The sequence below is a fragment of the Dama dama genome, chromosome 15, assembly GCF_033118175.1.
Source record: "Dama dama isolate Ldn47 chromosome 15, ASM3311817v1, whole genome shotgun sequence".
NCBI lineage: Eukaryota > Metazoa > Chordata > Mammalia > Artiodactyla > Cervidae > Dama > Dama dama.
The window spans coordinates 89,145,785-89,287,827 of record NC_083695.1 but is presented as its reverse complement, the minus strand read 5'-3'; the positions used below and the strand labels follow the sequence as shown (position 1 = coordinate 89,287,827).

The 142,043-nt window shown below is 50.9% G+C and overlaps 1 protein-coding gene across 3 annotated transcripts; it reads left to right on the top strand.

The window, feature by feature from the left end:
* The first annotated feature begins 58,941 nt into the window (after positions 1–58,941).
* On the top strand, positions 58,942–140,089 carry CHST15 (carbohydrate sulfotransferase 15). 3 transcript variants are annotated; one of them, XM_061162856.1, is made up of 8 exons: positions 58,942–59,000; positions 100,607–101,653; positions 102,276–102,615; positions 104,517–104,660; positions 107,912–108,068; positions 125,548–125,704; positions 131,857–132,004; positions 133,739–140,089. In XM_061162856.1, the coding sequence occupies exons 2-8, from the start codon at positions 101,081–101,083 to the stop codon at positions 133,927–133,929; spliced, it is 1,710 nt and encodes a 569-aa protein (XP_061018839.1). In that variant the 5' UTR covers positions 58,942–59,000; positions 100,607–101,080; the 3' UTR covers positions 133,930–140,089. The 3 variants fall into 3 exon arrangements, with proteins under 3 accessions (XP_061018839.1, XP_061018841.1, XP_061018842.1); XM_061162858.1 differs by lacking the exon at positions 58,942–59,000 and adding an exon at positions 60,022–60,128; XM_061162859.1 differs by lacking the exon at positions 58,942–59,000 and adding an exon at positions 99,219–99,296.
* Positions 140,090–142,043: the final 1,954 nt, after the last annotated feature.

Genomic DNA, 142,043 nt, shown 5'->3' with positions numbered 1-142,043 from the left:
CAGGCCTCATCGGGCCGCGCCCCTCAGAGGGGTCAGGCCTGGCTCAGCCCCATGGTTGCAACTGAACTCATATGAGTGGCCCAGGGCCGACCTTCCCGCCTCCAAGCCTGTTCGCCTACAGGAGCCACGGTGCCAAAGTTTCCGCCATTAGGGGGTTCTTCCTTTGTTGGGTTCTCCTCTTAGTCTCTTCTGGCCAGGCAGCAGGGTGTGGAGGAGGAACAGAAGCTTTGTAGCAGAGGACGTGACTTCAGGACCTGCTTCCATGGGGCTTCCTGGCAGCCTGGACCTCTGGGGTCATTCCTGCAAGCTCCAGTTGTTTTGCCCATGCTGCATTTAGGGCGGGTGTAGGGAAGGCATCAGACACAGAGTAAGTGCCCAGTGACTGTTCTATTCCTTTCAAAGGTCAAGTCCCCCAGGAACGGGGCAGGGAGAAAACACACTGATCGCCTCATCCCTGGGCCTGCCTTCCAGCTGGGAGTGGGGAGGAGGGAGGAAGCCTGAGGGGGTGGGGTGGGGTGGGCAGGGTTTGGGGGAGTCTGCGTGGGAGCAGGTGAGGTGACTGGGCCAAGGTTTCAGGGCATAAATCTCCAGCCTTGTCTTCCCATTCTGAGGCAAAGGGCAGACTGTGTGATGGTAACAGAGTCCTTTCTCTGTGTTGGCGCTTCCTTATTCCTAAAGGCACCTCAAGGTCAACTGTTTCCAGATTGAAATTTGGATACCAGCTGGCAGGCACCAGCGGAATCCCAATTCCCCCGCCTCTCCCCCCTCAGCGTCGACCTTGCAGAGCCTGGACCGTGTTAAAATTCTAGGGCTTCTTTCCCCCTGTTTGGCTGCCAGGTGTGAGGAGCCCTCATTTGCTTATATATTAAAAAAGGGGAGACAGAAAGGCTGCAGGACCACTTCAGCATTTCATCTGTAATCAACATCTGCCTAATTGCATTTTCCCCCTGAAAAAGGAGAATTTCAAGGCTACTGAGTTAACTCAAGGCCTCGTGGAAAGGTCTCCACCAGGGTTCCCCTGGCTGAGAGGTGACGACTGAGACATTGTTGGATCTCTTCCAGGAACAGCATCTCAGCGTGCCAAGAATTTGCCGGCTTAAAATGTCATCAGATTGACTGAAAATGTCTTTCACCCAGTGTCCAGAGGTGGTTTGTTAGAAGGTTAAAGTGTTTCAGGGCTGTTCCCCAAGCAGAAGGTGGGATCCTCAAAAGACAAGGTGGTTCCCTCTCCCACGTGCACTTATAACCCACCCAGAGGGAGAGAAGTGTGGGGGTCCCAGGGACGGGAGTCAGGTCTGGGGATCCAGACAGATGTCTCAAAGACCTGGAGTCAGTGCAGGGGAGACTCCTAAAGACATTGTTCACAAACTGTCAGACAGTCAGGAGGGACGATAAAAACCTTAGAGGAGAGATGCAGAGATGCCACAGGAGAGGTGAGGAGAAGATCCTTTATAATAAGCTGGAAGCAGAGACCTCCGCTCAGCCTCACGTGGTTCTAGGAAGTGGAAGCAGGAACCAGATCAGGAGAACCAGAGTGACAGAAACACTGAGAACCAGGGCCCTGGAGGATAACCCACATCATCTGGGAAGTCTTCGACATTTGTGTGCAAACCGGATGCCAGGAAATTACTGCAGTTGTTAGCAGAAACACTGACCAAAACTGCCTGCCCTGGCCAGACCTGATAGTAACCACTTGCTTGAGTTATCTTATAACATGAGGTCCTGGTTAGGAACTGGGAACTAACAAGCTACCACCCACTGGAAGAATTCAGGAAAGGTCAAAAGGAGAGAGGAGATGCCAATTCATATGCTCCTACCAAACTCCCAGAATCCTTCTTGCTGGACTCCATCTTGGCTGAGGGGATACACACGCCTCCAGGAAGGACCCTGAGTCATAGTAATTGGCCAGGGACAACCTGGAAACTAACCCCATCACCATAAACCTCGAGACTGCAAACCATGTGGCAGAGCAATCCTCCTGGGTCTCCTTACCCTATTGCCCTCCACCCGGGTGCCCTTCCCAATAAACTGGCTTTGTGTCTCCTTGAACAATGTATCTCTGAGTGTTAGACAAGAGCCCACTCTCAGGCCCTGGAAGGAGCCCCGCTTCCTGCAACACCCTGACAACAAGGAGTGCAGGAAATAGAAGTATGGAGTGCAGAAAAGAATCCGTAAAATGACACAAAGAAGTGTCTGCCCCAGCTTAAGGCCAGGAGGGTACTTGGTCAGGGCTGTGGGGGTGAGGCTGTGTCCGTATCCAATGGTCACTATATATTTCTGTGCCCTTGGGAGACGCATGCATCATGTTCCCAGTGCCAGCCAAAGATTGTCGTTCACCATCTAGTTCTTCAAGGATTAAGTCATTAGCCACTGCAGTTGCTGACCTTCAACACACCCTGGAAAGGACTGCAGGGTGGAGAGCAGGAATGAAGCATTCTGTGCTCTGGGAAAAACTGGCAGGACAGGCCTTCAGATGGTGAGATATTTTCAGGAGAAAATTTTATGAACCCAATTTCTTGCATCTTCCCATACCCAGAAAAGCACTAACATCCTTAACAGAGACATCTGGTCCTCATGGCTAGCTGCAAGCCTCTACTGAGATGTGTGCTCAACTACACGTACCCTCCTGACCAAAACCATACAGTTTGTAAAAGAATATATACATGCAGAACTGCCAGGCTTTGTCCAGAGGATTTCCCAGGCAAGAATCCAGAAAGAGGAAAGCAGTTATTATATACTAACATACATACACGGAATCTGGAGAGATGGTACTGATGGAACTATCTGTAGGGCAGCATGGAGACACAGACGTTGAGAGCAGACTCATGCACACAGCTGGGATCGGGGGAAGAACGAGAGGATGGGCGGTATGGAGGGGTTAACGTGGAAACTTACACTACCATATGTAGATAGATAGCCAATGGGAATCTGCTGTGTGACTCGGGGAACTCAAACGCTGGCTGGATAACAACCCAGAGGAGTGCTATGGGAGGAAGGTGGGAGGGATGTTTAAGTGGGAGGGAACATGGGTAGACCTATGGCTGCTTCTTGTTGATGTTTGGTAGAAGCCAATGCAATACTGTAAAGCAATTATCCTTCAATTAAAAATAAATAAATGCAGAACAAACAAAGAAATAAACAAAAAAAGAACACTGGAGTGGATTGCCACTTTCTTCTCCAGGGGATCTTTCTGCATCAGGGATTGAACCCATGTCTCCTGCATTGACAGGGAGATTCTTTACCACTGAACCACCAGGGAAGCCCCAGATTCAACAACTATACTTCAAACATTTAAAAAAAATCATGTATCTATTGACCTCTTTGTCACTTCTTTGGAGCAGTAGCTAAGAAATATCTGCGAGGCTGTCTCCCAGGCAATAGTCCTCAGTAAACTCCCAATTAAACTGAACCCACAGCTCTCATCTTGTGTCTTTATTTTCAGTCAACACAAGTCTAATGCGGTGGTGATCATCAGGTGGGCTTGGGAGCCACTGGACTGGCATTTGGGTGCCAGCTGCACTCCAGACAAGTAACTTCATCCTCTAAGCCTCTCCTCAGAAATGGGGATCATGGGTGTGCCAACAGTTGTGATAAGTACTAAATTAAGTGATGCTCCTTAGTTATAATAATGTTCTATAAGGGTCTGGTTAAAGGACTGCTCTGGGTGCTGTTAAGAAGGACTTTATCCATGTGACCCCCAGTCGTGTCCATCTGGACCACCCAGGTGACCATTCACAGGGCAGAGTCAGGCCTGCTGGACCCTGTGGGTGTGTGGGCAACTGCAGCCTTGCCTCCGAGTTTCCCGAAGTGTGAGTTCCTGGTCCCTGGACTCCAGGGTCTCTCTTCACTCTGGCACAGCTCCCTCCCAGCTTGCAAGTAAAACAGCATGTAATATGGGACTTATAATGTGGGAGCTAAAAACAGGAACCCAAGCTCTATGTTTAGAAATGGTACTCACACCTGTGCAATGTCGTGAAAGGTCTGTAATTTCTCCCTGGGTGTGAAGGGAGAGTGGTTTGCCCCAGCCCGGAGGAAAGTGCTTCTGAAATGAAGAGTTAGGGGTGTCCACCATCTGTTCATCCCGATGCTCCCCTTCCTGGGCAGCAGGGGCCCCAGTCACCTACATCGGAGAACTGGGTAGTGTTGCCCTGAGACTCTGTCTGGGCGGTCAGTGCCTTGGCAGAGCCACAGATACAACCAGGATGGCTACTCTGGGTCAGGGGGTGGGTCATGATAAGGACCCTCCTCGTGGGCTGTGGGACAGGATCGAATGCACACATTGGAGCCATGTAGTCCCAGGGGGATGCTCCTACTTTGATGAAGAGGTTTGAGCTCTTCTCCATTCTATCCCTGCGCCCCTGATTGTCACTGTCCCTCTCACAGGTTAACCCATGGGGTGGAAACCGCATCTGGGCTCTCATCACAGCCTGGCCCCAGGTGAGCACGACCGGTCACTCAGGGATGAGTGGAACATGAACTTTTAACCCTCAGGGACACAGAATATGCCCTCCATGGTCAGAAATACTGGGATAAAAGGCCATTGCTCCTGCCCAGAAAGGGAACTCAGCACAGGGCCTGAGGGGTGGATGGGAGGTTGAGGGTGGGGTGCAGATTAGGACCCAGACAGGCAGACTTTTTATTTTTTAATTCTTGGGGGTGGGAATTTTTTTAATACTTATGTATTTATTTACAACACTATGTCAGGTCTTAGTTGTGACACGTGGGCTGTGGGATCTTAGTTCCCGGACCAGGGATTGAACCCACATCTCCTGCATTGCAAACTGGACCACTGGCGAAGTCCACAGACAAGCAGTCTTTGAACCTTGTGTTCTTCTAGCTGCTGTTTCATCCCTCTTGGCCTCAGTCTCCCTGCTATAAAATTGGTGAATGTTACTTCTCAGAGACTGAACGTGAACAGGCATCTCCCGGGGGCTGTGCTTCGTCGTAGCACAAGGGGCTCAAACCTAAGCATCTCCCGCAGGGAGTGGCTCGTTAAAGCCTCTAGACATCTGCAAAGCAGTCCTACGGCACAGACACCTGGGTACAGAGGGGCCTGAATGCAGGCTGTTGACCAGATGTCTCTTCCAGCTCTCAAGGTTTTCAAGCTGCTGAGTTGGATGTTCCTGTTTAACCCGTATCAGAAATCCCACAGGAAGCAAATGAGCAAAACACTCTGCTCTGGAAAGCAAATGTTTGGGGCCAAGGGGACAAGGCTGGGGTGAGGAGCCAGGCCAGGGTCGCTGGACTGTGGGGCTTTCAGAGGTTCCCCCATCAGGGGAAAGATGGACCCCTTGCTCTGTTTCCATTCTGACCCATGTCTGGAGCAGGGGGGCAGGCCTGGCTCTTTGATGATCCCTTTGGAAAATTAGACTTTAGGAAGAGGAGAGAAGGGGAAGGAGCAGACCCTGGTGGGAACTGAGTGACCTCCTAGCTCTGAGTACCCTTATCCACAGACACCTCTGGGCTGTGGCCAGCCGTCCAGGCAGTGGGCTGGCCCTGTAGGTGTCCCTGGCTGGAGCGGTGGTGTTGGCACAAGCCCTCGAGAGGAGTTTCCCTCTGTCACTTTGGGAGAAGGGCCCTTGCTATTGTCAGGAGGTGTAAGAGTGTGTGTTTGCAGGGAGGCGGTTTCCCACTGCACGGGTCTAGCCCACTCCATCAACACCCTTCAGTGTCTTCCCAGCTGCTCCAGGCCCTCTGTGGGGCTCCTATTGGTGTTCCTGCTGGTCCTCTGCTGTACTAGGTTCTCCTCGCAGGTCTAAGAATGAAATTGACATGAGCCAGAGAAAGAGGAGAAAATCACAAAAAAGTTTAATAACATGGAAGAGACCCAGGAAAACTGAGTAAGTCATTAAAATGACTGAAACCATCTCTTTACATTTCATCTTCAGCTAAAGATAAAAGAAGATGTTGGGGGTAATGGTTTGGGACTTCAAAGGGGAGAAAGGTGATTCACCTGGAGACAGAAAAACAAAATGTTTGGTAAATGTTTGCTGATCCTGCAGAGGCAATGGACACAGAGTGGACACTGGTCTCTGGGCCCTGTTCCCCACCATATCAGTCCCTGTCCTTTGCAGACGTCTCAGGTGATGACTCTTTTCTGGGAACAAGCCTTCCATCTAAATATTTTTAGGCAATTAGGCGGAAAGAAAGAAAAGAAAGAAAGTGAAGTCGCTCAGTCGTTCCGACTCTTTGTGACCCCAGGGACTGTAGACTACCAAGCTCCTCCATCCTTGGGATTCTCCAGGCAAGAATACTGGAGTGGGTTGCCATTTCTTTCTCCAGGGGATCTTTCCGACCCAGGGCTCAGACCCGGGTCTCCCACATTGTAGGCAGATGCTTTACCCTCTGAGCCACCAGGGAAGGTCAGAGTTTTTCCCTGAGTCTTTTGAACCTTGCTTGCTTTCAATCAGAGATAATCTGCATGCTAAAGAGATATTTTGGGGTGGCAAGCTTTGCTCCCCTACAGGTCCCACCCCTCCTTTTTTCTCAAATTCCCAGGGCCTGGGCAGGGGTTCTGGGCTCCGCCTTTGGGTCCTACAATACTTGGGGTCTGGCTAGCTGTTTTACTCGGTTCCTTCCCTTTTTCTGGAATTCCTACTCCCTGGCTGCATGCAGCTGTTGGGCATCCATCAATGCCACCTCCTCCAGGAAGCCTTCCCTGATGGGCTGAGTCATGCCTCTTCTGAACTACCATTGCACTCAGCACAGTCCTCCTGTGTTGGGTGCACCAGGGGCACCTGTTCTGTACTGGGAAGGAGGTGGTGGCAAGAGGGTACCTTTGGAGTTGAATCCTGGCACTGCCAACTCCCAGCTGGGTGACTTTCGCAGATTACACCAACGCTCTGAGCATCAAGCAGAAACAGCCACCTGCCCTCACAGGTTGCTGGGAGGAGAGATGAAAGAAATCCTCCAGCACAAGGGGGCAGGCCTCTGAATGTTGGCTCCAAACTCCTGACCACAAGGGTGGTGCTGTGATGCTCAATGCTGGCTGGGTACTAAGCCCTTGGAATGGCCCTGAGCTGAATTAACTCAGTGTCAGGGGGCTCTCTGGTGTTGTTTACTCAAGGGAGCAGGCAGAGCAGGAGCTGGACAGAGCTTGAACGTGGCTCCACCTCTGAGCAGCAGGCGTCCTGATGTCCTTCTCTGGGGACAGCGAGGCCAGCCTCACAGTGACAACGTCACCCCGTTGCGCCTGCCCCTCTCCAGGCGGACACTGAAGGGACTCCCACCCACCCTTGTTTTCTTCCTTCCCCTTCTCTCTCTTGCCCGTGTGGACTCAGAGGCCTCCTGAGGGACCCCCCGAGCCCCCAAGAGCTTCTCAAAGTGTGAGGGCACAGGTTGGCGAGGCGGTGGGTGGAGGTTCCACTGCTGAGGCTTCAGGGTGCCTCCTGGGGCCGGTCAGTCCTCCCCGAGGGCAAGCAACAGAAACGCCGACCCGCTCTCCGGCAAGTGCTGCTTGCCTGCAGCCTCGGAGCTGGCTGTGGCTCCACAACCCGGCTGCCTTGTCCCCTGGGGGGACCGGTCAGGAGACGAAGGCTCCGGAAGTAGGGGGCAGCTCTGAGGGGGTCTGTGCAGACTTCCCTGGGGGCCTGAGCTCAGGCTTGGTGGTTGGGGGTGGGGGTAGCTCTCTTTCCTTCTCCCCCCATCTCGCCCTCTTTCTCCCTGGACTGTGGGCCTGGGCTGCCTGTCCTTGCCTGGCCTTTCCACTGCTTGCCGTCCGGCTGGAAGCCAGCAGCGCCCAGCCTGGCCTCTGCTGGTCTTCCCACAGCCACTTGCCCGGGCCTGTTTATTGCCTCATTTACCTACCTGGTCAACAGTTCTGCCTGCCTCGGCTCCCATTACCTGGAGATCCGGCTGGGTAGCAGCAGCCGATTTCTCACCCTCTCTGAGCTGTGGGATTGGTGACACTTATTTCACAGCCTTATTGTGAGGATTAAATGAGAAACGACCACCCGACTCCAGTGGATCTCTCCCCACCCCACCGGCCCAGGGCTCAGGGACTGCATGCTGGCCCCTGGAAAGCAGGCGAGAACCCAAGATAGGCCCCGGGCGGGTGGAGGAGACATCGGTGAAGGCTTCTTGGGTCACACCAGAGGAAGTTCATCTAACAGGACACGGCCATGCTCCCCCGTTCCCACATGAGCAGTTCTCCTGCCAAAGTCCCCCTTTTGGTGCTCTCCGGTCCAGCTCCGGGGAGCCCCCCAGGCTGGGCTTGGCTCCCTTCCCCGTCTTCCTTCTCCAGCCACCTCCCTGCCTAGGAAGTTAGCAGTCTTGCTTCCTCTTCACCTCTCCCGTTTGCATTTCCTCCAAAAGACTGATTTCTGAGCCATACAAATAAAGGATTCAGTTTCTTTGTTGGACAAGGCAAGGCTGCTTGGAAGCATCCATAATTTTATTATTTTATTTCTTTGTCGTCACATGTGTGAAGCTCCTAAACAGTACACAGCCCCTTGTACACAGCTTAATAATCAGTACTGCTTCTTGGTCCCAAGTCAAGGGGCCCCTTCGACCCCCGAAGAGAGGGGTCCTCCAGAGACAGAGGCACGGGGGCTGCTTAGAAGGTGCTTTCGTTCAGAGCCTGGCTGTCCTCTGCCTGTGGGGTTCCTCTCTGGGTCTGGGGTCTCTGCTGTAAAGCAGAGATGCCCGGGGGGTGGCTCTTACTCGGGCTCAAATAGCCGGGTGGGAATCAGGGCACACTGTGCTTAAATTAGAGGCTTCCAGTCAAGTTAATGTCATGTTGACATCCAATGGGACTGCTCTCTGGTCCTCCCTCTGCCCAGAGCCCTCACTGGCTCCCAGCACTGTCAGGGCAAATAGGATGGTATCCGGCGCTCTGTGGACCGTCTCAGCTGTCCCTGGACGCTCACCAAAGCCCTTTTGCATGCTTCTCTCTCTTACCATGGCTCTCCCTCTCTCTGAGCTTGCTCTGATCCACCCTCACAATTCAGCTTATTCATCCTCAGCCTCATGTCTCTCTGCTCAGATGGTCCATCCCAGCACCGTGGATGCCTGTCTTACCCCATCAGCACCCCTCTTGGCCTGGCTCACAATCGCCTGCTCTGTTTTCTGAAGGGACCCCCTGACCCAGACTCCAAGCTCTATGAAGGCAAGGACGGTGCCTGTCTTGCCAGCTCTATGTCCCCAGTACCTCCTATGTGATGCGGATCCACACAAGACTCTGTGGAGTAGATGAAGGAAGGTTCTCGTTGTGATCAAACGCCACACTTTTAGCAAAGAAATTCTTGGTGTTGGTTAAAAGGATTTGCTAGATGTTCATCCTAAATCACATGTTGTTGTTGTTCAGTCGCCCCGTTGTATCCGACTCTTTGCGACCCCATGGATGGCAGCACGCCAGGTCTCCCTGTCCCTCTCCAACTCCCAGAGTTTGCCCAAGTTCATGTCCATTGCATCGGTGATGCCATCCAGCCATCTCATCCTCTGACGCCCTCTTCTCCTTCTGCCCTCAATCTTTCCCAGTATCAGGGACTTTTCCAAAATGTCAGTTAAATGACATATCACTGCCTCAAATTAAAATTTTAAAATACTAAGCACAGTGCTTTGCATTTTTGGTTCAACATAGAATATAGTTTGCTGAGTTTCTGGAATCTTGGTTGGGTCTAGTTTTTGAAAAAAGTAAAACTTCCCCGTCAAATCAATTACTTATTTGTTTGTGAAAATAAAAATCCACACCCAGCGGTCTGGTTATAATAAATCCCACCCCCCCACCACATCCCCAGTACCCCCCTCCTCTAGCCTCAGATCTGAGGATCCTGGCATGAGGTTCTTGCAGGGCCTGATATCAGCCCAACCCAGGAGCGCACGCAGGGAGCTGCCTGTGCTTCTACATTTTCTGTTTCCATTTTCAGAATGCTCGGGGGGGGGGGGGGGGTGGAAATGCTTTGAAAAGAACCCCCCACCCCCACCCCAGCCCTTCAGCAGGTTAGTGTAGCTTAGTAATTAGCAATCACAATATGAGCTGGGATAATTATCCCCAAAAGTCAGAAGAAAAACACAGATGTTTTTAAAGCTGCACAGTGGAGATTTTGCCTTTTGATTGTAATAATTTAGCATGCGAAATGAATTAGAGGCTGGCTTTTCCGGGGACTTCATTTCCAAGGTAGGTTAGGGAAAAACCTGTTGTTTTTGAAAAGAACAGTCTGGTTTGGGGGGCAGGTGGGGTGGGGGGAGCCCATACAATGCATGACAATTTTCAAAATCTAGCAAGAAGCAAGAGACGCTGGATTGAATGAATTAATGAGGTTTTTTTTTCTTCCCCCCTCCTGGGATTTGAGTTAAAGCTTCCTCATAATTGAAAACTTGCGGGACGCTCCTCTACTGAAATATCAATATAAAAGTACAGGTGTGTGTTTGGCTTGGCTATCATGTGGAACAGGTCTGGACAAAGAAGAGATACCTTTGGGTGGCCTTGCTTTCTCTGGGTTCCAGAACTTTCCAGGGGCTAGTCCCATTTGCTCGCCATGATTCCTCCATAATTATAGGAAAGTATATATCAGAAAGGTCCTCAGTGAAACAAACCAGCCAATCTTGTTTCTGGAAATGAAATAAATGATCAAAAGGATCAGATCACAGGGAAAATGGAAAAAAAAAAAAAAACGTGGCTGAGAGGGGCCCCTGGTGCACTGGGCCCTTTCTTTTCATTTTTACGGAGCTGAGAACTTTTTAAAAAATTTGTTATTGGAGTCGAGTCGCTTTACAATGTTGTGTTTGTGAATCAGCTGTATGTGTACATATATCTACTCTTTGTAGGCTTCCCTCCCCGTTCGTCACAGAGCACGGAGTACAGTTCCCCGTGCTATACAGTAGGCTCTCACTGGTCATCTGTTTTATACATGGGACCAGTTGGGTATAGATGTTGCACTGGTCCTTTCTGGGAGCTCCACTCTGTGCCCTCTGGGAGGGTCCTCGGGAAGTTTCATTTGTCTGAGGAAACACAAGCATGCCCTGGCCTTGGATCAGGGACTTGAATTAGAATTTGAGACTTGCTACTGACTGTAAAGAAAGCTGAGCGCAGAAGAATTGATGCTTTTGAATTGTGGTATTGGAAAAGACTCTTGAGAGTCCCTTGGATTGCAAGGAGATCCAACCAGTTCATCCCAAAGGAGATCAGTCCTGGGTGTGCTGCAGTCCATGGCATCACAAAGAGTTGGACACGAATGAGCGACTGAACTGAATTGACTCGTTTGGCTTTTGTCATTTGTAAACACTCCCCTCAGGACCTCGGTTCCCTCAACTGTAAAATGGAACTTGGTTTCCACTCATGTTTTCACAAATTGTGTTCTGCAGAACTGTAGTTCCGAGAGATATTAAACAATAAAACAAAGGACAGAAGGACCTAGTGGACAACACGTTTTCCCCTGGGCAGTAGTTCTCAGTCTGGGAGGTTTTATTCCCAGGGGACATGAGGAAAGGTTTGGGGACCTTTGTTTGCTTGTCATAAATCAGAGGTGGTGGGGTTTGCTGCTGGCATCTAGCAGATAGAGGCCAGCACTGCTGCTAACACCACCCAATACAGTCTCCCCAGCCAAGATCTATCCAGTCCCTCTTAAAAAACAAAATTCAACTAAGTACACTTTTAAGTTTTTATCAGCTTTGTTCAACAGTTCATGAATCAGGCAGAGTCTCAGCTAATAAACAGAAAGAAGCTCTGAAAAACTGTACAAAATGGAAGTCTTGTCTAGGCAGAAAGGGGCAGGACCAGGAAGTTACTAGCAGAGTGAGGACTGTGGCAATTTTCTGGGGCTCCAAAATCATTGCCACCGGTGACTGCAGCCATGAAATTAAAGGACACTTGCTCCTTGGAAGAAGAGCTATGACAAACCTAGACAGGGTATTAAAAAGCTGAGATGTCACTTTGCTGACAAAGGTCCATAGAGTCAAAGCTATAGTTTTTCTGTAGTCACTTATGGATGTGAGAGCTAGACAGACCATAAAGAAGACTGAGTGCTGAAGAATGGACGTTTTTGAACTGTGGTGTTGGAGAAGACTCTTGAGAGTTACTTAGACTGCAAGGAAATCCAACCATCAATCCTAAAGGAAATCAACCCTGAATATTCATTGGAAGGACTGATACTGAAGCTCCAATACTTTGGCCACCTGATATGAAGAGCTGACTCATTAGAAAAGACCTTGATGCTGGGAAAGATTGAAGGCAGGAGGAGAAGGGGACGACTGAGGATGAGATGGTTGGATGGCACCATTGACTCAATGAACATGAGTTTGAGCAAACTCCAGGAAACAGTGAAGGACCGAGTAGCCTGGCATGCTGCAGTCCCTGGGGTTGCAGAGTCAGACACGACTTAGTGACTGAACAACAACACTTTCCTTTAAAAGGGGGTGGCAGGGGTCTGTCAAGCAAGTTACTTCACTAGTGCTGACCAGATAATTCCAGATTAACTGGTCTAAGATTCCACTCCTGGGAGAGATTGAATCTCTAAGTTTGGAGCTAAGTCTTGGTTTGGTGATGTGGGCTTAGCACAAGTGCTCCATTTTAGGCTTGTTATTTCTTTCTTTTTTTAAGATTTTTTTTTTTTAATGTGGACCGTTTTTAAAGTCTTCATTGAATTTGTTACTATATTGCTTTTGTTTTATGCTTTGTATTTTTGGTCACAAGATATGCGTCATCTTAGCTCCCTGACCGGGGATCGAACTCATACCCCCTGCATTGGAAGGCAAAGTCTTTACCACTGGACTGCCAGGGAAGTCCCCTGTTGTTTCTTTCTTTAATGTCCCCATTTCAATAGGGCTGAGGTTGAGAAATGCTGCCAGAAGTTTCCAGAATCTGTTTGAATAATAAAGCCTGTGTGCAGTAAAAAGACCCTTTCGACTTATAAGCCAAGATGCCGTACATATATGTGAGGGCAGGGCCTCTCGTTTTCCTACCTAGCAATAGGGTGAATATACCCTAGGACTCACTCTGGGAAACAGAGCTAAGTGTTAACTGAGGTTTCCTTCTACTCTGACCAGCTCAGACACTGTATCCAATGAACAGACCTTCCCAGAAGGATGCAGGGGCTTCTTATTACCCGTATCTGGTACAGTGCATCAGTCAGATGAAGCGTTCAGGAACTTCCAGGAGAGTTGAATCAAAAAGCCGGCCTTACCTTAGGTTTTCTGAAGCAGAACCTGAAACAGAGGCTTTACTGGAAAAGAGCTCTCAGGAGAAGAGAGAGGGAAGTGGATGGGGCTGGGCACAGGGCTAAGTTCAGGATGTGGTCTCTGCTAGAGACTTACTTCTGCCTGAGCCTGCAGCTCCAAGGCAGGTATTGTATCTCAGAGTTGGGAGTGACTTTGAAGCAGGAGGCCAGTCTGTGGTTCAGTCCAAGGACTTGGTCCAACATTGACCTTGGTCTAGCGGAAGGCATAGCCTCCCAGGCAAAGACGGGTTCTTTGGAGAAGCAGGTGGTTGTGAGCTGTCATCACACACACTTCTGGGGGTTGACTACACAGGCAGGAAGGAAGACCAGTGACACCTACTTCCCTGCAGCAGAGTGTGGAAGGGATCAGGATGGTCCATGCAGGGAGCCCCACAGCCTGGAGGAAAAGCTTGGTCTGTGCTTGACTGACTATTAGAACGGGGAGTGATTTGGGGAATTAACCCCATTGCCACATCACTGGGTCAAATTGCCCTTGGAATTTCACTCAGAGTGCCGAGGGGTGTGTGCAATGGTAAGTGTCCCCCCACCCGTATTTTAATGACAACTTGGGCTTTCACTTTTTCTCTTCTTTAGTTTTCTGAGATCCAGTTGTTGTTCAGTTGCTCAGTTGTGTCCAGCTCTTTGTGACCCCATGGACTGCTGCAGGCCAGGCTTCCCTGTCCTTCTCTACTTCCCGGAGTTTGCTCAAACTCATGTCCACTGAATCAGTGATGCCATCCAACCATCTCATCCTCTGTCGCCCCCTTCTCCTCCTGCCCTCCATCTTTCCCAGCATCAGGGTCTTTTCCAAGGAGTTGGCTCTTCTGGGATCCTATCACTGCTCTAAGTGGTGGGGGCCCAAGGGAGTAAAATGGCTGGTGAGGGAAACTGCAGAGGAAAAACCAGCCACCGGCCAATCAGCCACTTGATGAGTCCCTGCGTTAGCCTGGTGCCAAGGGAGGGGTGGTCTCAGAGCAGGAATTGGGTGTTCTGAGAGGTCCAAGGGCACACACTTGACAGGTGCTAGAAATCAGGACTTGTGGCCTTTGCGTTGGGCTCTTCCTCACATGGACCACATGTGTACTTCCAAGTGGCCGGGGTGGGGCTGCTGATGGAGTAAATAAGAGTGAAATATGCAAGATGCAATTATTTAATTAGCCTCATATTTGAAAACATGTGGCTTCAAATCGGATGCCAGTGGAACATCCTGGCCCACATTCCTTCTCCTTCCCAGACCCGAGCCCATGGCGTCTTGGATCATTTCAGGAGTGTTAGTGACTGCTGCTGTCCCAGCAGATTTGCAACCACAAAAGGAGGAGGGGTCAGACTGAGAGGCAGCTTCCTCTGGTGGGAGGCCACTGGACTTGGCGTCAAAGCCTCTGATGCCATGGCATTTCCAAGAGCGGCATTATAGCCCTTCATATGGATTTACTGTAATTTTCGTGAGCAGCGATTTATTGCTAGCTGTTTGGGGTATTTCTTTTCCCCCAGAATTTTCAGTATTCTGAGTAACAACACAATAACTATCTTTGTATATTCAGCTCTGCCTACATCTCAACCAAGTCCCTTGGGATAAAGTCTTAAAATAATTACGGGGTCAAGTTTACGTACATCTTAAAGGCTGCCAGATTGCCCTTCAGAAAGATGTGCCAATTTAAACACCCAGTGTCAGTGTATGGAGGGCCCATTTCTCTGCTTCCTCATCTGGACTAGGTGTTGTCTTGGCCAATCTATTAAAAAAAATAGCATCTTATTATTTTAGTTTGCTTTCATCGTTTACTGTTGAGACTGAACTTTCCCCTTCGCTCTTCGACCACTTGCATCTCTTCTTTTGTAAATTACCCTCACGTGATGTTGCCCACTATCCTCCAGGTCATCCAACTTATGGTCACTTCTGTGTATGAAGGATCTCAGCCCTTTCTGATGAAGGTCACACTTACTTTTCTCAGTTGACTGTTTGCCCTGTTTTCGTTTTGTGGGAATTCAGTTTTGAGACCTTGACCCTCCAGGTGGAGATAGCTCCCCCGGAAGTAGTGACCATCGAACTTCCGGGTTAAGAGATTGTCTCTCACTTATCTTAAAAAATGAGGGGTCAGCTGGAACCAGAGAGGGTCAGTGGGGAAGAGGTTCAAGGGGTCAGAGCGTATCCTGTTCCTCATTTCACAAATCATGCTGCTAATTACCCAATTTGGAGAGACTCGGTGGTGATTCTCGGCAGCGGGACGTGCATTGCTTCACGTACAAGGACAGCTGAGGATGTTTTGCTTTGCTGGGTGGTGTGTCAGGAAGTCCTGCAGTGGCCTCTGGGGCCCTGTGAGGAAAGCCCTGGTCTTCGAGTGGAACAGAACTAGGACAGACCTCGCTGAGCTCTGGGTCTCTCCTCCAAGCGTTCTGTTCCTAGAAGAGGGGCTCTAACACTTAGTCTGTGGTCTTTTGGGGACCACTAACACTAACCACTAACTGGCCAGTGTGAAAATGGTCCTGCCCGTGCGTGGTGATCTGAAGCTTTGAAAGGACTCTCCTTTGACCCCTCAGAGCTATGAAATGAAGTATGGAAAATAGTTATTCAGGCCCTTACTCTCTGGGCCTCGCCCCTTCTATAAAACAGAGTTTTTCACGGGGTGGTCTGGGCTATGGCCCCACGCCCCCTGGGCTGCTGGGGTTCCCTCTGAACAGAACTGTGGGTCAGAGGCTTCTCAGAAGCCTGCTGCTGCCAGGCGGAGGAGAGGGACCGCCTTGTCCTCTCAGGCTGCGTGACTACTGCCTGTGGTTGTTACGTGCTCAGACGGGTCCGACTCTGCGTCCCCCCGGACTGCCAGTCTCCTTTGTCCACGGAAGTCCAGCATGTCCAGGTGAGGGTCTCCTTCTTGGTTCTCAGCTGTGCCTTTTCAGGGTGTCCTCTCTCATGTGCCAGAAGGGGCGAGGGGGCAGCGAGGTCTCTTTTATAGGGCACGAATCCCGCCATGGGGGCACCACCCTCACGACCTAGTCACCTCCCCCAAGTCCACCTACTAAGAACATCGCCTTTGGGGGTTAGCATTCCTACATGTGAAGGTGGGGGGACACAAACATTCAGCCCGCAGCAAGGACCTTCCACATCCCCACTTTGCAATCTCCCTCCTGGCAGGACAAGGCTAATCCAGCGGGGAGGACCTTTGTTACAAGTCAGCATGGCCTTGTGGTAACAGTAATGGCTGAGTCACGCTGGACACCTCCTGGGCACCAAGCCCTGTGCTCATTGCTTCAGAGACAAAGTCTCCACACATGTGTGATTGTCACCAGGAGGCCACACCCAGATCTCGCTCCGAAGGACATCTGGCTGGGGACTCAGAGACCTACACAGAGACACTAGTGTGCAGATACACACACACAGACACACTCATACACATATATTCACACTCATTCATACAGACACAGACACACACATGCACAACACACACATATACAAAACACAACACTCACAACACACATACACACACATTTGCAGATACACACATACATAACACAACACACACATATACTGCATTCACCGACAGACACTCAGACGCAGACAGAAACATAACACACACTCATACACAGACATGCTCATGTACACACACACACACTCATCCACACAGACACACTCTCACACAAGCACACACACACATATGCATACAACACACAGACACACACTAACACACACACACCCATGCAGCAACATCAGACACAGCCCTTGAGGGCTGGGCAGGCTCCTGGCTGTCACACGTGAAGAAGGGCAGACACAGGCTGAGGCCCCCTCAGAAGCAGATGGGCAGGCAGAGGATGTTTCTAGACAAGTACAAACGGAACGCCTCTCCTGGGCTGGGCGCTGGGGTGACGCCGCGTAGGGCAGACCTGCAGGGTCATGTCCTTCCAGGGTTGGGCGTCTATAAGGACGTCAAGCTGGAGTATCTGCAGGGCTGCAGGCAGAGCCCGGCTGGCTGGAGTCAGCTCCCACCATGGGCTGTGTCAGACCATGTGACAAGGATGCTGGCTGGGGCGTCACCTCCTGGGCGGGGAGAGTCCCTGAGACTCTCAGTGAGATCTTGCCCATCCATGACTCCAAAGCTGCTGTTTTAGATTTCACATTTGGTGGTTCTCACAGAAAACAGAGCAGAAGGAGGAAGTAGCAAGGGTTTCGTGGTTTCCCGCACCCCCTCGCCCTCGGGGTTCTTCAGGTGGTGTTATTAGGGCACATCAGCGGCAGGGGGTAAAGAATGGTTCGGTAGCCCAGTGACCTCTGCCTTGGCTGCCCTCAAAGACAACCTGCCTCAGCAAAGATGATTCTTTCAAGTTCGGAGGCCCAGGAAGGCAGGGCCGTGCAGAGAAAGCAGAGCGTGGATGGGCCGGCAGGGAGCCTGGCTTCAGCCCTCTGCTCTGTAACTTACTTGCTGTGTGCCTTTAGGCAAGTCACTCACCCTCTCTGGGCCTCTAGTGTAATTTGAGGGAGTTGCACTGGTTGGATTTATAGCCACTCCAGCCCTGAAGGGCTACAAATAACCCTGTACTTACTGAGCCCACGACAGACCCCCATCAAGGGATTGGTGGGTGGGTAGGCTGGCCAGCCTTGCTGTGTGGATGCTGGGCTAAGATCAAACATCCGAGCAGGATGATTTCTGAGTGTGATGCTATTTATTTCTTTCTGGGTTTCAGGACAAAACCTCAGAAGCAGGTTTACTTCCCAGCCCCCCCAGAAGTTTCTTTCCAAGGATGATATGTGCTAACCAAGACGGCGGCATCAGAGCTGAGACTTCTCTTTAAACCCTTTTCTGTAAACCTCCACGCGGACACTCCCCTTGTCTGCCGCAAAACTTGGATGGCGTCTTTAAATAGATCTCCTCAGGGCCTCAGATTTCAGCGGAGGCAAAATCCACAAACAGCCAAGGGCAAATGGGAAAATTAAATGTTTCAGAAACTTACATTTTAAAACTTACAATAAGCATGCAGCAAGCTTTATGAGACTACTCTGTGGTACTAACCAGTCTCTGGCCCTCCCAATCCTTGGACTAAATCGATGCTGGTAATATGCCAGCCAGCTGGCATGACCTTTGAACCATTTCAACAAAGTGTGTGGTGTAGGTTGACCCCCACTGCCTTAAGCAGCCCCCAGCCCAGGTGATGCGAGCAGGCTTCGTGGGTGGGCGTGGTGTTTTCTGCTTAGAAGGGTCTCACGCTTGGCTTCACGTCCAGCTGTCACTATCTTAAAGGTTTTAAGTTTTGAACAAGGGGCTCTGTGTTTTCATTTTGGACTGGGCCTTGCAAATTTTGCACAGTGTCTGAACCCAAGCACAGTTTTCCTAGACAATCACTGAACTGATGGCAGTGTGTTAATATCTGGTCTAAAGCCATTTAACTTTCAGAAGAACGAAGTGTTCAACTTGGGTCTTACTTGCGCATGACTTAGCCTGCTGACCTGTCCAGAGTCAGTGCCAAGCACAAAAAGAAAAAGGAGTTATTTTTGGCTCAGAGAAATAAAACCAAGTCTGTCTCATATGTAATTCCAAGTACAAATGCCCAAAAGTATAAATTTGATGGGTTACCTACAAAGACCATAAGGAATTGCCAACGTTCTAGCACTTGAATTAGATGGTATAGATCAGGGGTGAGCAATCTGTGGCCCTGGGTCTCATCCGATTTGCTGCCTGTTTTGTGAATAAAGTTTTATTGAAACATAACCACTGCATTCTTTTACCTATTGCCTAGGTCTGCTTTCAGGCTGTAACGGCAGAACTGAGTAGCTACAAGAGGCTGGAGGACCAGTCTGGCCTTTTACAGAAAAAGTTTGCCAACCCTGGTCTGCTACTAGAATTTATAAATTTATAGAATACACTGATGAATTTCCAAAAGCATAGCTCTGAAGAATAACGTTGTACCCTTGGGACAGGAAATAATTACTTAGACATAAACCACAATTGAAAAAGATTTGTTTATTTATAAATTTGATTACTGTAAAATACAAACTTTTGCAAAGCAAAAGCCACCATTAATAAGGTTAAAACAAACTTAACTCTCTGGGAAAAGTTCAAAATACTAAACAGAATTCAAATTACATGACAGAATCCTGAAAATCCAAGAGAAGTAGAAAAAATGGCAAAAGGGAATCATGAGGAGGGTCAACCAGACGACCAGTGCCAGTGACAAGCCTGGACAATGACAAGGAGACCAGTGTGGCCATCCCTGACTGCCCGCTCTGCATTCCTGTGGTGGGAATTCTCTTCCCCCAGGTCTCTGCATGGCTCCCCCTTTCAGCATGTGGATCTTGACTCAATACTACCTCCCATCCTGGCCATTGGCTTGTTTGCCCTACGATCTAGCCCCTTTCCCCTGCTGCCCTGCTTTAATACATCACAGGGTCCTGGGAAGGGGACTGGAAATGCATTTCTGGGCTTGCTTGCCATTGGCTCCTGGTTATGTTCAACCATTGGCAGGAGCTGGCAGCAGACTGGAAGACAGAAGGAAGGAGAAGCCAGGTATCTGTAGCCGCCAGGCTTCCTCTGCTTCAGGGACCATCTCATCTCCAGGAGATGCTCCACTTCCCTGTAGTCCGGATTCTGCTGGACGGTGCGTCCCTCTATGGCACCCCCTCTTGGGCTCTGGGACACCCACACTCCCTCCTTGGCTTCTCCTCTAGGATTAGTGCTTACTTGCTCAGTCGTGTCTGACTCTTCGCAGCCTCATGGACTGTAGCCTGCCAGGCTCCTCTGTCCATGGGATTTTTCAGGCAGTAATACTGCTGTAGGTTGCCATTTCCTTCTCCAGGGGATCTTCCTGACCCAGGGATCGAACCCTATCTCCCATGTCTCCTGCATTGGCAGGCCGATCCCTTACCACTGGGCCACCTGGAAAGACCTAGGGTTGGTAGCAGCTGCCTTGTTGCTGCTAATCTCCAGGGAAACTCGCCATCCTCTTTGTTCCTTCTGCTCTTCATGCACCTTGTAACTAGTTCGCTATACTGAAATCCTTCTATTGAACTCCATGGTATAGGATCTGCTTTCTCCCTGGACTTGAGGCTAAACATCTGGGATTCTGTGACTTTGCCTTGAAATTACTCTTACAATACAGCCAATCTGGAAATAACTCAAAATTTCAAATTTCCTTGTCCGGAGTTGTCAACCCGGCTAATAAAAGCCAGAAATCACTAATTCCTCCGAGTGCTTTGTTCTGCTGGAAGCCTGTTGGTCCTGGGACATGACCGCTCTCTGTTAAGCGCTCAAGTGTGTGCACTCATTAGGAAGAAGGGAGCAGAAAGGCCATCACTTAGATTCGGCAATGACCTGACAGCATGGGCCGCTCACACCGTCCATTCCAAATACCAGTCAGCACGTCATCACGGCCTCGGAGGCCAGCAGAGCTTGGCCAAGCTCACTGGAAGCTGCCACTCTGAGCTGTCTCTAGCAACACGTGGGGAGAAGGCTGGAGCCCTTGTGTTCTGAACTTTGAGGCAGCTGCACACTGCAGTCATTTCCACGTGGGCGCACCGCAGTCATTAGGAGTCTTTGGAAATGGGCATCGGATTCTTAGTATTTAGACAGCCTCTCTCTCCCCGTTGCCACTGCCTCTATCCCAGAGTCCCCTCGCTTCTGGTACAGACCACTCCCCAGCCTCCTACCGGGTCCTCTGCTGCCGGGATGCCCCGCCCCCCATCCCCTTCCAATCCGTCCTCCACGCTGCCATGAGAATGGCCTTTCCAAAATGCTCAGAGGACTGAATCACTTACCCATTTAATACCCTTAAATAATTCCCTGTAGCTTTCAGGATAATTTCCTGGCTCCTTGGCCTGGCACTCAAGATTACTGCATGGTCTGTTCCTCCCACAACATCTGCAGCCTTAACTTTAACCATCCCCTCTCCGTGTGTGCTTTAAACACCACATTTCTTATGGTTCCCCTGCTCTATCTGCTCAGCGTCTTTGCTCATGTTCCTTCCTCCTCCTAGGTTCTAGGACCTAGAATACTGTTCCTCCCTTCTTTATCTGATGCTCATAGCTTTCCCCCTCAATTTTAAAATAAAACATCTGCATTCAAGGGTTATAAAGAATATCCCACTAAGCTTAAGAAATGAAGTCAATCAACATGGACAAGGCTCTTTATACCCCTTCCTAATCCTAGTGCTCTTCCTCTCTTCCAGGTAACCACCATTCTGAATTCACTCTTTTATCATTTCTATAAAGATCCTTGCGTTTGCCATGAGTGTACGTACACATGCCTAAGCAATATGCACTGTGGCTTAGAATGTTTTAAAACTTCATATAGATGACATTTATACAGCTTGCAGTGTATGCCCAATATCATGATTCTGAGATGTTTCACATTAAGGCAGGTAGCCATAGAGCATTCATTTTCAGTACTATACGGTATTCTAGCATGTGCGTGCACATGTGTGTGTTCACATCTGTCCTCTTGCTGACGGACACTTACGTTGATTTCTTTTTTTTTGCTGTTATAAATCTTACTGCTATGAACACTGTGGACACATCTCCTTGGGCACACGGGCAAGAGCTCTTCAAGGGCCTCCTATGGAAGTGGAATTACAAATCACAGGGCAATCACATTTTCAGCTTTGCTAGGTATTGCCAGATAATTTGCCAAATGGTTGGAGAAGTTTAGGCACTCATTAATGATATATAAAGAAAATTCCCTCCAGTCTACAAGGTCGTCTAAACTTTCTAATGACACATTTTATAGATTTTTGACAACCAATGAGTGTGAAATGAAATTTCATTGTGGTTTTGATTTGACACTCCCTGATTGGAAGTAGACTGCTATCTTCCCTCTTCTGTGAAATGCCTGCTGATAACTTCTGTTCATGTTTCATTTTTTCCTCTAATTTTTTAAAATATTTTGAGACTTTTAAAAAATTCATTTTGAATAGTACTGTTTTGGTTATATGCATATGCATATATGTATTTATAAATGAACTATAAATAAAATATCTTTTCCCTGTTTGTGGTTTGCCATTTTCTGTTTATGGTGTCTTTGATTAGCAGAAGTTTTTTTTTTTTTTTTAATGTAGTCAACCTCTATTTTTCCTTTTATTATTTATTTTTGTTGTCTTTTTTCCTCCATATAATCTGAGAGAGGATCCATTTTTTTCCATAATCAGTTTTCTAGCACCATTTATCTAATAATCAATCCTTTGCTCTTATATTCAGCTTTTTCCATCGAATAGAAGCAATAATCATAAAATTTTAAAAAAGCAGTGATCATAGTCTGGCCTTATTCATCATTCTAAAAGGAACACTTTTAAATGCTCTACTGTCAAATGTGATGTTTATGTAGATTTTTAATTTATTCTCTCAGAATAAGTAATACTATCTTTTTCTAGATTTCTAAGAATTTTTTTTATCATGAATGGGTGTTAAATTTTATCTAATGTCTTTTTCTGCTCTTAATGAGATTCTAATATGGTTTTTCTTTAATGTCTTAATATAGTGCTATTATTAACCTTGATAATAAAACCAGAGAAGGATAGTATGAGAAGGCGAATCACTGAGTGATGTTTCTCACAAGTTTGCATGCAAAGCTCCTAACAATACACTGGCAATTTGAATGTATCAATACCTATAAAATAATAATCATCAAGTTAGATTTATCCTAAGAGAGAAGCGATGATTTATTAGCAAACTATGGCAATATAGCAGATTTCACTATATCACCGACTCAATGGACATGAGTTTGAGCAAACTCTGGGAGTTGAAGGTGAAGGACAGGGAAGCTAGAACAGTATCTGTAGCACAAACTCACTGAATATTTTTTGAATGAATGGAAGTCACTGCTGTGTGGAAGTTTGTTGTTCAGTTGCTAAGAGCAAACTCTGGGAAATAGTGGAAGACAGGGGAGCCTGGTGTCCATGGGGTCAGCTACAGCCCATTGGGTCACAAAGAGTCAGACACTACTTAGATACTGTTCTAGATGCAAAGAAATAATCGTGAAAAAAGCAGGCAAAATCTCCATTCTTATTGTTCAGTCACTAAGTCGTGTCCAACTCTGTGACCCCATAGACTGCAGCACGCCAGGCCTCCCTATCCATCATCAACTCTCAGAGTTTGCTCAAACTCATGTCCATCGAGTTGGTGATGCCATCCAACCATCTCATCCTCTGTCGTTCCCTTCTCCTCCTGCCCTCAATCTTTCCCAGCATCAAGGTCTTTCCCAATGAGTCGGCTTTTTGCATCAGGTGGCCAGAGTATTGGAACTTCAGTTTCAGCACCAGTTCTTCCAATGAAGGGTTGGATTGATTTCTTTTAGGATCGACTGATTTAAATGGTAGATACAGGAAATCAAGTATAAGAGTTGAAAGACCTTTGGAAACAGATTATTAGCTGGCTGTATAGACCAAAGTTTATAAAGCAAATAGCTAACCTCTATTCAGGTTGGCAAGCTTCAGGTTGTGAGGGGTGCCTCCCCTTGTAGGGTCATGATCTAGAAGGGGAGACAGACAGGATTTTTTTTTTTTTTTCTCTTTCAAAACAGAGGCCAGGCACCTGGCAGCTGTAGCACAGAGACGCTGGCGTGTAGAGTGAAAGGAGACTGGGCGCTGTGCCTCCAAACAGTGAGCACTGTAGAGTCAGGGCGAGCTGTGTCCCACGGGATGGACAGTTGTGAGTGGCCTGGGGCCTTCTTGACCCAGGACCTTGGATGTGGATTTGAGCAGCGACCCGACTCCACTGGCAGGTGAAGCCACGGGTTCATCATCCGCGTTCCCTGCAGATGGCAGGGTCCGAGCCAAGCCTGTTGAGGAGGCAGCCCCTGCAGACGTCGCTCAGCATCCAAACCCTGCTTCCGGGTCACTCCACGCCCCTGGGGATGCTCCCCGGGCCATCCAGTCATTTAAATTGTGGAAGCACTTGCTACCTTGTCTCAGGGAGTTGGATGGGACTAATGGGATGATTTGCACTCTGAGAAGGAGAGAAATGTCCTCCCCTGAGATGTGTCATCAAAACAGTGACAGTATTTGGAATTAACTGGGCAGGTCCATGTTTCTTCGTTTCCCAGCCGTGTGTGAGTGACACGTCCTGCCAGTCGGCTTTGCGCGGCCCTTTTCAGACGGGTCAGAATGTGCTGAGGTTCTGGCGCTTGTCTGAGGCTTCGTGAGGGAAGCCGTCGTTTGGAGGAGTCAGAAAAACAAGCTTCTAAATATACAAACAGTAACAGTGTCTTGTTTCAGTATTTACCTACACCTTGTAAGGATGGGTTTCTAAGACGTAAAGCTTGCTAATTCCTTCCAAATACGATTCAGTAAGTATGATATATTGAAAATAATAGGACTCTCCTCTGCTAAAACAAAGATTAAAAAGGAAATCTTGTGTGGACATGTCGGGGGGTGGGCAAAGAGGGGTGAGATGAATTGGGAGATTGGGATTGACATACTTACAGTGCTATCTATGTGTAAAACAGATAGCTAGTGGGAAGTTGAGAGTCCCTTGGACTGCAAGGAGATCCAGCCAGTCCATCCTAAAGGAAATCAGTCCTGAATATTCATTGGAAGGACGGATGCTGAGCTGAAACTCCAATATTTTGGGCACCTGATGTGAAGAACTGACTCCTTGGAAAAGACCCTGATGTGGGGAAAGATTGAGGGCAGGAGGAGAAGGGGACGACAGAGGATGAGATGGTTGGATGGCATCACCCACTCAATGGACATGAGTTTGAGCAAGCTCCTGGTGTTGGTGATGGACAGGGAGGCCTGGCGTGTTGCAATCTATGGGATTGCAAAGAGTCAGACACGACCGAGAAATTGAACTGACTGAACGGAGCAGTGGGAAGTTGCCGTATAGCACAGGGAGCTCAGCTCGGTGCTCTGTGATAGCCTAGGTGGGTGGGAGGGAGATCCAGGAGGGAGGGGAGATACGTGTACATGGAGCTATTAATAATTCACTCTGCCCTACAGCAGACACTAACACAACTTTGTAAACCAACTATACCCCAACTTAAAAAAAAACAAAACGAATCTCCATCTACCAAAAACAAAGAAGGTAATCAGCAATTTAGAATAGAAGCTAAGGAATTACAAATGTATAGGATCAAGCAGGTACCTTGTCAAATACTCCAGTTATCAAGAGTTGAGGCTTAGTCAAAGCCCGTCTTTTTGTACAACCTTCTTTCGAGGGCTGCAGGAACCATTTGGGGCCACAAGGATGCCCTGGGATGCTGGGATAAAAGCCTTTGTCAGCACACCAATCCACTTGGATCCTTTGGCAGGAGGCACCTTCACTGCTCATCTTGTGGGGGGCGGGTCACTCTTCCTCTCCACCCTGGCTCTGGGGTGACCCCTGGGGCTCTGACCTCCCTGAGCTTGGCTGGTGAAGCAGCAGGTGAACAACAAATTCATATTAAGAGGCAGTTTTCCTAAAAAATTATGAAAAAGAGCCTATGACTTCCCCATTTCTTACTTTTTCGAAGTTTTTTCCCTTGCAACCACCATTAACTGATCTCTTTAGGAGGCTTGCAACCTGCCTTTTTTTTCTGCTTGTATTTAGTCAGAGCTTTTGATGCCTTACAAAGCTTTATAAAATAAGTTTTATGTGTGAGAGTCAAACAAACAAAACTCTGTCCTTCTATGCAGAGTCAGGATTTTACCTTCACACCCTCAGAGGGCTAGACATGCCTGTGTATCCATAGTTGATCACTTTCAAATCAGTTCTTATCTTTGACCTTCCCTGTCCTTCAGCTGGGTCTCCTGATCAGGAAGACACCGTTACTCCACAGCTCTGATGGGGAAACCAAGGCCCTGAGAATTTGGGGGTACATCTAGCCCTGCTCTCTCTTTTCCATGCTCACTGCTCTGAGGTCAGAAACTACCCTCTTATCATGTCGCACTGGGAATCCACAGGGATCCTACAGCTGGCCTCAGCACGGTCAGCTTTATCAGTCCCAGTCTGTCTGTGGCCCAGGACAACCGAGGGGGGTGTTCTCAAGGCTGCAGACAGCGCATGCACCCTCCACAGCAGCAGATAGAAGTCTGTGCTGTAACCAGCCTGGGGAGGCAGAAGGCAGAGGCTGGGTCTCAAGTTGCACCTGGAGCCTCAGTTGTCTGCACCGGCTATACATTGAGTAGGGGCTCAGTCAAGGGCACAAACTTACATGTCAGCAAATGCAAAAGAAACGTCTAAAAAGGGAACGAGGTTCTCAAGGTTCCCTGGCTGGTTGGGAGAAGAGCTGACGGGAGAGGCCAGGCCCCCAATTCCTCCCCCAGGAGCCTTCCTGTCTCTTTGAGATGTATCTTCAAGTCCTGTCATCTTACTTTTCTTTTCACAGAAGTGGTTGCTGTTCAGTCAGTCACCAAGTCATGTCCGACTGTTTGCAGCCCCTTGGATGCAGCACACCAGCTTCCCTGTCCTTCACCATCGCCCGGAATTTGCTCAAACTCGTGTCCATTGACTCGGTGATGCCATTCAACTGTCTCATTCTCTGTTGCCCCCTTTCACCGGAGAATATTTGTCAAATATGTGCCTGGTTTATTTTGCTTTTAAAGCCCCAGGGGTAGGATCAAAATGCTTCTTTGCAGTCATCAATTTACAATAGAGTATTAAAAAGTGATTGCAGGCAGACCTCTTTTTATTGTGCTCCGAAGATAATTGCTTTTTTTTTTTTTACAAATTGAAGGCTGTGGCAACCCTGGGTCGAGCAAGTCTATTGATGCCATTTTTCCAGCAGCATTTGCTCACTTTGCATCTCTGTCTCACATTTTTATAATTCTTGAAATATTTCAAACCCCCCACCAGCAAAAAGATGAGGATTTTCTGAAGGCTCAGATGATGGCTGGCAATTTTTAGCAATAAAGTACTTTTAAATTAAGATGCGTATGTTGGGGGATTTTTTTAGACATACACTATTGCACATTTAATACCCTATAGTGTATTGTGAACGTAACTTCTGTATGCAATAAGAAACCAAAACATTTACGTGACTTTCTTCTTCGTGGTGTTTACTTTGTCATGGTGGTCTGGAACCGAATGGGCAATGTTGAAATCTACCTATACTGCTGAGATGATGAAGTTCTAGGGGAAGGATCAAGGACCCACCTTAGAATTGTCTTTATCTATGACTGGGCCTAGGAAATGCCCATGTTTGGGTTTAGGGAGTTTCTCCTCTCACAGAAAAGCTTCCCACTCGGCTACCTGGAAGGTAACTCACCCAGTAGCCAGACCCTCCCTGGGACACCTGGCACCCCGTCCCTGGGCCCTCGTGACTTTAACAGTCTTGGCAGGCCTGCAGTGCTACTGGCTGGGGGGGTCACCAGTTTGCCACCCCCAACAACAATCAGCCTCACTCCCTGCCTGGAGATCCAATGCTGACACCCATGGGTAATCATGGCTCTGTCATCTGTCTTCCCAGCCTGGCTCCATCCAGGTGATTCTTATGGGAACAATGCTTTTGTTCTTTCTTCTGAGATGACAAATGGTGGAATTAAACTGACTGATGGTGTGGGAAGTTTACAAATGTTGAAAATATGTAAAAATATTCCAGGAAGTTTAAATGGTGCCTTCTTTTCAAGACCAAGCCAGGGGAGTAGTGGCCATCAACATACGTACAGTGGATGAATGGAACCATCCGCCCCTGAGCCACAAGGGGCTGGAGAAAAGATCACACGGCTGGTGAATTTCAAATTCTCCATTTTAGCTTGTTCTTGCTATAAGAAAAGTGCACGTGTCCATGTTAATGTTTCATATCTAGGAATTTCCAAGTTCCTGCCTGAGGCTAACTAGAAATATCAGTGACTCTAAGAGATTTGGCAAAATAACAGCAGGAAGAAAAAAAGGGATAGCTTCCATCGGAGGGTCTACAGGGAAGTCCCAAGATGCTGAGTGAGATGGTACCAATGATGTCATTTCAAAAGACATTTTTCCTTATTTAATTTTTTGAGCTATTGTATTTCCATCCATATCTTTTTCTTCCTTTGCTCCTGACTTCCAAGCTGCCCACCCTTCTCCTTATTTCCTAGTTTATGGGTTCGTTTCAGTCCTCCAGGGACTAAACAGCATAGAGGATTTTGGCTTGTGACCTGAGATCCAGGAGGCACAGGGAGGCTGGGAGAGGTGTGAAAAGGAAACCAGGAGGCCAAAGAGGGGAAGGAGAAGAGGGAGGGGTGCTCTCTCCCTGCCAGCCCCCAGTTCTCCTGATGCTGGTCCCCAGGGGTCTCTCCCTGCAGCTGTATCAGTCCCCCACCCCCAGACGGCATGGGAGCACTTGGGAGAGTGTTGCTGGCCTGCCTTGTTGTGTGCTGGCTACGAGCCCTGGGTACCTGCACACAGAGTCACATAGCCTTCCCCGCCCTAAGGTGATGGCATGCTCTGCCCTGCTGGGTAGGGCGGCCTCAGCTTCCCTGCTCAGCACTCCAGGTTTTAGCCCAGCCTACAGCCTGCCTTGAGCTGCTGCCTTCTTGGCTGGAACCTGATCAATGTCTTGGCAACCCTTCGGTCTTCCCCGCTGTCCCTGGCCAGCCCGGCCCTGGCCTGGGTTCCCACCTCCTGAGACCAAGCGGTCCCTCTCTCAGCAGAGTTGTTTTCCCAAGTCCCTTGGATGTCCCTTTGACCCCAGCAGCCCAGTCTAGGATTCTGAGGTCCCTGGGCATCTCAAACCCAGGTCTGTTGTAGGTGAGGAGTAAGAGGGGGTGGTGGTGGTGGGTGGCTGTAAAGTCCTCTTTTGCTCCATCCTTCCACTTCAAGGGAAGAAGCCCCCCAGTGCCCCCAGCTTACTCCCAGGGTGTGAGGAGAGAACAGCCACCTCTCAGTCATTCTGCAGAGAAGGGAGGAGCCCAGGGCAGGGGCGGTTTGCTCACTGAGCTTGGCAGCTTTGGGGCGGGGGGACAGAATAGCATCAGAACTTGAGTCCAGGTCCTGCCATTCCTGCATGTGCATGTGACAGGTCCCTAACCTCTCTGGGCTCAGAGGGAACATCTGTAAACCGCAGCGGGGCTGCAACCCACTTCTCAAGGCTGCTGGAAGGCCCCAGTGGATGCTGCAGCCCTGGGTTCAGCTCCCAGACAATGAAGACCAGCCCTACTTCCACTCCTGGATCCTCAGAATCAGGCAGTCTACTTACAAACAGGTCCCACTTTGGAGAGCAAGGAAAATGGTTTAAAAGCAGAGAGCAGGGACCCAGAAATGTGGCCTGGCCCCCGAGAAAACAGAGGCAGGGCCCTTGAGTGCAGTCTGTTCCTCTATGATGGCTGTCCCCTTCACTCCTTGTTCCCTGAGCACAGAGGGGTCCCTGGGGTGCCCTGGAGTCCCTGGGCACCAAGGCCTGGACCCCAAGTGGTGTGCCCTCCTTTCTTTAGTGATGAAAGGAACAGATGAGAGTGGATATAGCTCCTTTGAGGAAGCAGATACCAAAGGCCTGGGTGCTTCTGGAAACACCTCAGAAGCATTTGCAGGGGAAATCAAAGCTGCAGCAAGATTCATAATTGGAAACCCCTTTATTACATTAATTATCCCTCTTGGAGACCAGAGCAGGGCTTCCCAGGAAGCTTTTAACATCCTGCATTATGGCCGTGGGCGTCTCAGGGCTACGTGCAGAGAGCATGGGCCTCGTCAATTATACATGGCCCCGCAGGCAGGCGGGGCGCAGGCTCTGCTGGGAGTGGTGGGGCTGGACCATGCTCTGCTCCGTTGGGAGAGCGAGCAGAATGTGGCTCATCTGCAGGCTGCCCTCCGGACCATGCCTCCCCTGGGGAGTGACATGTGACTGAAGAGAAAAATCACTCCAGTGATGCAGGCTAACAGGGAAAATAATTGTTGGGAAATTTGTGCAAAATGGGACTTTTTCTTAAAGACTGTGTTTTGTTTTTTTTTTTTTTTAATGTGGACCATATTTAAAGTCTTTAATTTGTTACAATATTGTCTCTGTTTTATGTTCTGGTTTTTTGGGCATGAGGCATGTGAGATCTTAGCTCCCCATCCAGGGATTGAACCTGCACCCCCTGCATTGGAAGGTGAAGTCTTAACCACTGGGTCACCAAATAGTTAGTTCAGTTGTTCAGTCATGTCCAACTCTTTGCCCCATGAACCGCAGCACACCAGGCCTCCTTGTCTATCTCCACCTCTCACAGTTTACTCAAACTCATGTCCATCGAGTCAGTGATGGCATCCAACCATCTCATCCTCTGTTGTCCCCTTCTCCTCCCACCTTCAATCTTTCCTAGCATCATGGTCTTTTCCAAGGAGTCAGTTCTTTGCATCAGGTGGCGAAAGTATTGGAGTTTCAGCTTCAGCATCAGTTCTTCCAATGAATATTCAGGACTGATTTCCTTTAGGATGGACTGGTTGGATCTCCTTGCAGTCCAAGGGACTCTCAAGAGTCTTCTCCAACACCACAGTTCAAAAGCATCAATTCTTCGGCGCTCAGTTTTCTTTATAGTCCAACTATCATAACCGTACATGACTACTGGAAAAACCATAGCTTTGACTAGATGGACCTTTGTTGGTCGAGTAATGTCTCTGCTTTTTAATATGCTGTCTAGGTTGGCCATAACTTTCCTTCCAAGGAACAAGCATCTTTTGATTTCAAGGCTGCAGTCACCATCTGCAGTGATTTTGGAGCCCCCCAAAATAAAGTCTCTCACTGTTTCCACTGTTTCCCCATCTATTTGCCATGAAGTGATGAGACCGGATGCCATGATCTTAGTTTTCTGAAAGCTGAGTTTTAAGCCAACAGTCTCCTTTTCGCTTTCATCAAGAGGCTCTTCAGTTCTTCTTTGCTTTCTGCCATAAGGGTGGTGTCATCTGCATATCTGAGGTGATTGATACTTCTCCCAGGACCACCAGGACCACCAGGGAAGTCCCCCAGATGGGGCTTGCTAACATGTTAAAGTGGAATAGGAAGTGCCTGTTTCTCCCACGTGTGGGCCCCACAGTTTGGATGTTTGGGAGGCTCCTGCTGAAAAAGCCTAGGAGAGAGTCTAACCCGCACCCTCAGCTGACTGATGAGGATACAGAGAAGGGGATGTGACCGAACCAGGGTCACACAACGGTGGGGGGAAGATGAAATGTGGTGAAACCCCATGGAGGTGCCCTGAGGGACTTCTTGGGAAACATGGGGTGAGATCAGGGCCCCTTCTGGGTTTTGTGGCTTCACAGAGCTGGGAGCTGCTGCCCCCTCCCAGACAGACCTTTCACGGCCTTGCCTCCTGCTCCCACCCATCAGCTGTGGTGCTTAATCTGGCCCTGTAGGGCCATTCTTCTCTGCCCTTGCTGGGGCCACTTGGGTCAGCGAACCTGGGAGATCTTCAAACTACTGCTGGTCAAATCCAGAGACACCAGAGTCCTGCCAGGTGAGGGGGCAGGATGGTGGCTACAGCCGAACAGAGAGGAGGACTGCACGGCCTGGGAGGGCTGACAGCTGGTCAGGGCTGAGTGAGGAGACGCAGGGGGCAGGGTGGCTGGGACTCTTTCAGGGGTCCCTCAGCGGCTGGGGTCTTGGGGCAGATCGTTATTCCAGGGCTGGAGCAGTGTGGGGATGGGGTGGTGTCTGCCCAGAGAGGCGCCCTCTGCGGCCTGCTGCATACACACTGCACATTGGGGAAGCCATTCAAAGCCTCAACATTTATCTCTGCAGACGGCTGTGCTGCTGGATGGCTTCCTGGGATGAGGCTCTGGGGAAGGTGAAGGAGTTGGTCACTTACCTGACAGAGAGGTCTGATAGCCTGTCCTGGCAGAGGAGAAAGAGTCCTGGGCCCAGGGTGCCCCAGATTTCACTGTCAGGGCCCCAGGGAAGGCTGGTGAGCTTGTGACGGGGAGTGTGTGCCTCCTAGCAGAACAGTGGGGCGAGAATGCTCTTAGCTCCGAGGTGGGTGGTCGCTGGGGCACCTGCAGTTCACCTCTGTTGAGGGGCCAGGTTCAAGGGCTCTGGCATAGGAAGGCTCAAAGCCTTTAGAAAGGGAGCAAGATGGAAATTTCTAAAAATAGGATCCCTGAAATACAGCAGCAGAGGGGCTTTGTGCTTGCTTGGATATGGGCTCTCGAGAGTGAGGGTTAGGGGATTCTTTGGCAAGTGGTGGGGGGCAACTTTGGTCTCTCCCAGGACCACGGAGCTATAGCAGTGGGAAATGTAGGGGGTGGTCCGGTTCTGCCATTTGCCAGCTATTATGGACTGAAGGTTTGTGCTATCCCTCCCCCTCAATTCCTATGCTGAAGTCTTATTCCCTAATGTGATATTTGGAGATGGGGCCTTTGGGAGGCAATTAGAGTCAGATGAGGGTGGGGCCCCCATAATGGGGTTTGTGCCCTTGTAAGAAGGGACACCAGAAAGATGCTTGCTCTCTGTCATGTGAGGACGCGGGGAGAAGGTGGTCACCTGCAAGTCAGGAAGAGTTCTCACCAGAAGCCCAGCCTGTGGGCAGATATTTAAGCCTGCCAGGGCGTGGTATTTTGTTACAACAGTCTGAGTAGACTAATGCACTGGCTGGCTGTGTGTGTGAAGATGGAAGCTACACCCTCAGGGACCTGGGTGGACGTCTGGGGGTGCGGGCACTGCCCAATTAGCTCCCTCTGGGGAAGAAGCTTTCTGTGAGGGCATGAAATTCAGAGGCCAAAGGAAGACTAGGGCTCAGCAGCTAAGAGGCCACACAGCCAAACTCCAAGTGGGAATAGCTTTAGCATCTGGCAAGAATACCATATTAAGAGGTAATTTTTCAACTGTTATAAATCCATTAGGAAATTAAAAATCTAGGCTGTGATTTTAAAATATGGAATGGGATTTTCTTCAGAGCCCCTGAAGGTAAGATTTTTTTTTTCCTTTAATAAACGCTGAAATCCAATGAATCTAAATCCCCTAGCTGAGGATAAGGCTCCCAGAGGCGGTGGCCACTCCATAACCATTCGCAGATTTGGGGCCAGGATCGTATTTTCAGAAATATTAACATAAACTCTGGCAGTCTTTGCCCTGGGCTGGACCTGGAGCAGTACTCACAGGTGTTAGGAGACACTGACTAGTTGCCAGGACCCACCAGGACCCACCAGGACCCACCAGCCGCTGAGCTGGGGCCGTGGAGGTGGGGAGGGCCAACTCCTAGGTGGCTGAGGTCAGCTCAGACCCCACAGCTCATGGCTGGTTTTGGAAAAAAGAGAGAAACAATGAGCAAAGGTGCATGTCAACCAGAGCAAGTCAGAGTTCAACTGGGACTAGTTAGTCTTCAGCTAGGGAAGTTATTGTCCAACCAGGTCAAGTTCTTGCAGAGTCAGGGAAATCAGTGTACAATTAGGTCGTTACTGTATAACCAGGTTAAAGTTAGTTTTTGACAAGAGCTAGTTAGTATATTCCAAGGTCAAGCTAGTATATAACCAAGGCTTCAGTGTACCATCAGGGAAAGTGAATGGACTGCATGAAAGTGTTTTTAATACTCCATCAATCCGGAGATCAGACTTGGAGCAAACTGGGGTCTCGAATCTGGATGTCTGAGCCAGGAGTGCAGATGGGGGAGGCCTGGGGGGGCTTCCAGTGACGCCCAGGTTGGAGCAGGAGTGATTCTCCCAGCCAGAGCCAGCAGGTCAGACGGCAGCTAGAGGACCAGAGCAAGGACAATGCAGAGGCCCAAAGCCTGGGGGCGAGAGCCACAGACCACTGCGGATGAAGCAGACCTCTCTGCAGGAACTAGTGCTCATGTGATGATCTTAAATCACGGCTGATGTCAGAATGCAAGAAGCACATAAAACTTTTATCAAGGTTTTTGACCAAAGTGGTTGAAATTTTAAAACCTCATGTCCTGAGGGTGAATCTTACTGACCTGGGATACTTGATTTAGTTTCATGCACATCCTCCAGCCATGCTGGAAGAGTGTGAGAAATGTGTGTGTGTGTATGTAGTATGTATGTATGTAATTTGTGTGTACATGTCTAGTTCATGTTTGGTGTTTGAAGGAGTGTAGTGTGTGTGTGTTTCTATGTACTGAATAAGTGAAAAAGAGATGCCAGCAAGGGAGCTGGATACCCAGACAGTGCTCTAAAGAGGAGTGTGGGTGGCTCAAGGTGGGCTAGGGCATTGGAGGTGGAAAACATATAGGCAAATGGACAGACTGTTCTGACCGCAGATCAGGTAACACTTCTCAAAACATGTTTGTACAACTTGGTTGCAAGGTTTAAGCTGAGTCGTTTTGGTGTCACGTGACTTCTTACCGTAGCTGATTGGACCAGGATGACAGTGAACTAAGCCTACTGACTGATCAAATTATTTCCCCAGAGAAATGGAAAGACAGGGTCAGCCCATGAGGGTCAGCCTTCCCTGCCCATCCCGTGTCCTGGCGCTTCGCAGCTCTTGGCAACCACAGGGCTCCCCAGGTGGAGCTCCCCAGGGCTCCCCATTGGCACAACCCACCTGCCAATGCAGGAGATGTAAGAGACACGGTTTCGATCCCTAGGGGAAGAGCCCCTGGAGGACATGGCAGCCCACTTCAGTATTCTTGCCTGGAGAATCCCATGGACAGGTGAGCCTGGCAGGCTACGGTCCATAGGGTTGCAAAGAGCTGGACATGACTGAGGTGACTTAGTACACACACAGGCACCTGATGTCTACTAACCGAAGGACTAGGCCAAGCACCCCAGAGGCTACTGTGTGTCGTGGCCATTAAAGCTGCAAGGTCGCAGGTACTCTGGCAGATGGAAAATGAGAAGAGAGAGACCTGGAGAGGAGAGAGACCATGGGGTCCAGGGAAGAGGGTCAGAGACAGAGATGGAGAGGACAGAGAGAGATACAAAGAAAGACACAGAGACTTTGAGTTCCGCATCCCCTCAGCATAAACTTTTTCCAAGCTCTCTGTGCAGGTCCTGCTAACCATGGCGATGGCAGGGCTAGGGTTAAGATTCAGGATCCCAGGACTTTCTCCCCTTATCAGCAGTTATTGACCCTCGCATCTTTTTTCCAATCAGACCCCAGGCTCAGGACTTCCCTGGGGGTCCAGTGGCTAAGATTCTGACCTCTCAGTGCAGGGGGCCGAGGTTCGATCCCCAGTCAAGGGACTAGATCCCACACATCACAACTAAAGATCCCGTGTGTCACAAACTAAAACCTGGTGTAGACAAAATACAAACAATACCTGAGTCTCCTCCAGGGGAGAAACAGAAGCCAGCTTTCCCGAGAGAACATTCTGAAGTTCCTGGGTGTCTCGTGTCTTCCTAACATCTCTCTAGCCTAGAGTCTGTCTTCCTGTTCTGGGAGTGCCCCCTTTGCCGAGAGAACTCCCAGGCACCAGAAAGCACTCCAGGCTGCCATGACCTTGGTTCCATCCGCATCCATGAATGGAGATCATTCCACAGGTGGTACACACACACACACACACACACACACACACACACCCACACAAACAGCCACACATCCACACTCCCTGCTCCCCTCCACCATTTCCTGTTTTGCTTCGCTCTCAAGCCTGCCTGCTCCCAAGCCACCTCCTCTTCACACCAGCAGCATCTTAAACACAAGGCTTCTGAATGATTCCGCACTTCTCCAGCAGAGTTCCAGCCCCCACTCATTTCCTCCTATTGTCAGAGAGGATGCACTTGATGCTGTGTGTGTGTGCGTGTGTAACCATATGGCCTCAGTGTGTAGCCATAACTGAGGAAATGGCTGCAAAATGCCCTGTTTGGCAGGTTTATCAGTAAGGGGGAGACGGATGTGAATTCTAATTCCTGGGGCAGAAACTAGGAGAGGAGTCCCTCCTATATGCTGGTCTTTTAGGTATTTTTAATGCACTGAGCACATGTTTGCAGCGTGCCCACCTCCCCAGCCCTGCACCAGCCACTGAGCAATGCTTGGGGAATGAAAAAAAGAAAAATAAGACCTGCATCCACATCCTGGGGAAGCTGAAGATTGGCAGGTGGTGAGGGGTCGAGGGGAGCGGGGAAAGCAGCCGTCATCCGTGGAGCTCTCGCTCGGTTGTCTAGGACTGTGCCTACATAAGCATTCTCCTCCCTGTCAGCCGGGAGGCAGGTTCCATTCTGCAGAGGAGGAAGTCGAAGCTCAAAGAGGAAGTGACACAGCTATTAAGCCGGGAAGCCAAGATCTGAGCCCAGGTCTGCCGTGGCTGGGTCACCAGGTCAGGCTGCCTTTAGAGATAAACAAAACCAGCAACAGAAACATTCGCAGGCCAGGAGCTGCGTGTGCGCCCGCTGTTGGGCCTGTTGGTTTGCAGAAGGGTTCAGGGAGGAGCCAGGAGTGGAGGAGACAAGGCTCCCAGGCCCGGGAAGCCCTGCGCCAGATGGAGAAATGGCTGGTCGCGTGCTCCAGAAGGGACCCTGGGTGCCCGAGTTGGCTACGATGCGCATCCCGACCAGAGGCTCCGAGGAGGCAGGCTCCACGCAGGGATCCGGGAGGCCGAGGAGGACCAGCCCTGCCCTGGGGACTGTCCAGTGGCCAACACACCGCTTTTCCTCTCTCCCTACCCACCCTTCTCACCCCATTCCCACCCCAGCCGTGCCCTCCCCTTTCCCTTTAGGCAAAGCGGGTGGGGTGCCCTGTGAGGCTGCATCCCTCTGTGTCTGGGACGAGCTGACATGGGAATCTGTTTCCTCAGGAGCAGAAAGTTGCTGATTTTACAATGCAGCAATGAGAGAGTCACCTTTCTCCATTTTGCAGGGCCCTGTCTTGATCATACGCTCCCCTGGGGAAGGGGGATGGCTCTATGCTGCCCTTAGAGCAGCGGTGTGCTCTGGTGGTCTCGCCCCACTGACGGGAAAGGAAGAGGACATAGGAGGACGGGACCCCTATATTGGGCCACAGCTCAGTCACCAGGAGGCAGGATGTCGACCCTCTCTGGGTGCTGCATGCTGGTCCCCAAGTCTGAGGCCACCAGTCCGGCATCAAAGCCAGCCTAGTCCTGCGCAGCCTGGGGAGCTGTGTTTCAGCTCAAACTCTGAGATGAACCCTCACTGTGCCCTGGACCAATTGCTTTGCTCTCTCCTTCCGACCTCGGTGTCCCCATCTGTTCAGTGGGGCTGGGGGACGAGACAGTGACCAAACATTATCCCTGACCTGGGATGCAACCTGCTCCCTTGGCACAGAGCGTGCAGAGTCCTAACCACTGGACTGCCAGGGAATTCCCTACCAGGGAGCTTTAAACACACAACCAAGGCCCAGCCCTAGGCCCTGAGATTCTGACGTAATTTGTTTGAATGACTCGGTTATTCCTGCCTTGAAAAAAATCTCTGCCAGCGAATCTGAAGTCACAGCCGAGCTGGACAACTGAGGGCCTTGTTAGTTGAGCGCGGGGTTTCTGCTCCGGGTCTCCCCTGGGGGTGGGGGCTTGGCCTTGGGAAGGAGAAACAAGGTATTTGAAAGCCAGAACTGTTTTCACCTCTGATGTTCCTGTTTATTTGCCCTTCAAACCAAAGAATTTATAGGTAACTTTATTGAGATACTGGCTGAAGCTTTCATAAAATTACAGATGAGGGTAAGAGCAGTGAGAATTATGCTACCCCGTACAGCAGCCCCTAGACACACCTGCTGATTTAAATGGTTAAAAATGAAATAAAATCAAAATTTCACTTCCTCAGTGTACAATACCCCCATGAGGCCAGTGACAACTGGAGGGGACAGCCCAAGTACAGGCCGCATCTCTCATCACGGAGAATTCTACTGGGTGGACTGATATTATAGAGACTAGACCACAGTCCAGCCTTGCCATCCTGCAAGGGGGAAACAGGCCAGGGCCTGCTGCGGTGACGTGTCTTGCTGAGGGCCTTGGGGCTGAGTGAGGCTCAGGGCCTGGGATCCTGACATCCTGTCCCGTATCCTCCACTCGAGGAGGACTGGGGAAAGAGTTCAGACTTTGGAGACTGGAGCTTTCCCGATCTACATGTTTTCTTTCTCACTATCTGCCTTCCCCCCCGCACCACCCCCGACTCCCCGAAAATGGCATGCTGGTGTTGGGTCTCCTCTGCCAGCATCTGGCACACACTGGGTGCCCAAATAATTACTGTCTGCATTAAAGAAGATCAGGAAGGTGGCTGGAACCCTGCAGAGAGCAGAGAAGGGGCTGCGGGAGAAATCTTTTAAGCAGCAGGTTGGGGAGGGGCAGGGTGATGGGAAAGGAAGGGCCGGGGCTGTTGGGGGAGAACCAGGCAAAGAGGGGGACAGGCGACCCCTCAGGAGGAGGGTGACCATGGGCGCCTGATGCCGCCAAAGGGCCAAAATAGGGACAAAGGGTAGGGAGATATCGGGGCACACGCGGTGGCCGTGAGCTGGTGGGGCCAAGGCTATTGGCTGCTTCCGGGCAGCCATTGTTTGCTTGGACCTTGGTCAGCGCCTGGCTGCATCCTGTCTTCCAGGACCTTCTGTGTCCACAGGACTTCCGAGTTCACAGATGCTGGCACAGGCCGGCTGCTGAAGGACCCTCACCCTGACCCGTGCAGGTTATTGGACGAGGTGCCACCACCTCAGCCTCCTTCTCTGTGGCCCTGGGTCTGAGACAGGGGAGGACGAGGCCTTCTTCCCAAGCTGGGGCCTTGCCTGTCAGTGCCCCTCCGGCTCACGTTATGTCCCAGGGGTTCCTTCTGAAGCTGCCAGTGCAGAGCAGAGTGGAAAAATGGATCTTCCTCTTTTCCATCCCCCAGCTCTCAGCCCTGAGGCATCTTTACAGAAGGGTGTTGATTTTATCAAGCGTGGATGGGAACCAAGTCTGTTATCTGAAGGCAAGTCTGAGCTGGGCTTTCAGGAACCAGAGGCCCCTCCACCCCACTTCCCAAAGCCTCCACATCCTAGTCTTCAGGCTGAAAGGAAATTCAAATGCAAGGTGTCTTTAGGATAATATCAAGTGGTTTTTAAAAAATGTTACTTCATTTTCTATTCTTTTTTCAAATTCTCTGTGGAACATATGACTAATAGGTTTTTTTCTTTTTTCTTTTTAGCATTCAGGGGGCCGAGCTAAGGGCAATTAGAGCAGTCACTTAAAATATTCCACCCCAGTACTCTGAAAGTGATGTGCTAAAGGTGATCAAATTAGCAATGGGAGCAGGGTTCCTGCCAGAAGGAGAAAGAAGGGTGCAACTTTTGCCTTGCTGTGCTCCAGTCTGTGAGTTGGGGTACAGGAAACAATGTGGGCAGGAAGGTGCCCCCATCCCTGCAACACGGTTGAGATGCTGCAGAACATGTGGTATCTCTTACATCCCTAGGGGTAGCTGGGAAGGGAGGCAGGATCGCTCTCTGAGAAGCACGCCCTTTCCACCCCTAGGAAAATCACGGAAGTGCTCAGCTCATGGACTGGGGGACAGACGGCTGCCCCATCGCCTGTCTCCATGGACAGCCTTGCACCTGCTGCAAGCAGAGAATCAGGGCAACCTAGGAGGCTGTCCACAGCTCCCCGCCCACCTGCCTGTTTGCTTTCAGCGTCTTCATCTTCTCTCCTCGCACGGCGGACCGGCCACCCACGTCCAGTCCTTGGGTACCGGACCCCGTCTCATCTCTCCTGCTCTGAAGACGCTACTCTAGCAAGTTCCCATCCTCCTCGCCCACGTCAGGCCTTCCTTTCTCTATGGGTTCACCCCCATCCACATTCTTCCATGCTCTGCTCCTCTCTCCTCTGGTGACCCCACTTTCCCTCCACCTGCCACCCCCTTCTCCTCCTTCCTTTCGTAGCCTAGGTCCTGGAGAACACCGCCTACTCACACTGTCTCCAAGTTCTCTCTGCCAAACCCCTGCTTTTCCCCTCCCTTTTTCTCCTTATACCTGTCATGCTACAGAACCTTTGTCGTTTCTCTGGTGCCTGCTGCCTCCCTAGAACTAATCTCCCTGAAGGGAGGGATTGGGTCCTCTTTATTCATGGCTGTCCTCTGACAATCTAGAGTAGTGCTGGTCTAGAGCAGGGGTTAGATAAATGTTTTTAAAATAAATGAATGGAGGAATTCACAGCTGACAAAGCAGGTCCATGTACGTTGGCGAGTTATTGCCATGGATTTTCACAAAGCCCCCTGAGGCTGGTCTCGGTCTGCCTCATTTTGCAGAAGAGGAGACAGAAATGTAAGGGTTGGCTAGCTATCCCCAGGATGTGGGGTCAGGATGGAGGTGGGTCCAGCTCGGGTCTCCGACACCTAGTTATAGTGGCATCTGCTTTACCCCATGGGGTTTCCATGGTGGCTCAGTGGTAAAGAATCCACCTGCAATGCAGGAGTTGCAGGAGATGCAGGTTCGATCCCTGAGTTGGGAAGATCACCTGGAGGAGGGTATGGCAACTCATTCCAGGCAAGAGCCTAGAAAATCCCATGGACCGAGGAGCCTGGTGGGCTACAGTCCATATGATTGCAAACAGTCGGACATGACCGAAGCAACTCAGCACTCACACATGCACGCTTTACCCAACAGCTGCCTCCAGCAAAGGGCCCCGCTCTGTGTCTCTAGGGCCCTGATGAGAGCCCCGAGCTCTGCAGATGGAAGCCAGGACCGAGCTGCAGACAACCTGCATTCACCCCATCACCTCCTGCCTCAGAGCTTCCCTCCCTCCGTCTAGGACTGACCTCCCACTGCCTCCCAAACCGCCCTAGTTCAGCAAAACATCGACTGCGTGATGCATTGGTTAAGATATTATATCTGGGGGTGTAATTATTTCAAAGGCAATTAGGTACTCGATATTTCTTATTCTGGCTGCCAGAGGAATTAATAGGAAACCTTTCAATCAGGAACAACTGCAAAATTATTTCTGGCCCCAAAGATAATCAATATTACCCAGCAGAACATTCTTCGAGTTTCAGGAGGCTATTCATTTCTGGTACTTTCAAAACCGGAGGGCAAAGTGTTATTTCCATCTTCGTCAGAAGGATCCTTCATGAAGAGTGTTTAAGAAGACACTGACACTTCTATGGCTTTTTCTGACCATCCATCTCCACGTCACCCTCCAGGGTACAGGCATAAAACCCTCCTCAGTGGACGGTGACTGATGTCCACATTATTAGGAACACGAATCGCTGTCTTGCCCTGAGCCTTCCGACCAGACTTTCTAGGGCCTGCGATGGGATATGAGACTCTCAACCATCCACTAGGTGGTACGTCCTAGAAGCCCCCCTGAGCCCACGGACCCAGAATCTTCCCAGAAGCGCCGCTGGAGGGTTGGAGGCACCTTCTCTCCCCAGCCTGCAATGCAGGCAATTCCAGGGCTGCCTTCTCAGTTTCCCTGCTGACACAAGGGCTGGTGTCCTGCCTGCTTGGTGAGGTCCCTGACATCCTGTCCAGCTCGGGCCTGGCCCTCTCCAGGGTGGAGGGTCTGTGCGTGTGGAGGAGGGCGGACGTGGAACAAAGGTTTATTGTTCGTTCTTGCTCTCTATTCCCCTGCTCCTTTTTCTGGGTTCACTTCAAGGTCTGCTCTGAAGATCCGTAGAACTTTTGGTGGGAGGGGGTTCACCAACAGGGACAATCAATGGAATGGGAAGAGTTTTCCTACGCTAACAGGAACAGTGATCTCAGATCACCATGTACAGTAGGGAAGGAAAACTATAGGGCAATTAAGTCAGAGGGAGAAAGATAGAGAATGTTCTAGAACAAAGGCATCTGTTGCATTGACTTCTTGGATAGGAGGATTCTGTTTCCATTGGAACCAATGTAATTTCTGCACTTGCAGGCTTTCCCATCCATGAGCATGGGAAAGTCCTGCTCCTTGGGTTCATCTATAATCTGTAATGCTGGCCGCACAGGCTGAGGTCTTGAAAATGCTGTGGGAGATTTGAAAGATGATGGGAAAATGACCATACAGGGCCTTTTCTGGAAAGGAAAAGAAGGATCTATGAGCCTTAAAGGATTGAAGTCAGAGGTAAACCCCAGGCTGTCTCTGTGGCCAGCAGAGCATGAGGATGCTAGAGAAATCCAGGAAGTCTTGGGTTCCCCTGGAGCACTCCTATTTCTGGGTGGTGATAATGTGGAATCAGGAGGGCCAACACAGGAAGCACCTTCAAGACCATCGATTTAAGCTCAGCTCAAAGGTGTAGCAGTGAGTACATGTGGGGTGCTGTGCTTAGTCGCTCAGTCGTGGCCAACTCTTGGTAACCCCATGGACTATAGCCCACCAGGCTTCTCTGTCCAAGGGGATTCTCCAAGTCAGAATAATGGAGTGGGTTGCTATGCCCTCCTCCAGGGGATCTTCCCAACCCAGGGGTTGAACTCAGGTCTCCTGCATTGCAGGCAGATTCTTTACCATCTGAGCTACCATAGAAGAGAATAAAATGGTAGGTGGTTGAAGACGGGAAAAGTTTATTTCTAATTAGAAGCCATCAAGTCCCCCTCCTCCAGCCTTGCTCCTCCCCTTGTTCCCCCTCTCTCTATTCCCCATAATTCTCTGCCTTCAATTCCTCCAAAGAGCTCCACATGCCCCCGAAGAAGATCTAACACTTACAAAAAAAAATAGTTTGGGGAAACTGAGGTGCAGAGATGTGAAGGGTCAGCTCTGTGGCCACCCCGTCAGGAAATGGCAGAGTTGCGATGTCATCCCAGGGGTGTGTGATCGCACGTGCCTCCCAGCTGAGACCCCTAGGAGAGATTTGGGGTGAACTCCACGCAAACATCTGATAAGTGTCCTGAGCGTCCTGTGGTCCACTTACCAAACATTGAATGAACACTAGGATCCAGCAGGCCACAGTCTCAGGCTGTATCACTCATTGGAGTAGCACATCCAAGAGAGATATCCTAATTTGATCCCTTCTGCTCTCTGAAGACCATACACTGGCACTTCCTGGGCTTCTGAGAGATTTCTCCCATTGTTTACTCGTAAAGGGATCAGGAGGTGATGGCGTGATTACCTGGTTGTGTTTTCAATTAACAATGCCCTCCAATGACCATGGGTTGACAAGTCAGGCTCAGCGCTGTCTCCGAGGATGGAGAGGTGATGGCTCTGCACCTCTGGTGGGCGCCCTGTGATGCTGGAGGTCTGATGTCCTTCTAGACGGTAGCATATTCCCAGTGGCAGGATGGGTGAACTCCCCACGCCTGGTGATGGACCAGTGGGGCTCCTGCTTCTACCGGATGACAATCTTTCCTGCTCTGAACTCCCGAAGCCTCCCTCTGGATGATCCAGTCTTCTTTATGGCAGTTTCATGCTTTTAGATCAGGCAGGGCTATCTACCCATCTGTTAACACATCTGTCCACTCATCCACCCATCCATCCATCCACCATCACGTTTTTCATCTGATCTCCATCACCTCCAGGAGAAGGCCCAGACTCTTGGTGCATCGATTTAAGATAATTTTGCTCCAAGGAATAAGAGGCCTCAATTCAAAGTGGTTTCGACTGTCACCCAGACATCTCATAACCAGAAGACCAGAGCAGGGCAGGCTCCAGATGGGGTGTCAAGGTTCTGACCTTGTTCTCGTGATCCCATCAGTTCTGCAAGACGGCTTTGTCCTCTGCCTCGAGACGACATGGCCATGACTGCTCTGGGAATCTAAGCAGTCCTGAGGAAGAAAAGGGACCCTCTCTTCTTCTGTCTCTCTCAATGGCCTTTGGTTGTGGATTTTCTCATCTCTTGAAGAGGCCACAAACCAATCCGGGGAGTGAATTCACACTTGATGTTAGCCAAAAGGCCGAGAAGTGATTGGGGCAGGGGGGTAGTGAATTCAAACCCAACTGACTGTTTCAGTGGGTCTCAAATAAGGCCTAACTGGTGGGAAAAAAATCAAACAACGACCTTCCACTGGTCCCTGGAGGCCGAGTGGCTGGGCAGCTGAGCAGAGTGGTTGTAGGTGGCACAGCCCGCTGGGCAGCGCTGAGTGTCTTTATTGTCCCGGAGCCTGGCATCTCGCCGCCAGCCAGGAAAGCACAACACCCAGACTGTCTGCTCACCTGGCAGCTCTCCTCCACGCCCCCTCCCGGAAGTAGCCTCCCCGAGGTCTTTCAAACCATCTTCTCACTTGTCACCTTGGGTTCGATTTTCTTTTTGCCCAGGAAGGAAGACAATCGGCATAGTGGCTCCCTTGTGCTAAATGTGACACCAGAGGCAAGCTCCTCTGGCTCCCTCCCCACAGTGCTCATGGGCAGCTGGTCTCAGGGCCCAGCCCAGGGAGAGTCTTCTACCTGTACCCCTGCCCCCTCCCACCCCACAGCAGAGGCATCACGAGGCCAGGAGGTCACATGACCTCTGATACCCAGAGGACCTGGGCTCACGCCACAGCCGGGCTTCTGGGGAGCTGGCTGAGAAGGGGTGACTGCCCAACATCTCTGGGCCTCAATGTTCTCCTCTAGGAAATGGGGGCAATAACTCCACCATTGAGAATCAAACAAGGTAAGATGCTTAAAAAGTGCTCTGCACACAGGGGAGCATTATGCAAATTTGGGGGCTATTCTAGAACTGGGGGGCCAAGGCCTCTGAATCTTAGTGTCAAGGTAGAGGCAAGTGATGAGGACTGTGTCTACCCTACTCCTTTCAGAGTTTCCTTTCAAAAACAAAGCAAAACAAAACCCCAGGCTCCAGCACACACACACAGGAGTCTCCCGCAAATTGAGTTGAGAGAAAATGGCGTGAGCTGCCCTGGAAAGAAGGCATAAAAGAGGCCTAGCTTGGCAACACTTGACACTTTGTCCCAGCACCCGGGAGCAGCCCCACCTGTCCCCTGAGGTCTCCTACAAAAAAAGGAAGGCCAGAAAGTCAGCATCATTTATGGATTCAGTCGACAAACTTCACTGAGCATCCACTGTGTGCTGAGTGTGGGGATAGAGACGTGGATAAAGAAGGGGTCCAGCAGTGCTGGGGCACATCGGCTGTGGGCTTGGATGGACCACCCCTTGGAACATGGGCAACTGAACAAGCCACATAACCTCTCAGAGCCTCAGTTTCCTGGTCTGCAAAATGGGAGGAAGAAACAGTATATACCTGATCATGAGGGTTAGATGAGATGGGGTATGTGTGTAAAGCATTCAGACATCATCATGATTATGGTGACAGGGACTGCAAGGATGGTGATGACCAAGTTCCTCGCTTCAGGTGGATCACAGGATATTGTGGAAGCACAGGCTGGGGATGTGAGTTTCACCGGGGACCTGGGGTGGGGGCTTCTAGAGGGGGTGGCTCTTCAGTGGGTGGAAGAGGGAAAGGAGTTCCCCAGGCCATCAGTCTGGGTGGGCGAGGCCTCTGCTACTGTCACTGCAAGGCCCACATCACTTGCTCTGTGTTCACACAGGCCATGTTTGTTGAAAGACTGGCCATGAGGTGTCCGCCTTGTGGTGGCTCAGTGATGGAGTCTGCTTTGGGGGTCCACCCCTCCCCAGACAGCACAGGGAGAGCACCCACCCCCTCTTCTGTGCTTCAGCCAGAAATGACACGCACAGTCCTACCGGCAGTCCTCTGACCAGTATCTGCCCCGCGGTCTCATCGAACCACAGGGAGGGCTGGGAAATGCAGAGGGCAGAGGTGGGCAGAGCCTCCCAGGTGAAGGGAGCGCCCAGGTATGTTGAAACCTCAAGCAGATAAGGGCTCCTGCAATTAGGAGAGCAAGGAAGGTGGGGCCTGAGGGCTGGGTGGTGGTGAGGATGAGATAGTGGGTCACACTGGAGGCCTCTGGCTACTAAAGATTGGAAGGCGTGGCTAGGGGCAAGGAGACTCATTAGGAGGCAGGAATCTGGGCAACGGGAGTGGATGCCTGATTTGGGGCCACAGTAAAGGGGTGGGAGGAGAGGGTAAGCCTTCAGCTGTCAACAAACAGAATCAAGAGACCATTTGGAAGCTGGAAAGAAGGGATGAGATCAAAGCAATTCTCAGCCTCCTCACTGGGTCCCCTGGTCTGCGATGGGATCAGGGAGGTTGGGGTAGCTTCGAGGGAAGATGAACTTCCCTGCCTCTGCCCTGGCCATGGGATATAACAGGGCTTGGGAGAGAGGACTGGGCTAGAGTCATCAGTCCACAGAGCCCAGACCTCCTGTCTGCCTCCCCTGTCCTAGGCTGGGCCCTGCTTGTCAGCCACCCTCCATGCAGAGATGCCTGCTGGGCACACTTGGGGAAGACAAGGAAACCAACCAGTCCTGGAAGAACAAAGGGGAGGCTGATGGATTAAAAGCACAAGCACCCACAGCCCCCACTCCATCATCTCAGCTGCAGAAGTTCTGAGGTGTGAAAGTGAAAGTGTTATTCACTCAGTCTCATCTGACTCTTTGTGACTCTGTGGACTGGAGCCCGCCAGGCTCCTCTGTCCATGGGATTTCCCAAGCAAGAATACTGCAGTGGGTTGTCATGCCCTCCTCCAGGGGATCTTCCCGACTCAGGAATCAAACCTGGGTCTCCCACATTTCAGGGAAGTTCTGAAGCTGGTGATCAATTCCTAGTCTGAACACATCCAATCCTGGGGCAGGCCAGGAGGGCTTAGAGGACAAAAATCGAGGTGCTAATTATGGCACGTGGAAGTACACCTTTACCACAGAGGACTGCTGGGACACATCACACTGACATCATTCTTTGCAACTGTTGAGGTAACAGAAACATGATGAATCCCCCTGGCCTCTGGTCTCTGGGATTTGGAATCCAATATACTGTAAAGGACTCCTTTCTGAAACTGACTTTCTCAGCCCATCCTCCACAGACAGGAGTTGTTCCCACAAGCATCATCAAAAGTCTCACGCACAACTGAACCGGAGAGGTGGTCTTCGTGAGCCCTAGAGTCCTTTGCCGGTTTCTCTGCTGCGCTCAGGCATTTCAAAGGCTCTTTTTGAGATTATCGAGAGCCATGGTCCAGCCTCCAGGGAGGAGTACCCTGGTCCTCATCAGAGGCAGGCTCTTTACATGTCAATCAACACATGCATTATATTCTAGCCGTTTCACAGATGGGTACTCAGAGGTGCCAAGGGGTGAAGACCTTGGCCAGGCTCATTGAGGAAAAGCGCCTCAGGATGAAAATGGGAACCAGAAACTCTGCTCCAGCCACTGTAAATCGTGGCTGCACCCGGCCTCTGCAGAGAGAAGATGCAAGCCCTGCTAGACCCAGAGAGAAGGCAGCACCCCCACCCCCCCTGAATCATCCCACACGAAAGGGACAAGCTTGGGACGACAGCCACACTTGTGGGATCTTCTCTGCCCAGCGGAGAGGGCTGAGCGCCTTTTATTAAACAGAGGACCATTCAACAATAAATATTTCTCTCACACGGCCGGAGAAGTTACCACAATTGGCCCTTTCCCAGTCTGGCTGAGTCAGCAGGAAGTTAGCCAAGGTGCAGAAGACCTTGTGTTCTGTGGTGCTGGTGTGTTGATATTTTTGAACTACGGAGCTGGAAAGCAAAGAGGACTGAAAAACACCCTCGAACACCACCATCCTCGTGGGGTGCTGATGCTGGAGAAATGAGTCAGGGTCTTAGGGTGCCAGGAGCCTCCTGAGGGTAGAAGGATGGGTGGGTGAATGTCACAGGGCATTTGGGAAGAAGGGGCCCCGCTGTAGCCCTCTCAGCTACAGTTTCCTTGTCTGTAAAAGGCTGGTAGGAATGCATTTCCTCAGGGCTGCAATAAGGCTGAGATCTGCCGAGTGAGGAGGGTTTAGAAGGGAAAGCACTGGCCTTGGACTGGACCCTTCCTTTACAGTTAGGACCGCTTAGCTGAGTCCTTGGGCAAGACCTTTCTCCTTCTGAGCCTGTGAGCTCAGTCTTGTCCGACTCTTTGTGACCCCCCCCTGGACTGCAGCCTGCCAGGCTCCTCTGTCCATGGAATTTTCCAGGCAAGAATACTGAAGTGGGTTGTCATTCCCTCCTCTAGGGGATCTTCCTGACTCAGGGATCAAACCAGAGTCTCCTGCAAAAGTCTCCTGCAAAAAACTCCTCCTAAAGACGAGTTCTTTACCACTGTACCACTTGGGGAGCTCTTTTCTGAGCCCACTGCTTCTTCATATAAAGGTGTCTCAACATGTCCAATATGGACCTTTAAGAGGCAGGTGCGGCAACCCACTCCAGTAGTAGTCTTGCCTGGAAAATCCCTTGGACAGAGGAGCCTGGCGGGCTGCAATCCATAGGGTCGCACAGAGTCGGACACGACTGAAGTGGCTTAAGCAACAGCAAGAGCAGGGACCCAAGCCGACTCATTGGAAAAGCCCCTGATGCTGGGAAAGACTGAACGCAGAAGAAGACGGCAACAGAGGGTGAGATGGTTGGATGGCATCACCAATTCAAAGAACGTGCCCTTGGGCAAACTCTGGGAGATGGTGGGAGACAGGGAAGCCCGGTGTGCTGCAGTCCATGGGATTGCCAAGAGTCAGACACGACTTGGCACCCGAACAACAGGAACCCAAAGGACTGGATGAATGTGGAAGTGTCTGTGAATTGTAAAGCCTTAGAGGTACCAGGTTTGATTTTTTTCAGGTGCTGTTGTTATCGTGGCCTCTGCCTGGGGCACGTCCTCACTGAGGTCAGGCAGCGGCACGTGGGACCTTGTTTATTTGTATTAGGCTTTTAGTAGAGTCTGGGGACAGCTCCTTCATCAGGGCTTAATAGAAAAAAAAAAAACTGATTCTGTTGTTCCCTTCACATAATTAATATTCCAAATAAGAATCATGTAGTCATTTTATGAATATTTGATTCCTCGACTCTTCAAATATCAACTCAGCTCTCAGGCTGAACTGAAAGAAGAAACAATTGTTTTTACAAGAACCCTGACGGACCCTGAACACACCCTGAGAAGGGATGACTTAGTTTGGTTGCCAAGACGTGTCATACAAATGTCTGAGTCGTGGTCCCTGAAGCACCACTCAGCCCCTTTGAGGTGAACATTAAAGGTCCTGGGCCCCTGTAAGGCAGGAGGGAAGCCCTGCGTGAGGCTGGTTTCAGGGGAACCCCGTGGCAGGACACCTGGGATTCACAGGGACATCAGTGGCAGTGGGTGAAGTGGGCAACTCATCTCCAACTCAGCCCCCGGTGGGCACCTGGGGGAAAACAGGTCCTCCCTCACCTTGGCACAAAGGCAGTGGATTCCCCCGGCCTCAGGAAAGAGCGACAGCAGGCCCTTCTGTGCTGCAGAGCCCAGGGGTCTCTGGGCCAGGAGATGCTCTCCTCACCTCTTGACTCCTCCTCCCAGAATCCTGCCTCCTGCGGGCCAGTCAGAGGCCAGGTACAGCACATCTGCTGTGACACAGCTGGCTAGGTGTGTGCCACTGGTGTGGAAGTACGCGGATGGGGAGGGAGGTGACTGGTGGCCCCCGGGGCCCCTGGAGGGGACCCCTGAGCGAGTGCTCCAGCCTTTTCAGAGCTAACCTGCTGGATGGGACTCTCAGGTGACATCTGGTTCATTTCTGGGTTTGGGGATTGGGTACCCCAAGGAGAGAACCAATTCAAGGGGCAGTGAGCTCCACTTCATCTCCTGATTTGCCATTTGTGAAGCTGTGTGCCTTTGGGAGCCTCAGTTTTCTGACCTGTAAAATGGGATGGTATCCTCTCAGCCCCTCCCAGATGTTCACGGACACAGTTTGCTGAAATGTCAGGAGCCTTCGGTTCAGAGCTATAGAAGTGGTGTGTGCCTGGATGTCTCTCCTGCAGTCTGAAAGGATTGGTTCCCACTCTGCTGTACAACATTTTTTTCTGATTTAGTTGCCCATCCAAGATTACTTTTAAAAGTTGGGCGATATCACAATGAAGCTCAGAATTCTGGCTCCCAGGCCCCATCTAGCAGGAGCTAAGACCCAGCTGCCTGGTGGGATGGGTGTGGGTGCTCCACAGTGCCCCAGACCCCACTCTTCCCCACTGCCCACCCCTCATCTCCTGCAATGCATCTCAGCTGGAAGCAATGGGCAAGGCCCCCTGTCTGGCATCAGGCAGGTGTGCAAGACGCAGCCTCTTCTCTGTCTCTGTGCAGCAGTGAGGCTGGGAGAGGATCCTCTGTTCCCAAGGAGGGACTGGTCCAGTTCTTCCCCTCTCCTTCCCCTGTGGCTGTGGTGTAGACCGGCATCTCCTGGCCCAGAAGGACTCACAGCTCAATTCCGGAAGGAGGGGAGGGCAAGAGATGGGGTGGGCCCATTGCCCCTTGGATCAGTGCTCTGTTCAGGGTACTCCCCAACTCAGGAATGGACCAGATGCCATGGGCCAGCCCTGAAGCCAGCCTCCTCAAGTTCCACTAATGCAACCCACGGGTTTAGCCCCCCAGGCCCTGCCTTTGCTGAGGGCCTCCCATCTCAACCTCCTCAAGTGTTCAGGATGCCTGAAACTTATGAGATAACAAAGCTCCCTGCAGGCACCTCTGAGACCTGGGGTCGGCAGAAAAGCCTTCATTAGACATTCCTTTTAGATGTGGGGGCCCACAGGCTCTTGCCCAAGGACAGCTTGGGATGGGGGTGTGAGCAGTGCTTGGGGTCTCATCTTGGGTGGGAGGAGAGAGTGAGATTTGGAGAGAAGATTCAGGTGTCAAGGTCGGAGGGGGGCTAACTCAGGGTTCATGCTTTCCTCATTTAAGGCGACTCTCCCTGGGCTGGGCTGTTCCTCTCCACCCTCCAGTCCCTCCGCCACCCGCAACCCTGCCCCCAGACCAGCGTATAGCACATCCACAGTCACAAACTGGGATACTGCAGTGTCCCAAAGGGCCTCAGAGTCTGTCCAGACCACAGGGGCCTTTTAGGGGTACATGGACCAGGTGTTAAATACAGTGGAGCTGCTTACTGGGAAAGTTATCAGAAGGATTTAAAGAGAACTTAAAAAAAAGTGAAAGTCACTCAGTTGTGTCTGACTCTTTATGACCCCATGGACTGTGTAGCACACCAGGCTCCTCTGTCCATGGAATGCTCTAGGCAAGCATATTGGAGAGAGTCGCCAGGGGATCGTCCTGACCCGGGGACTGAACCCTGGTCTCCTGCGTTCCAGGCAGATTCTTTATTGTCTGAGCAACCAAAGAAGGCCCAAAGAAAACTGTTATGTCTTCTTAAAACCGTCTCAGTGAGGACGCCCCCCTGGGTCCTAGTCCTTAAACTCTGACACTTACTAATTTTCCTAACAGGGAGAAAATACTGGTCAGTAGCCTTGCTGGAATGTGACCACTTTGCTGTCTTTTAATTATATGTACTTTTGGACAACTTTTTATGGTGAATGATAGTGGTTTTCCCATTTATGATGAAACACATGATCCTTTATAAAGACATTTTCCCAAACTCTCTGTGCTGTTCACTTCAGTAGCTCAGTCGTGTCTGACTCTTTGCGACCCCATGGACTGTAGCATTCCAGGCTTCCCTGTCCATCACCAACTCTCAGAGCCTACCCAAACTCATGTCCATTGAGTCGGTGATGCCATCCAACCATCTCAGCCTCTGTCATCCCCTTCTCCTCCTGCCTTCAATCTTTCCCAGCATCAGGGTCTTTTCAAATAAGTCAGTTCTTTGCATCAGGTAGCCAAAGTATTCGAGTTTCAGCTTCAACATCAGTCCTTCCAATGAACACCCAGGACTGATCTCCTTTAGGGTGGACTGGTTGGATCTCCTTGCAGTCCAAGGGACTCTCAAGAGTCTTCTCCAACACCACAGTTCAAAAGCATCAGTTCTTTGGTGCTCAGCTTTCTTCTGTGGACATGTCCAAATGCAGCCCAGAAATAGAGATGGGTGCCTGACATCCCACTCTCTAGCTCCAACCATCATCAGCCCACTCTTCCCACACTCCATTATTGAAGCAACTTCCAGCTGCCTTACACTTTATCTGGATATATTTCAGTATGTAAATTGCTTCTATGTGAGCATAGTGAAAGAACTTAGCAAGTGAATCACTGCACAGAGTGTTCCAGATAAAGCAAAACCTGTGAGCAGCCTGGATGACTGGGGGTTGGGGACCCTTGTGCAGACCAGCTTCCTACTGAGTGTGTGAAAAACCTGCCCCCCGCCAGGCCCCTGCTCTAGCCCTGGCATAGGCTTGGCACTTGATTCTCCCTTCCACGTCCTTTTAGAGCGTGCGCCTCTGGAGGGCAGGGCTGCTGTTCGGACAGCTCTTGCATGGCATCTCTGGACCTGCTCAGGAAATGTTCCCGGAAGAACGGATGCGGGCAAGAGGAGCCAACCTTTCAGATTTCCTAACAGTGAAGTGTGGTAGGCCGAACTTTAAATGAACCCCATCACCTTTGTCCCTGGGGTCATGTCTATGAACGTGTAGGTTACATGGCAAAAGGGACCTTTGCGACGCAGTTAAGGTTGCTAATCAGTCAACCTCATCAAGACAAGGAGGTTATCCTGCATGATTAAAACCTTGGATTCTCCTGGATGGTCTCTGTGTCATCACAGGAGCCCAGAAAGAATGAGCACAGGGGTCCCAAGACAAGAAGGACTTGAGTGCTGTTGCTGCTTGGCAGATAGAAGGGGCCCTGTGAGGAGAGGTGGCCTCTGGGTGTAGACACCAAATCCAAACCAGCACCCAGCGAGGACGTGGGGACTTGGTAACCTCAAAGAAGTGAATCCTGCCGACCACCTGAAAGGGGCTTGGGAGGGCTTCCACCCCAGGACCTGCAGGTAAGAGCCCAGCCCTGCTGTCCGCTTGGTTTTACTCTTGTGAGACCTAGAGCAGAGCATCCATCAGACTTCTGAGCCACAGAACCATGTGGTAGTTAGAAGGTGCTGTTTGAAGTCACTGGGCTTGGGGTCATTTGTTACGCAGCTGCAGGAGACTAATACAGACAGAGAGCAGATCACCTTCTATCACTCCTTGTGATGGGTAATCAAGATGCTGATGACACCTTGGAGGGGCTCAGTGCCAGGAGAGAATCCAGTTCCACCCTCATGTCACGGGCAGGGATGTGAAGGGGCCACCATCATGCTGGATTTTAATGTCATCGAAGAAACTTGTAAGAAAGCGACTTTTCTCGAATTAACCCTTCATCCAAGAGCAGATAGTCCCTGGAAATGCCTGGTGACGCCACTGTCCTAGAACTCATCTCAGCGTGGTCATGTCTGCTGTCCCTGGCCACTTGGGGAGGCAGTGTGAACAGCGCTGATCGGCATGTGAGGGCTGGGAAGGGAGAGGGGCCTGGGACCCTGCCTGGCACTGCGGGCTGGACTCACCTTTGGGTGCAAGGGAGGCATTGTAGGTGTTTAACTATGGAGCCAACACGCTCAGATTAGAGTGTTGGAAAAGATGCTGACTGTGCGTGTAGAAAGAACCAGTTAGAGGAAGTCAAGGAAAGGAGGCAGAGAGTGTAGCTAGAAGCTGCTGCAAGAGGCCCAAGGGAGAGAGCGGGAAGAGAGTTGTTTAATCTGTATATTAAACAGATACCACTGTATCTGTATACTGTATAATATACGTGTATATTAAACACATACCACTCCCAGAGTTTCAGATCCTGGAGTCTTACCTCAGACCTACTGAAGTGGAATCTCTGGTTTTGGAGCCAAGGAATCTGCATTAAAAAAAAAAGCAACCCAGGCTTGAGAAGAAGATGATGGCTAATGGGAGATGGGGTGGGTAAAAGAGCCAAGAGTTAAGGATGACACTGGCGTGCCTGCCTCGGCATCTGGGCAGGTGTGTGGTGGGGAATTTAGAGAACTGCGGTAGCGAGGGGTGAAGCAGGTCTGGTCTGGGTTGGACCCAGCAGCAAAGGTGGGCAGGGAAGGGGGTGCAAATTACCAAGACCTGCTAGGAGTCTCTAAGGCTCAATCAGGAAAGTGGAATGTATTTAGAAGGCTCAGGTATTTCACAACTACGGCAGGCAGTGCTGCTCTAAATTTACCAAATCAACAGCTCATTTTTGTGTTGGGTGGGTTGGAGATCTTATGACAGAAACAAGTAAGTGAAAATGCTACCGGCTGTAAACTTTATTGGCTAAATGTCTATTATGCAGCTAAAAACATCCAGTTAATAGGTGATGCCCGTCAACAGCTGGTAGCGACAGAGTCTTAGACGGTGATAACAATGACATTATGTCTCTCTCATCACCCGTAGGTTCTTCGTGTCGCCAATTACTGGCCATACGCTGACTCGTGGAGGATAAAGAGGTGATGACATTGTCATCACTAAAATCGCTTGGAGTCCTCATCTGATTTTCCTGCAGAGGTTTCTGCCTGTGCTTGCAGGATCCCTGGGCTTCATTGGTGGGGAAAGCATTTGATTTTAGAAAATAGTTTGGTGGATAAGTTGCTAATCAAGCCAGGAAATTCCAACTGGGGCATTCACCGGAATGCCTGGGAGTGTCCAGGCATTGACTGGGAGTGTCTGTTGCGTCAGGCTCTGAGATAGGGGCTGGCAATATCGAGACTTACATGACCCTGTTCTCACCCTCAAAGGGCTTACAGTCTCTCAGATTTCCCTGGAGGGATCTCCAAAGTAGAGTTCTAAAGCCTTCCAGCTATGGGAGCATCTTGAGAGCAAGAGAACTGACCCCCTGGGCCACCCTGTTAGAATAGGCAGCTCTTATGTAAATACACCTGTTCTGGTGTTTGTTTAAAACTGGCCTGTTGCTTTCCTTCACTGAAGTTTTGAAACAGAGTTGAAGTCCACAGCTTTAAGGAATTCGCTATTATCCTAAATCCGGCTGAGGTTTTGGATCGAGTGTAGGAAATTTTCACAAGAACCTGAATTTCACGTCGATTTGTGATGGATTAGCATACCAAAATTGGCTTAAAGTGCACTTAATGGATGCATTACTGCAGAAGGGATCTGTCTAACTAGAGTATTTTTAAATTTATGAAATTGAAATGCACTTCAGGTTACCGAGCAGTCTAAATTCGTCAAAGTCACAGGGCTGGGGGCAGGTCGTTGCTGGTGGCAGAGTTGAAGCCACGTCCACTGAAACAAATTTGAGAGCCTGTGCCCTGAGGCCCAGGGACCCCCATCACCCCGAGGGGGGCCCTCCCCAGCGCTGGAACTCTGACTCCAGTAGCCTTCCGCCCCCCAAGCCTGTCCCTGTGGAAAGAGCCTCACATTTGGGAATAAAGTGAAGGTGAACTGAACTTTATTCCAGGCTCTGCTAAAGCGTTAACTGAAAATTAAGGGGGATTAGGTGATAAGTAAGTCCTCTGACAGATAAAAGGGGGGCATTCCTGGGGCTTCCCTGGTGGTCTGGTGGCTAAGACTCTGCGCTCCCAATGCAGGGGGCCGGGTATGATCCCTGCTCAGGGAACTAGATCCCTCATGCCGAGACTAAGGTCCTCACGCTGCAACAAAGAGCAAAGATCCCACATGCGGCAACTAAGACCCGCTGCAGCCAAATTTAAAATTACATAAATAATTAAAAATAAAAGGAGCATTCCATTCTGATAGGAGGATCTGGGGAGACCCCAAACGCTCTGGTCTCAACGCTCCTATAGTACAGTGACCGAAAGCAACATTGTGGCTGTTGAGTTGGGACTTGTAATGAGCAGTGCCCATGGTCTGACCTTGTCTCCTTTCCCCCCAAGTTGTTTGTTCTCTCTGTTTTCAAGTTGTTGGGCCAGTTCCTGGAACCGTGATTCCCATCACTTCATTCCTTCAAAATGAACTTCCAACAGCCATGCCTCTTGTATCAGCGGCATTATAAGATCCCAGAGCTGCAGCTTTCAGGGTCCTTCCTCCCTCCAGGTGGGGAAGCAGAGTAAGAGAGAGGGTCAAGGTCTTACAGACAGCGGATGGCAGAAGCAGAACCTGGGTCTCCGAGCCTCAGTATTTCCTGAGCAACTCACACGTGTGAGGCCAGGAGACGCAGCTGGTCCACCTCTTTCCTCCGCTCTCACTGCGCTCACTTGATGGGTGTGCCCGCGTGAGCCTGAACTCACTGACACTAGTGCACACTGAAGGTAGAGTGTGGCCTTTGGTCTCTTCCTATGTTGCTTTGTTTCAGAGCCTCAGTCTCCCCACCTGAAAAATGGGGACTCAATAATATTGGCTCACAAGGCTATTGTGAAGATCAAATGAAATACCACAGGGGGAGCGCTTGGCAGGGTATGTCACATGGTAGGGAGCTGTAGGTCCCCATTCTCAGGAGGGCAGAGAGACTTAACCATCTCAGTAGCTCCCACCTTCATGCCAGTGTGTAGCACAGAGCAAGCGTTCAGGGAATGTCTGCTGGATGAATGAATAAATGAGTGAGTGAATGAGGGTAATTTGGGGATCATGGCAGGTCCTCGGTCTTCCAGTTTTCTGAGGTGCTTGCACTGTCTCGTAGAATCTTTGCTCAACTAATATTTGTTCATGAATTCAATTAAGCAATTGAATAACAGTTCTCATGTTACTGTTACATGCAAAGCCACTTTCAATAGCATTGATTACTGATAATAGCTGACATCCCGGAGCTTTAACTAGGGTCTAAGAATTGTGCTTATTGTTTTTCAGTCACTGTGTCAAGAATCTGCACACCAGCCCACTGAGGGCATGTATCAGTCAGCCATTGCCACAAAAATGCTGTGTAACAAAACTCCGACATATACCTTGCAACACACATTTCCCCCTTGTTCACGTGTTTATAGGTCAGCTGAGGCAGTTCAAATTCCAGCTGTACAGGGGAATCACTTGGCTCCAGGCTGCAAGTTGAGTGTGGGTCTGCTACATGTGTGTTTAGTTCAGAGCCTTGATGGAAGAAGTAGCAGCTTCTCAGGATGTGTTGGTGGTGTTCTCATTAAGGATTCAAAGCACAAGAGAGCAAGCCCAGGCCTGCAACACATGCCGAGCCTCTGATTCAGCCACATTCTTCAAAATCTCATTATCTAAAGCAAATCATGTGGGTAAGTCCAAAGTCAAGGGATGGGGAAGCGTGGTCCATGCACTATGACGCTGTGACAGGACATAGAAGTGTAATAACCTGCATGGGGTCAATAATTCAACTTAACTGCATGTAGGGCTATTATAGGCGCCAGACAGAGGCAAAGAAAGAAATGACTAGTCCAGCGTCACTCAGCTCGGCGGTGTCAGCAGCAGGGGTTGAACTCAGACAATTTAATTCCAGAATTATGGAGGCCTAAGTGTGCATCTGGGGAAGGGACATTTGTTTTCTTAAATTGCATTTTTTTTTCACTCACTAGTTGCCAATATGATACACCAGCCTCTCTCACAGACACGTATCTGTCTGTCCATCCATCCACTCACGCACATACGTCTGGTATTTGGGTGTTCTCTCAGCTCTCCAGAGTAACAGACTCAAGGGCAATTCTTGGGTGATTTTTTTTTTTTAAATTAAAGTTGAGAGGAAAAACTACCCTCCAGTTAATCTCAGGCAGGTGTATAAATACCTTTAGAAAGTCCCTGGTGGAATCCGTATCAAAGCGGCAGCATGACTATACTTAGAAACAATTTGCTCCATGTCAACCGCGATTTCTGACACTTGAATTTGAAAGTGACCTGGGTGGGCCCGGAGCCATCTATGCAACAGAGAGATGTGTTTACTTGGAAGGAGGAGAGGAAAGACGGAGGTATGTGTGGCCGTGGAATAATGTTCCACACACCCTTACAGGAGGGGATTTCCTTCTGGGTGTTTCCACAGAACCTTCCCTGTGTTTGTTTAAACCCATTGCACACCCTGGTCTGACAGCTGCCTGGCCCAGGGCCTTCCTTGCAGACGCATGCACAACCAACCTTCTTTAATAGCACACTGCTCCGTGTCCTCCCCCCGCAATTACTTGAGTATATAAACCTCACTGAAAGGCAGGCTTTTCTTGGGAGCTAATAAATAAGCCCCAAAGCCACAACATGTGTAAGACCTTGAAAAATGGCATCATCATCTATTGGGAATTGTGAACCCTGCAAAAAGCAGCTCATTGTATTTTCAGAAAAAGCTTTTTGTTTTAAAAATAATAATAATGAACAAAACCTACCAAGTGGAGTCTATATGGAAAAAGCAATGTAGTCTGAGATTCTAAGGCTGGTCTCTTTGCTGCATTAATCTCTCTTCGTAGATTTTATGTAAGAGGCATTATTTGCAGGAAAACAAGATACCGTTTTGAAGAATTCCCCTCTCATCCCTGCTTCACATCTGCAATTATAATCCTCTGATTGTGACCCCTGCATTAGTTGCCACGGATGCTGAGCAGAAGTTTATGACCTCAGGGTGGGCTATAGTTTCTGGGGGTGAGAGGAGCCTCGGGCAATAAAAATCATGTTTTTCCAGAAAGAGAGGAAAGGGTGGGGGGAAGGTACCCTCAGGACGCACCCCTCAGCGGTGTGTCAGCACTGGACACGGAGAATTTTCAGCTCCACTTCTGGTTGCTCCTAGGACAAGATGCTGGACTGTGGTCAAGGGGACTCGGCCGGCAAAAGGCTATGTGACCGAAGACGAGGATCTTTCTCCCCCCCCTTCTGTCCCTTAGATCTGTTTTCTGAGAGGCTGGGCTTGAGTCTTTCAGAATTCAGAGTGTTTTCTTCAACTGGTTTATCTTCGGTGGAGAGTCTCCAGGTCGACCACGGGTGCGCCACTTCCTTGGCCTCGGGCAGCCCCGTGGTTTCCTGGAGCTGCCGCGCCTGGGGCCACTGCGGCCGGGCTCGGGGTCCCGCTGAACCTTCCTTCACTGTGAAAGCAAGCAGGCTGGGCCGAAGAGCCCGGGAGAGCCGTCTCCAGATGCAAAAATACAAGAGGGCGCAGAACCCACCAGCGCCATGGCCTTGAATATCAATGCACGGGCTGACTCCAGACCACCAAGTTCATTAAAAAAAAAAAAAAAAATGTCTCTGGCAGCGTGTCACTGGCAGACTTGAGGGGTTTCGGTTTGCTTTCCATCCCGAATCACCGCAGCGCCCATGCCGTGTTGACTCGGAAGGGGAGGGGGCGGGAAGCAAACCCACCGCTCGGCGCGCACGCCTTGGTCTCACATTCCAGACCCGAGCTGATGTGTGTCCGCGCGACACGGGGCGGGGGGCGGGTTCTCTTCGGATGTTTCATTCGACAACCGCACGTCACTCCCAAAACTTTTCCTCCCTGCGCTCGGGGAGTCAGGTTGACGCGCCCCGCATGCCGGGCTCCCGGCGCCGGGCTGGGCGCGCTCCCGCGGAGCCGGAGCCGCAGAGGCTGGGCTGCCCCCGCCGCCCCCGGGCTGGACTCCGGCTTCTCAGGTACGAGTTGGGTGCCAGGCGCGGCGCGGGGGCGGCCACAGGAGGCGGGTGGGTGTCTGGCCCCGAGCTCCGGCGCCCCTCCGCGTTCCGGCCGGGCAGCGCCGGGGTCGGCCCGGGCTGGGCGTAGGGAGTCCGGGCCGGCGGAGGCTGCGCGCAGCCTCACTCCCCGCGGCGCTCCCCGCGCGGTGGTGGCGGCGGCGGCGGCGGCGGCGGCGGCGGAGGCGACGACGGCCCAGGCAGACAATGAACTTGCGAGCGCGCGCAGAGCCGAGGCAGGTTTGGGCCCCGCGACCCACGGCCCAGCCTCACCGAGGCAATCGCCGTCTCCAGCGGAGGGCGTCCCCTCGCCGCCGATCCCGGCCGCGCTCTGGGCGCCCGGCGCGCCGGGAACCTCGCGGGAAGGGCTGCTCGGAGGCAACGGCGGCGGCGCCAAGGGCTCGCACGCCCCCCTCTCCAGCTAGGGAGAATGCGATCAGAGCTCGGGGACCGGGAACTCGGCGGCGGGGTGGTGGCGCTGCGGACAGCTGCCTCTGGGCAAGCACAGGCCAGCTGTCCAGGAGAACGGCCCCAGGAGTCGGAATGGGGGTGCGGGGGGCGCGCTCTGCAGGCGGAGGACCGACTGACCGACCGATCGGTGCTTTCTCCCTAGGAGCGCGCGTGGGGTGAAGGTGGGGGTGGGCATTCCCCAGCCATGCGCTCCGCTCCCCGGCGCACTTCGGGGAAGTTTCCAGGCGCGGCTCGGGGCAGGTTGGTGTGTTTGCTATCCGCCACTCTCTCCCCGACTCGGGTTCGGGGCCACCTTCCTGCTCTAGCTCCAGTCCCGCGGCTGCCCCGGGCGGGGAGGCGTGGGGTGGGGGATCCCAGGCGCGGAAGCCCGTGGGACCGGGTTCCGGGAGGGGGACCGCGTGGGCGGGCCTGGGAGGAGACGGGGGCGCGGCGAGGCCCGGAGCGGCCTGAACTTCTGCTCCCCGCCTTCTTCCTCCCGGCCCTCCGCCCCCTGTCCCCTCCCAGCGCCCCGCCGCAGCTCCGGAGGCGGTGTGACTCGGGAGGAGCCGGCGCTTCCCGGCGGTGGCGGAGGCGGCGGCGGCGTCCCCAGCCGGCCTGGGCGCGGCGAGCGGAGCGCTGCAGGTCTGAGCAGAGCGGCGTGGCGGGGCGACGGGGGCTGCGGGGCGACGGAGCTGCGGGGAGCCTGGGTGTCATCGGCCCCTGCGCGGGGGCGACGCCGCCGATCGGGATGGAGCGCGAGTCTATTGGGTTATAGGTGCGGGTGGAGAGGACTCGGCGGCCGTGGGCTAATGGGGGACGGGTCGTGGCGCAGGTGGCCCCCTTGGAGTCCTCTTAAGATCGCGGGATGCCGGCGCCCGGGAGAAGCGAACCTCGCCTTTGGGAGAATGAATGAAACGTTGTGGAAGCGCCTTCCGACTCCTCCGGGCGAACGGATTGGCCGGCGTGCGCGCGTGTGTGTGCGTGAGTGTTTAGGATTCGGAGCCGCCGGGGTCCTGGGCGCGGCTGCTTGACCGCCCCGTCGCGGTCCTGGCCCCACGTTGCGCGTCAGCCCTGCAGCCGGGGTCGGCCCGCGGGGGCTGGAGCGGCGGGTACAGACTGAAGGCTGGGGCTCGGGGCTGGCTGTTGGCAGCTGGACGTCCGCGCCTGGAGTAAGGAGGTTCGAGAAGGAGGCGATGAAGGCTGGGGCTGAGCCCAGCTTCCCCGCCCCCGGCCCCGTTTTCCCGTTCCCCGAGGCCCTTCGCTGTATTCACGTAGGGTGAGTTGATGGCACGGAGTTTGGGGGAATGAAGTTCTATCTCTGGGAAGCCTCAGGACGCTCCGTTAAGGGATGTGGCGCGCTGTCTTGTGAGGCTGAGCCGAGGGGTTTGCAGGGCCTCAGTTCTTATCAGCTGCGGTTCTAGAAGGACATCCACCAGGTGATGGAGCAGAAAGGCAGCCCGGGGGCGCACCTCCCGGGGTGCCCGGGGGGAAACAGGCCTGGAGATTTGCCCCAAGTTCCTCTAGAACTGATCCCCCCCCCCCCCAACAGACAGCATTTTCCATGCCCAACTTTCCTACTCCCCTTCTCAGAGTGGTGCAAAATCAGGAGCCCTCCTTTCCAGAACATGGTACTTGTTAATTTTACCAACAGTATGTTGATTGAATCCGGATGTCTTAGCACACAAATCATATATGATTTTGTTTAAAATAGCATGGGAATAAAATGCCTTTTAACTAGGTAATTTTTAATCAAATAGGTTTTTCTCTCTAATGCTCCTGAAAGATTGGCAGGAGAATGTCCTGCCTCCCGCTGGCTGGGGGAACTGAGCCAGCAGGTGAAGCAGCTTGCCAGGCTCGCTCTCTCAGTATAGGTGCACAAGTGAGCCAGAAGTGGAGCTGCAGGGGGCTCTTCTCCCCCTCCCAGGTCCAGCTCCCTGGCCCTCTGAAGGAAATTCAGCAATGCTTTTGTGTTCTTTCTCTCCGGGTGTTGCATGACTGCAGTGAGCAGGGTTAATTCATCCAGGACCTTGTGTTTGGAGGCAGGATGGAGAGGCAGGTTTGTCCAGAGTGGATCCCCTGCCTGCCTTGCTTTTCTCTGATGATCAGATGGCCAGAGTTCCCAGCACTGTCACGGTGGCCGCCGTGAGTTTCTGTGTCTGTACCTTCCTTTTCTTCTTTTGCTGTTGCCCATGGCCAGCAGAGGGGAGGTGTTTGACTTTTTCACTGGCCCGAAGAAAAGAAGATTAATCCCAGTGTGTGGAAGAGGCAGTGTTTGCAGGAAAGTTTGGGAGAGGTTGGAAAGTGGACTTTGCTTATTTGGTGTCTGGAGAAGGTGCAGAAGAGAAGCCCCAAGTTAACCATCTGGTCCACAGGAACCCCAGGCTCTTGGAACCTGCACTAGTGGATGCTTCGGGTTAGAGCTGAGTTGTGATTAGACTGTGGGTGTCCAAGGCCACCTAGGACCTGGCTGGAGGTTGCTGGGTGCACTGGCATCCAGGTGAATCCCTGCTAGCTCCAGGGGATGGGGAGAGGTGGGGAGACTCCGGGGCTGCCCTGAGCAGGTGAGCCCATGCCCTACCCAAGAGGGCAGCTTTGACTCAGTTCTACCCAACTGGGAGAAAAATTGACAAGTCTTGTTAATTTTCAAGGGAATTCTCAAGCCTGAACATTTAAGTGTGGGCTCACATTCTACAAGGAGAGGAGAGGATTGGGAGTGGATGCTCTGCCAAGAAGTCTGAAGCTTGACATCTGGTCCTGAGTTTGCATATTGGGAAGGGTGTTCCACCATCAGAGAGGTGTGACATGTGATAAGGATATGGAGACCACAGCCCCAGGCCGAGGGACTAAGAATTGAGGACGCCCTCTGTGCCTATGGCCAAGTGCCAGCCTTCATGTGCTGTATGTCACGCGTCCATTCAATAGCTATCGGACGAACTCCTGTCTCAGTTGGTAAAGAGTTTGCCTGCAGTGCAGGAGACCTGGGTTCGATCCCTGGGTCAGGAAGATCCCTTGGAGGAGGAAATGGCAACCCACTCCAGTATTCTTGTCTGGAGAATTCCATGGACAGAGGAGCTTGGTGGCCTACAGACCATGGGGTCACAAAGAGTCAGACAGGGCTGAGGGACTAACACTTTCACTTGCCATATGGAAAGAGGCACTCTATAAAACTTTTCATATCGCTTCATTATCGAATAGTACACGCCGATACAGGGAGAAGAAAGAGTTCCTGCCCTTCTAGGAAGGGAGCAGGGGAAAATGTCTGTGCCCCGTGGACAGTTGAGCGGTGAGCTGCATTAAGAGCTGGGAGAATAAGGCCAGGAAAAAGGCCAGTGAAGGGTGGGTGGCCCGGGAGGAGTCTCTTCCTACTGATGTGGGGATTGAGGCTCGGAGCAGGGAGTCCCAAGTCACACAGACCAGAAGTGGGACAATAGCCCAGGTCTCCGATGCTCCGGCTCCTGGGCCGGCTCTTACAGCCCTTCCTGCGGGGCTGGAGCCTCTTGGAAACTCCCAGATGAGTGGACACTCCCTGTGCTGGGCAGTTCTTGCTTCCTGCACCCCAGATCCAGAGCCTGTTCTGGTCCCCAGTCATCAGCAGTTCCAGGATTACAGAGGTGCTGTTTGGAACCTGTTTTGTGAGAAAGGAGTTTCCTTGACCTATGAATGAAAGCAGAAACTGTCTAGAAACGTAGCTGGCCTGGGAGCGTCACTGTGTGAGCACGCTATCCCCAGGCATCTCTTGAGCGGCACGTGATGTAGAAGTGATGCTTTCAGTCATCAGCTGGTGAGGACGGTGCGTCACCTGAAAGTGGGGCTACTCAGGGCACAGCGGCTGACTTCTGCCCTAACTGTGCTGCTTTGCTGCGGATTCAGAGCCCATCTTCTCACTTAGCTGACAACGCATCGGGGGACTGTTCTGATCTTGCACAGGGTGTTTCTTTATTGTTCTCAGTTGCTGGGGTCTGGTTTCCTTCCTGAGAGGCTCCTCCGTTAAAACGAAGTGCTAGGATGGCATGATTTATGTGTAGACCTGGGTCTTCATGGCGTGAAATGAAGCACAGAGGTGGCTGTTATCTAGTGTGTGCATCCAGTGTCCACATCTAGGAAGAAAAGTAAAGGGTCTGTGTTGATTCGGGCCAATACAGAATATTTTTCAAGTACGGGCGTTGGGGAGGAAGACATTTGGTCCTAACAGCCGTCCTTTGCTGGGTCCCTACCGGTTCCCAGCTTGCCCTGTGCCAGCCTGGTCAGACAGGTGTCTCGCTTTGTCTCAATCAGAGGGCAGGGAGGCTGTTGGAGACCACAGGGCCCAATCATCTAGCCCTCGGGATGTGCAAGAGGTCGGATCACAGAACGGGAGTGGAGGAAGGAGGGACGTGGGGTGGGGGTGGGGAAAAGCAGTCATGGCTCTCGAAGGGGAAGGCGGTGATGAATCAGCAAGTGGGGTGGGGGGTGGAAGAGGAAAGCAGGTTCTCGGTCTCTGTTGATTTCGAAAGGGATGCAGAGGAAACGCAAGCAGCCTGTTTCATCAGCGCCAGCCATACGCGACATTTATGTCTTCCTCCAGGTGCAAGCCCAGGGCCAGGTGCGTGGGGGCCACGAGGCAGAGCTTGGAGTAGTGGGCCAGGCAGAACTTGACGAGTCAGGTTACATAACACTGCCCAGAGTGCCGCCGTTGCTAGGTTAGCGCGGCTCTGAGATTGGAGTGGCCTGGGGCCACTTCACCCCTGGCCTGAGAGCTGGGGCCTGAGACCTGAGCCAGGTTTCACTCGCTCTGTTGTGTCCCGTTCTTTGCGACCCCATGGACTGTAGCCCGCCGGGCTCCCCTGTCCAAGAGATTCTTCGGGCAAGAATACTGGAGTGGGTTGCCATGCCCTTCTCCAGGGGATCTTCCCCACCCAGGGATTGAACCTGGGTCTCCTGAGTCTCCGGCATTGCAGGTGGATTCTTTACCGTCTGAGCCACTAGGGAAGTCCTACAGAGGACACTTAATACGGGCTTGGAGTGGTGCCTAGCATACAGTAAGTGCTTAATATACATCAGCTCTAGAGCTCATTACCGCGGATGGGAGAATGTCTCTTGAGCTCCTTGAAATTGCTTGTCCAGTTATTTTATTTTATTTTTTTTAATGTAGCTGTGTATGTTTCCTGGTGGAGGAAGGGAGCATGACTTCTAGCATATTCTACCTCAGAGAGCTTCTCTGACACCCCAGGACGCCTTGGCTTCTAGTCAGGCTGATTGCTTCATCTCTCTGGGCAAAGAGAGGGCTGCATCCACAGCCGCCCTCTGAGATGCTTCCAGCGAACGCCGTGGGCAGGCGGTCGGGCAGTTTGGCTGTTCTCCTGTGTAGTGGTGATTAAGTCGGGGGCAGATCAGGGGATGTACTGGGGAGGCCAGCTTTCGAATGCTGCATTCCTGAGCCCCACTCCAAGCTTCAGAGTGTTCTGAGTGGGTGTGCGGGGGCCTTCTTGCCCGGGCAGGCTCATCCTGACACCCATGCTACATTTCTAGAATTTGTCTGGGTCCGGGCCTTCCGGGTCTCTGAAGCAAGAGAGGCTGGCAGATCCTCAAAAGCAGAGAGTGTCATTATAATGGAAACCTGGACCCTTTCCAGAACTGTGCTTGTGATTAAAATATTGAGACAGGCCGCCTCATCATCCAGGTGCCTGGAAAATACCCCAGCACGGGCACATGATTAGATTACAGGGCTGTGCTGTACTCAGTCACCCCAGTCGTGTCCGACTCTGTGCGACCCCATGGACTGTAGCCCACCAGGCTCCTCTGTCCACGGGGTTCTCCAGGCAAGAATACTGGAGTGGGTTGCCATGCCCTCCTCCAGGGGACCTTCCCGACCCAGGGAGCAAACGCACATCTCTTGCGTCTCCTGCATTGGCGGGCCGGTTCTTTACCACTAGCGCCACCTTGCTGTTGAGTTGCTCAGTCGTGTCCCCCGCTTTGAGACCCCATGGACTGTAGCATGCCAGGCTTCCCCGTCCTTCACCACCTGGGCATGTGCAATTATCTTTTCCTATGACGGGCAAGAACCTGGTGGTTTCACATCTTCTCTTGAAATGGAATATGTGCCTGCTGACCCTTTTTGCTCCCTGTGGTTGAGAAGACATTGGTGTGACCTCAGAGGGGAAGAGGCCTCGGGAGATGGCGGGTCTCTTTCTCCCAGGGCGGCCCTGGATCTGGGGGAAGTTCTGACTTGCTCTGCTTGCCCTTGTAGGGAGCTGCCCTGAGGGGGCCGGGAGCCCATAGTGCATTTGCTGTGAAGTTGGAAGGTGCGTTTTAGAGTCTGAGAGGCCTGTAAAGCTGTGTTATTGTCTCACTCCTTGTTGAAAGGGGTCTGGACTGCTCCCTTTGTGACACATGTTAGCTGATTCGGGCTGAATGAGGCAAGTTCGACTAGCACCTTCATTTTCCAATCAACCAAAGGTTTGGTGCCCACCATGCGGATGTGCATTTAGCCTGAGTGTTGAATCCCATATCCCCTTGGAGAGGAAGTCTAGGTGGTGGGGTGAGCCTGAACACCACATGGACCTGGCTTGAGTCTCTCCTGTGTTTCTTTGTTCCATTATCGTGACCCTGGGCCAGTGGTTACATCTGCTTGGTCCTCAGTTTCCTTATCTGTAACGTGAGGTTGATAATCTCCATCTTGTTTTTTTAGTGTAGTTTGGGTACCAGCAGTACAAACGGGTTTCCTGATAGCTCAGTTGGTAAAGAATCCTCCTGCATTGTGGGAGACCCCAGTTTGATTCCTGGGTCAGGAAGATCCGCTAGAGAAGAGACAGGCTACCCACTCCAGTATTCTTGGGTTTCCCTTGTGGCTCAGCTGGTAAAGAATCCACCTGCAATGTGGGAGACCTGGGTTGGATTCCTGGGTTGGAAAGATCCCCTGGAAAAGGGAAAGGCTAACTGCTCCCGTATTCTGGCCTGGAGAATTCTCCATGGGGTCCCAAAGAGTCGGACACGACTGAGCGACTTTCACTTCCTTTGCACAGTGCAAATTAGGGTTCAAGGGAGCCCCCCAAATTAAACCCCTCTTTCCTGGCCAAGTTCTGAATCAGTGGAGACAGGGGAGGAGAAAGATGCATAAAGATAGAAATGCAGTATTTGGTCCCAACTGAAGTGGACCTTGGAGAATGTGCTTGAACCAGTGGGCATGTGGGCATCGCATACCTGAAGTGAGAAGCGGGCAGTGAGGGCCACTGACCTCCCCTGAGTCGCAGGCCAGTGGGAAAGTGGAAGCCTCTTCTGGGGAAGCGGCCCCCCACCTCCGCCCCGGGGCAGCCAGCAGAGGGCAGTGCCTACTCTGTGTGGGAAGAGATGAGGCCAGGCTCTTCCTCTCACTCTCCTGGGATGGTATGGACCTCAGCAGGTGGAGACACAGTGGTGGTACGCAGGCAGCGCTCTCTCCACCAGGAAGGAAACATCAGGAGTGGGCAAGAAGAGTCCCCTGCTGACCTCCTCTGACCCCTCCATCCACCCAGAACAAATGATAAGTGCTGAGCCCAGGGCCTGACCCATGGAGGGGTCTCACACGTGGCACCTGTTAGGTACAGGGTTGATAAGGACAGCATCAGATATGCAGTCGACAAGGACATCGACGTTAGAAGGTAAGCCTGTCGACTATGTTGTTATCTGCAGAACATGGCAGTGAGGAGTCAGATTGAGGTAATGATCAGCCTTTGACCTCAAGGCTGCGTTCTAACTTACAGTTACACACAAGGGTAATTTACAAGGAGGGGCGGAACCACTGGCAGACTGCCTGCCTGGTAGCCTGAGTGCCAGAGCCTTTTCTGCCTCCTCTCGGTCCCCGCTCTTGGTTCCCCCTCACGGCCTGAACCTTCGTCCAGCCCCTGCCCCCCTCTCATCATTGCCTTCTGGAAGTTTTGCGAGTATTTCTTAACCATCTCTCTACAGCCTTCCATCCAGATGTCACCGTCCTCCTCTGAGTGTCTGCAGGGCTCCTCTGCTGAACTTGACCTTGACCCCATCCTTCTTTTTACCATGATCTTTCTAGTATTCTGGGTGTGGTCCACTCACCCCGGCCTGGTGAGCCTCTCAAGGGTGAGAGGCTGTCTGGGGGTCCGGTCAGTCACGAGAGACTGTTTGTTGAATTAACACATCAAGAGCCAGCTTGTCCTGGAGAAAGGGCTGTGATGGATTTCATGTGGGCCTCTGAATGTGCACCCAAAGAAGATAGAAAAGTAACCCCAATTTGGTAGCATGGTGCAGGAGAGTTAGTGCTTATCAGTAAATTTCAGGAGGAGTCAAGAGCCTAATGTAGTAAACTTGGCTTTCCTGACATTAAGTTTTGGTCTGTTAAAAGGTAGTAACCACAGTTTTTTGTGTGTCTTGAGAGTCTTGGGGAAAAATACTATGGAAATTTGTATTTCAGGAATAGAAGCAGGAGCCATTAACCCAGGCAAGAAATGTGGGAGCTGTTAGTTTTTCTTATAGCCGGTATAAATAGCTTGTCATTAAGTTCCATGCTCCTTTGTTTGGAATGTAAATATTTGCATTAAAAATATAAAGTATGTCCTGGAGTGTATTTATAGAGACCATAATTTCCAAACCGAAAATCAGACTATTGGTCTACAGAGGATTGTTCCCTCTGATTCGTGAACCTGTTTATATAAAGAGTCTTCCAAATGTACACATGCAGAACTGCATTTGCTTTGTGTATGTCAGGGATCTCCAGGATTACAAGAAAGTGGGTGGCCCCAGGGAACTGGGCCAATCTGTGGGGTTTCCCAATAGACACTTGTGATCATGCCATCTGTTAAGTTGCAGCCACCCTGGGAAGGGCGAAGGTCTGGCTCAGGTCCCGTGGGACCGGCCGGCTTCCCTGCCTTCAGTTTCCTGGAAATCCAGGTGGGAATTGGCTGCAGCTGGCTCGTCTCTGGGTCGTGTAACCAGACACTCGATTTCAGAATCGCTGTTGCTTTAAGAAGATGTGGAGAAGAATTCAGGATCGGTTCTGTGGTCCCGTTTCTGGTTCAAGGTTGAGGTCTGAGGGCCTCTGTCAGATGTCATCCTCCGGCAGATTCTTGGGGCCGTTTAGCTTTTTCATTTTCCATGATGAACAGTGCAGACTTGTCAGACATTAACTGGAGACAGGATGTCCCCACCTATTGGTCTCTGCCCTCTTCTTTGGAATGAAAGACTGGGGGCTACAGTCGGGCTGGGCCAGGGCCTCTGCTCCCAGCATTGTGTGTGTGTGTGTGTGTGTGTGTGTGTGCACCTGTGTGTGTGTGTCTGTGTTGGGAGGGGGCGGGTTTATTCTCAAGGGGGCAGCCCTCGCTGGAAAGCCTCTCTCCAGTGTCTCAACAAATACAGAGTGAGGGTCGTCTGGTCGGTGGGAGCGGGCCGACCTGGTCCACAACTGAGCTCTGAATCCAGGCTTGTCCCGCACCTGGAAACCCCCCTATCATCACAAGGTGATGAAGGACACATGAGTGGGGATCCAGAGGGATCTTGGCAGGACCGGGGGTCCCCCAGCTCTGGCCTCCGGTTGGCTGTACCAGCGCCTCCTCTGCCTGGCATCCCAGGCAGCCCAGGGCCCTTCTGTGGGTGGGGGCAGCTCCATCTCCCCGCCCTGTGCTGTTGCTATAGGACCAGGCTCAGTTGAAACGGCAGGAATCCTTCTCAGTCTCCACAGGGCATGGTGTCCAGGCTGTCGGAGCTTCAAGCATCTCTCTGCTCGGGGTCCCAGGATGCCAAGCCCCACTCAGGCGAGGAAGTAAAATGGGGTGGTGATGTGAGGGGAGGGGCGTGGTGGGCTGAGTCGTCAACCTGACCGTGCCCCTTGCACCATCCAGGGTTAAGCGCTCAGCTTCCCCTGGCTGCCTCTCACTTTGACTCATCAGTATTTCTTGTCTGAAAGAAACACCCTCTGGGCTTAGAAATGGTGAGTCCTTAGAGAGGACCATCTTCCTGTTTACCTGGATGTTCTTCTACTGTGGGACACTTCACGATTGCCCTTTCTGTGGTCATCTGTAGCCAGACCCACATGTTGTGACCTTCCCTTATTTTCTCACAATTCTCGATCAAGATAATAGTTCCAGGAAGGCCCCAGCCAACCCCATATCAGACCAGTAACCCACCCACACTGTTTTGAAAGTCAGAGGAAATAGCTGCTTTTAGGACATGTTGAACTTGTGGAAGAAAGTTGTCAGGAGCCCTAAATGAGAGGATGAAAGAACACTCAGAATAATGGAATTGGGTTCAGCCTGACATCTGTGTCGCCCTAACTTTGAAAGTTATTTATACTTGTTACGTAGCAGTTTCTGTGAGAAATTAGATGTGGAAAGATACACAAAAGAGAAGAGGGAGCTTAGCAAATGTGGCCTCTTCGTTGGAAAATAGCTTCCAGGCAAAAAGAAAAAAAAATCCTTTGCTCACCGGTTGGCTGTTGAAAATCCACAGATCTTTTGCGTTGTTCACAATTTGGTTCCAAGAATAAAAATGATGTATTAAAGAGTAGATGAAACTTCAGTTGCCATTTCAATGGTAGAAAATAAATTTGCTTTTGGCTGTTAAACTGAAATAAATCAATAGAAAAATGCACACCTGCCCACTTTCATGTCAGCAGTTTTTGGTTTTTTTTTTTTTTTGGTGGTTTATGTACCTTTGAGTCAGTTATGAAGTCGTGGAACTGTTTAGGGAGAATGTGTGCATGTATGTGTGTGTGTGTGTGTGTGTGTGTATTTATGTTTTGTATATTTATTTTACAAAGTTCTCATCGAATTTATTTTTAAAAATCATGCAACAGATGTTTTTGTCTGTTCAACCTATCCTTTTTATAAAACAGCTTTAATGAGATGTAATTCACATGACATAAAACTCACCATTTAAAGCATGCAATTCAGTAGTTTTTAGTATGTTCACAGATGTATACAACCAAAACCGTGTTTTCTTTTAGAGCATGTCCTCATATTAAAAGGAAACCATTTACCTATCAGCTGTTAGCCCCCTATCTCCCCATTCACCACCCCCACCCTAAGCAACCAAGAATCTACTTTCTATCTCTATTAATTTCTTTATTCTGGACCTAAGATGAATGGAATCACATAGGATATGGGGTTTTTTTGTGTCTGGTTTCTTTCACTTAACATCATGTTTCATGGTTCATCTACATGGTAGCTTATACCAGCACTTCATTCCTTTATATGGCCACATAATATCCCATTGTATGAATAGCTTACGTTACATTTATCCATTCATCTGTTGATAGGGTGGTTCTACTTTTTGGCTCTTAGGGATAATGCTGCTTTAAACATTCATTTATGAGTCATTGTGTGGACATGTTTCCATTTCTAGAATTAAATTTTTTGAGCTATCTTTACTTGCTTTCCATAATTCATTTACTTTTTTATATGCTCTTCTCCTGGCCCTAAAGGAGGACTGATTCTCAGATGAGGTTCTGATTCCCCCTGACTTGTCTGAATGTTAAAGCTTGCAAAGGCCTTCAGGGGAACATAGTTCTGCCCCATTTTGCAGATGGGGAAACTGAGGCCCAGAGAGGCTACACGGAGTCAGGATTGAATCTGGGTTTTCAGAGTCGATTCAGTTACGCTCAGCATTCTCCCGGAGCCCTTAGTAAAGCGGCAGGTCACCCTCTTGATTGGCTGGTTGGGTGGACAGACAGTGACCGCCTGGCCCTCGCCCACTGTCCTAAGCCCCTCTGACCTGCAGAGGCCCCACAACAGCTCATCCTCCACCAGCTGGCAAGCGAGAGCTGCAGCTCGTGGCTCATGGCGCCAGTGCCTCCTGAGTTCTTTCCCTGAAGCAGCGGGAGGCCAGCGCTTATCCGGGGAGTAATTAAATTAGGAACCAATTCAGAGAATGAAATTTTATCTGATCTGGCCAAGCCCATAAACACGGGGCTGTGCTTGTGACTCCAGGGTACATTATGAAGTTGATTTTTAAAGAGGCTGGGCCGCAACGAGGAAAGAAACGCGCAGGGCCAGCCGGCAGCTCTCCCGGGCAGGCGTGCTGCAGTGGCTGGGGGTGCATTCCCGGGTGTTGAGCCGAGTCCCCAGGCTAGCTTTTGTATTGTGACTGAAATGTTCTTGGCGCTTAGGAAGGCTCACCTGTTAAGATCCTTCTGGATCCATTTCATGCTGTTATTGTTGACACCGCAATGCACCTCTGTAACTACAATCAGAAGGAAACTTTGCTGGAAGCTTGTTGGTTCTATATGCAGGTTCTAAATCTAAAGCCCTATGGGGCTTTTTGAAAGAAAACACACATTCCAGTTCTGCGTGAGCTCTTCAGGAGTGGGCCCCGGGCATCTGTGTGTGTGCGCTCGTGTGCACGCGTATGCACTTACGTTTGTACGTGGGTGCGAGCGTTAAGCTCTTTAAGATGGAACGTAGCAGTGATCACAGCTGTTCTTCTGAGATGGGTTTCCAGTTCTTCCATGGCAAAGATGGGGGCCGGTAATCTGCAGAGATCTCAGGAGCGAGCCTCTTTTGTCCTCAGTCTGTCCTCGACTGTGACTTTCTTTGGGTTTCTTGATCAGGTTCCCTGGATGTAACTAGCGTACGTGTTCCACCACTGCATCTTCTGTGGGATTTTAGCTCTGGTTTCCTTTTCTGCGTGAATGGCCCTCCTCTCCACAGGGGCCCAGCCAGAGGCCCAGGAGTCAGCTTTGGCCTTTAGCACATCGCTGCAGGAATTACCTCCTTCCTGTCTCTGCCATCAGAAGGTCATTTGTCCCTTTAGGATAGAAGGTGTGTCTTATTCAAGGTTATATCCCCAGGACACCGGCCATGGGAGAGAATGATTGGCTGTACCGACAAGTGGCTGAAAGGAGGAAAGGCAAGAATACATTGAATTACCCCCTTGATCCTGCAGCTCCGCTCAAGAAAACAATCGGGAGCCTGACCCTTCATCTTCAATTCTTCTGACTCAGGTCCTGCATCCCCTTTAAGAGTCACCACCCAGTGATGGAGGACCTACTGTGTGCCCGGCGCTAAGAGCTGAGAATCTAGCAGTGACTTGACGAACAAGGTCCATCTCATAGACAAGTTCATAAATATCAGAGAACAGACAATAATAAGTGCTACATGTTAGGGGGTGACTGTCTGGGTGATTGGAGAAGGCCTTTCCAGAAAGGTGATGTTTAAGCTGATTCTTGAACGACAAGAAGGCACCACGGTCTGTAGGTCAGAAAGAGCACCCCAGGCGGAGGGAACAGACAAGTGCCAAGATCCCAGGAGGGGATCAGTTGATGGGATGGGATCGGGTCAGCCTGGAAGAGCAGGTCAGAGAACTTGGTTTATAGCACACTTGGGTTGATGCCCATTCTTTTCTGTTCTACATCCTCCACATTTTCCTTTGAAAGTGTCAGTCCTTCAGTTGTGTCTGACTCTTTGCAACCCCATCGACTGTAGCTCACCAGGATCTTCTGTCCATGGGATTTTCCAGGCAAGAACTGGAGTGGGTAGCCATTCCCTTCTCCAGGGGATCTTCTTGACTCAGGGATCGACCCAAGTCTTCTGCTTTGCAGGCAGGTTCTTTACCATTTGAGGCACCAGGGAAGCTCCTTTACATCTTTGCTCTCTCACTGTCTCTCATCTCTGGGGGAAGAACCCCTGTCCCATGCTGGGCTGGCCTGCAGCTGCTGTGGTTTCAAAAGGTAGGGCTAGTGAGAAGCAAAACCCCCATCCTTTTTGTCTTCTCACTGAGGGTTTGGTGTGTGAGCAGAAGTTATTTTTATGTAAGCACATGCTTGATGGGGGAAGTCTTGGGTGGGCAGCTGAAACCACACTCATGAAAACAGGACTGAAATAGTCCGTGAAATCCCAAAGGTGAGCATGTGGCTGTTCACCTGTTTGGTGATGACTCCGGACAGCCTGGTTCAGGGAGAAGGCACCCTTTGGAGAGGGACTGGGGCATAGCAGACTCCCCAGCTGGTGTGGCCCCTGCCTTGAGCCTTGCTTTCTTCCCCTGACCTTGACCAAGTCCTGTCCCTCTCTCAGGACTTGACTGCCTCTGTGCCCTCATGGGGAGGTTCTTTCCTCACCCCCCATGGCTCCCCACACCTGGCCCCAATGTCTTGACATGTTGACAACTTGCCAGGAGTCCCCTTAATCTTTTGGCACTCCTGGATTCCGCCCATAATTTTATTTTAGCTTTTTAATTTGAAGTAATTTTAGACTCATAAGAAGTTGCAAAAATAGCACAGAGTTCCTGTGTACTCTTCAACCAGCTTCTCACAATGATAACATCTTACATAACCATAGAACATTATCAAAACCAGGAAATTGACACAGGTACAATTCCATCACTACGCTACAGACCTTGTCTTGCTGCCATCTAATTTCATTAAACCTAGGGAGCCACAGCACTTTGGAAGCACCTTAAAATTTCATGAACTTCAGTGTTGTCATTTATCTTTTAGATTGTTTTTGGATCCCTCCCAGTTGGCCATCAATTAAAATTAGTTTTTATCAGATTAAGAAATTCTGGAAGACCCATAGTTTATGTGTTTCATGCCTCTATGTGCCCACCTGAAGCTCTGTAGGTGCCTCATCCTTGGATATGCACACAGCCTTCTTCTCTAGATCTGAGAGATTCTCAGAGACAAGGAACCTATAATATATAGAGAATAGTTTGGTGAAATGGGCTTCCCTGATAGCACAGTTGGTAAAGAATCCACCTGCATGTGGGGGACCTGGCTTTGATCCCTGGGTTGGGAAGATCTCCTGGAGAAGAGAAAGGCTACCCACTCCAGTATTCTGGCCTGGAGATTTCCATGGACTGTATAGTCCATGGGGGTGGCAAAGAGTCAGACATGATTGAGCCACTTTCAGTTCACTTTGGTGAAACAGAACCCAGGACAGGGAATTGAGAAACTTGAGTTCTGATAATAGTAACCTACATTTGGGTACTTAGTATGTGCTAGATTTTGCATTATTCCATTTACTCTCAGCAACCTTGCAACAGACATGAGTAACATCCCCATTTTACAGATGTGAAAACTGAGGCTAGAGAGAGTCACCCTACCCAAATTTTGGTAACTTATGAATAGTAAGAGTTGGGACTTGAACCCAGGCAGTCTGACTTCAGAGGTCGCTGACTCTTACCTTGTGGGGCTGCCCTCACAGTTTCAGGCCTTCACACCTCTAGTTCCTGTGTCCTCAGGCTGCTTACTTGACTTCTCCGAGCCTCTTTCCTCATCTGCAACACGAGGGACTTGACTGAGAAGGTGTCATGTCCCTTCCATCTTTGAATGGTGAAAACAGGTATACCAGTAGAGGAGGAAACACTCCAAAGATGTGATGGAAATTTCTACGCTGTCCCTTGTAGGTCATTTTAAAGTTGGGAAGATTTCTGTGGCCTCATTTGGTTTGATGGGGAAGCTCCATTCCAATTGAATTATGCTCTTGTGCATTTTATTTCATTGTTTTTCACCACACTGCATGGCATGCAGAATCTCAGTTCCCCAACCAGGGATCGAGCCTAAGCCCCTTGCGGTGGAAGCATAGAGTCCAAACCACTGGACTGCCAGGGAAGTCCCTTGCTCTGGGTGTATTATAATTACACCGCATACAAACTGATTTTTCCAAGATACAAAATCCCCATACAGCCTGCTATGTCTGAAGCCCCTCCATTCAGCTCTGGGTCAGAGTGATGCTTGTAATAACCAGAAGGTGCTGTGTGAAGCTGCTCCCAGTCAGCCTCACGGGCAGCATTAGTTACCAGATGCCACCAGCGTGGGATGCGCAGGCATTATCAGCAGATACGTAATTGATTTTGCATCCTCCGTAAAGGCAGGTTAAAATTAAGCTTGTTGGTAAATGGTGTTTAAATCTCACTGTCTGGGGACGAGTGGTAAAAACTAACAGAGCAGGGCACTTGTGGAAGGGCTTGATTTTTTTTTTTTTTTTTCAGATTGTGGAATGAGTTCATCCCTCAACTACGGTAAAGATTTTCCCATTTAAAGGGGCTGGAAGCATGTAAGCTTCCGATCATAAATTTCCTAGGAGGGGCCTCCACTTGAGTGCCTGTGAGATGGCTAGACTGTGGGATGGCTGTGTAATCACATTAGCTTGATAAATTAAAGGTCCCCGTATTTTTTAAATCATCAGGCCGAGCTGCATTAGAGAAGATACTGTGATGAATCAGGGGTTTGATAAATGGGCTTGTGGAAACTCCTGGTATAGAATGGAAGGTACTAAGTCTGCAGTGATCCTGGAAATGTCCCTGCTGAAACCAACGATGGGATTAAACCCTGGGCATCTTGCCATTTTCTAAGTTTCCATTTGTATTGATATTTAATACTTTGGACTTCCCTGGTGGTTCAGCTGGTAAAGAATTCACCTGCAATGTAGGAGACCTGGGTTTGATCCCTGGGTTGGGAAGATCCCCTGGAGATGGGAATGCAAACCCACTCCAATATTCTTGCCTGGAGAATTCCATGGACAGAGGAGTCTGGCAGATTACAGTCCATGGGGTTGCAAAGAGTCTTAGCTGTTACATGTACCAGGAATCAGAGAAGCTTTTGGATGTGATTTCTTTCTCTGTTGTATTACTCTTTCATTAAGTCCAGAACTGGCGCTATAATTTGTAGACCTTAGTACAACATAAAAATGCAAGCCCCTAAAGGATCTGCCTGCAATGCAGGAGACCTAGATTCAGTCCCTGGGTCAGGAAGATCCCCTGGAGAAGGGAATGGCTACCCACTCCAGTATTCTTGCCTGGAGAATTCCATGGACAGAGGAGCCTAGCAGGCTATAAATCCGTGAGGTCACAAAGAGTCGGACACGCCTGAGCAACTAACACTTTATGAAAAAATTATTAAGAACTTCAAACTGGGCTTCCCTTGTGGCTCAGCTGGTAAAGAATCTGCCTGCAATGCGGGATACCTGGGTTAAAGCCCTGGGTTGGGAAGATCCCCTGGAGAAGGGAAAGGCTACCCACTCCAGTGTTCTGGCCTGGAGAATTCCATGGACTATACAGTCCATGGGGTCTCAAAGAGTTGGACATGACTGAGCGACTTTCATTTTCTCAAACCGGGGAGAGCAGAGCATTAACCAAGTGCCCCTCTGGGCACCAGGCCCTGTGTGACTGCACAGGTGGTGGCCCATGGAGCTGGCGTGAGACAGCTTGTGTCATGCCCACCCTAGACCACCTTGACCTACAGCAGCTTGTGTGAACAGTAGATTGTGAGCACCAGGAGGGCCGGGCTGCGGCCGTATCACCTTGGTTTGCTCTGCAAGCTCTGGCGGGGTCCCTGACCCCCGTTCATGCTGAGGAGAGACTTGCTGAGCTGAATCGGGACACAGGGCGATTGTCCTCATCTGCTAGTGGGATTTCATGTGGCTTTCTCAGATTCTGTGCATCAGAAATCTGGAAAAATCCACCTTTGGGCTCTACAGAGTGGATGGCATGAGGACCAAAACTCCCACTGTCTGCAGCTCAACTTGGAGAAGAATGCAAAGCACCTTAGAGCATCTCACAATGGTTTATGTGTGTTTCTATTTGCAGCCCCGGGGCCTCGGTCCTTAGAGAACCAGCCCCATCCCTCTGGACTTTCATCTCTGGGTGTCCCCGGCTTGGGCTCTGCCCTGCCAGCTGAGTGGAAGACCCCTGGAGAGAGTCCAGGATCCCAAGGCCACCATAGGTCAGCCTCGTCATTTCCCAGCCCTGGAGCGAAGCCGTGGAGATGGGAGGGGGTGGACGGCGCATCTGGGCAAGGAAGCGGGCCCCAGCAGCCGAAGCATCTCTCCTGGGAGCCAGTGGCTGCAGGGCTTGGAAAAGCCCACTTCTTCTTTGTGTCAAGTCTTTGTTCTCTCCAGCGTGTTGAGCTGGGGCTTGTACAGGCTCAGTGGGTGCCTGTTTCCTCTTAGAAGCCAGTGGAGAAGCGGAAGGTAGCATCCCCGGGCTGGCTGCCAAAGGGAGGGGAGGTTCCAGCGAAGGAGAGCTGGGACTTGCCGGGTTTACATTGGAACCGGAGATCCTGAATGAGGATTAAAGTTATTTTAAATTGGGGGAGGAGGCTGGGGGTTGCTCAGCTCAGAATCCCTAAGGACAGCTCTTCAGAGCCCAGTCTCGGGGCAGGGTGGGCGGGGGTGAGGGGCAGGGAGCTACTGTGGATTCCCCCCTCTTTTGTTCTCAGTTTGTGCAGAGGTCACCGGGGTGTGAGCTCAAAGGGAGCCAGGACGCAGTGCTCGCCTTTCATTGTCACAAGCCGCTGAGTCTGAATGGGGCTGCGATGCTCCAAGAAAGAAACCGTCTTTTATACCCGTCCTGGCTGCGGAGAAAGAGCCGCTCAGCAATCGGAGTGGGTCTGGAGGCCACTTCTACCCTTGCTGAGCCCAAGACGGTCTGCGGTACCTGGGTGTCCGGAATCACATCCTCCCATTCAAGGTTATGCTCAGCCAGGACTTAACTCACTCAGGAAATGACACGTTATCGCACCTTGGTCTGCAAACAAAAGCTGGTTTTATTTATTTTCCCCGTGAAGACATCCGCAGTCATTGTTTTCACTTTGAAAAGAAAAATAACAGGAAGAAAAGCCCACAATATTTTTATTAGCTGGTGTGCGAAATTTAGATAACTTAAATAATGATGTTGGGTTTGAAACTATTGGGGGAAAAAGTCTTGAGGCATAAACCAAAAAAAAGAGAGAGAGAAAGAGAAACACAAAAAGATGAACGTGTAAAACCTCACAAATACCTCTTACCTCTGCAAAACCTCACAAACACCGAAATGGCGGGGATCTCTTCTGTGGGGTCCACCCACTGTGTCCACGCCTCGCCCAGCCACACTGCATGGGACCTGCTGACGAATGAATGAATCAGGGTCCAGATCCCTGTTTCAGGCTGCGAGTTGGCTTTCTTGGATGATGACCTCAAATGGAAGGAAACTGTAAAGATTGTGGTCAGTGCTCAACATAAGTCAGTCCCCCCTCCAGCCCTGAGAGGTAGATGACCTGATCCTTGTTTATAGAGAAGCTGATAAATCTCAGAGAGGTTTGGGCAACTTGCCCAGGGTCAACCAGCTGGCGGTGGCTGGGCTGAGATTTGGTTCTAGGACTTGCCCCACGGCTGCACGCCACTCTTTCTAAAGAAGATGTCAGGGAGAGGAAGAAATGACACTGATGGACAGCCAGGTATTGGAAATGCCTCAGTGTCCCCATTCTGAGCCTTAACCCACAGATGGACACAGACAAGGAAATGGACAGCTGGCTACCGGGGAGCTGGTTGTGGCTAAGACATGCCTGGTTCCTGCCTGCGTGGAGCTTGGTTTCTAGTGGGTGGACGAGATACCAACCCTGAGTCAAGTGACATATTTTAACAGTGATGAGTGTCCGAGGGGAAACGAAGGGTGGGGTGTTGTGTGCACGTGCCCGTTGGTGCGCCGAGCCAGCGTGGCCAAGGGTCCAGGGAGGTGTCAGAGAGTTCCGGGGAGTGATGGAGGAAGCTGGGAGAAGAGTAGGGAACAAGAAGCTCTGAGCCCAGAGAGGATGGAGGGACGGCCTAGCAGGCCTTCTTGGACGGGCAGAGTCTGTGATGTTGGGACAGTGACAGGGGTGGTCATGGTGACCTCGAGTGACATGCCAGGACCTGGGGTCTCTGTTTTTAAGGCTCAGAATGTGGTGGACTTCTTGTCCCCTGGGCACCAGATGGATTCCATAGTGACCAACTTTCCCCAGGATCAAAGAGCGTGTTCCCTTCTCACTTTAAAACTCATGGGTGTCCCTAGTGGCTCAGACAGTAAAGGATCTGCCTGCAATGTGGGAGACCTGGGTTTGATCCCCAGGTTGGAGAGATCCTCTTGGAGAAGAGTATGGCCACCCACTCCAGTGTTCTTGCCTGGAGAATTCCATGGACGGTGGAGCCTGGTGGACTACAGTCCATGGGGCTGCAAAGAGTTGGACATGATTGAGTGACTAACAGACACTCAGATCTCATGGCTGCCTGGCCTTCAGGTGGCTGCCAGGCTGAGGTGACCCCATGACTCGGCCCAAGAGGACTGGGGCTTGCAGCCTCCTTGCCAAGTCTACCCCAAGAAGAATCCTTTTAAGACCCTGGAAACCCTTCAAATCTGGGAACTGGAGGTCATTAGCCTCCGGACCGAGACGTGGGTTGTAAAGTCAGCCCTGAGTGGTTATGAGCAGAGGTGGCTTTGGTTTGGTGCCTTTACAAGGAAGTGGGCATCTCTCTGAGAACATTGTCCTCCAGGGTCAAAGCGAGAGAGCGGAATTGTATGGGCACATTCATGCCCGAGTCAAATTTCTGTGTGCCCTCTGCTTCTCTCTTAGTTTCTTATGGGACAGAAACCTACCACCACCCATTCTTTCTTCTTTTTATGAACTTTTCCCTCCCGTGGAGGATAGCAGACCTAACTGGAGAGCATTTGCAAAGGTTCACAGCTTGATGGACTTGCATAAACAGAACTTAGCTGTGCAACCGGCACCTCGGTTGAGTGTGGAAACCGCACCCCAGAATCGCCCAGTTCCATTCTGCTCACTGACCACCCCCCACAAGCCCCCAGTCAGGCATGATCACCATCCTCGTCTCCACTGCCTCTGCCTGTTCTTTGTACTTAATATAGATGGACCTGTGCGGAATGTTCTCTTTTGTGTCTAGTTTCTTGCGCTCAGTACTGCATTTGTGAGAGTCTTCCCTGGTGTTGCAGTGTTAGTTTGGCTTTACAGCTGGGGCTCTGAGCATCCTAATTCTAGTACATGGCCTTGATCCACGTGAGGATGTGTTTCTGCTGGGCATGGACCTACGAGTAGAATCGCTGGCCTTTGGGAAACAATGTGCTCAGTATCTGTACATGTGGCTAGTCTTCCAAGCTTTTATCTCCAGTACAGTTCCCACCAGCAGCATATGAGTCTCCTGAAAGATGAAATAAGAGCCTGGAACAAACATACCGTGAGACTGACGCCCCTTTGGTCCTATCCCCACAAAAGACCCTGGGGGATAACTGCTGACTGTCCCGCAGGTTTGCACTGAATGAATAAACTGGGAACTGAGTAGAGAGAGTCCCTGTGACACCCCAGAGAGATGTCCCTCCCTCCTGGGATTCTGCACCCCATGGTCACGTTTCACTGGGAGCCAGTCTTTGTGCCTGAACTTGGGAATGGGGAAGAGCCCAGCAATTAGTCACTGGGGTGTCTTCCCTGAAGCAGAGCTTCCGGGCTGATCCTTGAGATGGAAGTAGCTGGCCTGGGCTTCCTTCGTCCTGGAGCAGGGACAAGAAGGGAGAGCTGCCACCACTTAGATTTTATTTGCAAATGGGTTCAGTCCTAGAACCAACCAGTTCTACCCACTCTCTCCTTTTGTGTAGCCTGACCAGTCAGACTTTCCCCCACTGTATTCAAGGCAGAGAAGGAACTTTTTCTTCCCCCAAGGCTGATGTTCAGGGCGACTGGGGGGGCGGTCTAAAGCAGTGAGAAGAGGCAGCTGGCATTTCCCAGGCGTCCCTGTGTTGGCACCATGGGCATGTTGTTGTCCATGATATGGACAGGAAAGAAGGAGAAAGGATTCTAGAAGTCTTTGAATGCCGAGTCCTACAGGGCCAGCCCAGGCTGAGCACCAAGATGTGAGTGGTGCCCTTGTACCATCAAATTCCTAACTCACAGTAGCGGCCGTGGCTGCATAAGGGAGGCTTGGAAGGAAGGAATATCTGTGGCCATTGGCTTGAGGCTTGAAAGTGAACAGGAGAGAGTACCTACCTGCCTCGCCCTGCCCGCAGTAGCTTCTGCAGATCTCGGACTGGGGTGAAAGCTGTTTTGTCTTGTGCCCTATGGAGACTTACATCAATTTTGGGAAACAGTGATTTCCCAGTGTCTTTTGTTGGGAGGCCAGGTAGGGAGAGGAATGAGGGAAGTAAGAAACAGAGCCCCCCTCGGAGGTCCCTGGTGAGGCAGGGAGGAGCTGGTAGGCTGGGGAGGGGCTAAGCTGGTCTCTGTGCTCAGGTATCCCTTGGCAGGAGCTCCTGAGGGGACACTGGTGTAATTGGTGGTCTTCTCTGCCTCATCTGTTCAATGTCGATCACTCAGATTTCTGCAACCTGAAACCATACACTCATGAGTCCTGCGGTCTTGCTGGTCTCTGGGGAAACACCCGGCTCCCCCACCCTCTGAACCCAGGCCACAGCCCTGTGCTCAGCTTGTCAGGGTTTCCCCTTCTGTCGCTGGGTGTGGTGGAGGCACCCTTCATCCCCCCAGAGCCGCTGGGCTCCCCCACCCAACCCCGCAGGACCAGCCCTCGTGACTCCTGCAGGGTCACACCCTTCACACCCACGGATGGAGTCTGAAAACTGCAAGGGTGAACCTGAACTTCACAAGACTCTTGCGTCTCCTGGCTGTCTGTATGGTCTGTGTGGCCTTGACTGGTGCTAGAGCTAAACTTGCAGAATTCAGATGAACCGGATTCTCCCTGTTTGGGAGTGTTATGGGATGTGGGAAAGCAAGTGAAATGTTGATTTGGGAGTTTGCACCTTTGCCTGGGGGAGCCCAAATTTCAGATCACTGACTCCGAGGGGGGACCTGTGGGGCCCTATACTGAGCTGAATGTCTGTGCGGCGACATGGGACATTTTGGCTCTGAGAGGCAGAGTCCCCACCCTGACTGGTCGTTTCCCACTCATGTCTGCCTGTGGCTTAGCCCGGAGAGGGACGTGCTCAGACCTGTGCAGACACTTTCTTCCCAGCTTGCATTTCTCCTTGCTCTGCCATCTCTGTGGGCTTGGGGCCCCAAATACCATCAGATCTAAGGCTGAAAATAAAAAAATGATCCTGTTTTTTTATTGTGCGAATTTATGTTTCTTATTACAATGGAATGCTCTGCAGTTATTTGCAAGATAAGGCCTTTTTAAAAGAATAATTGTTTCCTCTGCCTTTCTGATTTTTTTTGTAAGAGTAGGGCTATCAAGACAGGTGAAAGCCGAATTTTTAATAAGAGCGCAGTGATTCTTTTTCAACCAGCTTAGAAGACATTAAAATAAATGTAGGTGCTTTGATCTTCTCTTTCTGTATTAGAATGAAGGATCAGTTGTAGCAACAGACAGCGAAGTAATTCATTTCTGATGCATTTCAGCGAGCTGGCTTTCTAGAAGAGGCCAGAATGAAACATGGAACAGTATGACACAGACCAGAGACATACCAATATGTTTACTAAACACAAGTCCTAAGAGTAAGTGGTAAGAGGAGTAATAGTAATGATGATGATAAATATAATAAAGGTAGTGACCAACCAGTCAAGCACGTGGGGATACCAGGCTTCTTGCTCAGAGCGTTCCATGGCTCATCTCAGTCCTTTGTGCAATTCTGTTAGACTAGACGTTATCATCATCACCCTCTCTTTTCAGCTGGGGAACTGGAGTGGGCTTGGGGTCAGGCTGTGGGGCCAAGACAAGGACCCTGGCCACCTGGTTGCCCCCTGTGCTCATAGCCACCACCCTGCTCCCCAGGAACTGCTCATAAGTGGTGACTAGTCTCCACCACTGTTGGCTCTGCCTCTGACCCCCCAGAGGAGGTGAGAACTGGAGGCAGCTATTCCTGGAATGAGCCATATGCTCATTTTTTGCCTCAGTTATTTCAGTAATTGAGGCAAAGATTCTGGGAGTTTGGACATTAAGTATCTGGATAATTGCCTCAGTACATCATTTTCATTTTACGTGTTTAGACCCAACCTTTAATGAAATTTGAAAACCCAGCTCTACCTGGAGAAACAGTATTACTTTCTATTTCTAACTTTGTTTGCCCAAAGTAGCTGATGGCTTTGGCTTCCAGTTATCAGCTTCACTGCCAACATATAACCTCCTCCAAAGGCCCTGTTTGTCAGACTTGAAAATCAACCTTGATTTGGGGGCAGATTCCCTGACTTTTCCTTTCCTGGGAAATGAAGAGTTTGAAAAGATGGTCCCTCGGGTGCCTGGGCTTGGTTCCGAGGCTCTGTTCTGGTGACTTCTGTCCCTAACTGAATCACGGACGAGTCTCAGGAGGCGGTGGAAGTCTGCCTTTTCCTTCATCCCTCCTCAAGGCCCAGCACTGATGACTGAACAGATGGGTCAGGACCAGTGTGAAAGTGCCCGTGGTTTCCCTGAATGATGTGAATGCACAATATCCAAAGAAGATAAATATCTAAGAGCTTCCTGCTACCTTTGAACATTTCTTCCCCTAATTTCTTCTTTGAGATCCCAAAGAGAATTTTAAAGAGACTTCAAATAGGCTGCTTGCAAGAGTCCTGGCATTTTATTGTAGTAAGTGGTGGGTGCTATTGTCATGTGACTAGAGGTCGGGGTCTGCATGCCGGGTGATGTTTGGAGAAGCCCAGCCAGTGACTCTGGGGTGTGCAAACAGCTCCTCTGAATCCCACTGCAAAGCCTCTTTGGGTCAGATCTCAGTGGGAGTGGGGGTGACCAGGGCAAGAGGAAGAGGTCAAGGCTCTGGGAGGCGCTCACACAATCCTGCCGCTACCCCAAGGCCCTGACTGGTCTCAGCAAGCTGTGAGGGGGGCCAGGAGGGGGCCTCGGCGCTGACCCCACCCCTCCGGGAGCAAGGTGACTGGCCGAGGAGGTAGGAGGACCTCCTCCCCAAGCTGAAACGCCTCCACCTCTTTTTTTCCATTGTAAAGTGAACGCTGTTGGCCATTCGTAGGGAAAAGCTTCTTTGGGGTTTGTTCACAATCATTCGTTTCCGCTCAAGGCTTTTACAACTGCAGAAAAGGGTGTGAAAACCTCAGAAACGCTGAATTAACTAACCAAAGACAGCCCAGCAATGCTGCAAACTGTGTTTTGTCATCCGAAAGTGAAAATAATCCCAGGGTATGAACATTCAGGAAAAAAAAATAAGTCAGCCCATATTGCTTTGTGACAACGTCAGCGTTTCTTGTGGCCAGTTTCATAGGAGGAGGGGTGGATAAGGCTGGAGAAAGGCAGAAGCAGTGACAGATCTGCAGAAGGGTCATTAAAGAGGCTCCAGGCTCCCCCCGGTCCCAACCTGCTGGCACAGATGGTCGACACTTAGACCCATCCAGCCCTGGCACCCTGGAATGCCATGAAGAATTACTTTAACCTAAAAATCTGGTTTCTCCCGCCCATAAAAACCAGTAAATCCTTCAAACTAATTGAATGAAGGAGCTCATTTAATTACATAGTAATTGGTATTTCGTCTCTTTTAAGTATAGAAGAGGGGAAAGTGGCTGAGGAGAACACACTCCCCCCTCCAAAAAAAAAAAAGAAGAAAGAAAAAGAGAAAGACAGAAGGGAGAAGGCTAATTTCAGTTGACTCTGAATACTTGATGTTTTTGAAACATTTCCAGATTTCCTTTACAGGAAAGGAATGAAAGGGATCCAACAGGAGGAAGAATTTTCTTTTTTTCCCCTTTTGTCCTGAACTCAGTCCTGGGGTTTTGTGGCTTGTGCGGAGAAACTGGGTAGGCTGAGTGCATTCAGAAAAATTGGCCTGAAGGGGTTGTAAGAACTGAAAATGAGTGAAAAACAAAACAAAATGGAAAAAACAAAACTTCCGGCCACAGATAAGAATCATGTAATTTGCTAAGACATATCATTTTGGTGTTTTCTTGAGGAAAGCTAATTTGGACCAGCGGGGAGCTACAGTGGAGGTTAGGGGAGTAAGACAGAGCCTCGGCCCCTGGAGACCCTTGTTTCTGCTCTCGCAGAACCGGGGATGGGTGGCCCGAGCCTGGGGCCAGCCCATGGACAGCCCTGCCCTTGGAACCAGCGTCAGCTGCAGGCCAGAGAGACACCAAGAGATGGCTTTGCAGTGCCACAGGAACTAATCCTAGAGAAGCAGATTCCGAAACCCTGCAAAATTTAAAATCCTATATTAAACATCAGCTCTCTCCCCTTCCCATTATTGGGAATTCTCTGTTTGTGACTGTACTCTATTTCTGTATATGATGCCTGCTTCCTGCCTGCCTTTCCAATTTCCTTCTTTAGGAATTATTTTAAAAGGGAACAGAAGAGACCCTCTTACCTTCATGGAGCTTACAGTCCAGTGGTCAAGGCAAATGCCAGCCCAACAAGCATATAGGGGTTGACTTGGTCTAGGGACTGGGTTGGGGGAGCTTGGTTGATATCGGAAGGGGGAGCAGGAATTCATGGGTCAATGTAGAAGGAGATGGTAGCCGCACAGGTAGCAGCCCAGGGAGGCTGGGGGAGGCAGATGGAGACAGACACAGAGGCGGCACCTGCCTGCCAAGTCCTGCCCTTTCCTTGACTGCAGAATGTCCCCATTCACAGCGTGGCTGCTGACCAGGGCTCGGAGGTTAGGGGGCCTGCCCAAGGTCACCTAGTCAGGGGGTTGTTTCAGGGTCTGTGGTATAAGAGCCCGAGTCAGGCATGCTCCTGGTTTGTTCACCATGTGTCCCCAGGGACACCAAGTCCAGTGCTTGTTTGATGCTCCAAGGCCTCTGCTGGGCCTTGCATGGGTGGACAAATCATCGCGTATGCCCTCGGATTGTGTCGGGAGAAGTTGTTACTGACTTTGAGCTGACTCAATGTCTGAATATCTATGTGCTTTGACCAAATAGTTCTCTGAACTGACCCAGAGCAGTTCTTGATAGAAAGTCAGCTACAAGGATTTTTTTTTTTTTTTTTTTGGTCAACTTTTTAAAATTTGAGACTTTTTTAAGTTCAGGAAGAAGTCTGCTGTCTGCAAACAAGTCCCAATCTTCATCATGATGCCTGAATGCTTTCCAGATCTTTATGGAAAAATTCCACTCTTCCATGGTTAATTCCAAGATGCTACGTGTTTACTCGTTTACGGAGAACTGAGTTTCCAGGGCAGCTCTTGCTGCCCAGCTGTCTCCGTTTATACGCTGTATCACTTCCTCTCCTACCCCTCTCTGCTTTGTGTGCATGCTCAGTTGCTGAGTTGTACCCAACTCTTTGCAACCCCTTGGACTGTAGCTCACCAGGCTCCTCTGTCCGTGGGATTCTCCAGGCAAGAATACTGGAGTGGGTTGCCATTTCCTGCTCCAGGGGATCTTCCCGAATTAGGGAATCAAACCCACGTCTCCTGCATTGGCACTGAGCCAACAGAGAAGCTCCCCTCTCTGCTTTAACTTGTAAAAGGAGACTAGTCCTCTCCATCGGCAGGGTGGGCATGGAGGAGTCCACTGAAACAGCCTCTTAGCAAGCTGTTCTTGGAGAACATGTCTTTGTTATGACGTTTATTGAAGAACCACCTCTCCAGCTTCAAGAATCAAAACTTGGAAAGATTTTTTTCGAAAGAAATCATACCCCACCAAACACTTTCAGAATGTCTCTACTTAATGGAGAAGAGAAAAGAATTTCTTTTTGATAGGCTGATCTGTGTTTAGTGTCTGGGGTGATATGTCTATAAATAAATACTTACTTGACCTATTTATTTTACAGAGGTTGGGAATCTAGATTTCAGATTTGAGTGAGGTTATTAGAAACTGGGTCTCTTTTCTAAAAGTGTCAAGGATGTTAGAAGGAGAGTTTGAGATTACCATTTAAAATTATGTATTTATTGAATACTAAGGAGTTTTGTTTTGCGATTATTTTAACTGGTACAACTACATGTATTTTGGTTACCACTTTTTTTTTAAGGTTATATTCCATTTATAGTTATAAAATATTGGCTTAAACTACCACGTTTAAAATTAGTTTCTTCTCTGGGTCTCTCCTTCCATCCAAAATCTGGTTCTTGGCTCCACGTGTCCTAGTGGGACCAGCATCACTGCTGCTGTGTCGGGGCAGGAGAGGGCCTGTTTCAATCAGTTTTGTTCAGATGTTGCTGACACGCAGCCTTTGCAACTTTTCTGCTTCCTGTCTTGCATCCAGACCTGGCTTGGTGTTTGTACCCCAGGAGAGAGTCCATTCTGCTCTGCAGAGGTGGGAGGGAGAGAAGGAGACATGGGCGAGGCGGTGGGGATCTGGTTGCTCTTTGCGGAGGACTTGGAGCTGGCGGCCGCATGGAGGCGTTGTGCACAAGTCGTCTTGATCCTCAGTGTTTTCTGGTGGGTGCGTAGCGCCACTGTCTCCCTTCAATAGGTGAGCAAACCGAGGCACGGAAATGTAAAGCGGTCTGCCCCACTTCACACGGGGCTTCACAGGTGGCGCTGGTGGTAAAGAACCTGCATGCCAATGCAGGAAATGTAAGACATGCGGGTTCGGTCCCTGGGTTGGGATGATCCCCTGGAGAAGGAAATGGCAACCCACTCCAGTATTCTTGCCTGGAGAATCCCATGGACAGAAGAGCCTGGTGGGCTACAGTCTCTGTGTGACTCTGTGTGACTCTGTATGGGGTCACAGAGTCGGACGCAACTGAAGTGACTTAGCATGCCCAGGTTACATAGTAACCTGCTGGGTACGCATGCGTGTGTGTGTGTGTTCACACACTTCTAGGGCATGGACTTCAACTTTAGTCCCAGCCACCATGCTTCACCTTCCATGGGGCAATGTGCCTGTTCCCACGCCATGCATCTGTGAAGCAGGATCGGGGTCAAAGGAGTCAGCAGCTGATTCAGTCAGCACACAGTCAGTCACGAGACATCATCCTCTGGGGTCTCACTGCCCTTTCTGCTTGTGGCCCTTGGCACTCTTCTGGACTGTGCCTGTGGATGCCCGCTCTAGGGAGTTCTGTGGTGGGCTCAGGGATTCCCATGCCTGTGGCAGAGAGGGCAAGGGACATGTCCCCCCCAGGCTCACTCCCAGGCATGTATTCTTGCTTAAATGCCAATTGGATTTGTTTTTTGTTTTTCTTTTTTCTTTTTAAAGCAGTTGAGCATTATACTATGTCTGTTGGAGAGAGAAGATAACTTGAAAAGTGAGGGGATAAAGTGGAGCTTGACTGTAACTTCCCACTTGGCACTTTGCATAAACCCCTTCCGTGCCATGACACCCTGCCTTGTACAGCCCTGCAGTCTCTTTGCTGTTGCCCCTGACCTGGGGAGAGGGACAAGAGTGACCCATTTTCAACAGATGAGGCTCAGAGATGGGCTCTCATGTCCCAGGGACCTTGGCTCAGCCCATTTTCTATTTGCCACTCCTGTTTCCTCAACGTTTATTGTCATTGTCATTTCATCATTCCCATTTTGTGGTCGTAAAAGTAATACTCCACGTGAGTAAAATTGGAAGCATGGTGATTGGAAGCCGTAATGTACGTGTGGGTCCTGCCCCCATGCCCCCTGTGAGAGGGGCAGGTTGGGCTTCAGCTCATGTTTAAATCCAGCTCTACCACTTACTTGCTGTGTGATTTGGGACAAGTCACTTCACTGCCCAGAGCCTCGGTTTTCCTACCTGCGAAATGGAGTGATTGCGTCTATTGTTATCATCGTTTCAAGGTCAGGGTGCATGAGAGGCAGCATAAGGCCTGCCATGGAATAGGTGTTCAGCTCCTGTTAGTTCTCCTCCCAGGCCCTGTATCAGTGCTTCTCAAGAGCACCTCTAGGGGACCCTGAAGACAGTAGATAATAAATTCTCACTGGAGTGCCAGGGGCTGCCCCCAGGCAGCTTGCAGACAGCAAGACAAGCTGCAACTCTGCAGATTTTGTATCACTTAGCGATGTATCTGAGTATGATTTAATTTATAAGCAATGTTTTCATTGTTTAAACATGTAAAACCCAGAAGCTTCTGGTTGTGGCTTCCTGCAGCTCCTGGCATACCTTAGCACACTCCTGGGAGGTTGGCCCACATTTCCACGGCCCCGGAGTCTACACATCCCACCTGGGAGCAGTGCAGGAGTTGCTGTCCTTGCCTCTTGCCACCCCTAGTAAGGGCTAGACCTGTCTTCGAGCAGACAGTGGATGTTCTGGAGAAATCCTGTTTCACCCTCATCTTGTTCCGGAACCCGCCAGAGGACATTGCATTTCAGTCCGATTGCTCACTCTTTCCATCCAAAAGAAATAAATTCCCAAGAACTGTTGCCAGGCAGTTCTTCTTGTTCAAGGGTTAACCAGATTCTTATTCGCTTATCTTTGGAAATAAAATGATGTTTAAAACTATTCAGATCGGCAAGGACATCTGGTGGGGAGTACGCAGCTGCTCCGCATTCAGTGGTTGCCACCTCTAATGTATTCATTGCAGGGCCCACCATGCATCTGCAGGGTCATTATTCGCCGTTGGTTTTGAATATGTGAGCTCTGTCTAGGCAAAACCTCTCTCCCCCGCCCTTCCTGAAGGACATCTGAGTTGGGCATCTCCTGACACTTGGCAGTCTTTTTACTCTTCCTGAAACTGCGTCAAAGCAGGTGAGAGGATTCCAGACACCCAAGTGAGGGGGGACAGAGCCACCCTGCTCCTTGGGGCCCGAATACCTAGTCTCTGCATTATACTTGGGGCCACTTCTCTTTTTCATTCCTTTTCCTCTTTGTGGTAAGGAAAAATTGATGGAAGCTAGAGTCTACCTCTCATGTTTGTGGTTTAGGTGCTCAAGAGCCAAAAGGATCCCCTTGCTGAAAATGCGCACTTCCCCCCCTCCGCACCCACCCCCCAGTAGCTGAGGTTTGTTGTTACAGATGTTTGAATCCTTGAAAGCATGCAAAAACATACCTCAGTTATCAGGTACCTGGTTCCTGAGATCACTGAACTCTGACGATGCATCATACTTTGAGAAGAGACTGAGGGTCTAAGTGGTGCTGGGGTTTGCTTACAGTCACGTGGCTGGTTGAGAGGGGTCCCAGGTCTTTGGATCCCTAAGCCCTCTCTCTGCTGTTCTCTAAGTCATGTGGAGGGGGGAGTGTACAGCATTAAATTCATCTATAAAATGGGACAACTGCATGAGTTTTCCTCTTAGATTATCATGACGTATAAACAGGATTATCCATATAAATCCCAGCCTGCTGTCTGGACACCAGAAAACCTTCACTAGATGTTAGCTTGCGTCACTTTTATTATTGTCACTAAGAGGCAAGAGCCTTGCTCTGGATTTCTGCCAAGAGCTTGCTCCTTCACTCATTCATTTAAAAACTCTTTAGAAAATGTCCGCCCCTGTGCCAGGCATGGTTGATACACAAGGAACTCTAGGACCTAAGCTGATTTGATTTCAGGGTTGAGCATCACCGACCCTGCCTTTGTGGAGATGACAGTGCAATGGTTCAGACAGTCACTGGGCCCTAGCCACCCCTCTTTGCCTGGGACCCAGGGTGGCCGGTGGGCTGGGTGAAAGCTGACCTTGCCACTCCTTGAGCCTCAAGTTCTGGACAGCTTTCCCCTAGCGTTACCCCCTTACATGATGGTGCGGCGCGGAGAGAGCCCATAGGCTTTGCGGCCAACACACCTGTGGTTGAATTGTGGTCCTGCCAGTGGCTAGACATGGGGATCCAGGGATGTTTTTAACCCTGCTGTGCCCCCGTTTCCTGTGTGTAATTTGGGGGTCACAGAGCAGACCTCAGAGGGTTGCCATCAAGAAGGGAGCTTGCAGGCTTCCCTGGTGGCTCAGTGGTAAAGAATGTGCCTGCCAATGCAGGAGATGTGGGCTCAACCCCTGATCTGGGAAGATCCCACATGCCCTGGGGCAACTAAGTCTGTGCACCGCATGGCCTGAGCTCCAGAGCCTGGGAGCCACAGCTACTGGGCCGGAGCACCGCAACTAGAGAGTACCCGCCACTCACCACAACTAGAGAAAGGCCCATGCAGCAAGAAAGACCCAGCACAGTCAAATATAAATAAATAAAATTAAAAAAAAAGAAAGGAAAAAAGAAAGGACCTTGGTGGCAGGGGTTGGACCAACGTTTGTTACCTTCTCTTTTCATCATCCCTGAAGCCACTTGAAACCCTAAACTGGGCCCATGTTTTGAAGCATGCATCTCAGTCTGCACAAAGACTGATATTTCACTTCTAATGTCAGGTGTCTTCAAACAGAGTCCACACGGCTTCCTTGACATGCTGTGCGGTATAGGGCTGTCCTTGCTTTCTCGCCAAGAACCGTGGAGGTGGGTGGGTCCCACAGCGCCCTGGTAAGCTTGTCTTCAGTAGGTCCTGCCCTCATAGAAAACCGTCGCCATAGGTGTGCAGCCTTGAGTGGAAAATCAAGTACCTAATCTAACACTGATTCGGATTACTACTGGAAATAATAACATGAGCATTTAGACATAGTTTCTCCCCAAGTTTGGGTTCAGAACAAGAAAATCGTGGGTTGTGCCATGAAGACCTTTAGCATCTTGAGCCTGTTGAGATTCTCAGGCAATGGTGCAGTGTGAACATCTCACAGCCTCTTGTCCGCCCTGCCCCTGGCTGTTCTGTGCTTTGCAGAGAGAAGGGGCCATCTGGCCAGTGTCGTCCGTATATCTGGCTGTTGCACAAAGGAGCCGGAGCAGGTTACCTTCTGGGAGAGTGGGCAGTCCTGGAGGATGTTAGAAAGATCTCATTTGATCTTCTGCCTTCAGCTGTTGGAGATCCTGTGGGTCAGCGAGGCAGCCCTGTTGTTGGGGTGCTTTTTCAGCCTCCTGAACTAATGCTGGTTCTCCTGGCTCTGCAGACACTCAGGGGCTGGTGGGCTTTGCAGCTGCCCTCGAAAGGGGATCTGTCATTCTGAGTGTAGGAGTTTTTCTGAACCTCTGTTCTGGGGTTCGTTGGGATGTTCCAGAGGGCTGGACTGGCCGTTTTTCATACTTGTAGCTTCAACAAACAATGCCCTGCACACCGTGGGTGCTTGATAAACACGTGCCGCCCAGTGGGAACTACTCTTAAGGAGAGAACACTTCTTGTGTTTGGGAATTAACTGCCCAGCTTTTTTGCCTAGCGTAAGGCAAGTATCACACCAGCTTTTCAGTCCTCACTGCAAAATGGTTAGCTTCTTAAGTGGTCCGAAGACATAATAGATGATTATGATGTGAATATAATGATAATGGGCTTTTACTAGGGAGGAGTTCATTGTAAATCATCCATTCAGGAGTGTCAGGGCTGAAAGAGGTAGTCCTGACTCTATATTTTCCTTTCAAGATACAGGTTCAGAGATGCAGGGACTTGTCCGGGGTTACTGGCCAGGTGTCAGGTCTGGATGGTGACCAGTTGGGAAATCTCAGCTCAGGGGCCACACCTGTGGCTTGCGGCCTTGTTGGAGGCAGATGCTCATTCCGAGGGGTCTCATCTTGCCCCAGGGCGAACCTCCAGTCATCCCAGGCTCTCCAGGGCTCCTCATGCTGGTTATGGAAACATCTGGATGATCCCAGTCGGCTCTGCTTTTTAATATCCTGTTTCAGCTATAAAACTTGGCTGTTATTCTGTGATCTGTATGCCTGCCTCTAGCTGCCACCTGCCTCTTCTCACTCATTACTTCATATTAGTTGCAGACGGGAAAATTGGACACCTGTACCTAGAACTATATATACACGGAAAGCAAGTAGCCTGGAATGAGGAAGGCCTAAGGGCCTCTCCTGTAATAACTCAAAGAATACGGATCATTTATTGAGGCTTTCTGTGTGCCAGTTGCTAGGCTAAGCATTTCATATAGATTATCTCATTTCCTCTTCACATCCATGCTGGGTGGAGATAGTTTTATTCCCGTTTTACAGATGAGGAAATAAAGTCACAGGACAGTGAAGTTAGTTACCCGAGGTCATTAAGCTGGCTCAGACTTGAGTCAGATTGACACGCAGGTCTGCCTCACTCCAAAGCCTGCGAAGCTTTGTTCTGACGACCCAGAAAACATTTTTGCTCCATCCCAACTTTCTACCAAGTTGTGCATCATTTGGTTCCCTGGGCTAGATGCAGAGGAGGAGCTGGCTGTGTATTTGTGGAGATCTGATCTCAGAGAAAATGTCTCTTTAGTATAGGTAAATTTTGTGTAATGAAACAATAGTTTAGAATGTATTTTCTATACTGTAAAGCATGTGCAGTGGTCATTATTAACAAATAAAATTTTGATGATGAGCTTAATACAGAGTCAAGTATGCTTTAAAAATAACTTTTAAAAAAACTGCCTGTGTTGCATGTGACATATATTTTGAGTGAGCCAGGGAGATTCTGCAGGTCAGTTTGAGAATCCTATCTCAAACAAAACACAGATGAGGTGTCTCGGTCAACGGGAAAGGTGAAATCTGGCAAGGAAACCAGAAGAACAGGATACAGGAAGGGCTTGCTCAAGGAGAGGAAGCAAGGAAGAAGTTATAGTGATTGTAAAATAGGCAAGGGGGAAGTTTCTTCATCAGGGAGTGGGGAGAATGGGGTCAGTCGTTTGATAACCAAAACACAGTAGCTGTGGTTGTCGTAAATACACATTTTGCCAGAAAATAACCTGGTATGTGATATTTAGGTAGTTTTGTCTTAATTTGGGACCAACTGCCATCTGGGTTTTCAGCATTATTTTAGCATATCTACTTTTGGTGTTAGCCAAAGAATTCTTCAGGGCAAAACATTGATTCAGTTGATTCACTGGGTCTTCTTTGGATGAATTCAGTTCGGTTCAGTTCAGTCACTCAGTTGTGTCCGACTCTTTGCAACCCCATGAACCGTAGCACGCCAGGCCTCCCTGTCCATCATCAACTCCCGGAGTTTACCCAAACTCATGTCCATTGAGTCGGTGATGAATTACTTTGCCCTGAATTGCTCACTTAGATAAACATACTTTTTGAAACTCTTCAAAGTAGAATCACATCAGCTTAACTTAGTAAAGTCTATTGTTTGTAACCTGTAGAGGGGTGTATTGGATAGCTTTTATCACATAGCAAGACACCCTCAAGCTCAGTGACTTAAAGCAGCAGCCACTTATTTCTCATGTGTTTATAGACACTGGCTGGGGGTCAGCAGGGTCTTGGCCACTCCAGGTGGGACTCAGCCAGGTGGCTCTGGTCCACAAGTCTCTTGTTCTCCTCTTGGCCAAGCTGCCATGTTCTTCCCCCAGCGCCCGTAAAGGTAGAGAGGGCAGGTGGACACACTCGACCCGTCTGAGGCCTGGGCTTGGGACTGGTCTGCTGTCTCTGCGGCCGCATTCTGTTGGCCAAAGTAGTTTCCAAACCCAAGTCAAAGGGTGGAGAAAGGTATTCCACTAATTTGATTAGAGGACTGCAGAGTCATTTATGTGGCAAAGGGGGTGAACAGAGAGAGGAATAATAAGCTGGAACCAAAGGGCAAACTGCCATAAACAGTAATAAACTGCTACTTACCAAATACTTCCTGTGGGCCAGGACTTTGTGTGTATAATAATAGCTAAGATTTATCTGGCACTTACTGTGGGCCAGACATTCTTCCACACGCTGGACACAAGTGGGTTCTATGAGTGTTACAAGATAGACCCTAAGATTATCTCCAATTTGTACCCAAGGAAACAGGAGGGGACAGGTTTAGTGGCTTACTCAAGGTCAAAGTAGGGGAACCCCGCTTCATCCACCCAGGCTTCAGTGCTATATGTGATCTGTTACTGTCAAGGACTGTTGAGAATCCAGAGGCCCAGGCCACTTAAGGGACTTGCCGAGGTCACCAGGTGGACGCAGCTAAAGCCTGCTGGCCCACATGACTGCTGACCATGTTCTTCCCACTGTGCTACTGACTGACGATGTGAATTGAGGAACGTAGCTTTATTCTATTTACTGATTGTGATGTGGTCAAAGGCATGAGATCCAGGTATGAGATTGAGACAGATCTGTTGTTCGTACAGAATTCTCCACTCTTGTTAGCCTTCTTCTCAGTCCCAGTCACAGACTTAGGATAGCCTTGAGCTAAAAGTGAAAAATATTCCTTTTGCCACTTGTTGATTAATATTCCTTGGGAAAAAAATGTATTTTCATATACATAGCCTGAAGAGAAATGTCAGCAGTTAGACAAAGTAATCAGAAGAAGGCTTTGTGTTTTAGTAAAGGTTAATTAAGACCCATCAATTTTTTTTCTTTAAAACCTTGAAGTAAAAGAATGTAATTAGCTATTTTTTTCCCTTCTCTATTCCCAGAGGTCAGATGTAAATGTTCTACCTAAATGAAACCATTTATTTAAATTCATCCCGATTTCTTTGGAAGTTTTGTATATCTTTCTTCTGCTATATCAGCTTATAGCTACAATTATTTAATAAGGTTTTCCTAGGGTGAAATTAGATGCCCTTTATTGATCTTAACGCTGAGGGGGCATTCAATTACTTAATCCGAAGCACTATATCTGGGTCTCTCAATTACAATTTTGTTATAAATGGCTTGCTAATGATGCTCGGGGTGCATAGGTTAATAGGGGTCATCTTAGCCAAGGCTGGGTAATTGAATGCTCTCTATTCTGGGACCGGTTATCTGATCTCTCACAGTGGTACTGGGTTCCCACGATTCCAGCCTGCATCCACAGGGCACAGTGTTGAGCCTTGGCTGGAGGGCAATCTCACTGAAATGCATGCCTGAGGACTCTGGTTTAATACCCAACGGGGGAGCCAGGAGTCCTGGCTGATCGGAGTCCACTGGCACCAAAACGGGGACATTCCAGACAGGTGAAGTGCAAGGGATATCCATTGCTTATTTCTTAAGAAAGAATAACCTGAGGTTAGGTTTCAGAATGACTGTTCTTGGTGTATAGAAAATCTCAACCCAGGAAAAAAACAGCAATCCATTTTCCTTTCAGTCTAGCTGCATGAATTTGATTTTTCTTCACTGAGTTGTGTTAGTTCTCAGCTATATGTATTTTAAAGATCCCTCTGAAAGAATCCAGAGTGTGCCTCTCTGTTTGTGTGTGGACGGATCTCAGCTTTCCAGGCCTTCCAGAGTCTGGTCCCTGCCTTTTCTCCCATCTGTTTCCCACCCCCTTCCTGCCCCATAACCCAGAGATCTGCTCTCCTGATGGCTTTGCTCTCCAGCTTCCCTTTTTTGCGGGGTCTTTACTTCCCTGGTCCCTACGTGACTGGCTTCCTTCTCATCAGTCAGATGAACCCTCCTGAATTAAGTCTTCTCTGGTCATCCTCTCTACTCTACCTCTCCTTCCTCTAAGGTGGCAGTTCTTCCCAGGGATGAAGGCCAGGGATGCTGCTCAACATCCCACAGTGCACAGAACAGGCCCCCACAACAAAGCATCGTCTGGCCCTGGTGCGGCATGGGGAGCCCCTGTTTGTAGGGTGTCATGGTTTTCTCTTTTTGTGTTTTCTTCCAGCACCTGAGATGATGGTATTCATTTGTGACTTTTTAAATTGTCTGTTGTCCTGCGATTCCCCTAACTCCGGGTGGAATATAAGTTCCAGGTGGGGCAAAGGTCTCCCTATTATGGTCACTCCTGTACCAGTCCCATCCACTTGGATGAGGGTGGTCTGGAAACCTCAAAGCTCCAGGCCCTTTTCATAGCCATGCACTCACTAGTCATATGGTCGTTGTTTTTAATCAAGTATTTTACATACTATATGCTGGTCAGATGTTTCAATAAAACATGTAAATGTAACATACATTTTTTTCTCAAAGAGAGCCCCCTGGGGGGATTTTCCACACCAGCAAAATCTCCAACTCTCCAGACACCAGCTGGGTGTTCTGCAATTCAGTTGAATTCTTCTAGTAACTCCCTGGAATTAGCACGGCTTTCACGGGTTAAGAGCTCAGTCCTCTGAGACTGGAGCTTCCGTGGTAGCTCAGTGGTAAAGAATCTGCTTGCACTGTGGGAGACTTGGGTTCAATGCCTGGATCGGGAAGATTCCCTGGGGAAGGAAATGGCAAGCCACTCCAGTATTCTTGCCTGGGAAATCCCATGGACAGAGGAGCCTGGCGGGTTACAGTTCGTGGAGTCGCAAGAATCAGATGCAACTTAGTGACTAAACCACCACCACCTCTGAGATGGCCCCCACTTCAGGCCTGGGTCACAAGTCTTGGGTCCCCAGGCTACCCACACTTCTGTTCTAATTGGCTGCAGGGTCAGAGGTTCCTACAGTCCTTCCTCAAGTTCCTTAACTTGAATGATGTGCGGTACTCAGAAAAGCACCCTCCTTACTCTTATGGGTTCATTACAAAGGAGACAGTACAAGAACAGCCAAATGGAGGAGATGCAGAGTGAGCCTGGGGGAGGGTCATGGACTTTCCAGGTCCTCTCTGCACACACCACACTCCCAGCACCTCCACGGGCTCTCCCACCAGAAAGCTCTAGGAATCCTGTCATTTAGAGGAATTTTTGGAGGGCCTGCAGCTCATGGGGTCGCAATGAGTCAGACACGACTTAGAGACTGGACAACAATAACATTATGTAGGCACGAGTGAGTAAATCATTGGCCACTGGGGATTAACTCAGTCACCAGCCCCTTCCCCTTCCCTGGAGGTTGGAGAGGCAGGGCTGAGAGTTCCAAGCTTCCAAGTTTTTCCTGCTACCAGTCCCATCCTGAAGCTGTCTGGGTCCCCTCTCCCCCACCAAGAGTCGCCTCACTAGCATAAACTGAGGTGTGGTTGAAAGGGGCTTGTTATGAATGACAGAAGGTATTGTCCCTGTCACCCCTCTCACCCAGGATGTTCCAAGAGTTTTAGAAGCTCTGTGTCAGGCAGGAACTGAGGACAAAGACCAGATATTTCTTTGGTATGACATCACACCCCCATCACATCCTGGTTTCAGGCCCCCAAACCTGGTCGTGCCAGCTTCCCCGATGGCTCAGATGGTAAAGAATCTGTCTGTAATGCAGGAGATCTGGGTTCGATCCCTGAATCTGGAAGATCCCCTGAGGAAAGAAATGGCAACCCACTCCGTATTCTTGCCTGGAGAATCCCATGGACAGAGGAGCCTGGCGGGCTAGTCCATGGGGTCGTGAGGAGCTGAACACAACTGGGTGACTGACACTTTCAACCTGGATGTGCATCTCGGGCGGTGCTCAGTGCAGAGTCCTCCTTTGGGAGGGATCTGGAGATTTAAAGAGGGAAGGGATGAAGGAGTGAATTATAGGAGATAACATTGGATCTGAGTGTTTAGGCTCTGCAGGCCTCTGGAATTGTCTCCCCAGTTTTCTGCTCCCATTTTACGAAGTGAGACGTGGAGTGGGAGGTCTGGCTGGAGGGTGTAGCCTGCCCAGGGAACAAATCCTCTGGCCTGCTGTGTCCCAGGCCTCTCTGTTGAGACTGTCAGCTTCTCTGACTACTCAGGTCTATTTATTTACTGTGCTTGACTTAGAAAACCTTTGTTCTTGTTGAGGAATGTTTTGCCCATTTTGGTGGGTCCAGATTTTGTACATTTTTGTCTTGGAGCTTCAAAGACCATGTTTTGGAAAAGATCTAATTAGGCCTCTTGCAGCCAGAGAGACAGAAGGGTGCAAACTGGCTCCCCCCTGCGATGCTGGCTGGAATCTCATTTTAACCCCGCTTGGCCTTGTCTTCGCCGTGTGAAAAATGTTTTCTTGGCTTAGTGATGGGGTTTCTGAGTAGGGGAGCTTGCCCTTTTGTTTCTTTGGTTTGGGAGAATTGTTTGTGCCAAGTGATGGTTCAGGGCTGGTTGAGCAAGTTGGAGGCAGAGGTCTGAGCCTTGAGGTTTCCGCCGAAGTCCCTCCAAAAACTCTCAGAGATGAGGGGGTGATGGAGCCTGAGGTGTTGGCCTGGTTCCGGGCTGTTTGCTCCCATGGCCCCCTCTCCTCTGTGCTTCTCAGAACTGCTCTGACCCCTATCTCAGCCTTTATTCACTAGCATTCCTCAAACTGCTTCCTTGAGACATTAGATAGAATTCCATGGTCAATTATGTTTTGGAAATATTGTCTATTATAGTCCTCTCTTATGGATTCACAGTGAAAAGATGAAGTCTGCTCTAAAGAAGTCTGTGTCATTTGGGCCATCCTACCTTTCCTCTAGGTAATTTAAGCCCTGAAGACCTATCGACCATGCAGAACATTTTGTGGAAGACATTTTAGGAATACCGCATGGCTATTTCATGGTCATCGTGTTTTGATAAAACATGGGCCTTTCTGTCCAAGGGAAGGGGATGTTGCTGCTGGTGAGTTGATTGCTCGGCCTCTCCGCCAAAACGAGGGGGGCTTTATGCTGAGTTAGTTAACACCATCTTCCCTGGGGACAGTAAGGATCGTTGGAGGGGTGTGTGTGTGCACAGAGACAGAAGTGAGTCTGCCACCTTTAGCTGATTCTCAGGTGCTAAGGAAAGATACTGTGATGGGATTGCCCATCTTTGATTCCACTTCAGACATTCTTGGCATTCACTGACAATGAAAAAACATAATAGTAATAGTCATTGATGATGCTATCATTATTCATGTTATCTCTCTTTTATGGGATCCTAAACATGTGTAGGCATTCTGCAAACTCTTCACATGCATTAGCTGATTTAGTACTTGTTACACACTTGAAAGGGAGATACTTTCATCCTAATTTTACTGGTGAGGGAATCAGAGCTCAGAAAGGTTATGCAGCTGACTTGAGGTCACACGGCTGGCTCATTAGCAATGTTCTACCACTGCTAGAAACCATATAGGTCTCCTTTTTTGCTGTTTTTACAACGTCTACAAAGAAGTGTCACTTGGGCAACAATACATTTTATAGCTGCAGACTTCTATTAATGGATTTTTAAGAATCATGTTTTCCCAAGGATGATGAAAGTGAAAAATTGTTTCATGGTCTGAAGTGTTCTGTTACTCAGGGGAGTACTGCATGTTGCATTTAATTGCTTAATAACTTAAAGTCAAATTTTTTTTAATATGATACATTCTACTGAAGGAGAGAATCATTTCAGTGTTTCTAAATTTTCATTAACTTTTGCATCCTACACTGATAATAAATGTTAGCTCTAGGTTAAAAGACTATTAGTGCTGTTAGGAGGGGAAAAAATATTTTCTCTGCCTCCTCCCATCTTAACTACTCTCCTTGGATTTTTTTGTTGATTTAAAAGAGTTGTTATTTCAATTCATCCTTCAAATTCATAGTGACTGACTGTGCATGAATCGAAGAATGATTCCAAGTTGGGAGCAGGGGTTCTAGTTACTTAGCTGTGTCCAGGCACAGACATTATAGAATATGTGGGTTGTGTGAAATAAGAGGTGTTTAATAAGGTGCTGGTGGAGCTGGTATTGGGGTCACATTTGGTGGCAGAGATTGAACTCCAAAGCCAAACACCAAGGACCTGACACCTCTCCCTTCATCCTATATGATTTTCTGTAACTTGCTTGTAACCCAGCCAGCATGGCTGAAACTTAGAAGTGGAAAAGAAGTGTGAACTTCTCTCCTTGGAAGATGTTCCCAGGGTGATTGCTGTCATCATCTAATGTAATAAAATCTCTTTTCTTTGTTGTTTAGGTAATCTGACATCTTAAGGATTCTGTTCCGCATGAAGAGGAAACATTTCAAAGGAACATAGGATGTGAAAGAAGAAATCTCCATGGACTCTGCATGGATGGTGTACCTGTCCATCTCTCATTGAGGCCATGAGATCTTCTAATCCCTTGGGTGTTTTCATGTTCTCCAGCGAGAACACTTCCACTTCATTTGGTGCCATGGGAAAAACCTGAGGGTCAGGAAGAATTGTTCCTGACCTTGTGACTTTTTCCAGGATTACAGAACATGACAATTGGATATCATTCGTGTTATCTTTTGGAGGCAAACCAAAGAACGTGATCCCTCATTCTCTGGTGTTTTGGCACCTGCTCCTTTTTATTCTTGTTTCTGTTGCTTGTGCCTTCCAATCATCTTATGTGATCACTGAGCCATCCTTCAAGTTTTACAGCACAACTTGCAGGCATCCGGACTCCTCAGGGGCTCGCCCATGGCTCAATGGGCCAGCAGTCCAGGGGCATTACCATGAGGCACTGCATTAATTGCTGCATCCAACTGTCACCTGACGACGTACAGACACAGCAGGTCAGCTGCCGAGGAGGCTCCCATCACGGTCGTCAGGAGTGCCCAGTGTGCAAAGCAGAAAAGAAAATTGTGTTTCGAGTGGACGGTAAGCAGATGAACTTGCTGGCTGTTCTCGAAGTGAGGGCTGATGGGAATGAGAGCTGGGGTGGGTTTTTGCGCTTCAAGAAGGGGAAGCGATGCAGCCTCATTTTTGGATTGATAATAATGACGTTGGTGATGGCTTCTTACATCCTTTCTGGGGTCCACCAAGAGCTTCTGATCTCATCGCCTTTCCATTACGGAGCCTTCCCCAGCAATCCCAGCTTGACGGAGGGCGAGAATCCGAGTGACGCAAAAGAGCATCATCACCAATCCTCTGTAAATAATATTTCATACGTGAAGGACTATCCAAGCATTAAGTTAATTATCAACAGCATCACATCCAGGATTGAGTTCACCACCAGACAGCTCCCAGACATAGAAGATCTCAAGAAGCAGGAATTGCACGTGAGTAGCCTGATGCTCATCTCCATTGACTGATTTTTAAAGAATGGCTGCTTCCTTTCTTATCGTCACCTTTGGCAAGAAAGTGACCAAAAATTTCCCAAGTGTAATAGTGGTAATTTGACAGCCTTATGGATGAGAATTCACTGTTGGCATGTGTCCATGCCAACAAGGGAACTCTGTATTGAATGGCACAGCTAAAAAGGTTGAAGGAACCCCTCCCCCCCTTCTAATAATTCCTTTCTGGGATGTTTTGCTTGAAAGGTGGTCCTGGCAGTTAAAATTACTTCTGTAGATCACTCTCTAGTCTGTCCTAAATCACCGTGTTTGTCTCTAACGGCCACTTAAATATACAACTATATAGTCGTGTGTGTGTGTAAGATAAATCACGGTAGAATGGATTTTGATGGAACTTGTATTTTCATTCTCTTCATATTTTATTTTTGTTGGGGGTTTAGGAAAAGCATGGTCATTGTTTACCAAGGTTACTTTTAGCATTTAGTCATCATCCAGTAATACTTCCCATGCGATTGTAATAAGCCTCAGTGTAGGATCATACTGAGGACAGAGTGTGTTTCCCCCCGCCCTCAGTGTGTCTCTCCGTTTCTGTCTCTTTCTGTTGCAGATGTTTTCCGTCATCCCGCACAAATTTCTTCCCAACAGTAAGAGCCCCTGTTGGTACGAGGAGTTCACGGGCAGGAACACCACCGACCCCTACCTGACCAACTCCTACGTACTCTACTCCAAGCGCTTCCGCTCCACCTTCGACACGCTGCGCAAGGCCTTCTGGGGCCACCTGTCCCACACGCACGGCAAGCACTTCCGCCTCCGCTGCCTGCCGCACTTCTACATCATCGGGCAGCCCAAGTGCGGCACTACCGACCTCTACGACCGCCTGCGGCTGCACCCGGAAGTCAAGTTCTCTGCCATCAAGGAACCGCACTGGTGGACCCGGAAGCGCTTTGGTGCGTGCCGCCATGTCCCCATGGCAAGGGTGCTTCAGCCACCTTCACCTTGTCACTCCTTCCGGGGTCAGGGGTCAGGGTTGGAGTGGGAGCCCTGAGAATGACCCGAGCGGGGCATTCTGGGAGGTTCCAGGAGGGAGGCAGGTGGGGAAATGAGAAAACACGCTGAGAGGCGGAGATCAGAGAGTTCTATGGTTTAGAGATCCCCGGGCAGACACCCAGCAGGACTGAGTACCCAGCTCCCAGTCACCTGGCGAGCATTTATGCAGTGCCGGCTGTGTGCAGGGCCAGCGAAAGGGTGCCGGATGGGCACTCTTCTTGCCTTGAAGGGCCTTGGGACATGCACCATCCAGGGCTTGCCTTGAAGGGCCTTGGGATACACACCATCCAGGTGGACGTTTGTTGGGGGCTGTAGGCTCTCAGGTCGCAGCTCAGTGCTGTTCCTGCTGGAGCCCCCACACCCACACCCCTGCACTGGGAGGAGGCAGGAGAAAGAAAGGTGGCTGTGTCTGGCCAGGTTTCAGCTTCCTGCTGGAGCATCCCAGGACCTGAGCCTGTCACTGAGCTGCTTCCAGCCTCTTCTCTGACCTGCCTGCCCCTTGGGCCTCAGAGGGTCAAAATGAAAGCCCCACAAAGGTAATTCTGGGCCACCCTGCTCACAGCACCCCTTTCCCAGGAGGTTGACGGTGGACACCACCCCATGACTCCTGCAGGCTGGTTTCTGCTCCACCCAGCCTGAAGCCAGCTTGAGCCACCCCCTTGGCCCCCAGGGTCACTGTTTCCTCTCCCTCAGCCTTTTCCCTTCTTCCAGGAGACATTTGGTCACTGGAGCTAAGGGATGACAAATGCCAAAGTCTGGGTGAGCCTGGAAGGCGGTTTCCGTGGCAAAGACCTAGGTTGCTTGGAAAGGAATTTTGAAAGTTTTTTTAGTACAACCTAAGTTGAGATAACTCTTAGTGTGTTTCCTGACAAACGTTTGACTTAATCCTTTTGATGTTCCTCCCAGAGTGAATAGAAGTGTAAATATGTCTTTTGTGGTTTGCCAGCGGCCACTGTGGAAGCCAGAGTTTCTGTGCTCATCTGTAGGGGGCCCTCTCTTACACAACTCACCATCTTCCCCCATGAAAACCAGGTTCCCGCTGGTCAAGGGGAGAGTCATGGGGGCATGCAGCCTCTGGAGTCTGGTGTCAGGTACCACCTTGAACCTCTTGCTGTTTTGCCTGTGGATACTCTCTCTCCACTTTCCATTAGACTTGATGGCTGTGGTTTGGGGCAATGTGTTGTCAATACATTTTCAAGTGAAATTTACCCACCTCTCAGGCAAGGGACAATTTAGGCTGCATGTGGCTGATGCCAGAATAACTCAGGTGTCAGCCTGGGGACCATCAGTTCTCCTTATTGTTTGGACAAATGAACAGACTGCCTGGTGGAAAAGAACCTCAGGAAGGTGCTGGGGAGCCCTGACAAAAAAAAGATGCATCTGAGCTTCAGAGAATATGGCCCCTCTGATGGGAGGTGTTTTCTTGTGATTCATCATGTGTATTCTGATGCCATTGCTGCCCCACCCCTGGGGGACCTCCCTTGGTACCTATGTTAACCAGCCCTGACCTCTCTGGCCCTCCAAGTAGACCCGATTATAGTTCTGGAACAGGCGTGCCATCCTTTCAGGGGCTACTGTGCACCTGAGTGGCGGTGTGTTCCAGACCTCAAAGTGCACGTGGCTTAAAAGAGGGAGGCTGGTTTGCAGACATCCCTCCCTCTCTTGCAGCTCATGGGGTCAAGCCTTGGCTGCTGCAGCTGAGCCCTCAGACCTTTCCATCCGTTTGTGGTCACTCCCTTGAGGCCACCAGCCCAGCATGGCAGCTTTGTCCTCAGTAGCCCCTGCTTCCTGGTTCTTGTAGGAATCGTCCGCCTGAGGGACGGGCTGCGGGACCGCTATCCCGTGGAAGACTACCTGGACCTCTTTGACCTGGCCGCACACCAGATCCATCAAGGACTGCAGGCCAGCGCGAAGGAGCCGAGCAAGATGAACAGAATCATTATCGGTATGGCTTCCGTGGAGCTCCTGCCCTGGGCCAGGCCGGGCTTCACTGCACCTGCAAGCATTTGCATGACATTTGCCCTCAGATGCTGAGTGCATATTTCCCCAGTGACTCCCCCCACCCCTCTCCCCTGTGTAAAATGTTCATATTGTTTGTGCAGTTTTCCATAAAACAGAAATGTTTATTAGACTCTTTAGTTGCATGGAGACTCAAGTGCACCTGAAATGGCTTTTTTAAAATGTTGCTGTTTCTTGCTTTTATTAAAGTTAAGCTTGCACACTGGATTTCTTCTCATGATACACCCATCTGAGTAAGTTTGGATGGAGGATCATGAATGCAAAATGAACCAGTTAGTCATCAGTTTAATTCTTGTGGTGTTTGTACTCCCTGGCCGCTGGGACCCTGTAAAGATGGAGGTGGCCTCTCCCGAAACAGATGCATCTCTCGTGCATCGTGGGTGACTGATTGCTGTTGGAAAAGCTTAGGTCTTGTCAACCTAATGCCTTTAGACATTCAAAATGAGGTGGTTTGATTAGCAATCATTTTTTTTTTAATTCACAAGAATGTTTTATAAAAAACATATCTGTTTACTCTATTGGATTCAGCTTAAAAGACATTTATCCACTTACACCTCTGAGAGAGAGAAATTGAATCACATATTTTTCTTAAATTGGTTACCTGAGGCAGTGATCTATTTTTTCATTCTTCTAAATCTATTATATTTTGATTCTCTAAATTCGGTTACACTATCAGTGACTAAGAAGAATTGTAATCAACCATCTGAAAGACAGCTGTTTACTTATGTGTCCCATGTCCAAGGGGGACAGACTTACATGCTGAAGCTCTGATTTATTTATTTTTAACTCAAAGAAATCGAGTCCTAGAAGCCAGATGAGAGCATACCCTCTTACTCAGTCTGAACTGGGTACTAGCTGTGTTCTTGCAGCCGTGAGTTAACACCCAAATTACAAACTTAATTAATATTTGACTGCGGCTCCCATACCATAGGGCTGTGGGCTTCCGGGGTAGCTCAGTTGGTAAGAATCTGCCTGCAGTGTGGGAGACCCTGGTTTGATCCCTGCGTCAGGAAGATCCCCTGGAGAAGGAAATGGCAACCACTTCATTACTCTTGCCTGGAAAATCCTATGGACAGAGGAACTTGGCAGGCTACAGTCCATGGGGTCGCAAGAGTTGGACATGACTTAGTGACTAAGCCACTACCACCCATACCATATGCCTCTGGGAAAATCTCACATTCTTGTGAAATAGCTAAAAAACTATACATCCCAGGGTCAGGAGATAGAGCCTAAGCTAACGAATTAAAAAAGGAACGCTTTAGTTTGGTTTTCTCATTTTATTTACTTCTAGATTTAGAAATGAAAACTAAAGAATATATCCACACTCTGATATTTACCTGAAGCAGAGTTTTGTTGAGTTTTATGGTAGATGGAAAGCTGGCATCTAGCCCGGGCTGTGCCACCAGTGAGCTCCATGCCATGCAACAAGTTGGTCTTTGTGTTCCTGGACTCAGTCTACTCATCTGTAAAATGGGTTTGTTGGACCAGCTCAGTTCTGGGTTCCTCCCCACCCTGAAACTCTGCTTTAGCTTCTTCTGGTTGGATCCTTGGAAGAAGCATACTGGTCTTTCTTAATCTTGGCCAATGGATCATAGAGGGCCCTTTCTCAGTGGTTTGGGCTAATGGCTGGAGTCAAAAAGGACTCCAGCAGCTGGGTTCTCTGGGCTTGGGATCAATACATGTGGAAAGGCCGCTGCCCTCTCTCAGGGCTGCCCTCTCTCAAAGCCCCCTCCTCTGCCCTGTCAAAGTGCTCAAGTGAAGCTCTGATTGTTTATTGAATTATTGATCTTCCCCTAGGTTGTAAGGTTTGAGATTAAAGGGGATTTTCTGTCTTGTTTCTGTCATCTATCTACAGTGCCGAGCATAGTGCTGGGCACATTTTAGACACCAAATCAGAGCTTTCTGCATGGATGATTGAAGGATGAGTGAATGATGAATGAAGGATGGATGGGTAGATGGACAGACAGTTAGATAGATGGACAAGCATAGAACCAGTTCATTTACGAGCTTGACAAAATTTGTGCCAACTTAGTTCTAGGTACTTCCCTTGTCCTAGTATTCTCTTATTCATTGTGAGTAGAATTTTCAAAGGACTTCAGATTGGCTTGTTTTTTCCTGTGTTCTAGGGTATTACCTCTTAAAAAAAATAGAAAGATAGAAAGATCAGAATAGAAATGCTCACCTGGACATGATTGCACATCCAACAGAATAAATAGGACCCTGCTAACTCTCTGCATAACCGTGATATGCTCATCAGTGATCAAAGAGACTTAGTCTTCGGGCTCAGATTTTCTCTGAATAAGTGACTTTGAGATGTGTCATATAGTCCCGTGTACAATGTCAGGAAATCGAATGTATAATTAATTGATTGATTTGCCTTTCTTTCTGAATCTCTGAAGATTATTCTTAAAAAAAAAAAAAAAAAAGAAAGAACCAGTTCAAGTCTATGAGATAGAAATGCTGAAAGGTCTGTGTGTTGGCCTCATCCCTGGCCTAGAATGTGCTTAACTGACCTCATCATGCTTCAGTCATGCCGACCGTGATCAAACAGGGGCTAGAACCAGTTTCCTGTTCACCCAGCCAGCACTGAGTGAATGCCAGCTTTGTCCAGGCCACGGGGTGGGTGGGCACGCAGGACCAAGGTCCCATGAGCCTTCCCACTAAGCCTTCCTCTTCGAGTGTGCTCGGGGACTGACCCTTGTGATTTCAAGGGAAGATTGATGAGGATTGCATGCCGTTTCCTAATGAGAGTCAGCTTGCCCAAACTCCTCCTTCACCCCTGATGCCTTTTGAAGGAAACCATCTAGTATATTCTCAGTGGGCCCTTAAAATGCCACGGAGCTGTGCGCCGTAGGCAAAGTTAAACATCATGAAATTGGGAGGCCAGATGCTCATAGAGATTTTTCTGCCACATCCTGGAGAGAGGAGCTGGGAGGAAGAGGGATGCTCAGTGTGGCTCAGATCACCTTCCTCTCCAGATGGAGGTCCTTGCGGGGACGGGGTGATGGTGTGGCAGAGGGCTGTCGTCAGCCTCCTCTTCCCAGAGTCCAGTCGGCCCGCTTCCTGGACCAGCTCACCCGCGCACAGCTATCGTAGACGGCATCGCAGTCAGGTGTGGCCCCTAGTTCAGGAGCCCGTAATTCAGCTTCACTCACTCGCAGCGTTTTCTGTTTCCAGGCGAGGCCAGTGCCTCCACCATGTGGGATAACAACGCCTGGACGCTCTTCTACGACAATGGCACAGACGGCGAGCCCCCCTTCCTGACCCAGGACTTCATCCACGCCTTCCAGCCAGATGCAAAGCTGATCGTCATGCTCAGGGACCCCGTGGAGAGGTGAGAGGTGTATTCGTGGATTTTTTTGTTTCGGGAAAAGAAAAGGCAGTTTTCAAAGCCAGTCTTCTTTCTCATCACAGACAAGATTTTGCTGCTGCTTCTTCTTTAAATAAACAGGCTTAACATGTGATGTTACTGCTATTTCTTATGTAAACGTTATTCTTGGGGCAATCTTCACTGCCTCTAAACAAACTGTGGATTGTTTCCTTATCATTCTGACCCTAGCCTGTGGGCCTTCAGCCTCTGCCAGGTCTGGCCTGGGGACGTGGGACTGCCCCTTGGGTGATGTCCAGGCGGGAGAAATGCCCTTGGAATCAGGGGTGTCAGGTTTCTCTGTAGGGTTTAACTCCTGTAGTTCTTTGTCCTCTGCCTTGATTGATGCCTTTCTCCTGTCGGCTCTGAAAGTGCTAGCTGCAACTTTCCTGAGAGGAAGAAAATGACAGAAGTGTGGTAGCTGCTCGGTGTGGATGAGGTCAGGCTAGCGTGGTCCTGAACAGACTGGGTGAGGGTGGCCGGGCCAGCACTGGGCCATGCTGAGGTCGTTGACAACGGCTGTGTGCGTGGCAGAAGCTTAGGGCTGCCAGGACTTAAAATCATTTAGTCCATCACGTCCCCTCTGGCCCGGCCAGTACCGCTGCACCAGAGGCAAGAGGCTCAATTCTGCTCCAAGAGTTCCCATCCAGGGCAACCCAGTTCCTCTAAACCAGCCCTGTGAGAGCATCCTTCCTGCGTTGACCCCAAGTCTGTCTTTTGGGAGTGTCCACACGTTGGACTCATTTCTTCCCCATAGAACTACATAGATCAGATTTAATCCTTCTAAATGGGTGAGCCTGCCAGATATAGAAAACATTGTCGAGGCCCTGTGTCTTTTTTTCTTTGGACTAAATGCCTCTTGTTATGGGTTATTATAGGGGCTTCCCAGGTGGCACTGGTGGTAAAGAACCCACCTGCCGATGCAGGAGACATAAGAGACGCGGGTTTGATCCCTGGGTCAGGAAGATCCCCTGGAGGAGAGTGTGGCAACCCACTCCAGTATTCTTGCCTGGAGAATCCCATGGATAGGGGAGCCTGAAGGGCTGCATACCATGGGGTCACAAAGAGTCAGACACGAGTGAAGTGACTTCACACACAGCACAAAGGTTATTATGCCCCACGCCCCCACACACGCCAAAGATGTGTGTGAACTTGACCCTGTTGGGAAATAGGATCTTTGCTGATGGACTCAGGTTAAGATGTGGTCACACTGGATGAGGGTGGGCCCTAACCCAGGAGCTGGTGTCCTTACGGGGAGAGGAACTCTGGACCCTGGGACCCACAGACACAGGGAGAACGCTGTGTGAGAATGAGGCAGAGGTTGGTGTGGTGCTGCCAAACCCCCAAGAACCGCCAGGGACGGCTGGGACCGAGGCCCAGAACAGACTCTCCTCGGAAGCCCCGGAGCACACCGGCTCTGCTGGCACCTGGATTTCAGACTTCGGGCTTTCAGAACCATGAGAGAATAAATTCCTGCTGGAATAAGCCACAAGTTGGCGGTAAATCATTACAGCAGTCCTAGGACGCTAACACACCCCTGGTTCCTTCCTTGGATAGCAGACATTCCTGGCCCCATAGCCTTGCGAATGATGATCGTTTAAAAAACACCTATAATCTCCCACCCAGATAATCGTTATTTTTATTTTGGCTTGTTTTCTTCCAAGCTAATACTTATCTATGCAGAGAAGTGCTGTGTGTGTGTGTGTGTGTATGAGTGTGTGGTGTGGTGTGTGTACAGCTGTGTGACTGTACAGTCTCTCATCTTGCTTCTTTCATTTCTAATTCTTGATTTGCCTCCGCGGGCCCCCCGTGGGTCTTGGAGTGGCCTCCGTGCCCTGCAGTGATCTGGGCAGAGAGCTGGATGGCCCCTGCCCCGTCCCCATCCCTGCAGACCCCCTGTGCGGCACCTCAGGGGCCATCTTCATGCTGCAGATGGTTCCACTCTGCCCGCTGCACCTCCTCCAGCCTTGGGAGTCCCTCCACGCCGATCCTGAGGCTACCCTGTCCTCGGGGCAGCTCGCCATGTTCTGCCTGCCTCTTCCCACACCTCGGGAGACAGGAATTTGGCCCTTCTGCCCAGGGAGTGGGCTGGCACCTCCCCCCTAGCTTGAGAACAGTTGACCCAAACCAGCGGTGCTCTCCTGTGTATGTGATTACATAGCAGTCAGCCTTGAAAGGCCCGGTGACTAAGTGACCCCGCGCTGCCCACAGAGGGGTTTTCACAGCTGCTCTGTCGCCCTCCCCCCAGGCCACCCCCACTGCGGCTCACGAGGCTGGAACATTCTCTCGGAAGGGGTGGGGGCCTTGCTGCTTGGCCAGCGTCTTCCCGTCACATCTCCCCGTTCCTCATTCTGAGGAAGGTCACGGGCCTCGACTCCAGAGGGCCAAGAAGGTGAAACTCCAGCCTCTGTCACCCCCGGGGCACAGAAATGGGAGCCCGGGGGATGGGGCGCTCATGCCAGCTGCAGACAGGGGTGGGCGATATGGTCTGCAGTTCAGCCAGGGTGGGGAGGGAGGGGGAAGTGTGGCCCTGAAGAGGGAAGGAGCAGCTAGTGGAGAGGGCAGAGAAAGGCCTTCCTGGAAGAGCTGAGGCCAGGCAGGGCTTTGAGGGCTGAGTAAGAGTTTGCCAAGTAAAGAGACAGGGAGAAGGTCAAGGGGAAGGTGCATTCTGGGCAGGGAGGACGGAGAGCATAAAAGGAAGGACTGCGTGTTCTCTCAGAGAGTGGAGCCAGCTTCCCTGGGTGTGTCCCTCTCCCCACAGGGACACGGGAACCGTGAAGACGGGCTTTAAACAGCAAGGGCTACATCATGCTGCCTGGGTTCAGACACTGAGCCAGGAGCCAGGCGTGCCCGACTCACCTCTCAGACCTCAGCCCATAGTTCCCCTTTTAGAAGATGGCCATCCCAAGGAGTCTTGTCTCCTTTTTTTTTTTTTTTTTTTAAAGAACAAATGCCCTGTTTATACTGGGAACTGAAAGTTCTTGCCTTCCTGACACTCACTTAACAGAAAGAGTTCATCAGTTGAAATGTGCATTGATTCCCAGTCACATGCTGGGCACTGTTCTGGTGCTGAGCAGGCGCACATAGACGCCCACCCTCCAGGAGGGGCACTTTGTCAGGAATGCGAGGCCCTGATCCTCATGCACAGGTGATGGTGCGGAGGAGAAGGGCAGGATGCCATGGCAACACAGCCTCCGCAGGAAGCTAGCCCCGTCGTGGGGCTGCTGCCTGTATTTGTCATCAACTGATGCATCACAAATCACCCAGAAACCTGGCCGCTTAAGGCAGCACACTCAACTATCTCCTGCTGTCTTCCACGGGTCAGAACCTGGCACAGCTCTGCTCTCCCAAGGCCGTCGTCAAGGCGTCACCAGGTCAGGGTCTCATCCGAAGGCTCGACAGGGGAAGGATCTGCTTTCAAGCTCATGCAGTTGTTGGCAGAATTCAGTTCCCCAAGAAGTGTGGGAAGAGGGCCATGGTTCTTTGCTGGCCATTGGCTAGAGGCTGCCCGCAGATCCTTGCCACTGGGCCACCCCATCATCAGAAGCTGCTTGCTCCGTCAGAGCCTGCTGCAAGTGGCAGCGAGCTGCTGTGAAGCTGGGAGCCTCCATCATTTGTCATCTGAGCACAAGAGGGACAGCCCATCACCTTTGCCACATGCTTTCGACGAGAAGCAAGTCACGTGGTCCTGGACACAGGCAAGGGGAGGGGGCTACAGGGAATGAATACCAGGAGGTGAGGATCTTCGGGACCATCTGAGAAGTTGCCTGCTCCTCTGTGCCGCTCTCTCGTCGCACAGCCAGAAGGAGAGGAAGCGCCGGTGCAGTGGCAGCGACCCCCGTGCCGAGGGTAATGTGTGCGTGTGTGCGCCTTCTGTGGGGGCTGCTGACAGCGGCAGCTGTTCCATTGCCTTTTAGACGTTTACAAAGGATGTAACAATAGGAATTTCTTCTTTTTTGAGCCCCGTGACTCATGGCCTGTCTGAAATGGCTGGCTCATTTCCCATTGCAACCAGAAAGGATGATAAATATCGGGTGTTTAGGTCACTCTTGAAGAAACAAACACTTGGAGCCCGAGTTCCCATTAGTCTTTACTGGGTCCCAGGCCATCAGCCACTGGAGCCGTTCTGTGACCTTGCACTTCTGCAAGTGGCAGATTCCCTGAGTTTCTCCCTGCCCATGGGATTGGACCGCATTTTTCTTTCCTTGTACAAATAGACTCAGAGAGGAGTGGGGAAAACCTTCATTTCTAGTTTAAATTCACATTTAGCCTTTATGTCTATAATTGATCAAAGGCAGAGAGTTTGAAAAGGTTGAAAGTATAAGCAAAATCAAATCAACCACTTTAGAGCTTCCGGGGAAGCAAGCCCAGTTATCTTTCTGGAGAGGAAGAGAGAACAGTGGAATGTGGATGGGATGGTTCTTAGGGCCAAAGGGCCAGCCGAGAATTCCTGGTGCACGTTTCTCTACGTGAGAGATAACGACAATTTAAAATTCAAGTTCCTCGGCTAAATCGACCCAGTTAATTAGAAAGAAGCCACCAATTACAAGCAGGATTTTCCTTCATTTAGTTCAGTTCTTAAGTGGAAAAGACTTCTTTTCAACACTGCTCACATTGGCCGCCTGCCTGTTCATTTGTGAGATAGTTGATGGAGTTTGACTCAGCGCAGAGGTGGTTACAGTCCCCAAGAAATGCAGAAAATGGCTGGAAGGTGCCCACCCCTTCAGCGTACTTTGTTTGAGGGATGTTTGGAGAGTGGTCCTGCACCGTCAGTCATGGACTTTACCGTCCCTGTATCTTGGGCTTCGAGTGATCTTCCCACAGTGCATGGTAACGACCACCTCAGGAGTCTTTGGTTTTCACGTTTTATGGAGAGAGGTCAAAGCAGAAGGAGAAGTCAGCTCCATTAAGGGTAGAACTTGATTTTGACCCTAGTGTCTTAAGACCCAGTGTCTTGTCCCCAGTGCCTTGGAATCTGGGGAGTTATTTTCTTCATCTGCTTTTATGAACTGATTTTCTTAACAACCCACTGGGCTGGTTAAGTAAGTTTTTCTCTTCATGGAGATAACCTAGGAATGGATGGAACGAGGCTGCTAATGAAATGAATCCATTTGTGTGCAGTTTTTCATTTGGACAGAGAGTGATGAGCAGGAGGGAACCTTTGGACTGGAACCTTGAACCTTTCATGAATGTTGTTCCATCGCTAGAGTGGCTACTGGGGTGTGTGGGTGGTGAACAGGGACCCAGGATCATTGTGATAGGGACACAGCCTCAGGGACCAGAGGGTCTGTATCTGAACCCCATCTCTGCGGCTCCCTGGCTATGTGACCTTCAGCAGGTTATTCAACCTCTCTATGCCCTGTTTCTTCATTGATGAAATGAGGGGAAATAGTCCTATATCTGGGGCTTCTCTGGTGTCTCAGATGGTAAAGAATCTGCCTGCCACGCGGGAGACCCAGGTTCGATCCCCGGGTTGAGAAAATGCCCTGGAGAAGAGAATGGCTACCCAGTCTGGTATTCCTGCCTGGGGAATTCCATGGACTAGAGGAGTCGGGCGGACTGTAGTCCATGGGATCGCAAAGAGTCACACATGACTGAGCAAGTAACACTTTCACTTTCGGTCGTGTATCTTGGGTTGTGAGGATGAAGTGACTTAATACGTGTAGTGTGTTTAAAAGTGCTGGGCAAGTGGTAACTATTACATACTTATTAATTACTATTATTATGGTAATAGTAATATTACTATAGTAATAACACAATAGTAGCAAGTAATAATAACAATATCCAGACCAAGCTCTTGGATGCTCATGAAATGCTTATTGAGCCCTCTTGATGTGCTAAATGCACTGCATACATTGGAGAGCAGAGTCCTTCCCGTCTGCCCTCCTGGAGTCTTCTCCAGTGGAGAGGTGGCAGCCTAGCATTCACTGATCACTTTCTTTAGCCTGGTTCAGTGCTAAGTCCTTTTCAGGCATTGCCTCCTCTGAACTTTGCAAGCAGGTTGTCTTGACACGTCACAGCTGATGTGTGTGGGCTCAATGGGGTTAAGTCACCTATCAGCTGTCACCTGGTTAATAAGTGGCCCGACTGGGATTTGATCCCATGTCACTTGGACTGAGGGGCCAAGCTTTTCATCTCTGTTGTAGGTCAGTTACTGGGAGGCCGACTCTGAGGCAGAGGGTGCAGGAAGTTTATCAGTTCAGTGTCAGTTCAGTCGCTCAGTTGTGTCTGACTCTTTGTGACCCTATGGACTTCAGCACGCCAGGCCTCCCTGTCCACCACCAACTCCCAGAGTTTACTCAAACTCATGTCCATCGAGTTGGTGATGCCATCCAACCATCTCATCCTCTGTTGTCCCCTTCTCCCACCTTCAATCTTTCCTATCATCAGGGTCTTTTCCAATGAGTTAGTTCTTCGCATCAGGTGGCCTAAGGATTGGAGCTTCAGCTTCAGCATCAGTCCTTCCAATGAATATTCAGGACTGATTTCCTTTAAGATGGACTGGTTGGATCTCCTTGCCATCCAAGGGACTCTCAAGAGTCTTCTCCAACACCACAGTTCAAAAGCATCAATTCTTTGGCACTCAGCTCTCTTTAGAGTCCAAGTCTCACATCCATACATGAGTACTGGAAAAACCATGGCTTTGACTACACGGACCTTTGTTGGTAGACTAATGTCTCTGCTTTTTAATATGTTGTCTAGGTTGGTCATAGCTTTTCTTCCAAAGAACAAGCGTCTTTTCATTTCATGGCTGCAGTCACCATCTGCGGTGATTTTGGAGCACCGCCCCCCGCCCCCAAATGAAGTTTACAGGGCATGCTTTTGAGCCAGCCCCCATGAGGGGCGACAGAGCAGGACCAACAGAGGGAGAGGTCACAACAGGGGTCTCAGCCAACTGCTTCCTCAAGGCATCTCCCATCCACCGGCCATTGGCTGTGTCTGCCCTGGGGAGGTGTAACCTCAGGTGGGGCAGGTCTTTCAGTGAAGGGACTGAACTTGTGAGCCGTGAGCAGGATGGCGGCTCCCCACTTGGGCAGAGTTCTGTAAGCAGTAAGGATGCCAATCTGCGTAGATGCCTAAGCCTGGACTTGGCTCCTTCACATGTGTCCACACGAGTGACAGCAGGATTCTGACCCAGGGCACGGACCAGCTCGCGGAGCAGAGAGATGAGCCAGATTGACGCTTCTGAAATTGCTGTGCACCCCCACAACAGATGAGAGTTTCTCTCTGGCGACTCAGCCGTTGCTGAAAACCTCCTACCAGCCCAGCTTCTCAGGTCGCTGAAAGCACCAACTGGTGTGCGGTAGATGTGTTTGTTCTCAGGCAGAATAGGAGCTCTGGCATTCCAAGGCCGAGGGATGTTTTCTCTATAGCAGATTTTGCATGAGGACTGAAAAGCAGGCCGTTCCCTAGCACCGACAGATTAATTTTTAATGTAAACGAGCTCAAAGGGAAATTAGGAGAACTCCCTTGTGGGCAAGAGATGGAATCCGGTGGAGGCGGGGCATGGCGCTGAAACATATGGGTCATGACAACTGCAGCATCATGCACCCCCGCCACCTAAGGCCTCGCTCTCCTCCCTTTTCCCTCTTTAAGACCGTGGAGGTTTTGGAATCCCAGGCAGCAGTCTTGAGAAAGACTGTAGCGGAGTGTCCTAAGCCGCGTGTTCACCGCCTGGTGCATTCGGGCATGCTGCTTCTCAGAAGCGGCCTGTCTGGGCATCACTGACACACCCGGTGTGGGCCCTAAAGACGACATCAGGTCCACTTGGTGGGGCCGCACTGTGAGCCGCTAGGGAAGGGACAGCGAGCTGGCTGGCTCTGGGTCCGGGCCACAGGCCCCGTCCTCTAAAGGCCGTTGAGGAGTGTCCGCCCGGGGAGGGACCTCATCTCGTTACTGGCGGGAGAGAAACCATCGTGCTGAAAACCCCCATGTGTTTAACACTGTTTATTTTTTTAGGAAGTGTTTACAAAGTCATTGGCAGTCCTGAGTATTCCCACCCGGACTGTTTGCAGAAGGAGGCTCTGTGTGTTGGGGAGCGCGGGGAAGAAGAGACCGCTGTGTGTCCGTCTGCAGAGATTGGAAGGCGGTGGGGGCGTGGGGCGCCGACGCCGGGCCGCCAGGAGGAGTCGGGGGACCTCTCCTACCCAGGGTGTGGGAGCTGACGAGTGAGGGCGGCCCGTGTCCCAGACTGGCCAGCCTGGGGATGGAGGCCATTGCCCCGCGGTGAGGTCTCCCACCTGGGGGTCCAGGCCTGACCTTGCCGCTGCCTTAACCTGGGGGTAGCCCAGCCATTCTTGGCGCCTGCCTTTTCTCTTTTCCCCTGGACTCAGGGTCTCTGATGCATCTCCTGTGAAAGTGCTTTGTGAGCCACATGGGGCTTGTGGGTGGAGGGCTGCTGGCATGGCCTCCATCCACAGAGGTTCACCGAGGCCCTGCGACTGGATGCTCAGAGGGAATCAGAGCTGGGCCCAGAACCCTGCTCATTCTCAAGGGGAAGAGAAGGCCCAACCCAGGCAGCCCCGGGAACCGGAAGCTCTGCAACCCTCTGGACACTTTTTAGGCCCCAACCCTAGTATGTTCTTCTCTGGCAGAAAGTGAGCTTCATCAGCATCGCACAGCTTGGGTGACTCCAGAGGTTTTCTCCGAATAAGCTGGTCTGGCCAGTCCCGCTTCACTGTTCCTCATGATGAGATGTTCACGGTGCGTGAGTCAGTGGACAAAGGGCCTCTGTCTCAGTGATATTAAATGGCTATTTTTTTTCCTTGTAGGAAAAGTATGTATCATCATTATTGATGACACCGTGTCAAAGGTTGGAAAGTTATCGATCAGGAATTCGGGTCTGGGTGCCAGCAAATGGACAGTACTGACGGGCTGCTCTGGCTGGCACGGCGGTCACTGCGTGCATGACCCTCCAGGAGCCGCAGAACCCTGTGCTTTTATGGGGGGGGCAGATTGGAAGACAGGAGTGTGCCCACTCTTGGGGGCCGCCAGGGATGAAATGTGACCCTTCACTTTGCATACTCCAGGGGCACGGAAGGGCCAGGGAGTGCTTGGCCCGAGGTAGGCCCGCCCAGGAGCCGTCGGTCAGCTGTCCACAGCTTCGGCATCTGCCGGGGGTCTTTCCACCAAGCATGGCTCTCTGTGACGGCTGAGGGGTGAGCAGTAGTAAGCTGGAAAGATGGAGGAGCTCCAGGCCTCTGACAGTCTGCACTTGACTGGACGGACCTGACACCGAGGCTCCAGCTTCTGTGGGCCTTTCAGGCTTGGGGATCTGAGCGATTCGGGACCTGGGCCCCTCTGAGGACTGACCGATGAAAGCCAACTCTCCCTTTGGGGTGATGACAATGTAGAATTAGAAGGTGCTGGTGTTTGCACAAGTTTGCAAACTACTTGTTGCAAAAACTGCTACATTGTTCACTTGTTTAAAAGGGTGCATTTTATGGGGTGTGGATCACCTCTCAATTTAAACACTGTATGAAAAAAATTCACAAAAGGAGGAGAAACCAGCTGTGGGGGGTGGTCTCACCCAACTAGCGACGTTTGAGCTGGAACCTGCGGAGTCCGCGCCTAGGGGAGGGCCAGTCAACATGCATGTCATCGTCTCAGAGCTAAACAGTAAAATGAAATGAGTTGTTTGGAGTGGCCAGTGAGTGTTAGCTTGTCCATGTGATGAGAGATCGGGAAGTAGGGACGGAAGCCGTGAGATACCCGGACCTCTGTTGTGCTGTGATTTCCAGTTGCCGAGCGTGTCTTCTCTTCCTGGTTGTGCCAGGTTTCACCCTGAATGTCTGCTGCTCTATTACCCGTGTGACTATGTTTCAGTCTCCGGTAACTTATTAAGTAGTTCTGTGACAGAACTGACATTTGCTTCCAAATCACTCTGCACCTAAAACAATGAAAACTTCAAAACAAAACCCCCCAAACCATCAGATGGTTAGTCCCCGACTCGGGCCAGCTGCAGATTTGGCTCCATCCCTAAAGTATGAGCCCAGGATCAAGTCCTGCTGGGTCACTGGGCTTTGGGGTCGGGCAGGCCTGGGTTGGTTTGGGCCCAGCCCTGGGGCCTCCTGGGCCCTGTGACCTTGGGAAACTTTGCAAGATTGGAGAGGACAGAGTGCATCCCAAAGGCTGGTTGTGAACAGGGAAGGAGATTGCACGTGTAGTGCTGAGTCCAGGGCAGGCCTCAGTATCCAGATGCAGCCATGTAGTGGGTGGACACCAAGAGGATTCTGGGAGGCTAACCTGTATAGCCCTAGAGTGAGCCTGGCTGGAGGAGAGGCCCAGAGGTGGTGGCCGCCCCTGTTTTCCTATCAATACACCCAGCTCTGCTCACCTAGGCTCAGAGGAGTGCCCCGCTGTTGTTGGATGAATTCAGCTGTGACCTTGGGGTAGTCCCCCAGATTTTACATGGTGAGACCTGTGAGCTCACTGCTGGCCACTCCTTTGCCCCCCCTGGAGAGAGACGTGGTTCTTTCCTGAGGTACCAGGTTCAGCGAACCCCCTGCCACCTCTACTTTCATGCCCCTCTCCAGAAGTGCTGGGGTCCTGGGACCCCTGTCCTGCCCAGGAAAGGCACCTCACACCCATAAGCAAGCCTGTTGTCCCGGGGCCGCCCCAGCAGCCTTCTAAAATAACCGCAGCACAGAAGGCCCGGAATGTCTTATATTTGGAATTGCTGTTGGAAACAGTTCTGGCCAAATGTAACACCCATCTGTTTGGGAGGGTCTGAGAGTCAGAAAATGAGGTGGTTCAGCAGGAGGGGGCTTGGCAGCACCAAAACTCAGGGCTGGGGGTGGGGATCCGGGTCAGCGGGCCCTCACTCGGCCAGGGAGGCCCTCGCCCCTTCAGCCTGGGCCACGCCCATCGTGCCGGACCGCCCCAGTTGGAGAAAGGTTTCCCCGTATCAAACCCGGCTTTCTTCCTGAACCTTCTACCCAGGGGTCAGTCCTTCAGGAGTCTGGGACCTGTCCCCTCCCAGCTCTGAATAGCCTTTTAGCCGTTGAAGCTGGCGTCCTTCCTGCTGAGTCTCGCTTCTCCAGATGAAGTGACTCCTCCCCCTTCGCTGTCTGGCACCCAGCCTTGAAGGCGAGTGTCCTCTGGGGCTCTGACCTGGCCGGGTGGCGCAGAGCAACACCCTCCAACATTCTCAGTGCCCTGCCTTTATTAATGTAGCCTGAGCTGCTCATGTCCCTGCAGCTCTGTGATGACTCATTATGCACTTATGTCAGCTAAACCCCTTGTGTAGTTTCCAGGATGGCCTCTTTCCTCTACATCATCATTGCACAGTTGGTTTTTAAAGAGTAAAATATGGATATTTAGGTTTATTTTGTTACGCTCCCACTTGTTATTTGAGTGTGCCTGTAACCCAAAGTGGGGTCTGGCTGCTTGCCGCTCAAAAGCCAATAAAGAGGCAAGGTTAGTGGAAAGGAAAGCTTATTTTGGATGCCGGCAACTGGGGTGGGGGGGAGTGGATGCTTCTCCAAAGGCCCACTCCCCACCCGCTACTCCTTCCAATCAGGGGGCAAGAGCTTTTATAGATGGAGGGAGGGAGGTACATGCAGAAACAGCACGGTCAGCTCTGACAGTCATCTGGAAGTTGGGCATCGGTGATCTGACCAGTGTCATCTTGAATGTTTTAGGTGCAGTTAATCTTCAGTTCCAGGGTTAGTTCATTCCCATTTTCTTGAGGCCAGTTCTCAGAATTCCAGCAGCTTCTGTCATGGCAACGGTCTGGTCATCCTGTAGTTAACTTCTTCCCCCTGGGGGAGGTTGCAGTCTCTACAAGACAGATAACAGGGTACGACTCAGAATATCATCTTCAGCCCTTGAAGAGGAACTAAAGGTCCTTGACTTCATGACTACATTACTGTTATCTAATTTTGTTGAACTGTTTTCCTTTGTCCCTGCATTTTCTCACTTCTCTGATTAAACTTATTCTTTGGCTAACGTTTTCCCACAGACAAAGGCAGGTGGAGGACATGGTGGGAAGGACCACAGTGTCCTGCTCCGGCGTCTTGAGGTGCATTTGGAGCCTTATTCTCGATATATCTGTTCTCCTTCTCAACGTTTTTTGAATGGTCTCAATGCATCCAAGTGGCTGGCACTCTTCCAAGATCATGATCTGACTCTTTCTCCCCAGAGAGTAGTTGTGGGGAATCACGTGCTCGAGCTAAATCGCTTCGGTCGTGTCCGACTCTGTGCGACCCCGTGGACTGTAGCCCTCCAGGCTCCTCTGTCTGTGGGATTCTCCAGGCAAGGATTCTGGAGCGGGTTGCCATGCCCTCCTCTGGGGGATCTTCCAACCCAAGGACGGACCCAAGGTCTGACTCCTGTGTCTCCTGCTTTGGCAGGCAGATTCTTTCCCCACTAGTACCACCTAGGAAGCCCACTGGGAAAATCATAGTATTGTTTATTCAAGACAGTCTTACCCCTGATTCTTCAAGATAGTGCCCTCTGGGGAAGTAAGGGTCTTGTTTTGCTTGTCCTCCTTCTTTCTTTGCAGAGGAGCTGGCCACACGGCCATCATCCTCCTGCACACACAGGTCACTCTTCAAGGGTCTCAGGGTGCGAGAGAGGTGCTGGCAGAAGTGACTCCTCAGGAATTTGGTTTCGGGTCTGTATTAGTTTCTCAGGGGGCTCGTGTAACAAATTATCACGAATGTGCTGGCTTGAAAAAACAGACATTTATTCTCTCACTGTTCTAGAGGCCAGAGGTCGAAGTTAAGGTGGTGGCGAGTTTAGTTCCTCCTGGAGGTTCTGAGCGAGGGTTCGTTCCACTGGTCACCCAGCTTCCAGTGGCTTCCGCAGTCCTGGCATTCTTATCTTGTAGGTAACGCTTGAGTTTCTGCCTCTGTCTTCATGTGGCCTCCTCCCCATGTGTGCCTGTCCTCATCCCTTATAGGGACACCAGTCCTTGGATTTCGGGCCCACCGTAAGCCCGAGACGTTCTCACCTGGCAGTCTTTACCATAGTGACATCTGCAGAGACCCTATTCCTGAAATAAGATCCCATTTGCAGATACCTGTGGTCAGGAATTGGGCATCTTTCAGGACATCTGTAGACCCCAAACGGGCGCAGGGAGGTACTCTGCTCAAATAGGGTGTGAAGGACTTGTTACAGACACGCGTCTCAGCACATGTGTGGGCTCCAGGGAAGCCCGCTGCCCACCCTGTGAGCAGATCCAGGGTCCCTGGGGGACTGAGGGGAAGGAGAAGTCTCCCCTCACCCTGCCCAGGAAGTGGGCCTGGCCTGGGGCTAAGGGCCATGAACCAACCTGTTTCACAGAAGGTGGGGGCCTGAGCTCATTTCACTGCACCCCAGGCAGATGGAAATCAGTCTTCTCACTTGGGCGGGGCTGGACTGGCCCGGTTGGACCTGAGGACATGTCCCAGTTTGTCTGCTGGAGTTACTTCTGGATCTCTAAAGAATTGTATGGAGTCAGCAGATTCTTCATGAAGTTACTTTGTGTTTAAAATTAAGCCAGGTTTTAGAGACTCTTGTTTTATTTATGAGCCCCCCGTCTACAAGAAACGTTATTACCACAAAATAAACCCAGCATGGAAAGCCTGAGCCCAGGGTTGGGATTTTAGGTGGCAGTCGATGTGATAGAATTCCAGTTCTGCCAACCGATTTAGATGGCTGTGTGGGAGGCCTTGCTAACGACTCTAAACTTGAGCTTCCTATTAAAGTCCAGATTCTGATGACAGTCTCAGAGGTGTCGGTCACTTCCCACCGGCATCTTTCTGGGGCAAAGCTGTAAATTAGCAACACTCATAGGAAACGGTGTGAGCCCGGAGGGACCTCCAATAGACTCGCTACAAGGTGCCCAGGTGTGTACGCCCAGCTGCACTTTGAGCTCCACGCAAATCTGATTTGGGGCGTTTATTCATCAGCTCTTAGATTATGCTGCGACTGAGCCTGCGGTGACAGGTGCCGTGTTTCAGTCCTGATGGAGGTCCTGTGTTTGAAGAGGGAAAACCGCACAGCTGATGTGGGGGCCACTTGTAATCGACAAACGCGGTGTCATCGGGGTCCTGTATGTGGCTGAACATGGATCTTGGGAAGATGTACTCGCCAGCGCTTGAGCATCTCTCAGGACTAGTCTTGAAGCAAGTCCTTTTGGAGGTGTGGCCGAGCAGGCTGAGACGTACAAGCACCCTCCTTCCAGCAGGTGTGCGTGGATTCTAGGCAGTCTGTGGGCAGATTCCAAACACCCCACTACTTCTCCGAGGTGTTCTCTCTGGACAGTGGCAGTGGGTGATTTCTAAAGAGCCGTGCAGAAGGCACTGTACCAAACGCCAGAGGGGGAAGATGATCTAGTCCCTGAGAAGCTGCTCTGGTTGTCAGGAAATCTTTGGATTCCCTGCTGGCTCAGACAGTAAAGCGTCTGCCTACAATGCGGGAGACCTGGGTTCAGTCCCTGGGTCGGGAAATGGCAGGTCGATCCCTGGAGAGGGAAATGGCAACCCCCTCCAGCATTCTGGCCTGGAAAATCCCATGAACAGAAGAGCCTGGTGGGCTACAGTCCATGGTGTCGCAAAGAGTCAGACACGACTGAACGACCTCACTTTCTTTTCTTTTCACTAGTGAGGGGGGAGAGGTGCCAGAGAAGGGGTGTCTGCAGCCCACCTGTGCCCTCTAGGGCACTGCTGTCTCTGCGGGGGTGGGGGAGTGAGGGTGGCCAACGGCCATGAAGGAAGCCCTGGGTGTGATCAGCGGTGTACAGCTACTGTCCCCAGACCTGTGGGACCCAGTAAGCTTTGCTGTTTCCATCACTGGAAAGAGGGAAGCCGGGTTGGAGACGCTGGGAGAATAGTAAGTATGGAGCCCAGAGGGACAGAGGCGTGCCACCACAGAGCAGGGAGCCAGTCTGCATCAGCCTGGTTTCCGGGCAGCCCCGGGCTGAGTGTGCATGAAGGGTGTTGGGCACGGGGCGGGGAGCGGGGCAGGAGGTGTGTGTTGAAAACGGCGTGAGACAGAAACAAAGGGGGAAATTTTGAAAAAACCAAAAAAAAAAAAAAAAAAAAAGAAAAGGGGTAAAGACTTAAGCTCTCTGCCAGCAGAAAAAGGAGAAGAGGCGAAAAGAGATGTAGAAACTCTCAACTTGGAAATTCTATTAAAGCAAAAAATTGCTGGGGCATTCCCTAGTGACCTAGTGGTTAGGTTTCTGGGCTTTCACTGTTGTGGCCAGGCTCAAACCCTGGGTGAGGAACTGAGATCCTCCAAGCTGCGTGGGACTGCAAAAAAAAAAAAAAAAAAAAAATTTACAACAATGGAATCTGTTTGTGTTTGGCTGCAGTGTATATATTATCTTATCTACTTTTATGAATGTTCAAAATCTCCCTAATTAAATAATTAGAGAAGTGTCATGATAACAGATATATTATCTGATCCCATCCAATATAACCTGATACGTCTGTGTTTTTTCAAAAATATAAAATATGCAGATATATGTTTGGATGTGCACTGAAAATTTCTGGAAGGATGTGTGAGAAACCGATAACAAGGCTCACCCTTGAGGTCTATGTGGATTACCTCGTCATGAGGAGAGCGCAAGGAGTTTTCCTGTTTTACAGATGAATTGAATGCTATACCCATCCTCCCCACCATGACTTAGAGTATAGGACCTGGGGATCAAAAGTTAAAGGCCACAAGGGAAATTGGGGCTGAAGACTTGAAAACAAAGGTGTGCTCATTATAGTGTTATAACTGGTTTTGTTTTACTTTTATTTAATTATTTATTTATTTATTTTTGGCTGTGCTGGGTCTTTGCTGCTGCTCAGACTTCTCTCTAGTTTCAGCAGGTGGGCGCTCCTCTCCAGGTGGGCTGTGCGGGCTTCTCCCTGCAGTGGCTTCCCTCCCTGCGGAGCTCGGGCCCTGGGGTGCGCAGGCTTCACTAGTTGCAGCTCATGGGCCCGGTAGTTGCAGCTCCCCGGCTCCTCTGGAGCGGTGGCGCACAGCCCAGTTGCCCCGTGGCATGTTGGGATCTTCCCGGACCAGGAATTGAACCTGTGTCTCCTGTATTGATAGGCAGATTCTTTACCTCGGGGCCATCAGGGAAGCCTGTTCTTTTGTTTATTTGATATAAGAAAAGAATTATCCCGTGGTCAAAGGAAATATCTAGCTGTAGCGTTAACGTCCAATAAAATATATTTGCAGAAAGAGAAAGCATAGTCACTCAGTCGTGTCTGATTCTTTGCGACCCCGTGGACTGTAGCCTGCTGGACTTCCTTGTCCATGGGATTCTCCATGGCAAGAATACTGGAGTCGGTTGCCATGTCCTCCTCCAGGGGATCTTCCCAACCCAGGGATCGAACCCAGATCTTTCGCATCACAGGCAGATTCTTCACTATCTGAGCCACCAGAGGACTCTCTGGTACAGAGGATTTGTGGAAAAAGAAAGAAAGAAATGTTATTCTGACTCCTGTTAAAGAATGATAATACGACTATTTAGGGCTATAGGACCACTGAAGTGGGATCTTGCAGTAGGGGAAGGAGATTGGGGTCAACTCCAGATACAGCGAGAAAAGGTGGGAATTTGTAGCCAAGGAGGATGTGGGTTGGCGAATGGGAAGCTGACTAAGAGGAAACAGCAGGGGTAAGGGGAGAGTCTGGCTAAATAGCTAAATCAACCTGGCAGGATTCTTGTTAAAACTCGGGGATGCAGAGACAGACAGGGAAAGTCTAAAAGTCAAGGCTGAGCTGGGAAGAAGGCCCAGGGGAACCTGAGAACAGTTTGGTCAAATAGAGACACTGTCAGCTCCTGTGTGAAAGCAGTGTCACACGCATGCCGTGGGATCTGGGTGAATAGCTCCATGTGCGTGGTCACACGTGGAGGTCTTCTGGTGTCTGCATGCCATTCGACCTGGGGTGGGGACGTTTCTACATTGTGTTAAAAATAGGTTCCTATCAACCTAGAAAGATACATTTCATAATTTTGCTTTAACGTTCAGAGTCTGGAATCTCACACAGAATTGTAATACTGGCAGAGCAACAGCTGTTCTGTTATTGTTGCCACGAACAGAGGAGAGGGGAACCGGAAAGGGCATAAAATTGTCATGGCCTCTCTGCTCTCGTAGTCTTTGTAATCTGGTGTTGTTTCAAAGTTCACTCATCGTGAAAACCGCCTCAGCCCAAGGTGCCTAGAAAGAACCAAAAAAAAAAAAAAGGAAAGCACAGAAAAAAAGAATGGGGGCTTGTCTGGGGCCAGTGTAGACCGGGCCTGCATCCGGGAGAGCCTGGGTGGACCTGTGAAGGGTGGGGAGATCGTCCAGGGCAGGGGCAGTTGGAAGCAGCTCGCAGTTCGTGGGCTAGGGAAGAAGAGAGCAGTGGTGTCTTAATGAACCGAACAAGTAACAGAATTGCTAGTTGATTTCCATTGTCACACAAATGGCGCGATTTCACATTCCTGGGGGGTAAAAAGATCCATCTGTTTTATTCACAGGTTGTACTCCGACTATCTCTACTTTGCAAGTTCGAATAAATCTGCAGATGACTTCCATGAAAAAGTGACAGAAGCTCTGCAGCTGTTTGAAAATTGCATGCTGGATTATTCATTGCGCGCCTGCGTCTACAACAACACCCTCAACAACGCCATGCCTGTGCGTACGCGGAAGGGCTGCTCTGCGGTTATTATGCCGGGGCATTGTGGATCGGGATTTTAGCATTTAAACAGAGAAGCGTTTTAATGTGCAAATGCCTCTCCCCAAGCCTTTGAGCGGTGGCTAATGCCAAACAAATATTCATGGATGTAAAAACTATAAAAGCTGATGGGCCCTTTCAGCTGGCACCCTGCTTTCTTCCTCACTGATGGCTCAGTTGCAATACTCACCGCGTCCCCACCCCACCCATCCCCCCACCCCCGGCCCCGGCGAAAGAAAAAGGGTGCATTTAGGAAGATTATTATTTAGCAAGGCTCTGAAAACACACCCTGCAATTAGGACTGGCAGACGTGAGGACCCAACTCTCTGATTGTCGTAAGAGTGTTCTCTCGAATGCTGGATTGTTTTGTTGTTTTAAAAAATTGCCCACCAGTGACTGTCAGTGCTTCTCCGACAGAGTCTTAATGGAAAAAATTTTTCCATTGATTCCTCTCCCTCTGCTCTCGTTTGCCTTCAGGAATATAGCTGTACGTTTCTTGTTGTCGCTGTTCAGTCTCCCAGTCGTGTCTGACTCTGTAACCCCATGGACTGCAGCACATCAGGCCTCTCTGTCCACCATCTCCCGAAGTTTGTCCAAGTTCACATCCATTGCATCAGTGATGCCATCCAACCATCTCATCCTCTGATGCCCTCTTCTCTTCCTGTCCTCAATCTTTCTCAGCATCAGGGTCTTTTCCAATGAGTCAGCCCTTTGCATCAGGTGGCCAAAGTATTGGAGCCTCAGTTTCAGCATCAGTCCTTCCAGTGAGTGTTCAGGGTTGATTTCCCTCGAGGCTGACTGCTTTGATCGCCTTGTCCCCCCTTTTGTCCCATGCAAAAGAAGCTCTTACTGGTGAGTTCGGCACGGGGTAGCTGAGGGATGGTTTCGTACAGCACCGCACCCTGGGTTGTCCCAAGGGCCTTCTCAGCAGGTCTGCCACAGTGGTGAGGCTCCTTCAGCCCCCGAGTGTGGGCCACAGGTGTGCTTCCCTGAGTGTGCCACGTGCTAGATCTGCTTGACGTGGAGGCCGGGGAACCCCCAGGTGTGATGGGGTTCGAAGTCAAGAGGGTTCACTCCCTTTTCTTTGTTGTCTAGACTATCTAATCTGACAGCGTTGCAGGAAGGGGACTCTCATCTAACACTTGGAAATGAATGTCCAGGGAGACACACATGCAGACAAAGCAAGAGACTTTATTGGGAAGGGGTGCCCCTGGGGAGAGGAGCAGGGTAAGCGAACCCAGGAGAACCGCCCCGCCGGGTGGCTTACGGTTTTAGGTTTCGTGGTGATGGGGTTAGTTTCCAGGTTGTCTCTGGCCAATCACTCTGACTCCTTCCTAGCTGCTGGTGGGTGCATGGCTCAGCCGAGATGGATTTCAGCGAGGATGATTCTGGCAGGCTGGTAGGACATATGGACTGGCATCTCCTCTTTTCTTAACCCTTCCTGAATTATCCTGGTTTGCGGTAGCTTGTTCGTTCCATATTCCGTACCACCTGTTCCTGACCTGTTGTTAAGATAGCTCGTGCGAGTGGCTCCTATCTTGCCTGGCCGGGGCGGGCAGTTCCCATCAGTGTCTCCTCTGAGAGCAGGACGCACAGGGGAGCAGGTGGGATCCCAGGCCGCCCTGCTGGCGCGTGTAGTTTTGCAGGGAAGACGCACACGAAGGATCAATACAGAATCTGGCCCCTGAGCCCGGGAGCCCGTCCCGCCTGCCTGCCTGCCCTCCCGCTCCCCACCTCCCACCTCCCTCTCCATCACTGCTCTGCGGCCTCACCCTCCCCTGCTGGGTCCTCTTGCTTCAGAGCAGGGATTCACAGGTGTGGTCCCTGGACCAAGAGTATCAGCATCGCTGGGGACTTGTCAGGAATGCACACTCTCAGGTTGAGCCCCAGACTCCAGAATCAGGAGCTTTGGGGGGAGCGAGGGCGGATCTATCTGCCTGTGCAGCAGCCCTCCAGGGGGTGTGTTTGGGTGCTCGTCTTGGGGACGCCTGGCTCCAGAGCCTTCTCCACTCCCCTCCCTGGCACGTGCTCCTCATCCTTCGAGTCTTGCTTTAATTTTGACTTCCGTTCTTTCTCTTTCCACGCCATTCATTTCCCTGCAGCCCAGATTACAGTTGGCCATTACAGATGACTGTTCTTCACCAGTTTAGCTCCACCTCCACTAAATTGCAAGCTCCACGTGGCCAGGGGCCATGTCTGTTACATAGCAGCACATCCCCGTTGCTTAGCATGTAACCTGGCATGCAGGATGCACTAGAATATTTGCAGAATGAATGAATGAATGGGCAGTCTGTGAAACTAGTGGAGAAACCTTGTGGAGAGTTCCAGCTAAATCCCTAATGAGGCAGAGGGGTTCGGTGTGCTCCTGTCAGGGGAGACCCTGCACCGCACTTCTCAGCTCTCTCCTGGCCTGGGGTGGGGGAACGGGTCCTCAGGGTGAGGGCCCAGCTTTGGGACCAGGCTCTGGTGAGTGTTCTCCAACTGACCCTGGCTGGCTCCTCGCCCTCCCTGGGCCTCTTGTGTTTCCACTCAGAGCTGGCTAAGGCAGATAACCTCAAAGGCTTCTCTCAACTCTTAACATTTTTAAGTTTTAAACATATTGGGCACTTCTCCTAAAGACTCTTTTTTATCCCCACTCCACTTTGATTCTCTGATCGGTACTGGGGAAAGAGGAGGGGAGGGGTGGTGTGAGCCTGTCTTAGGTTTGTTAGCAGTGATGCTCCGTGAGCCAGAAACTGTCATTTGAGGTGAGCGGCACTTCCCTTGACTGGTAAGGGGGCTGGGAGTTGGGGGTGAGGGGTTGGAGTGAGACAGGAGTGTCCAGCGGACCGGGAAAGCTTGCCCAGCCCTCTGCCCCTGCAGAGCCCTCTCAGCTTTGTTCCCTGCTTGCCCGGACAGTCCCTCTGCTGTTGACCAGCCCTCCTGGTAAGGTGGGCTTGGCTGCAGGAGGCCTGCCTGGCCCAGTGCAGGGGGCTCCTCCCGTGAAGGCACAGATGCATTTCCAGGGAAATGCTGTCCCCTGTGCCCGGGTCCAGGGACCCAGCAGCTACTTTAAATCACCCCCGTCCTGCCACAAAGGCAGGACCTTCTAGAACCTTCTAGAAGGTTCTCAGCGAAGGCAGGTTCTCTGGAAGAGATAAACCTGGTCACACTGGTCCTCTGTGGGAGGGACAGACAGACAGAGAATGGAAGGCTCTCGATGACTTAGCAAGAAGCTGTGCTCGCAGCGGCTGTCTGTGTTGGAGGTGACGCATGTGTTTATTTCTGAGGCTGGCACGTGCCGTTTTCTCTTTATTTCTGGCCCAGCTTGAGGTCTTTTTATGAGCTGGTGTCTAAGGTAGCCGCATCCTGAGGACTGCAGGCAGCTAATGAATTCTGGAGACAGCTTCCCCCCCCCCAATTGTTTTTCTTCCTCCACCGTCTCCCACACAATTAGAAGAACAATGAAATGGAAAAAAGAATAGCGAGGGATGGAAACCAGTTAGTGTCTGTACATATTTTGTCAAGCGTTTCACCTTCTTATGGTCATTACTGTGTTCCGTGTGGGAGTGCCAGGGCGCTTAGCCTCATGCGGGATGACGGGATAACGACTGGGATCCTGGTCCCTGCCCTGGAGGTGGTCAGGGTCGAGCTTGGAGGGAGCAGAAGTAGGAGGTGAAAGTGTCTGCGTCAGGAGCCAGGACTGAATGCTGGGAGGCTCTGCACGTGGGAGGGAGTGGGCTGGGGGTCCAGCCAAGCCAAGGACTTTGCACACGAGGAGAGCCAGGCGAGGCCAGGCATCGTGCGGGGAGCTCACCCTCAGAGACTCGAGGCGGGAGCAGCAGGCAGGGGGCTGGGACCGTGCCCGAACAGAGAGACGAGGCACAACCAGAGGCCGGACACGGAATGGGGTCCCTGAGTGGGGGGCACGGGTGGGAGTGCTGGAGAAGGGGGGGGAGCCGCAGAGCAGAAGGGGAAGGGTTCGCTGTTTTTCTGGAGCTTTGCGAAGCCAACTGTGAAGTCGGAGCAGTCTCCAAGACCACTCTCCCTGCTGACACCACATACATACTGGGGGAAGTCCCCCAAAGTGCCATCAGGTTCCGTAATTCACTGGAAGGATTCACAGAGCACACGGTTGGCTGTTACACTCATGGTTACAGTTTACAGCAGGGAAGGGACACGGATTAAAGTCAGCCAAGGCAAGAAGCACGTATGATGGTACACGCAGCATATTGCAGCCGGGGACGCCCACCCAAGCCTTTGGTGTCTGCAGCGTTTCTCAAGGTTCCATCATGTACTGCCTGCCTGGCTGACCTTTACCCATTCAGTCCCTCCTGGAGGTCAGACCGGTTCTGCGAGGCCCAAAGCCCCCATCCTAACTCATGCTGTTAGACTATCCAGTGGCCAGACCCCCCCCCCCAATACACACACAGGCAAGCGGGATGCTCTCATCAGGCAGGACTTCCCAGGTGGCTTTAGGTGGCCTCCCAGGAGCCAAGGACAAAGGCCAGCCGTCTCTGTGGGTCAGGTTAACGCTCCACCACACACACTTGCAGTTTGGCACAAGAGAAGGCGCAGGAGGAGGACACGGACCCCGGAGTGCAGGTGGGCAGGAAGGGCTTCGTACAGCGCTGCTCAGACGGGGACGTTCGCGCACTGAAGGTCACGGACATCCGCGTGGCACGTGGCGGTTCCTCCTGGGGCTGGTTGCTGGGGCATTTGCAGCTGTTTCTCATGGCTGTTGTGTGCTGCGCGTAGAAGCAGAGGCAGCTGGGACCTGTGTAAAGGACATCTCATGCCACGGAATATGGGGGTAACCTTCGCCTCTCCCTTCACCCAGGTCCTGGCTATGAGATGTCGTGAAGATACCTACAGGGTGGTTCTAAGGATGAAATGGGACCCTGAGTGTGGGAATCCTTTGTGCATGGGACACAAAGGCCTGCACGGGGCAGCAAGCATGAGAAATCCAACTTCTAGGGACGTCCCTGGTGGCCCAGTGATTAAGACTTCGCTTTCTAGTGCAGAGGGTGGAGGTTTGAGCCCTGGTCAGGGAGCTAAGATCTCACATGTCTCTCAGCCAAAATGTAAAAACAGAAGCAGTATTGTAACAAATTCAATAAAGACTTAAAAAGTCTTTAAGTTCAGTTCAGTTCAGTCGCCCAGTCGTGTCCGACTCTTTGTGACCCCATGGTCTTCAACACGCCCAGCTTCCCTGTCCATCACCAACTCTTAGAGCTTATTCAAACTCATGTCCATTGAGTCAGTGATGCCATCCAACTATCTCATCCTCTGCCATCCCCTTCTTCTCCTGCCTTCAATCTTTCCCAGCATCAGGGTCTTTTCCAAGGAGTCAGTTCTTTGCATCAGGTGGCCAAAGTGTTGGAGTTTCAACTTCAGCATCAGTCCTTCCAATGAATATTCAGGACTGATTTCCTTTAGGATTGGCTGGTTGGATCTCCTTGCAGTCCAAGGGACTCTCAAGAGTCTGCTCCAACACCACAGTTCAAAAGCATCAATTCTTCGGCGCTCAGCTTTCTTTATAGTCCAACTCTCACATCCATACATGACTACTGGAAAAACCATAGCTTTGACTAGACGGACCTTTGTTGGCAGAGTAATGTCTCTGCTTTTTAATATGCTGTCTAGGTTGGTCATAGCTTTTCTTCCAAGGAGCAAGTGTCTTTTAATTTCATGGCTACAGTCACCATCTGCAGTGATTTTGGAGCCCAGAAAAGTACATCTCTCACTGTTTCCATTGTTTCTCCATCTATTTGCCTTGAAGTGATGGGACTGGATGCCATGACCTTAGTTATCTGAACGTTGAATATTAAGCCAACGTTTTTACTCTCCTTTCACTTTCATCAAGAGGTTCTTTAGTTCTTCACTTTCTGCCATAAGGGTGGTGTCATCTGCATATGTGAGGTTATTGATATTTCTCCCAATAATCTTGATTCCAGCTTTGCTTCATCCAGTCTAGCATTTCGGTCCACATAAAAAATCCAACTTCTGAAGGTAGTTGTTTGCTGGGATTCCTCTCACTGTTGGTTTATAATGTGTAATGCCTGTAGAAAAGCGTCTACGGTGTTGGAGGAATTACCCCTGAACTAACGCTGACCTTCTTGCTCGGTCCTAGGTGAGGCTCCAGGTCGGGCTGTACGCCGTGTACCTTCTAGACTGGCTCACCGTCTTTAACAAAGACCAGTTCCTCATCCTCCGCCTGGAAGACCACGCCTCCAATATCAAGGACACCATGCACAGGGTCTTCCAGTTCCTCAGCCTTGGTACGAGTCTCGAGCTGGACACCCACAGAGCGGGGCACGAGTTCCAGGGACACCCACCTGCCGGGTCCCAGCAGACTCCGTGAGCCTGGGAGGGCGGGCCTGGGCTGGGAGACCCACAGGTTAGCGCCTGTTGGGAAGCACCAGCTCCAGACGGGGCCTTGTGCGCAGTGTGGGGAGGGGGTCTCTGGAGAGGAAGAGACGGCCACTCGTCTGGGAGCTCACGGTCCAGGGGAAGGAGAGGAGGGAGAGAGGCTTGAATCGCTGTGACTGACAGGGCGACATGGGGGAGGAGTGTTAGCATCCTCATACACGTGAGATCCTTACACGTGACTTGGGGGGCCCAGCTGCTGAAGGGATCTCGGAAGGAGTGTTGTGAGCTGCACCATGAGGATGGACAGGGTGTCCTGGCTGTCTTGCAGAGGCCACAGGGCCTGGAGGAGGGGGTGGACAGGTCATTGCTTTGCTGGGACCCCTGGAGGCAGAGCCATGTGGCTGGGTTTGGGCTCCTGAGCCTCTAGGGTGGGGGACCCTGCCCCCAGCCACGGGAGACTGTCCCCTCGAGTCCCTAGTGACATTTTGTGGCAGCAGGCCGACTCGCTGGCCCCAGTGACGGCTGGTAGAGGTGCATGGGTACAGGGTGCTCCCTGGCGGACGGCACCCAGGACCCCTTGAGAGGCTGGGCGGCTTGCACATTCCCCCCCCGCCCCCGACCCCAGATGCCCCTGCAGCCCTGTCTGATGACCTTGCCTGGGAATTTTGTCAACTGAATATTTCCTGAAATCCATTTGCCCACTACTGGGACTCAGGACCCTTTTGTCATTTGATTCCTTTCTCCTTTTCTCGGAGACCTGGTAATGTGATGGAGTGTGATTACTTTTCCCTTTTAAGACCTGGAACCGTTTTTCTTTGATTGGGCCACCTGCAGACTCTGGCACATTTCAGTAACTTGTCTTTGGTCCCTAAGATGGACGATGGCAAAGGCCAGTCTGTTCCTTCCCTGTCACGTAACCCAGGGACACTGGGGTGTAGTTTTTTGTGCATGGGCTCAGGACTTCAGCCTGACCCTGAGAGCCTCGGGGCACAGAGGCTGAGCAGGGATCCTGGAGGTTAAGCCAGTGAGAGGCTTAAAGTCCTGAGGGCTGGGGGTGGAGGCGGCACCCTTGTATGGCAGCACCTGCTGGCTTGTTCTTGGGCCTCTCCCCATGGACACCCCTGCTGTAGGTGGGGGTTCAGCCAGTGGGGGGTCCCTGAGCACAGGTGGCCCCACCCCTCCCCCCATGATGACTTCACAGCAGCACACACAGGGTGAAATACGGCCCCACCACGAGGCCCTCTGCAGCGGCCTGGAGTAGAAATGGTCGAGGCAGAGCTCGAGTGGCTGGTTACAGAGCATCTGCATGCAGGGCCTGTGTATGGTAGGTCACAGTTCTCCAGGCACAGGCCGGCTCCTCTTTATGGGGCTTTGCAAATGAAACCAGGAGGCGAGGCTGCACCCAGAGACCCAGCTGTACTTCCAGGGGGGCGGGTAACACACCAGACCATGCAGCTTCTCCTGGAATTTCAACCTTCCTCCCTCAGCAACTCCAAATGAATCCAGCCAAAGAATCTGAATCTCCAAACACATTCTTACGGGAGCCTCCTGTCTCCCCAGGAAGCATGGCCAGGATTCTCTCATCAGAGTTTCTTACACCACCCTACCACCTTGCCTCACAGGCTCTTTCCTTTGCATTCCAGGGCCCTTAAGTGAGAAGCAAGAGGCCTTGATGACCAAGAGCCCTGCATCCAACACGCGGCGTCCTGAGGACCGGAATCTGGGGCCCATGTTGCCGGTCACCCAGAGGCTTCTGCGGGACTTCTACGGGCCTTTCAACGCCCGGCTGGCGCAGGTCCTCGCCGACGAGGCCTTCCTGTGGAGGAAGACGTGATGCTGGCTTCCCGGCGCCTGCAGGGCATGACTTCTATGGTCTGAAGGTCTCTCTTGGTGGGGAACCCTTGTGCTCGGAGCTTGGAGGAGACCCCCCCCCTCCCCGGGCCTGTGTTTGTGGAACCTAGTTCCGAATCCTTTGTGACGTCACACAGTCCAGCAAGGGACCCATCGCCAAGTCTCAGAGGGAGGCTGCCGGAGATTCCACTTGGAAAGGGGTCCCCTTCTGCTCTGAGAGTGTCCGGGCTCTGGGACGAGGCAGGTGGGCGCTGGGCGGGGCGGGGGAGCAGGAGGGTGCTGGGTGTGGAGTCTGGGCTTTGACGATTCCGGGATCCACTGGCGGCCCCACCCCAGGGCTGGCCAGGATACACACTACACATTCAGCTCCAAAATCCTCTGTTTAGGTCACTAAACCTCATGATGGTGGAGAATGGAGGCTCTTTCATTTTTTTTTTTTTTTTTTCGCCTTTTACTCCAAAGTCAGTCCTTCTGTCTCTTCAGATATAAACCCTGTCAACCTCACTGTTTACGAGAGAAAAAGACACAAGCCCATTTTAGGTAGCGCGTTCCTGTCTCGGACCTCCTCCCCTTCTGTCCTCGTGGACTTTACTTATGTTTAAAAAGAAAACGAATGTATTTAAAACAAACCACTTTCTGCATTTCACTGGCTGGAGAGCTCTTTTTCTGTTCATGTAGATGTTTTCTGAAGAGTTTTTCTCTTTTTTTTTTTTTCAATTTCTAACTGGAGATATAAATTCAGTTTAAAATCGGAAGGGAAATGGTCGCTGTTAATGCCAGACTGAGCGCCTTGAAGGAATCGATGGAAATATCTGTGCATCTTGGCTTCGGCTGTGCCCCCGAGAGCCTCAGAGAGCTGCCCGCATTGGGAGGTTTTAGTTCTGGGGGCGACAGGCTCCACTGCTCTGGCTTCCTCTCTAGTGACCTTGTCAGCACCGTCTCCTCCGTACATGGCCAGAGGTCCTTCCTCACCTAGCAAACTGCAGAATGCCTGCTTCTGATCCAGAAACATGCACGTGAGCTCTGCCTGGGCCGGACGAGCTGTGCTGGGATTCCATATGAGAATGCCGGGAGCAGATCCTTGATAGGCCTTTCTGGGCCACTTGGCAGCTCGGTTCGCTGTCAGATGGGCTGACGGTCTTGCTGTTTCTTGGAGGTGATGGGAAAGATTGAACACCGCCCTTGCACACAAGCCCCCAGGCGGGACCCCCAGCTAAGCTCTGCACACGGTTGTCAGTGGAAGCTTCTGCGAGTCAGAGGTCTGCAGGTCGAGGTGCCGGGCACACCACCAGTCAGAAAGTGCAAACGCCTCCGTGTGCAGCCGCCACTCGTGGGGCTGAGGATTCACTCAGCTGTCCCATCCCTACTGCTGTCGGAAGTGGGATGCTCCGTCCACTGGAAGGCACGCGGCGGCCTCGCCCAGGCACGGCCGGCTGTTTCTGCTGTGGAGGAGCCTGGGTCCTGAACACCCACTTTCAGAGACAGACCCCCCCCGCCTTCCTCTCTCTCCATGGCACTCAGAGCAGCAGCCCACAGGAGCCCCGGCCTGAGCACAGGGTTCTGTAGGGAGATGTCACTGGTGCATATGTGTGTGTTTATTTGCAGCACAGGTGTGCGTGCGTGCGTGTTTCTCAGTGGGATCCCTTCAGTTCTGTTGCCTGTCAGCCCCTCTGCTGGACTCAACCCCCCTTCATGGGTTCGTTTCTCTGCCAGTTCTTCAACAGCTTGTCAGTTTCAGCCCACGTTTTGCTCTTCAGAGCCAACTGTGGTCACAAGGACTTTGCTTACGCACCCCTGTGCATGTGAACAACATGCAGCGTAATTCTGCTTCTTACAGAAGTGTTCACTGAAAGTCTTATTTCCAATATTACTTGGTTTGCTATACAAATCTTTCTACAGACACAGGCCCATCCTTCGGTGCCGATCAGCACCATCCGCGTGGACCCGGTTTCTCCAGGGACCTTGCCCCAGAGAGCTGTCTGTCTTTCGCCTTTGCTTTCCTCTGCTCTCTCTTGGTCGTGAGGCCCCTCTCCTGGTGACAGCAGAGCTGCCGTTTCGAGCGGTGGTCCTTGAGCCCCTCATCCCAAACCAAAGTGAATCGGAGCCTCTCTCATGACCTGAATTACTTGGTGTCCCCAAAGCTGTGCATCCGATTGTATTAAATTGTACCCCCTTCGTCGCGTTAAGGTGTGTTCATGAACCACCCTTGTGCTGTCCGTTTGTAAATACTGATCGTAATTAAACATGGGCCCCGGAGGGCACGCCCTTCCTCCTCGGCTGGCACAGCACCTGTGGGAGCGTCTCCGCCGAGCCCAGGAGGAGCTCAGCGTCTCACCTGCTGCACTGGGAACGCTGTCCGCAGGGGACCTGCCACGTGCGGTGACGGTGAGAGAGAGGACGCGGGCGTCCCCAGGGACTCCCGCGTGGGGCCGGCGGAGGGTGTGAGTCAGGGCGGCGAGGTGCAGCCCCACCCACAGACGGGCCTGACGTCATCTTCAGACATTCAGGTTTGAAGCTTGGGGGATCAAAGGTCCTGCTGCTCCCAACAAACTGCTTTCCTCAAGTCTCAGGCCTGCCTGGCCCCTGGGGGCTATGAGTTTGCGGTCCCCGGTGTCACTGGGTGCGTCATGGTCCCTGGACACCCAAGGCCCCCGGTGCAGCCAGGGCAAGCCTGAGGGAGATGAGGTCATCTCAGGTCTGGGGTTGTGTGAGCCTGGGCCATCCTGGAGGCAGTGGGGAGCCGGGTTGGTTCCCGAATTCTGGGAAGACCCACCCTGGGTTCCCCCCATGGTGGTGTGTTGGAGGGGAGAGGGGGTAGCAAGGCCAGGCCTGCCAACAAGGAGGCCCCCAGCTCTTGATGGCAAAGCCAGGGACAACTTCACTCCGTGAGGAAGGTGCTGTGCCTGTGAGGAGAAGGGGCGGGTGGGAGACGGGGATGGGGGTAGATGGGTGTGTCTGGAAGGTGGATCCCAGGACCCCCTCCCTGGGGACCTGTCCAAAACCCCCACTGCTGTGGGGCCACCTCCCACCCCGACTTGGGACCCAGCTCTCAGGGAACATTCTGATGAGGACCATCTACATCTGAGTGTAAACTTCTGCTCAGACTGAGTGCTCAGTCTCTTCAGTCGTGTCTGACACTCTGTGATCCCGTGGACTCTAGCCCAGCAGGTTCCTCTGTCCATGGGGACTCTCTGGGCAAGAATACTGGAGTGGGTCGCCATGCCCTCCTCCAGGGGATCTTCCCCACCCAGGGATCAAACCGGCATCTCTTATGTCTCCTGCATTGGCAGGTGGCTTCTTTACCACTAGTGCCACCTGGACTCTGGGCTACAGGATGCTAAAGCTGGATCAGCTTTCCTTCCCATCTCCAGGTCACACCTGCAAAGCTCCCTTCCCAAGTAACGTGACATATCTCTTGGTTCCAGGAATTAGGAGGTAGGCATCTTTGGGAACTTTTATCCAGTCTGCAACAGGGGGTGGTCCTGTGGGTGGGTCGGCAGTGAGAGGATGCAAGGCGTGCCCAGTGGCCTGCCCCTTTCAGACAAACAGGTCTGAGTGGGCAGCGTCTGCCTAGCAGAGGGAGGCCCAGCTTCCTGACGTGTCTACTCTGAGACGGGGGTCTTCCTGTGAGAGGCAGGCAGCACCTGTGAGAGGAGGGATGGAACAGGACGAATGGCGAGTGGTTCCTTCATATGTTTCTTCCAAGTGAGCCTGGCGATGGTCCCAGGGGGACCTGCAGAAGCCATACAGGCACTTCTGAGTTTCTGAGGCTCAGCTGTTCTGGAGTGAGTCATGCTTACATGGGAGTCACTTTTGAAAACCACACAATGTTTTCTGGCCCCGAGGGGCTCTTGGGGGCCCACCAGCCTCCAGGAGGGAAACCCTTGGAAGGCAACCGCCAACCTCACCGTCAGCGCCTGTGCCTCGTGGCCCCAGGCTGGCCTCCACTCCGTGACCTTGGCTCCGTCCTTGCTGCTGAAGCCCTGCCCCATCAGCCTGGCCCCGCCCCTCGTGGTGCCTGGCCCCGCCCCCTCATCATGCCCATCCTTTGCAGAACAGGTCCCAGTGGGCAGGGTGGAGGCTGGGCGGTCCTGGGCCTCTTTGGCCTGCAGGTGGCTGTCCCTGAGAGCCTGCAGGTGACGAGGACACCACAGAGATGGAGACGGTGGCACCTCAGTGTCTGTAGAGGCCCCGCCAAGGAATAACAGTCGTTCCCCCTTGTCTGCCACTTGGAGTGGCTGGGTCCTCCCGCCAGGGATTGGGACCAACCAGCTGCACCTGGGCGCATCACCCGCACACTTGGGCAGAGCAAGGAGTAGGGCTGTCCATCCCATGTGAGTGCCCGGCCCTGTGGGTGCCCAGCTCCCAGTCCCGGGCACAGAGGAGAGTAGAAGGGGGCCTCGGCCCCCACAGTGGAGGACCCCAGCTGGGAGTAGCAGGGCAGCGAGCGTGGGGGGCCGCCAGGGCTCCCAGGGCTTTCTGTCCACCTCTAGCTCTGAGCGGGCCCTTTAAGGTCAGGCCCGGGTCAGATCTAGAAGCAGGTGGGCCTGGAGCCTGGGCCTCCCACATCTCAGGACTTTCCCAAGACCTCCCTGAGGCAGTGGCAGGGACCCCACCCTTCATTCCCTGAGAAATTCCCTTCTCCCAGAGCAGAGAAAGCCTGGGTTCTGGAAATAAGGCTGGAAGACTTCCAGCATCTTCTCCTGGAGTCATGGGCCATCTTTCTTCACCGTTCTTCCCCTGAAAGGCACAGTCTGACTTGCACCCACCAAACTTGGCCCCCGGAAGAGGACAGTGTGGGGAGGGGGCGTGGGGCCAGCCCTGGGCCTGGAGCCAGATGAGCTGGGTTCAAGGCCAGGGTTGTGTCCACTCCGTCTCCTTGTGGACACCACAGGCCCTGGTAATGGTACATGAAAGTATAAAGTGAAGATCAGAGAGGCTCCCCATCTACCTGAGGTCATACAGTTCCGATCTCTGGAAAGAAAGAGCAGAATGTCAGTTCAGAAGTTTTCCTTTATATCTTCCAAGTCAGAACTCTTAACCCTGGTACATGTACAGCGTACATTCCCTACCCCTCATCAGCCTCCCCCTCCCCAGCTGCCTGTCTGCATTTCACATGTCAGCCCCATCCCTGATACCGTTAGGCATGGGGCAGCAGTTTCTGGGTCTTCTGGGCAGAGGTTTCTGCAGATCTGCCTATCTAGAGGTCTAGGTGGTGACCGGAGTTTCTAGGGGAAAACAAAGGGAAGTAGACATGGCTTTGTTCGGCCAGAAGGGTCTTGCCACTGAGACTCCTGCCAGTAGAGGAGTCCTCCATGTCCTGGGCTGGCCAAGCCTCCCACTCACAGGACCAAGCAGACTTTAGGGGGGCTGGCTGTGGGGGGCTTCGGAGTCACAACAGAAGTGGACGGGCTGTCCCTGGGCTCAGCCCTGCCTGATGGCCTCAAAGGCACCAAGGGGACACACAGAGCTAGAAAGTCTGCAGGGTCCGCATTTAACTTTTTAGTAAGGGTTTTCTGAGCATCTAGTTTGCACAAGGCTCTGGGCCAGGCATTAGGGTAGATGGGAGGCTGCTCGTCTGTTCACTCAATGATTGCTTCACTGGTTCTTTCACCACGTATTTATGGGGCCCTGACTGCTATGGTTTTTCCAGTGGTCATGTATGGATGTGAGAGTTGGACTGTGAAGGAAGCTGAGCGCCGAAAAATTGATGCTTTTGAACTGCGGTGTTGGAGAAGACTCTTGAGAGTCCCTTGGACTGCAAGGAGATCCAACCAGTCCATCCTAAAGGAGATCAGTCCTGGGTGTTCATTGGAAGGACTGATGCTGAAGCTGAAACTCCAATACTTTGGCCACCTCATGCGAAGAGCTGACTCATTGGAAAAGACCCTGATGCTGGGAGGTATTGGGGGCAAAAAGTCGGACACAACTGAGTGACTGAACTGAACTGAACTGACTGCATGAAGTCGGGGTGGGGGGAGGGCAAAGGTCAGAGGTCGGAAGCCTGGATGAGGCCTGGAGCTGTGTCCACGGTGGGGAGGATGGGTTGGGTGAGGTCAGAATTGTCAGAGCATCCGTAAATCCTTCTTAACCACATACACCTTCTTAAACATTTGATTTTTACTTAAAATATTTAAAGTACACACATGTGTCTGTCTTCTGATATAAGGGTCAAAGCCTTTTGCCCGAATGTGAGTCTGCAGATTGGAGTTTCGGGTCATCTTTGTGACCAAAACCACATCATGCTGAATCAGCATTGGTTTCTGGTTTTGGTTCTCTAAAGGGGCATGAGAACTGAAAGGCCCTTGCGAAGCATCAGAAGGCAGAGTCTTTCATCGTACATATAGTTACTCCCCTCGTGTGTGCTGGGACTTACCAACCCTTCCAACCTGGTTTTCAGAAAGTGACTCATATTTTGCACTCGTATTTCATTTGTTTACATCAGCAGTCCTCAAGGTGTGGTCCAAGGATGCTGGCGACCCTCAAGACTGTTTCAAGAGATCCACCAGTCAAAACTAAGACTCTTCATGACCATACCAAGACGTCATTCACCCTTTACCCTCTCAATTCCTCTTGAAAGTACAAATGATGAATTCTTGAGGCTGAAGTCTGCTCTGATAACTGATGGACTACATGCTTGTGCATTCATGGGCTTTGGAAGTCTTGCAACCTTAATTTCTCCTGGTGTTCTACAGGCCATGGGATTGCAGAGTTGGACACGACTGAGCAACTGAACAACAACAAATGCTGATAGATGCAAACCATATAAACAAAAGCTCTTTGGGAATCTTCAGTAATTTTTAAGAGTGTAAAGGAGTCTGGCTACCAAACGGTTTGAGAACTGCTAGTTTCTATATTTATTAAATCATACATTTCTAATATTAAGCACAACTGGCATGAGAAAGACTTGGGGATAAACATAACTGACTTGTAGTAAACACAGTTGACTGGAGGGCATTTTGCAGGATGGTCAAGAGCACTAAGTATGCCCTGAGCATCGCGAGGATGCTACAGGATGAGCAGACAGGCATCGGCCAGTGGGGAGGCAGACGAGAGGCATCCACGGGACCTGAAGTGACGGTAGTTACAGCGATGCTGCTGTTGCCGAACACGCGCTGAGTGCCAGGCCCTGCGCAGAGTGTCTCCATGGATCCTCACCACCCTACGAGAGAGGGCCTCTCTTTATTCTGGTCCTCTGCTTATACAGGTGGGGGAGCTGAGGCTGAGAGCGGCCAGATCCTAATAAGCCCGAGACACCTCCCCGCCCACCCCAGCTCCTAAAGAGCAGAGTTAGTCCTTGATCTCAGGTCTGCTGATCTCCAGGACCTGCCTCTTAACCAGCTCTCCTCACCTCTGAGTCCCTGAAGTCTCCCCAGTTTTTAAGGAGGCAGGTGGGGCAGGCAGAGACTCAGGCGAAGTCAGGCGGGTGCCTGTACCTTCCGCACAGTCTGGGCCGGGAGGCCGACACGGGCACTGGGGACTGAGGTCAGGACCAGCTGGCCTCTTCAAGTCATTTCCTTGTGGAAGCAGCGGAATGGACACGGATGGTACCCTGCCCACCTCCTATTCCATGCACCCCATCAGCTGGTGCCAGCCTTGTTGGGGCCTTTGGGCAGGGCCTTGATCCTGGCCTCTGCCCCCTCTTTCTGCCTCCTCTCTGCGTCCCGCATCCATCTGGAAGGGAGGAAGCTGAGCTGTGTGTGTGCTGAGCCCCTGACTTTTTAGGGGGTTGAATAGGAGGGACCAACTGCTCCAGGGGCCCTCCCATCTCATGGTCTGAAGCTTTCTCAGAGCCCAGGAATCCTGGGTTGCCCCCATCCTGCCAGTTCCGAGGTTAGCAAGGGGCCTGCTGTGGTTCCCTGTGGGCAGCAGCTCCTGCGGTGCTGTGGGTTCGAGTCACGGGTGACGAATGGGGAGTGGCCGCTTTCTCCTCGGGGCTGACCTCCAGATCCCCAGGGAGGCAGCTGGACATCTCCAGTTAGGCCCCATGGTCACCATGGAGATCCTTTGTTTACTCCCACCTACACATGAGATAATCTGGAGAAACTGCCATTTTTCTACACTTTCAACATGATTTGGAATTCAAGCAAATTCCAA

What these genes read in the sequence shown, in the direction of transcription:
- CHST15 (XM_061162856.1), top strand. Translation starts at nt 101,081, where the DNA reads ATGGGCCAGCAGTCCAGGGGCATTACCATGAGGCACTGCATTAATTGC. An exon ending in GATGAACAGAATCATTATCG is followed by an intron (nt 104,661 to 107,911) that starts GTATGGCTTCCG and finishes TTCTGTTTCCAG; the next exon opens with GCGAGGCCAGTGCCTCCACC. An exon ending in CTCAGGGACCCCGTGGAGAG is followed by an intron (nt 108,069 to 125,547) that starts GTGAGAGGTGTA and finishes TTTTATTCACAG; the next exon opens with GTTGTACTCCGACTATCTCT.